At 37.3% G+C, this 110,699-nt stretch overlaps 2 protein-coding genes across 3 annotated transcripts; both read right to left on the bottom strand.

Annotated features, from left to right (window-relative positions):
* Window positions 1-7,331: 7,331 nt before the first annotated feature.
* On the bottom strand, window positions 7,332-69,626 carry LOC584171 (E3 ubiquitin-protein ligase MYCBP2). 2 transcript variants are annotated; one of them, XM_030981196.1, is made up of 61 exons: window positions 69,420-69,626; window positions 68,527-68,694; window positions 67,554-67,712; window positions 66,641-66,830; window positions 65,398-65,696; window positions 64,528-64,665; window positions 63,912-63,993; window positions 62,509-62,623; window positions 61,640-61,859; window positions 60,729-60,879; window positions 60,095-60,405; window positions 58,451-58,578; window positions 58,006-58,097; window positions 56,337-56,471; window positions 55,715-55,798; window positions 54,870-54,966; window positions 53,859-54,051; window positions 53,220-53,512; window positions 52,247-52,513; window positions 51,700-51,795; window positions 50,353-50,448; window positions 49,443-49,646; window positions 48,667-48,974; window positions 48,008-48,150; window positions 46,894-46,994; window positions 45,795-46,010; window positions 44,940-45,237; window positions 44,417-44,535; window positions 43,393-43,536; window positions 42,774-42,946; window positions 42,141-42,285; window positions 41,069-41,313; window positions 40,493-40,608; window positions 39,797-40,005; window positions 38,686-38,823; window positions 37,860-37,968; window positions 37,369-37,496; window positions 36,777-37,056; window positions 33,519-35,672; window positions 32,561-32,725; window positions 31,762-31,949; window positions 29,750-29,917; window positions 28,495-28,824; window positions 27,645-27,869; window positions 26,887-27,115; window positions 26,104-26,276; window positions 25,064-25,144; window positions 24,131-24,744; window positions 23,188-23,299; window positions 22,049-22,168; window positions 21,019-21,126; window positions 20,399-20,530; window positions 19,493-19,628; window positions 17,903-18,024; window positions 17,267-17,452; window positions 16,663-16,770; window positions 14,415-14,624; window positions 13,744-13,851; window positions 13,292-13,457; window positions 11,756-11,880; window positions 7,332-11,712 (listed from the first exon to the last, which is right to left on the bottom strand). In XM_030981196.1, exons 1-60 carry the CDS (start codon window positions 69,619-69,621, stop codon window positions 11,765-11,767), a joined length of 12,543 nt encoding a protein of 4,180 aa, XP_030837056.1. In that variant the 5' UTR covers window positions 69,622-69,626; the 3' UTR covers window positions 7,332-11,712; window positions 11,756-11,764. The 2 variants fall into 2 exon arrangements, with proteins under 2 accessions (XP_030837056.1, XP_030837055.1); XM_030981195.1 differs by having other exon boundaries at window positions 7,332-11,880.
* Window positions 69,627-70,101: 475 nt separating this feature from the next.
* LOC105447247 (E3 ubiquitin-protein ligase MYCBP2-like) lies at window positions 70,102-105,213 on the bottom strand. The gene is made up of 11 exons (XM_030981197.1): window positions 104,842-105,213; window positions 103,368-103,431; window positions 81,482-81,706; window positions 80,403-80,556; window positions 79,210-79,397; window positions 78,491-78,629; window positions 75,220-75,332; window positions 73,116-73,908; window positions 71,917-71,984; window positions 70,963-71,116; window positions 70,102-70,223 (listed from the first exon to the last, which is right to left on the bottom strand). Exons 1-11 carry the CDS (start codon window positions 105,000-105,002, stop codon window positions 70,117-70,119), a joined length of 2,166 nt encoding a protein of 721 aa, XP_030837057.1. The 5' UTR covers window positions 105,003-105,213; the 3' UTR covers window positions 70,102-70,116.
* Window positions 105,214-110,699: the final 5,486 nt, after the last annotated feature.

The following is a 110,699-nucleotide window of genomic DNA, read 5'->3' as shown; positions in this document are numbered from 1 at the left end:
AACCTTGCATTACACACCATTACTTACGTGCTATATGATCAACCTTTCTGATCCATTCCACATCTTTTCTTTCACAATGCAATCGCATTACCAGAACTCAAGTTTATCTTTAATTCTGTGATAAAACAAATGATACATGTATGTCACTATTCTGTGTACACTTGAAGATATTGTACATTACATGCTGGACACAAATACATGTTTGTCCTATGGGGGTATAGTGATCAGAAAATAGGGAAAATCATCTCAGCAAGAGACATTCTTCAGAAGGTGATCCAACAATGTATACACCTTGAAATCAAGAGATATACATGCATAAACAAAGTCTTAACATTTTCATTTCTAATGCCAAATGAAGACTTAGGCATGACATCAATCGATGTTTGAATTGTTGACAACTTTGAATTAAACATACCCAGGCTTGCTGTCTAGGGAAGCTGTGTATGACTACATAGGAAGGTATAAATGTATTTCATCTGCATGTGGTGATTATCTATCTGACTAGAAATGATTGGCTTGTTTCTACAGGTTTTCAAATACCACTAAGTTCTGGACTTTTCCAGGTACACGCTTCTATAGAAACACATCATAATCAGATTTAAATGCGAACACTAACGGATAGCATTTTCCGGGTATGCTCGCCCCCTCAGTTCTTTAGAAAGGTATTCAGACGTTAGCATTAGTGTTTGACACGATGCATTACCACGTGCAGTATCCACTTCCAGACAACTAGTGACCCGGCTAAAGTTCACTTACTGTGTTTCTGTAGAAACAGACTGGTATGCGTTTACTTTCCAGGTGTATACCGGGGTAGACAATACCATCATTTTCATGGTCTGTAGTAACACACTCATTGTTTTTAAATCATCCTTCATAAGAGTGATGTATCGACTCTGGCCGTATTGAAAGCACTCCAAAAAATGACAAGCCAAGTTATTATTTTTGTTGTTGGTATTATTAGATTCCTTTTTTGGGGTCATAGACTTAAAACCTAGCTTTGGTAGCAATAAAATCTGAGTAATACTTTTTCTGTTGTATCATAACATCGTGATGTAGGTTTTTTGCTTACAGGATCAGAAAGCTTAGGTGTGGACTACGATCAATGTCTTTTAAGTTTTGCTAGATATTCGTATTCGCAGTGTGGCGTACAAATTATATAACTTTCTCAATATGTTTGTGATAATTTTAAGAGAGCTATAATGAAGCGAAAAAGATAGTAAGGGCAGTGAGGTTGGTTGGAATATACTCTTTACTTATCAAGAGTATTGTTGAGATGAGGTAAGACAACTTAGAAACACAAAAGAGGTAATCTCTGTTTTTATTCAGCTGATAGGCAGATTAATTTTGCAAAAGCTTTATTATGTATTACATAGGGCAACAGCGTTGCAATTATTTTTGCATGATTTTATTGCTATGTCGCAACATATTGATAATCGCACTCACTCTTGTGAGTTATTAGGCATTCAGTTCACATATGTAATGATGAATATCGTAAAGTCAGCCTGATGCTTGCCTGATGTAGCATCATCAATGTATTCAAGCTATCTTCGGAAGTTGTTCCAGATAAAAGATGATTGCTGGTTTCAAGGTACATGTATTTGGGTTAAGAACTTTCGTATATTGAAAACATAACATGTTTAAGAAGCGGGCTATTGCAGATTGTGTTGGCTTTTCATGTGTATTTCCTATTTGTAATATTTGATTTGTTTTTGAAGAGTACAGTAAGCTGCTTGCCAAAGAAACTAAGCAATGGCGGTGCAAATACATTTTTTTAGTCAAAGATTCTAGATGTTTTATTTAATATCATTTGATATGTTATGCTAATCATTCCAGATTGTAAGGCTAATGTGTAATGTTTTTTACTTCCTGTTAAATACTCCCTTAAAAAAAATTTCTTCAAATTGACTTGAGCTCAAGTTTTGATGATAGTGACAAATACATGAAAATACAGTTAGAATTATTCATCAATAAAAGATATTTTCAATCATTTAATTGAGATGAATCAAAGAGAAAACTTGTTTCATCAAGTTCAAAATGATAATTAAGTACCCCCATTAGGTTGTCATAGTTTAATTGTTTCTCTTAACTCTATATATGATCCTGAAATGCTGTTAAGAGTTTTCTAAAGGTTAGAATGAATCAGTATTTCCTCCTCAAATTGGCAACTATATGCATTTGCCACTCTTTCATAGTTATTTATAAAAAAAAAATGTTTATGAAATGAACCAACGAAAAGACTAAATGTAACAAAATTTGCCAGTTTCTACAGAAAATTAGTGACTATAAATCTTACACCATGTTGCAAAATTAGAAACTGTCTTGATGATGTACAATTAAATTGTTTTTATTCTTGAATGACATTATGTACTGCAACAGAAATAGACTAAAATTATCCAGTGATGTACGATCTGGATTTTAAAAAAATTGAGAATATAATGTCACTACCAAACTGGTGACACTAAACTGCTATGGAGTGTGAAAATCGAGTACAAATCTCATTCAATTCTTAGATCATCAAGAATCGTTTGGAAGGTTATATTAGTTGATTTAAAGTTAGGTGAATAAAGTGGTGTTTAGCACTAGGCATAGCCTCGATCTCCAGGCACTAGCTAGCACTATACACCAGATTTCACCCAGATTCATTCATTGTATAAATGTATAGAGAGCACGATACGAGTATGGAAGTCTGGAAGATTTTGAAAGATAAGTGTGAGAATTGAAGCCTTGATATTGTTAATGGTTAACGATATTATGATAATTTTGAACAAAGTATTATTAACCTTCAAAGAAAGGGAAGCAATGCATGTCAGTTAAACTGTAAGAACAAATTTAATAATTGGTTGATTGAAATAATGAGTAGAAGTAATCAACTTGAAATGATTGTATATTCTACAAAATGTGTTAATGATGCGCTGAATGTTGTATTGGAATGTGTGTAGGTTAGATCAATGTAGAATAACTGCTGGCTGGCTGATGAAATCTTTGATGTTATAGATCCTATGCTCTCAAACACTAGATGTACTTTCTCGTTCTCTCTCTCTCTCTCTCTTTCTCTCTCTTCATGTCAGCGACTCTCCTCCAAAGATAGCAGTTATTAATGGGGCTGCAAATTTGATGACACCACTAATAGTTTGAATATAATGTTTGTAGGCATATTCCCTGACCTTGAGTGTAGAATGTACTTGTATATATGCTATTATATACCGCATATGAAGATTCTAGGCTTTTGATTGGTCAAAACTACAGGCATGAAATTCGCTAGTGACTACCCATATCAAAGGCAGACAAGGGAGCCATTAAATACCATTACATTTTTGTTACTCTGTTTGTACTAACCATTTTATCACCTTACCTTACTATTTTTGTACTGCTGCAAAGCTAACCCTCACTAATGTTATCAAACATTACACAGATATGACAATAAATGTTATGTTTCTATATGTTTCAATGATGAGTAATTGAAGACACTGGAGCAGCATAGGCATATTGACACTGTATTCCAAACATCATGATTTTTTCCTTATGTCCCAATGTTTCACTTGAAGTATCTTGGAAGCTTCACCATTTCTTTTGATTATGTGGTAAACAGGGTATCTGTTTGTTTATTTTTATGTCTGCTTGTTTCTTTGTTTGTTTCTGTATCTTTTATTATAATGACATTTTGTAACATTTTAAGACTCAGAGCAGAAATCCATGATGTGATCATGTTTAATTAGACAGCCCTTCAACATAATGTATGCTTACATGTTTGCAGTTGATAGTAGCCCTCTTGAATGGTTGTATGTATAGTTTGTTAAATAGAAACAACAAATGTAATCATCCACCTTGCGAATCAAACCAAATCTTTTTAAAGAATTCCTGCATAGAAATGCTGTAAGCATTAATATAGATGTTGTACATTGTTCTAAGTAAAGGCAATGGCGATTACTATGTTTGGTTACTTTTATGATTTGAAAGTACTTCATAGAGATAATTTTTCCTCACCATTATTTGTTTTATAATGTAAAAGATGATTAATGTACATCACAATGATAATTCTTACTATTTTACCATGGAAATAGAGTAGGACAATACTTCAATTATTTGTGTTCAAATTGTGAAACTGCAAAGCAGTGATGCCTGTATGTATAAAGCAAAGTATGCTTAGCATTAATGCTTAAAAATTATGTAAGTAAACCAAAAATGTTTCGCATATTAACAAACAATTAAAAGACACTTCTGCATGTAGAAAAGGTCAATTATGATTATTTTGATAATCATACTAATTGTGTACTTTTCATTGCTTTAAATTTTGTTTGATATCACTCACTATTTTGAAAAATAATTATGTGATGATATACATTTGTGCTTATGACCCACCATTATGCACTACAGTATTTGTTTTTTGTTTTAAATAGCCAGATTGTACAACTGCACATTGGACTACTAACTTGTAGAAATGTTATCATGAAAGTTCATTTGTATCGGTGATGCAAGATGTGCATTGAGTAAAACACTTCAAGTTTTAAATACTTTGTAGAAATATTTTTTTACACAAGGATATATAAACTAAGGTATCAATTTAAATTTCTTTATAAATGATATTCAGTATGTAGTTATATTCTCTCTTGGTAATGTATCCCTTGGATAGATGAAACTCTATGTCCTATCATGTTGTATGTGATTAGATTGATATGAATGTAGGTACCTGAGATCTAAAAACAAATGTAATGTTTAAAGTACTTGTGCAGAAAATTGTCCTAAAGGTAATTTAATTTTGTGTAATTGTGTTACATTATTTGTTCTCTATTATAACTATTCAATAAGACTGTCACAATGTACTTGTGTTTCTCACCAAAATGTATTAAGGATTAATTTAAAACATACACATGTTGAATTATTAATCTAAAAAAACCTGTTTGACCACCCACAAATGACTCAAGAAATATAAATATATTATACCTATATGTATCAAAGGTGTAATGTAACATGAACGTAACATGTTTATTTAATATTCTATTTCTAACAAGAATGAGTCAAGATTTTAACGCTGAATTTGGAGAAAATATGGGGTAATTGTCACAATCTCGATCATTTTCCATGTTTTAAGGTCTGTCTTGATAGCCTAAGCAAGGACAGTCTTTGTTATGATAATTAGTTATCCCTTATAGCCTGTTCTTTAGCACTAGTTCTTTTCTTACTGCATTGCTAGGCATGCACCCAGGTGTTAAATTCTTTTATGATCTGGGCTGGGCTGGTTCAGCTAGTCATATAGTTGTGGAATCAGTCTGCAGCTAGCTCTCACACTGAGAGGACCTTTGTTTCATGAGCTGGGGTAGCCACACCTGTTATCCCTTTAGGTGTCACCAAGTTTTACTAGCAGTAAGTTAATTTGTTTTCTTATTTTTAGACTGCCGTCTCCGGGCCGGTCTCGGATCCGCAAGGACCAGGCCAGTCCGGCGCGTGCACTTCTCCCGTACAAGCCCCCAAATGGGGGTGGTCAAACAGCCTGTTTAGATTAATTAGTCATCATGTGCATGTTGTAAATTTAATCATTAATTTATTTTGGTGAGAAAACACACGTACATCGTGGCATGGTTCTACCAAGCAACAAATGAAGCCACAATGCTGTGTGTTGAGGGACTATCTAGTATTATTGAAGGTTTACAAGATAGAGTGTTGTAGACTTCGTGGACATGTTCTTAGACTAAACCGGAAAGGTTTTATCATGGATCTTCTGGTCACAGGTGGAAAGGTTAATGAGTTCCAGTTCCAGTTAAGTCCCACTGGATTGTATTGACTCACCTGTGCTGTTTCATCAAACTTGTTATCAACAAGTTACAATAACTGTTGTAAGCTACTGAAATCATGGCATCTGATTGGCTGAGAGCTAATTTGTCTTATAATTTTAGCATTAGTTATTTATAACAAGTTTTTATGAAACAAGGTCCTGGTCTTTATATGAAGTGATATATTATTCTTATTCGTGGCCCAGACATGTGGAGTATTGTGTTCATACTTTGTCACTGCAAAGGAAAATGTTGTACATGTATATCCTTTTAATGATTGAAATAGTCACATAATTAATACAATTTAAATTTCAAGCTTCCTTGGAGGAGGAAAAGGGTCGCAGGAATATTGTATAGTTTTCGGTGGGCTTCAAGACTTTAGTGTAAACATCTTATTTCAAGTCATCAAGATATATGCTGGGAATCTTGTATATGAACCCAAACAAGTATCTAAACGGCATATGATTACAGTACTGTTAATAAATGATTAGTAAAGAAGATTACATGAATCTTTAAGGGTTTCCAAAAATGAAAAAGCTACATTTATTGGATCTTTGCTGCATTTAAATTTGAAAGCTAGCTTGTAACATTCCCCCTGTGTGGTTGAAACCATTGTGCGTGTGTTATCTAAGGTACTGGCTGCCTGTTCTTTGTGTACTCAATGTATTCTGCTTAATAAGCTGTGCTTTGTCAAGTTTAGAAATGTGAATATCTTGCTCTCAATCAAATATAATAAAAAGCTTTACTTTTGGCTGAAAAATATGAGTGTTCTGTTTCTGTATTGAAGTGAAGAAATCCATTTCATAGTCTGAACATTTATTATCAAAATCTATTAAAGGTACTACAGTGTATGTCCCTTTTGCAGGCCAAAAAAAATGAAAAGGTTAATTTCCAACGGCATTTGAAAGATATTACTAATTTAGAACTTCCCTAAAAAAATGGGGGACTTGAAAATGTCTTTTAGTGGGAAAATAACGACTATTAGTTGTCAGTTCGACTTAAGAGCTATAGAGCCAGTAAGTAATAGTCTGATTTTCAGGCCATTGTAAGTTTATGCTGCGCAAAGATTCAATCATTTTAATTTTGGCCATTACAAGAAGTTGGTTATTGATGTAGACAAATGCTCATGTACCCTTTACAGCTCATTTTATGTATGTTATTATCAAAGGAAAAAAAAAGCCAGTCAGTCACCCAATAGTGTCTGACAGTGAAGTCTAGCAAGTAGAGAGGTTTCCTTGCATAATTTGAATATTAGAACATTCACAGATAGAACATACATGACATATTCATAATTTCTGCAAAGTTCTACAGAATTTGATGTTGGCTGCAAAAGGGACATAGTACCTTTAATGTCAGCACTTTCCCTCTTAAGAGGGGTTACTGACTTTCGCGCCATGATGACACTCCTTGCACCCGCTAAGTGATATACCGTTAAAGGTATTGAATTAAGTACGGGCCTGAACACCTTTGAAATAGGATATATTTCAATGTAATTTTGAAACCAAGCAAATCATGACTACATTCTTGAATCCACAATAACAATGCAAACAAGAGAAGTAAAGATATGTTGTCATAGAAATTTGAGTTTATTCAATTATATCAATATGCAACATGTTTCAGTAGAATTATACCATTTTTCAGTCTGTTTTTCTCTCACTCTCTTAATACCTTTGAGCTAGATATGGAGACATTGAATGACATAAATTGTTAACATTCAATATATTCTTACCAATCACCAATTTACTGTACACATACAAATATCATCATTGTGATCATACTATTGCTGCTCACAAAAACATCACTAAAATACTATTATTAGGAAGATAAATGTAAAGACATCTTGGTTGTACATACACATGCAGCCAGCGTTAAGCCTCGTAGCAGTCATATGAACCATTCATCTTCATAATAATCATACAAATTCAATATAAACTCAACACTCCTGTGCTATTTTGTGCAGATTGTGCAAATATGACTTGCACATGTTGTTAAGGAAAACAATTACATGCATATTATCATTTCATTGGAATAATATTTGAAACAAAGCTCAATGCACATTTCTTTTTCTATCTCAATTTACCTCAGAACTCGTAGAATATGCCTGAGTTTTCTATAGTTAAATCTATTTCACTATGCACCATCGCTTCCAATTCATCACAAAACAACACACGCATAACAGGAACATCAATACCAATGGAAATACATTGTAATCATGTGTTACAAAAACTTACAAAGTTCAAAAGTTCAATTTTTGACATATATATGACTCTTGTCTCAGTGATAAATATACTATTAAATTTCATGTAGACTATGATTCACACAATATCAATTAGTTTGTTAGAATTAAGTCTTCAACTTACCCACCTGACTCCGGCTCTATACAAGAAGTTATCATCATCATCATTCAGTTGTATAATATTTCATTTAAGCAAACTAATGATCTATATCAACAGAAATTTACCTACAATGTAATTACTACAAGTGAAATCTACTTATAGTCTCTTTGAACATTTATTGAGAAGCATCATTTCATAAAAACATGCAGCTTCTTCATAGTTTAAACAAGAACTTTTACAGGATCATTCGAGGAATGAGATACACAATTCAAATCTAGTTATCTAATGCACACAATACATACAATTTTCTCCTAAGGGATACAGTGTATGTTCCACACACAAGGAAAAACAAAAACAAAAACAAATGGTGACATACTACTATTCTGAGAGCTTAGAAAGGCAATTAATTCAATACAGTCAACCCTGCCTATGAAGACCATCCAAGGAAAACAGAATAAATGGCCACTGAAGGCAAGTTGCCTCTTTAGACAGGTTCTACGACACACATTTCTTTCTTGAGGGAGACAAAATGCATGGCCTCTGTGGACAGGTGGCCTTTATACAGAGGTTTCCACTAAGACAGGTTTGACTGTACTTCTAAAAGCCCTATATGCTTTAGATACTGTTATACAAGGTGGATTGTAAGAGACTTAGAGAATATGAGAAACACCGTGTGATATCACGCGTCTCATCGACCATAGAACAACACTTCACAATGAAACTATTAAAACATGGGAGCTGAAAACAGGACTGCTTTAACCTTAGTTCACTAGAAAAATGTTCATGATAGTCAGTCATCTGGCTGGGCAAAACCCTGCATATGACACGAGACTAAATGCATAGAGATACAATGCAAACAGCATGTACCCATGAATACATTCATATCATGATTATCATGTCATGAATGAACAGGTTTAATACCCTGGTTGAATGCCCTTTCTGAATGCTTAACCTAAGAACGTCTCTACTACATCTATCTTAAGAACCAATGTTGTTTTATTTCTGATAAAGTTCTATATACTCTAAGATCACAATTCTACGAGAACTCTACAATGACCCTAGTTGTATGAACTATGATGTCATTTAATGACTTTCTAGACTCACAAAGACCTACATGTATTAATAGCATAGCTTGAATGCTTCACCATGCAAAGATATTCATCCCATTGTGGGGAATATATTCCATGGTACAAAATATGATATAAAAATAATATATAAATGCAGACTGTAATTATGAAAATGTATGAAATATTTGAGTCAAAACATACATACAACAAAATTGAATCCGTTCGACAAGGCAGCTTCACATATGCTAAACCTTATGTTACATGGACATATTGCAATCATACGCACAACACAAAAACAGTATCCTGTTGAAATAATGAAATCTCAAATGCAATTTAAATGAAAATTGATGCAGCTCGAAATAAAATATTCTTAATATTCCATTACATCACTGCAGTATACAAGGTCAGTATAGTGCAGCACTATACTAAAACACAACATATTTGGTACACTTGTTATAATAAAACACTATATTGAGCAAAATGGCATCTTGATATCTTGGAAATTATCAATTATTAGATAAGAATTGATTTGTTGATACATTAATGAAGTACTAACCATTTTCACAGCATAGATGTACCGGTATGTCTAAAGTGAAATTTATTACGATCAATCTTTACTAATCTTTTCAAAATTGCCAAAAGAACTGCAAAAGTGAATTGTAACATTGACAAGAAAATAGCCATTATTCATATTTGTACAAAAGTCTCAATATTGTGTTACTTCATAAAGTCAAACATATGCTTTGTGCTCCACTAAAAATGAGTTCTTTTTTTTTCTTTGGTACACTTAAATCTACATGTACCATTTAACTTTAACTTATAAATTATGTCATTAAATATTTCAAGAAATGCTTCCTCAAAGTCATTTTATAATTTGTTTTAATGCAAAAAAGAAAAGAAAAAAATGCCCCATCAATTTCGATCAGCAAGTGCGAAGTGAATCAAAACCAATTTCTTTGTAATGAATGTGCACTACTGGAGATTTCAAAACTGAATTACATATAAACAACTTGGATTGCACAAAGTACACTTGTTTACTTAAAAAACCAACTCAAATCTTCATGCCATCTTGTGAACAAAGCACATTTTATACATATTGCATTGAAGAATCAACATATCACAGTGAAATAGCATTTTACTTATCAAAATATTGGATATTGTCTAAATCCAACAGACATTTCAGAATTAGACAAAACTATTATATTTCACTACGGGGTCATGTGACTATAGTTTTACGGTCCTAAGGGTATTCCCCTTAAAACATCTTAGTTATACCTACACGAGAATACACCATCTCAGATTCTGTGCTTTCATTCTGACAATTATCAATAATAACAGATTCAAATATTAATATACATTGGAATGAACATTTAGCAAAGAGGAGGGGGTGGGGGGTATATACAGGCATAAACACATTACATAATCTCTTATGCAAATGAAACAATAATACAAACTAACATAATTTCATCCATTCTCAGAAGGATTCAAATTCTTACAGATTTTATGGAGCAATCAATTGACATTAGATATAAACACAACTGGTTACATAAAGCTTTTAACTTTCATTCCTCACATTCATGCATGTGTGTATGATTCAGAATCACATGGACAAGGAAATATATTTGATAGACATGAACATTAACATCTTTCCATACCTTTAAACAACTGTTTTTCTAACTTACTTTAAATATGGAATTTTTATTGAGGCTTTGGTGTAAAACATCATGGGCTTTCTATCTGCCCCTCCATCTACCAAAGACTACTTACAAATGAAGAAACTAAAAACATTACTCATTGTAGTCACACTGATTTAATTTCATTCAAAATCACACAAAAAGAATTACTGGAAAACCAGATTTATTAGAGACATGAAATTGTCAGGAATTTTAAACAATATTCATCTTCACAGCATGAAACTTTCGAAAATTGCAAACATCTAGCGCTGTGTCATTTGTGAATATGTTAATTTTGGCATGAAAACTTTCGAGAGTCTGAAGCACTCACAAAACTCACGAACATTAAATGCAATCAATTCAGGTTTTACAGTAGATGAATGCAAAGATAATGTCGGAGAATTACCTTGACAAATAAAAGTAGATTCTTCGTCAGAATTAATCCCTTTAAAGAGATATACTCCTGCCCTGAAAGCTGAGGCAGTATGCAGCAGTACATCAGAAACATACTGCCTCAACTTGAAGGAATTCTGAAAGAAAATGACAAGAACTCGCTCAAATTGACAGATGGGAACAACACAAGTGTGTCATGTATGTTCATGATATCCGGTCCTTGGCTCCATGAAGGGATAATACCTCGGTCACATCGCCAAACCGACTCCGAACCGACTCCAGACCGACTGATTCTGTGTCATGCCTGGTAATGTAATTGCTTGTTTGGTCTTTTGTTGATTTGGCATCGTTGGTGTGACAGCCATATGAAAGACGCTCAATCCAGCCCTTTTCCTCCTCCTCCTCCACAATGAGAACACAAGTTCATCCTACTACTCAGCATCCCTGTCTGTTCTCCTACAGACCATAGCACCATGTTAGGGACATCTTGGTGAAGTCCTGCACTCTGAGCAGACACGGTGACATCACTAGAACGTATGAGCATTCCTACACACACCACATCCTAATGCAAACTCTTCTCCTGTAGGTGGATGCTGTACATGAAGGGGGCATTCTTCTCCCTCTAGCTGCTTGGCTCGTGCACCTGCATGCAAAGAACACAACGTATGTCAAACACTCCTCTACCTCTGAATTAATGGGGATAGTTCTTAAAGCTCACACCTCAAGAGTTAAAGTGTTCCATATTTCTCTAGCAAACAATGTCAATTTTCTATAGCTGTATATACATGTAGCTGAAAGTCCATGTGTACTTCATATATTTCTCCTTGGTCTTTCAACAACAAAAGATCAGTTGACACACACTCACACACAAAAATCATTCAATGCAACATTTCTCTCTAGTTTATTGTGGGACCAAGATAGATATGTTCAGTTAGTTATATTGCCTAAGATGTAAATACTAAGGAGTTGGGGGGGGGGGGGGTAACAATGACATCAACAATTTTGTGGACAAGCTTGCTAACCAGATCCATGGGCTTTAAAAATTACAAACATATTGAAGAAGAAACAGATCTATCAAACAAAAGAAAAAGGAAAACAAAAAGTTCAGAAACCTGAGGAATTTGATGAGAAAGCATGACAACAAAATCTAAACTTTGCAGGCACATGTAGATGTAACTATTGATAAGGCTACTGGGGGAGAGGGATACTGTGGGATGGAGTAGATTGACTTACCAGCTGGACAGTGAGGAAGCTCAGCTTTAGGGGTGGGGGGGGGGAAGTACTGTGGGATGGAGTAGATTGACTTACCAGCTGGACAGTGAGGAAGCTCAGCTTTAGGGGGTGGGGGGGGGGGGGGTACCGTGGGATGGAGTAGATTGACTTACCAGCTGGACAGTGAGGAAGCTCAGCTTTAGGGGGTGGGGGGGGGGGGTACCGTGGGATGGAGTAGATTGACTTACCAGCTGGACAGTGAGGAAGCTCAGCTTTAGGGGTGGGGGGGGGGGAAGTACTGTGGGATGGAGTAGATTGACTTACCAGCTGGACAGTGAGGAAGCTCAGCTTTAGGGGTGGGGGGGGGGGGGAAGTACTGTGGGATGGAGTAGATTGACTTACCAGCTGGACAGTGAGGAAGCTCAGCTTTAGGGGGGGGGGGGGGGGGGGGTACCGTGGGATGGAGTAGATTGACTTACCAGCTGGACAGTGAGGAAGCTCAGCTTTAGGGGGTGGGGGGGGGGGGGTACCGTGGGATGGAGTAGATTGACTTACCAGCTGGACAGTGAGGAAGCTCAGCTTTAGGGGGTGGGGGGTACTGTGGGATGGAGTAGATTGACTTACCAGCTGGACAGTGAGGAAGCTCAGCTTTAGGGGTGGGGGGGGGGGGTACTGTGGGATGGAGTAGATTGACTTACCAGCTGGACAGTGAGGAAGCTCAGCTTTAGGGGGTGGGGGTACTGTGGGATGGAGTAGATTGACTTACCAGCTGGACAGTGAGGAAGCTCAGCTTTAGGGGTGGGGGGGGGGGGGGTACTGTGGGATGGAGTAGATTGACTTACCAGCTGGACAGTGAGGAAGCTCAGCTTTAGGGATGGTGGTGATACTCTGAAAGTCATCATGACAAGCCTGGCAGAAATGAGTCGATCCAAAGCAGAAGAAGACAGCCACCGAGCAGCAGTAACGACATTTGTACTCCAGGAAATCTGTACCATGCTTGGCACACATCTAAGAAAAGAACAAGTCAACAGACAGATGGTTTATTTCAAAGGAGTACTCACGAAGTGAGCTTAGCTAATAAAGAGTAGCTGATAAAAGTAATTAAAAACAATTTTGTCTTGTGTAAACCAACGAAGGGTTTCAAAATCTTATTTTGATAATATATAGTTACATGTATAGTGCACCTTGAGCATTTGATTAACCATGGATTTGGTGCCTTACAAACCTTATGATACATCATTATTATTACGATCAACATTCATGCTCAGATACATCAAGATAAATATTGACTAACCTGCGCTCTAGACACGTCAGAACATGCTCCACAGACTAACTCTGATGGATCATAGTCTTCCTGGATCCCTGCTTCCTGGTCACAGCGTGCCTCTCCTCCATAGTAAGCCTGACAAAAGAAAATACATTAATATAGAGAAATTTAAAGTAATGGAAATAAAAGATTTTTCTATAGACATAAGACTGCTGAAAAGGTGCTTTAAATATTTGATACTAATAGTAAAATTTCAATCATTTGATGGGTTCTTCGAAATCTTATCAAACTAAAACATGAATGTTTCACTTATTAAGGTCACCTAAGGAAGTGACCAGTGTAGACAGGTAGCCTCTCTAGACAGGTTCTTCAACACATTTCTTTCTTGAGGGAGATAACATACACAGGTGGCCTTAATATAGAGATGTTCACACTTACTTATGGCTTACACTAGTACCTAAATATGGATTTTCAAACATTTCACTATCACCAGAATGCATACAATATTTTGATGGAGTTCAGAAACTAACACATTCACACCTATTCTTTAAATATTTTTTCAAAGGGACAGCATTTGTTTAGATAGTAATAATAATAATAAGGAAATAGAGATAGGGTAGAATAGAAATGAACATTTATGCCTGATATACATGAAAATAATTCATTACAAACAACAATGATGATACACAATTCCTCACCTTCTTACACTTGAAGCAGACATAGTAAGCGTATCTATTCATAGCAAAGCCTGCAGGATCATTGTAGAACCTAGCTCCTGGAGTAGTGATAGCTTCACCCTTCAGTAACCCTTCATATTCTACTCTCATCAAAGCCTTCCGTCTCACATCCTCATGAAGAACCTCGATGGGTTTCAATACATCCTGCAGGGAGGTGTGCTTCATACTCATCTGAAAACAAAAAGCATAAAATGTTTGTTACAATCCATACAACAATCAACATATAAACAACTACTAGGAGAATAATAAGCCTGTTGTCAACATTTCTGTCAAAAGAAGAAATGAAGGTTTGTCGCCATGTTGTTCCTCTGTTGATGGATCAGTTTTTTTTTTCCCCAACAGGCCACGTAAGATTTACACACAAAAAAGGAGAAGAAACTTGAATGTTAGAGTGTGAAATATCTGACAAATCACACCTTTACCTAGAAAACAAACGACAGTATACCTTTTGAATTTCGCATTCTCCTAATACAATAAGAACTAGATGGAATTCGACTACGCGCAGTCGAAAATGATGCCTCCGTCATAGAGCAATTTTACAAACCAAAACAGAACACATTTTTCGAATTCAAGTTCAATTGTAATCCATTAACAGGTTCTCAGAATATCGTGATTACAAGCAATTTCTCATATACATATATGACCCTTTAGTTTTTTACCTCATGACCCTAAAATCTACTCAGTTCATTGCCTCTGCAAGATGTCCTGAGTTAAATACATGTAGTAATCCATCTGTCAGTTCTAATGAGAATGTGTTCACAAGCTATTTCTGCATACATAATGAGCCCATGACCTTTGACCTTATGAACCAAGAATCTACTCAGTTCATTGGCTCTGCAAGTAACATACATGACCTAATTTTGGCAGGAATCCATCAATTGAGAACGCGATCACGAGCTGTTTTTGCATACATAATGTGCGTTGTGGCCTTTGACCTTTGACCTCGTAACCCCAAAATCTAATCAGTTCATCTGCTCTGCAAGTAACATACATGCCCTAAGTTTAGCAGCAATCGATCAATCGGTTCTTGAGATAACGCAATCACGAGCTGTTTTTACATACATAATGTGCGTTGTGGCCTTTGACCTTTGACCTCGTGATCCCAAAATCTAATCAGTTCATCTGCTCTGCAAGTAACATACATGCCCTAAGTTTAGCAGCAATCCATCACTCGGTTCTTGAGATAACGCGATCACGAGCTGTTTTTGCATACATAATGAGCACTGTGACCTTTGACCTTTAACCTCATGACCCCAAAATCTAATCAGTTCTTTGACTCTGCAAGATACATACATGACCAAAGTTTGGCAGGAATCCATCAATCGGTTCTTCAGATAACGTGATCACGAGCTGTTTTTGCATACATAATGAGCCCTGTGACCTTTGACCTTTGACCTCGTAACCCCAAAATCTAATCAGTTCATCGGCTCTGCAAGATACATACATGACCAAAGTTTGGCAGGATTCCATCAATCGGTTCTTCAGATAACGCGATCACGAGAACGGGACGTACGTACGTACGTACGTACAGACGGACGGACGGACAACCCGAAAACATAATGCCTCCGGCTACTTCGTAACGGAGGCATAAAAAGTCATTATTCCAAAGGACAGAACTGTTTTTAAAAAACAGGTGTTTTTGCCACGACCCTCTTTCATGTCAGGAAGAGAGATACATGACTTTTGAGGCCGACCTTTTTTTATGTCACAACTAATATGATGAATTGAATGATGTGTTTGATCGGTGAAGAAAACAAGTTGTGTAGACAGAGATGTCTCAACACAGTGTAAACATCCAAAAAGAAATATTTCAACATGTCCATAAAGTGAGCCGACAACGGTCCTAGTGAGTGTATGGGTGGTAGATGACCTGATGGTAGTTGCCCTAGAAGATATTTGCCTTAATAGATGAATGACTATCCTATTGAATAAGGGATTGTCTTCCAACATCTCTTTTGTTCCTCACACTCTTGTGATATCTGTATGGTGCTTTGATTAATGTGAGAGTTGAATGCTTACCATATGCCTTATACGCCCTATCATACATGAGAAAAAGTTATACATGTAGCTTCTGAAATGATTCCCCTACTACTATAATTATAAACCAAATATCGATGCCTTTATTCCATTCTGCACTGAAGTCATCATTACTATGATTTCATTGGGTCAAGGAGTAAAATCTATGATTTGGACAATAAAATGAACTTACCTTGCAGATGGGGCAGAGAGAGAAACCAAAGGTGATACGAGGACCGACCCACGACCCTTCTAAGACGGCTTGACAGCAATGGTGATGGAACACATGACCACAGTTCAGCTACAAACACAAAAATGTCAAAGATAGCACAAATGTTAAAACAAATTCTTCTTTACTTGTTCAATTCTATCACTTGGGAAATGAATCATGATTTATGGGAAATTTACTAAACACACTAAATTTATTCTTATTTACACATTGTTTTAGAGAATGCAGCGGTCTACCTCTTCATCGTTGTAGAGGTGTCATGGTGAATCCAATGGTTTGCTGTTCGTGTCCCGCCGCGGCACTAATGTCCTTTGGCAAGACATTTATCCACATTTAGCACACAATCAATCAAAGTGAATTAAATGGGTACATGGTAGGATTGAATTCCTTGAAATGCTAGAGTGCCATAATGGCAGCCATGCTAAAGCCAGGGTAATGGTTGTGGAGCGCCAGGAGTGTCAAGTTGACAGACATGAGCACTATATAAAAACCCACTATTATTATTTATTATTTGAAAAAGCCTTCAGGACACACTAGCGGTATATAAACGCAGAATATATATTCTTACCTGTATAGCTGGAGCACATGCTAGGGCCTCAGTGAAGCATATCATACACATATCATCAGCATCCTGACGGAGAGTAGAAGATGGATTGCAACCATAGAGACAAGGTAAACAATCAGATTCGTCATGGATACCACCACACATGTGACCACATTGCTGTACCTTGGTACATGCGTTATCAGCATACCGCTGTAAAAAAAACAAATACATATAAATATTAATGTGGGCTTTGTATCTTCAAATAAAAGCTTACTACTCATATCATTAAGACATTGTTATGCAATTGAATGAGGCCAATAAAATAAAGACAAAGTAACATTAAGAAACTAATAAAAGACATTCATTCAGGTTGATTGATCGGATGTAAAATCAGCATAATTTACAGAATGTCTATTACATTGATGTTAGGGTAAGATAATCTTCTACCTGGACACGTATATCTACCAGAATAACTTTGAATAATATAAGGAAAACCAATTTACAGAAGTAACTTGTAAAATTTTATGAGATTGTAAAATATGTAGCATTCACAAACATGTAAGTTTTAATGAATAAAGGAAATTTTAAAATTGGATACACTTCCTCACATGGAATATCCTTGACAAGAACAGAACTGTCTTTAGAATGATGAAGTCTTACCTGACAATCAGGATCGTTACACACGCTTCCTGCAGGTCCAAGGATTCCTGTTGATGTCTTAGTACCACAAAAACGACAGGTTCCCATGGCAACTGATCCTCCACCACCTGTAGCTGTGTTACCTGTAAACAACAGAGAAATGAGAGATGACAAAGTGTGTTGAAAGAATAGAGGCCCAAACATTTCATCTGTTTGGAGGCGGAAAGGTGTTAACTGAGGGTAAAAGTATACAATGTATGAGTTAACGATAAAGTTGAGTTCTGGTCATGCGATTGCATTGTGAAAGAAACGTGTGGAGTCAATCAGAAAAGGTTGATCATCTAGCATATACAGTGTACGGTAAGTATTTGTGTGTATTGCAAGGTTCTGGAATCATCAAAATGATAATAAATTTGGCCAAGTCTTGGTAAAGTTACAAGCATTATACACAGAAAGATGTATATGGGACTACACGAACACGTGGCGTAAAAATCCGTCCCGATTTTTACGATGTTACATGCAATATTTAGAATATGAAGGCATTTGAAGAGCCATGCTTTTCAGGGAGCATGTCTTATCTGATGTTCGTCCACACTTGCTTAATACAATGATAACGCTCACAAAAAAAATTCACCTCTTCCCATAACTCAACCTTCTCTTTAACACCCTTCTGGCTCTAAAGAGACAATTTAATCAGTAGATGCAACACCCTATGTAGTAAGATACTCATATACCATGTTAACAGGTATACATTCCTTACCACAGATATGACACAGTTACAGAGATGCCAACTTTTGGAAAACAGAAATAGGGAGGATTTGTAACTGACACCAAATAATGTGCGCGTAACGCACATCTCGAGCGCATATCGCCCGACCCTTGCAGCCAGGGTCCAGGGCCCGCCTTAGGGCCCTGGAAGCTCTGGTGTTCTAGATGCTCTCTGGTGCAATCTGAGCCTTGTTTTGCAGCATTTTACATGTGTATTTAGTAAAAAAATTCCCACTTTTTTTTAAAAATAACTTATAAATTGTACAAAATGCATGATGAATTCCTTTCAGACTTCTGAATACACAGGTACTTGAAACTGTATTCGGTCTTATAATTCTGAGACCATTTCTTGGTCTTCTTTTGCTGATTTTCCGCCATTTGGATTCTGTGTCAATATCCACACATTGGTTACGGCGATCCATATGCTAAAACAATCTTTCGCTACTCTTAATTTGTCTTTTAACATAGTGGAATTACTACATGCTAAAGTTCTCATTCAATTCACAGATATATACTGATAAGTGCCAAAAAAAAAAAATCATAATTAAAAAAAAGAAAAAAGGATAAGGATGGTGATCGTAAGGTCGGGAGTTGGGGGTGAATTATCGGGAGCCTCCCGATGAAATCGGGAGGGTTGGCATCTCTGCAGTTATCTGCATAGGGTAAGACATCATAATTATCAATTTCTAAATGATTTTATATCTTTCGTTTTAAAGAGTAGGTGTGTAACACTAGTCATAGCAGCAGAATTCTACAAGGATTACAAATTATAATTCATACACACTCCTAAATTTCTCACAAGAAAATACCAAGTCGGGAGTCTTTAGAATATTTTTGTTTTACCTGGAGTGATTTCCTTGAACTCCACCATAGCTTTGAGTGTCTTGGAGTCAGCGAGGGTCATGACCCAGAAGAGTTTACTCCGCCCACATCCTTCATGGAGGTCAACACGGATAGACTCCTCCTCTTCTTTGAAAACCTGAGGTCAAGATGTACAAAGACAGTCAACAAGGACAGCAAAGGTATACTCATCAAACCTATTGAAAACATTAAACAGCAGTCTGTCTTTGAAACATTATTCACAATTGTAACATATCATATTAGGAAACAGACTATTGTTCAGACATAACTTTATCTCCTTTACGCAAAGGTCAATCATTGGAGCACTTGTTATGAAATCAGTCATACCTGACTCTTTGTAGAGCCAAAATCTTGGCTGGGATTCTATTAAAGCTTGTTCAGATATAGCACAGTAATCTGCCGCAAAAAGCTGCCGCGGTTTTCTTGTGTTTAAATAAATGGCAACCACGTGCAACAAAGGACTAAGCTCTGTGTTATAAGATCTAGAAATGTGAAGGGTATTACACTCATATCTGAACGAGCCTTTATGGAGGGTATTCAAGATAATGAAAGCAGTGTTCATACCTTTCTCTGATGGTTCCTATGTCTCTTGGGTAGATGTAGCACTCTATCACAGTCAGCACATAGGTTACCACAGTGTTCACATTGGATAATAGCAGATGTTTCTCTATCATTATGGTTATACATATAAGTAATACACTAAGATAACAAGAGTAGTGTTCATACCTTTCTCTGATGGTTCCTATGTCTCTTGGGTAGATGAAGCACTCTATCACAGTCAGCACATAGGTTACCACAGTGTTCACATTGGATGATAGCAGATGTTTCTCTATCATTATGGTTATACATATAAGTAATACACTAAGATAACAAGAGTAGTGTTCATACCTTTCTCTGATGGTTCCTATGTCTCTTGGGTAGATGTAGCACTCTATCACAGTCAGCACATAGGTTACCACAGTGCTCACATTGGATGATAGCAGATGTTTCTCCATCGTCATGGTTGTCACATGTTGGCTGCTGAAAGGGGACAGGAATAATTGATTGTCAATTTAATGTTTACATTCAACATATTGTATATAATGATGATTTAATTTGATTTGATAGTTCAAGCTTTTTACTTGGCATGATTTCTTTGACATTATTTTCATTCTTCAGAAAAGTCAACAATTAATGAAAGCTCATTGGAATATTTTAAAATATATAGTTCAAGTTCAATTTCAAGTTTTATTTCCACATCTGATTTAAAAAAAACATACAAGTACAATTTATATGCATATATACAATGATAAACGTTAAAATGAAACATCTTTCATTGAAATCATAATGGGGTGGGAAAAACAGAGGCCAATGGCGTTTCAAGGTTATTCCTAAAAATAATAAAATTTAAATAAAATGTTTCTTAAATATACTTAAAATAAGATAGAAATAAAAAGATTAAAATGACACAACAGAGACTCTATTTCAGAGTCCTACTCTTGAATGTTAGAATATGAATAAGATGATACCTTCTGTTTAGCTGCTGGTGAGTCTTTGCCTTGAGCCCATTGACTAGATGATAATCTCTCTACATGCTCATGCTCTAATACACAGAGAGATGCTAGAGATAGCCACAGCTGAAATGGAATGGAGAAAGTCAGGTTAGGAATCAGGTATTCATCAAAGATCAAAAGCAGGATGGAAAAAAACTGGGCCTTGGTCAGATAGAGAACCATATTTTTAATTTTAATCTAACACTAATCGAACATCTCTTGATGATTAAGAATTCGCATGGGATTATCTTTAAAAAAAAAATATATATATAATTTAGTAAGTATTTGGCATTAACTTTGCCTGAGAAAGAAAGCATATTGAATCACTATGACCCTTGGCTCTCTCCTCCCGGTATAACTGATTGGGGTTGTGCAGGTGGACCACAGCACTGGAGTAGTGCAGTATTAAGTTCTTAATGTGCAAAAGGGGTGACCCTCCCTCCTCTACACGGGGCATGCATTCAACGTCCCATCTGATGGACAGTGTTTTCCACAGTAACACAGGGAGAGGCACATTTAACACACAATGCAGGCTTCTGTCATCCGCCTGGGCTAGGTTTGAACCCACAATCTTTGGCTTGATAGGGTAAATGCTTTACCAACTGAGCCAACTTACCTTTCTGAGGTGCATGGACACAATACCTTTGGTATACATATGGGGCGTTGCAAGAAAGTTACAATCAACTGCAAATCCCCAAAATCAAGCGTAAGTCTTGCGATTGATCACAACTCAACTTTCTTGCAACGCTCCATTAGAAAGAGAGAGAGAGAGAGAGAGAGAGAGAGAGGGAGAATAAAAGCTAGATCTAGTTAACTTAATATAATTGTTAAAAACTTTATTCCTTACAAAATCCTAGGAAATTTAGGAGACTAGCTGGGCGTTTCAAGAAAGTTGAGTTGCAATCAATTGCAAATATCCGTTGCAAATTTTGCAACTTGCAATCAATCGCAACTTTCTTGCAAGGCCCCATAAGATTTGTGCTAATATTGAGATGGATCTACTCACCGTGTTAGTCTTGATACAGAGTGCTGGTGCTCTCTTAGGTTCATCAAGTTTAGTGAGTGACAGGACCCTCTCTGCTATGGCTCCCTTAGTCACCTTGGCCCACTCAGAGGAAATCTTACCCTGCAGAGATGAATCGTAGCAATAATAGAAAATAATGTTTTAATTCAATTCAATTCAAATTTTATTGTACAATTATTGGAACTTTGTTTTGTTTGCATATCAATACAAAATTACAGATTATAAAATCAATAAGAAACAAATGGATACAGAATAGTACATTTGACTTGAACATAGATCAACAAGCAGACTAAAATTCAATTCATAATTCAGATTAAATTAAATTCAAATTAAATTCAATTCATAATTCAGATCAAATCCACATCAAATTCATACAACATAAAGAAACATGCAAACGTTCAAATTAAAGATAAACTCCAGTACTGGTAAAAAAAAAAAAAAATTCTCATAGAATCAAACAAAACTTACACTGAATGTTCAAGATTACAAATAAATGACATGTGCCAAACAATTTTGGAAGATAATGTATACTGGCTGAGTAATGAGCATAGAAAGACAAGGAAATCAAGGTAGTACTAGCCCCGACACGATGTGTGTTGTCCCATATATAGCTTTCTATGTGAGTGCTTGTTACTTTACCAAGACTCGGTCAAATTTATTATGATTTTGATGACTCCAGAACCTTGCAGTGCTCACCAATACTTACATGCTACATGATCAACTGTTTCTGATCCTTTCCACACCTTTTCTTTCACAATGCAATCGCATTACCAGTACTAAAGTTTATCTTTAATGCAAGAGTTGAATCAGCGCCATTAAAAAACTACTGCTCCCATCATGTCCTCACAGCTAAACCATGGGACCATTCTAGAATTAATCTCTTCCATATGTTCTTAAAGCCTGTCTGCACTAGTACGGCCAGGAGGGATTAGACCTCCCTGCGTTGTCACCGGCAGGTGGTTATCTCATCAAATCAGCACTCAATTATCATAAGAAAAAGGGGACCATGGGGGATCAACGGGTACCCCTTAGGCACTGTTGGCTATATAGAGGGCTTAAGTAGCTACAAGTAGTGCAGTCCCGCTTTAAAGCTGTATGATATGAAATATTCTTCTACTTACAGCAGACATATCCTTGATGAGTAAGATGATCTGCTCTGCAATGTTGTGTGACATTGAACCACACAACCACCAATGTTTACTACGAGATCTCCTGGCTGGCGACTCCTCAGTACTGCAAAATATCAAATCACATTATACCCTTATTAATATCAAATCATATAATTATTTTTAGAAATATCAAATAATGACTCAAATCTGATGATACGAAGAAAATAAAATTGCTATACTCCTAGAAGAAGAACAAAATTAAAATAATTTTGGCAAGTTTGGCAATGAAGAAACACAGATGTATGAGAATTGTATTCATGAGTCATGCATTGTTATATATACTTGTATATTTGTTTGTACTCTTATACCCCAAGAGGAAGTCAAAGAGTCGATAAAATTCTACAATAATTTCTACAATAAATTTACAATAAGTCATTCGATCATATAATCAAATGTCCATCTATATGAATCAGTTCAATAAGCGGTTGACGATTAATTGGGGCATAGTCTTATTTCAGACAATGAAAGAATGATACAGCAGGAATAATGAGGGTTGGTCATATAATAAATAAAATAATATACCGTACTTATATAGCGCATATCACAATATGTCTCTATGCGCGGTAAGAAAGAGTAAGAAGGACATATTGATTTGTGCTTTGGGTACGAGTGTCATTATAGAATGTACATGCATGTATATATCACACAAGTTTGTGATGTTTAAAAATCATGTACTAATCACTAATACGTATATATAATTGCATTTGTAGTTAATCTGAAAACCCAGGATTTGATTAACAATTTAAAGCAGTTCTCTGAGAATGGGGAACTTTATAGTTTGAGCATGCAGGGCAAATATAAAGTGATGCCCTGTTTGCAATTTAAGAAGAGTGAGATATGCTCAACATACTTCCTCTCGTTAACATTGGAAAGTATTTTTGAAAAGAAATATTACCTCATCTGTTGTTGTAGTTTGGCCAAGGTATAGGAATGCGCCCCTCTTCCAACTCCAAACTCTGCAGTCCCTTTACCCATAGCAGCTTGCCATCCTCCCTTGACCTTGGTCTGAACCGTCAAAGCCTTAGCCACACACGCTAGGAAGACATCCAGGACTCCCAGATAGTCCTCAGCAGGGGTGTCTGGATTCCTGTCCGACAGGCCTTGGGTCAGGAGACTAAGATCATCCGGTGGAAGACTACTCACACCCATGATCTGCTTGAAGAGTTTGGGAGGAATCTCTAGCAGGAACCTACGCAGGACGGCCGTCACTTGTCTCTGGACCCGAGGTGTGCCGGTGTGAAGAAGTGAGACCAGGTCCAGGAGTAGTCCATCCTGCTGGGCTACGTAAGACCGGCCTACTCTGGATCCACTCAAGGCCAGGACCATAGATAGAAGCTCAAAGCAGTATGCATCAGGTGTTGATGTAACCTGGTCTATGGATGATGATGGAGCTGATGATGATGGGGTACTAGATGGAGTCAGCTTACTAGAAGCAGTCAAGCTAGCTTCCCAATCATCCTGCATCTTGATCGTCTCCTTACGGATTGCTTGAACGATGTGAGAACAAACCTGACAAGGGAAGAAAAAACAAACAAAGCTTGTCTTAGAGAGAGTACGAGGGATGAATAAAAAGCAAATAGTAGGTAGGTTCTGTGCTCTTTAAGTTTAAAGGAAATAGCTAGAACAAAATGTTACAATCCTCATTAAGATCCATCAGATCATTTTTAGTATGATCTAAAAGGAATGCTATCCTGTGAAGTAGAATACTGCTTCTTCACTTTGTTAACAGAAGAAAACTTATCCACTAACCAACAGGATTGAAATTAATCCATAAAGATTTTAGGATAATTCCAGTAGGCTTTTACTAAAATGAGTTCGGTTTCCATACCTGTTTCTGTAGGTTAGTGAGTTTGGGTCGACTGAAGAGGATTCCAACCATGTGCTCCTTCAAGTCACTGTCATTGGTGTCCTACAAGAAAGTTAACAAAAACAAAAAGGTAAACAACAACAAAAAGGTAAACAACAATAAACAAGGTAAGCTGTATCAAATCATCAAATACCTGGTAACCACATTTCACACACTTTTATGTTCAGGTCACATTCATTGATGTCCTACAAAAGGGTTAGCATCAAGAAATTGAATGACTTATAGTCCCTGATAAAGCTACTATTAAATTGTGATCTTGTGGAAATTTCCATTTTGCTTTATTTACTTACCTTCCCTTGTTAACCCACATGTGCTATTCTCTTATTCCTATTCATAAGGATGACCTATACCGTAAATTTCTGTGTATTGACGCACCCGTGTTAAAAAAACCCATGCTGGAAGGACTTTCATTTAACTGCGAGGTGCAGTTGAATGTGAAAGATCATTAATGTAAATTTAAAAAACAGTAGAGGACCTAGGATAGAACCTTGTGGTACGGCGTGTGTAATAGAAGAAAATTGGAGGAATTATTATTTTAAACTACATATTGAGATCTATCAGAAAGATTACTTTCAAATCAAGACGACAGACAAATTTGAGTGTTGTTCTAGTTTCCGATTACTGAGCTGGGAGCTTCTTTTTTTTTTTGTACCTGTGTAAAAGACGCACCCCCGACTTTGAATTTTTTTTCGGCGGCATAAAAGTGCGTCTTATACACGGAGATTTACGGTCAACTCTTTACATGCCACACAAATAATCTTCCCGTGCCACACTGGTTTTACCATGGATTAGATATACATGTACCAATGTCTTCAATATTACGTAACTGTGTAAGAAGGGTTGTTGGGAGCTAATCAAGGATGGAAATATACAATTTTTCAAAGCCATTTTTTTCAAAGCAATCTTTTCATCAATTTTTACCTATTTTTTGTGCAAAATGTCACGAGTGGTAGACGCGCAACTGTGCAGAGAGACAAAGAAAGCAAGCAAATTGTTATTACCTCATCTTCCGGTGTCTGCATATCTCCAGGTTTGATGATCTGGCTCTCTTTGCTGATTGGTTCTTCATCTGATAGTAGTCTACCAAAGACCTGTGAGGTCAGCAGACGGAATACCCTCAACGTCTCACTAACACAGTTCTGCTGCTGGAGATTCAAAGCTGATACCTGGGCACCTGTAACACAAAGATTGTGATGTCACGGGAGTTGGTGAAGATAGCTCTTTATTTACATATACTGTAAAAATTAATGTAAAACTTACGTTGTCACCACTGTCTACTGATATTACTGCTAGTGCTAGTGTTACTGGTACTGCTTCTAAAAATTTCTGATACTACTTCTACTAAGAGAGCTACTACTACTGTTTTTTCAGCAGATACTACTGCCTCTATTCCTAAAACTAATACACCTACTACTGCTACTGCTACCAAGTACAGTAACATCAGTAGAAATATCATGACTAACATAATCTACAACTACATGTAGCGCTACCTCTAAGTAAGGCCTTGTTCAGATATGATGTGGCAAAACCATAGCAAAGTTTTTATGATGACGTAAAGTGTAATATGCTTCACATTTCTGTATCTTAGAACACAAAGTACAGTGAATATGCGCAGTTGACATTTATCTAAAAAATAAAAATTAAAAAATTGCGGCGGTTTACTGCGTCATACCTGAAGAAGCCTTAACACTGTAAAAGGTCCACCTTTTGCAGAAAACGTCTGGTTTCATTCTTATGGTCATACTTCATGGTATCTAAAAAAATGTGTATAGAAACCATCTTACCAGCTGATAAGGTCTCCCCTCTGTTGCCTCCGAGTGCCTTCACCTGTCTAATCCTCAGATGGCTATCAGGTCCCTTCAGCTCAATCCGTACAACCTTTGACCCATCTAGACTACCAGTGAGGTCACAGGTCACCCATCCAGTATGCCTAGCATCAAGGTTAGACTGCTGAACCTTCTGGAGACCGTCTATGCTTGACCCTGATAGGAAGGTCATCGACGTTACCTTGTTCTGTAATGGAAGAAAGATAATAATATAAAGCAAACCTGATTTATAAAAAGGGTTCTGCGTTCGGATACTTTAACAAAATATAAGCTGATGTATTTGCAATTAAATTTTAAAAAGATCAGGCATTAATTAACACTTAATTCTATCAATATCTGCAATTAAGAATATCATTACAAATGTCTTTAGAAAGATTCATGAAATCTAGAAGGAAAAAAATGTTTAATTTCCTTTTGGAAGATAACCGACCCGTCCGGACACACGACATGCAGGTGAACCACATGAATCCTTTTATTATTTCTTTTTAATCTGAGAGCATTGACATTTTGCTTACAGACTGATGTTCAGGAAATTGTCTCACTGTGCAAATTGAAGAATGGAATCTTTTTGTTTATCTCAAACTCAGAAAAAATCTAAAACTCAGAAAAAATCTAAAAACAGCTTAAATAAGGTGTACCCCATCTTGCTGAAATCCCAACAGGACAAGACCGTTTCTAATCTCTACATATCACATCCTAGCTGTAGGACATCTTACCCCTAAGTCTCTTGAGTTGTCTACATGTACAGCAACCATCTTCAGATTCATTCCTTTGTTTCCTGAGATGGTGACAAACTTATTTCTATTCCTATCCTCATCACCAGACTCCCAGAAGGTCTCCGTAGAACCGTCAGTCAGACTAGGCAACATGGCTGCCCGGCTAGATACCTGTAGCTCTACGGAGTGAGTGATGTCTCGTAGTAGGTCAACCTTCACTGAACTCTGTAAAATGAAAATATAGCAACAATAATAATTTAATTTACCCAGGGAAGTCTCTTCACCACCGATGCTGTTCTTACTGAGCATTTGCCAGATATCTATTTTACACCTTGGTGGATAGTGGCAAATGTGGATTAATGCCTTGCCAAAGGACACAAGTGCCAGGATGGGATTTTAACCTTCAACCCTAGGATTGAGATTTGAGAGTCAAGTCAATTAACCACTATACCACAATGCATCCACATTTAGTATCAAGTGTACTAACAAGTAAGAATCTTAGATAGAACCAATCCTCTTATGGATGTAACTTCTAAATATACCATAAATGGTATTGATGTCTCACAATATTATAACCATCTTTAAGCGGGACTGCACTACTTGTTGCTACTTGCGCCCTCTATATAGCCAACAATGCCTAAGCGGTACCTGTTGATTCCCCATGGTCCCCTTTTTTTTAATGAGATAACCACCTGTCAGTGACCACGCAGGGAGGTCTAATCCATCCTGGCCAAACTAGTGCAGATAGGCTTTAAATATAGATTTTGTAATGCATGATGTAAAAAAGCCATTAGGTATTCAGAATTGCATACAACAATATTAATAATAGTGAGTAGGGATATGAACCTACCTGTGATGTAACGCTTGATTCCGTCATAGATACCAAGCTACCCGTCACACTCCCCTCTCCATCTCCTTCATTCTCATCAGACTTAGAGAGGATCTGATTGATGTTACTAAACACCTGAGAGCGATGGAGAAACACATGATCGGCCTGACGGAAGCGCAGACACCAGCACCGCATGGCCATCTGTTGAAGGGCGCCTCCTGTTGGTAGATGCATCATGACGGTAGCGATGGTTTGGAGGAGGTTGTGGAAGGTCGCTGGGAGAGGTTGAATGGCCTCGCCGGCGATGGTGATATCAGATAGAGGGTGCTCACACATTAGACCTTCTATCTCCTGAGTAGAAAAAAAAAATATGTATAAAATTAAAATTTTCACTGTACTGTCCAGCAGTCAGTAGCGACTTTAATTCCGGCAATTTTGACCAAGCAGAGGCCTAGTGTATAATATGCAATACTGTATAATGTTCCATTCAATATTAAAATGAATGGATGGATGGGTGGGTGGACGGACGGACGAGTGAGTGAGTGGATGGATGGATGGATGAATAAATAAATGAATAAATGAATAAGTGAATGAATGAATGAATGAATGGATGAATGGATGAATGAATGATTGAATGAATGGATGAATGAATGAATGAATGAGTGAATGAATGGATGAATGGATGAATGAATGAATGAATGAATGAATGAGTGACTGAATGGATGAATGAATGAATAATTGAATAAATGAATGAATGATTGAATGAATGGATGAATGAGTGAATGAATGGATGAATGAATGAATGAATAATTGAATAAATGAATGAATGAATGAGTGAATGAATGGATGGATGAATGAATAAATGTATGAGTGAATGAATGGATGAATGGATGAATGAATGAATGAATGAATGAATGGATGGATGGATGAATGAATAAATGAATGAGTGAATGAATGGATGAATGAATGAATGAATGAATGGATGAATAAATGAATGAATGGATGAATGAATGAATGAATAAATGAATGAATGAATGAATAAATGAATGAATGAATGAATGGATGAATGAATGAATGAAGGGATGGATGGATGAATGGATGAATGAATGGATGAATAAATGAATGAATGAATAAATGAATAAATGAATGAATGAATGAATAAATGGATGAATGGATGAATGAATGAATGAATGAGTGAATGAATGAGTGAATGAATGAATGAATGAGTGAATGAATGAACGAATGAATGAATGAGTGAATGAATGAAAGACCTTACCTGTTCAGGTTCCTTCTTCTCTTTCTCCTTTTCTTTATCCTTGCCACCATCACCTTCCTGTTCCGTCTCTTTCTCTCCTGGTGATGGTGTCAAGGATGAGACAAAGTGCCATAGAAGATCATGGAGACAGGTCAGCTGTGTCACATTCCTTAGAAGCCAGTTCAAAGCCTGTCAGAAAACATCATCACAATACTCTCATCATGAGATACCACAACAAATTCATCATTTTTTCCTGCATAATCATCAACCTTGACAAAATGCATGTCAAGCTCGTTTCGTAAAAATGTCAAGGTGACTGGCAGTTTCCAATGCTGCCACAGATGATGCATACATATAGGACTACAAAGAAAACTCATGATGGCGAGTTCAAACATATTTTTTTTTCATTTCATGATCATCATCAGGAACTGGAATAATTATGTACATGTACTGTTTATATACAGTGAGGAGGTTTGACATCACATGAACTCGAACTTCTCTTTCTTTTTCTCTTTGTCCTTGCCACTATCACTGACAGTCATGCGTATGTATTGCTAGCAAAACATTGAGTTCATGGAGCATAATTTATCTTAGAATTTCTAATCTCTGTCTTTCAATTTGAAATGATTAGACTAAACATGATTGAACAGACTATCAGTAGAAACTAGATGGAATTTTGACTGCGCGCAGTCGAAAATGATGCCTCCGCCATAGAGCAATTTAAACAAGTTTGGAGTTTAAATCTCCAGTGGTTCTTGAGATATCATGATAACAATCTCAATGTATGGAATTTCATAAGTTGACCTCTGTGACCCTTGACCTTTGACCTACGTGCTCCAAAATCTAATCAGATTGTCTTCCTATGGTGATACACACTATCATTAAGTTTGAAGTTTAAATCTCCAGTGGTTCTTGAGATATTATGATATGGTGATACATACTATCATTAAGTTTGAAGTGAAAATTCTCCAGTGGTTCTTGAGATATCGCGATAACGATCTCAATGTATGGAATTTCATAAGTTGACCTCTGTGACCCTTGACCTTTGACCTACGTGCTCCAAAATCTAATCAGATTGTCTTCCTATGGTGATACACACTATCATTAAGTTTGAAGTTTAAATCTCCAGTGGTTCTTGAGATATTATGATAACAATCTCAATGTATGGAATTTCATAAGTTGACCTCTGTGACCCTTGACCTTTGACCTACGTGCTCCAAAATCTAATCAGATCGTCTTCCTATGGTGATACATACTATCCTTAAGTTTGAAGTTTTTACATCTCCAGTGGTTCTTGAGATATCATGATAACAATCTCAATGTATGGAATTTCATAAGTTGACCTCTATGACCCTTGACCTTTGACCTACGTGCTCCAAAATGTAATCAGATTGTTTTCCTATAGTGATACACACTATCACTAAGTTTGAAGTTTAAATCTCCAGTGGTTCTTGAGATATCATGATAACAATCTCAATGTATGGAATTTCATAAGTTGACCTCTGTAACCCTTGACCTTTGACATACGTGCTCCAAAATCTAATCAGATCGTCTTCCTATGGTGATACATACTATCCTTAAGTTTGAAGTTTAAATCTCAAATGGTTCTTGAGATATCGCGCTAACAAACTCAATACAAGGAATTTCATAAGTTGACCTCTGTGACCTGTGACCTTTGACCTACGTACTCCAAAATCTAATCAGATCGTCTTCCTATGGTGATAAATACTATTCCCGAGTCTTAAGTTTAAATCTTAAATGGTTCTTGAGATATTGTGATAACGGTCAAATGGGACGGACGTACGGACGTACGGACGGACAACCCGAAAACATGATGCCTCCGGCACCACCTTCGGTGGCGGAGGCATAAAAATACAAAGAGGATTATCCTTAGTAATATATGGTGCTCCCTTAATTGGCAAATTGTGAAGTTCTCATCATACACATGAAATTTCATTCAATGTCATCAGAATCTGGCAGATTATGCATATGCATATGTGCTGCGCAGACAAGGTAACTCTAGGCATACTTACTTGCATAGCATAAACCCTGCATGCTCCCTTCCTGAGTGCTTGCTTCATAGCTAGCTGTAGTCCATCCAAGTCATGCCTCTGAGCTATGAATAACATGACAGGACGATGGAGGGTGGATAGACCTACAGAACGTCCCTCTATCAAACGAGCTAGTAAGGCAGACGGCCGGCGAAGAAGGGATGACCCATCTATAGAATAAACAATGTTTAATATCGTAGAGTAAATCATGAATGAAAACTAACTGTCTTGGTGTGTACTTCAACATAGAAGAGAGTAACCCCGCTTTATATGATATTAGGCTTAAGGAAATCTGAACTAAAAGAAACTGAGGGATAGAGCATTTGCATCAGCAGCTCCTTCTCTGTAGAATAAGTGTCCATTTTCACTTCAAACAGCCAAAACCTTTTAAGCAAAGACCCACCTAATGCCCTTTGGTCACAATCAAATTTCCCTTCTCAGATTTCAAATTTTTAGTTCATTGACTTCACATACAGTAAAACCTGCTTTAGTGACCACCTGTATTTAAATTAAAGACCACCTGTCTACAGAGACCACATTTTAGGTTTCTCTTGAAATTGGTTTCTCATTGAACATGTACTTAATGGTGGTCTTTATAGACATGTTTCACTGTATTTATATTGATTTATTTTAGAGCATTTAAATTGAATTTTTTTGTAGACTTTTTGCGCATCTCTAGAGATGGATTATGTACATTTCATAAATATGGTAATCATTCATTATTAATAAATCCATTACTGAAGACCATCAAGGATCTCTCATCGATGGCGGATGGACATACCTGAGCTACCACTGTTGTTTCTCCTGCGCACCTTAGTGCCTTTATCACTCTGAGCAGCAGCGTATCCAGACGCATTCATTGAGATAGATCTGAAGTGACTAAACCTGTGTGTAGGATCTAGTGAACCGGAGCTCACAAGCTTGGGATGAGAGTGTGTGTAGGCACCTGTATGGAGGAAAGGTCATATGAAGTACTTAGCATCTAAACAAAAACCATTTGAAAGATATTATGAATCAATATCATTGATTAAAGAGGAGCCTTCATTCTCAGATTACTGGGTCTTCTTTAAAGATAAAGACCAGTTATGGTCATGCGATTGCATTGTGAAAGAAACGTTGTGGAATCGATCAGAAAAGGTTGATCATCTAGCATATAAGTATTGGTGTGTACTGCAAGGTTCTGGAATCATCAAAATGATAAGAAATTTGGCCCAGTCTTGGCAAAGTTACAAGCACTGTGCACAGAAAGATGTACACGGGACTACGCGACACGTGCATGACACGAGCACTACACGATATCTATCAGGTCAAAATAGATATAATAATTTACCAAATATATCAATTAGTAGGTTTCTCGGCAAAATTTGTATCATCACGTATTAGTCAAAACATATTCTTTCACATGACTGGTAATAAGAGCTTCCATTTCATTTTTTTTAATGGGGGGTGTTTCCAAAACTGGTCTTTACCTTTAACAAAAATATATGATTTTATTGAAATCATATCCATGTATATTGCAAAGACCAAACATACATAGAGGACATGGAATTAATCTAAACGTTTAAAAAAAAAACATATCCTTGGTTTTACTGTAACAGCAGAGCACTTAAATAGCAAACTATCCTGTAGTGCATTGCTTTAATTCCCAAAGAAATGGGGTTTATAAAAAAAAAAGGATAACTCATACATGTACCGGTAGTTTAAAGACAAAATGTAAAGGTACATGTAATTGTACTCACTTGAATGACTATCTTGTCCTGAGAAGACACCACCAGATGAGAAACCTCCAGTAAATGGACCCGATGATGATGCAATACCTTCATCTACATCAGAGAACTCTTCCGATGACCCTTGGCCTGCCATGACAGTCAGGAACCTGAAGGTCGTGTCAGGAAACTGTGTCATGAGTGATTCTGACTCCGACACGGTGGGAAGATCAAACCGAGTTATCTTCCTCATTGGGCTAGAGCTTGGGAATATGGATCCGGTAGCGCTCGCCAAGTCCAATAGAAACATTGCATTGGCTTTCATGACCTGGTGAGCTTCTAAAGGTGGCAGGACGCGAGGGGCTTTCAGAGAAGGAACCCTCTTACGTACTTTCTTAGCTTTGTCTTTGTTCTTATCCTCGGCATCATGCATGTATTTCTCTCTACAACGTTCACACATGAGATACCAGTCCCTCCCCACTGTACCGCCCTCTCCGCAGTTCCCTACAAAACCATTCCTGTAGACTCCACTGCTGTTGTACCCATGTCCCCAAGCAGTCTTACCACATCCCGGGTGCATTTGTCTCATATGGTAGGTGACAGGGTGAGGAAAGACACCTAAGCACAAATCACAGATGGTATCAAAGTCACCCATCCTGGCTTGCACGCCGGCTGCTTCACCAAACAAGTTACCATGTCCACCACGAAAGTACTTGTCCCTGCGCTTCTTGCCCTTGTTCTCCCGCTTGGGAAGTTCTTCCTTCTTCTCAATCTTTGCTTTGGTCTTGGTGATGGGAGCAGGACTGGGAAGAAGGACCTGCTGGGAAGCAATGTTGACTGTCGTCGACGTCAGTTCATCCCAGAATGTTAGAAGATGCTTGAGAGTGACTGGCAATGTTAGTTTTGATTCCGCATCTTTGGCAGGCTTGTTGGCCGACTCTTTTTGAGGAGTCTTGTTGGTGTACTCAGCTCCAACTGTAGCTGATCGTTCCCTCATCTCAGCAAAGTCTAGATCCTTCTCCGTAGCACTAATGAGCTTCTTTGGTGATGGGTTGGGCTTCTTGGTGAGGGCATCCTGGGATGGCTTGGGAACTGTTTTTGGTGAGTGTTTGGGGGATGCAGGAGGAAGGAATGCTGAGGCAGCTTTAAGTGCAGCTGTTCCATCATTCTCAGGTGCGCTGGAAGGGATGGCATTGAAAGACTTGGCAAGAGGAGACGTGGGTACTGTTTGAGTAGCTGAAGCAGATTCAAGTCCTTTCTTGGCTTCTTCAAGAGTCTTATCGCTCAACCGACAATTTGACATTTCATTTTGATTGAGAGGATGCTCCTGAATGGAGAACTCTGATGAATTAAAGAAGATTCCATCAGACATGCTCTTGCTGAGATCCATGGAGTGTCTATTCTTCAGCTTGAGGTCTCTTTTGTTCTGAGTATTGGCAGGTTCCTGAGGACTTACGGTAGATTGCTTGGTCATCCCTGGGTTGAACTTGAGGAATGATGCACAAGCCATGGCATCATGAACAAGTCCCTCGTGCCATAAAAAGGCTGCAAACACACATCTAACACATTCTGCTACCGAGGTTGCAATGGCTGTTTGTGCCACCTCCTTGACAGCTTCCTGCTTCAGTATGCTCGCTTTGAATCTCGCTGGTGACCTGTCTTTGCTAGAAGGTGATAAAGTTCTGTCTCTCCTACCAAAAGGAGACCGTGACTTCCTCCCTGGCTTAGGAGACATGCTACTCTTTGGTGATTGCTGACTTGAGGTGGTACCGATAGTGAACCTAGATCTCTGAGGGCTTCCATGCGGTAAGGGACTAGATGGTTGATGATTGCTAGCAGCTGTCATCCTTGCTAGCTCTGATTCAGCTGATGTCATACTATCAACGCTCTTAGACCTGACTTTACTACCAACGACACTGACACGTTCACTGCTCTGTGAGGAGCCCTTTCTGGGTTCTTTTCTCACTTCTGACCGTGATTCTCTCTTGATCTCTAAGGCCTCCTTTGCAGGATCAAGATTCTCTTTCTCCTTGGAGTTCACTATGTTTCCTGCTTCATCAACATGATTAGCTACAGGTAGGGCACCAAAATGATCAAAGGGATCTTCATCGTCATCAAGCTGTCCATTCTCATGGGATATTGATCCATTAGCTGAGGGTTTATTACCAAACATGTATGGCACCAAGTCTGAAATGAAGACAGACATATAGGTTACATGATATCTATAGCATAACACCATTGGAGAAAGATTAGAGCTTTAATATAGGTTTTATACATAATATATAATATCAAGTACATTTCAATGATCTCTAAGACTTTGCAACAACAATGCTTACAACAAATGATAAAGTTATACACAACCTCATCTCTACATTACACTTTAGTGACACAATAAGTAGAAGAAACAATTTTCTTTCTATAACTTTTGTTTTCTTTTTGTCTCTCCCTGTATTACTGTAAACCTTCTAAATGGTAGTATACTTGCTTTTGAAGTCAAATGTGTACAAATGTTATGCTGGTGACATATTTATTATCGTTTTTATTATATATGATTAAAGTTTGAGTAAAGTCAAACTCCTGGCACATCAAATCATATTTTAATTGCAAATACTTTTTGAACGGCATGTTCTCATGTTAAAGTATTATTTTTTTTTTTAATTTATGTGGTTTTATTGTAAAAGTATTGTCAACCATTTTTATATCTTTTGTGTATGAAATCCAACCTATGGTTGCAACAAATGAAAGAACAACTAAATAACTACTAGTTAGACTTAAAATCTCCATGGGCCCCAGGGGGTTGCTTCACAAAGACTAAGATTGACTTTAAGTTGGACTTAACTATGGCAGGCCGTTCATGCCACTAATTGCTCTCACCATTGGTCTCTCAATTATGATCTTTAGATAATATTTGTCCCTCTAATAATGAACTATCAAAAAGGTAAGTTCTGTACATTTGTGACCATGATTTGTATGTACCTTGAAAAACCAATGCCAGGAATGGTTTAGAGGAACTAGTGGCATGAACGGCCTGCCATAGTTACGTCCAACTTAAAGTCCATCTTAGTCTTTGTGAAACACTCCCCAGGGCCCCGTCTTACAAAGAGTTATGATCAATCACAAGTTCTCCAATCAATCGCAAGTTTGCAGTCTCCTATCTATTATGTACATAGCTGCGATTGATATCAATTGCAAATAAGTTGAGATTGATATCAACTCTTTGTAAGACGGGGCCCAGATGTATATAAACATATATGTATGTTAGGAGGTTCTAAATTACTAATTGCTACTCACCTCCTGGAGGGGCAAAGCCTAATGATGGCGGTCCCTGAGCATTCTTGAAGTCAAAGCCTGTACCTCCCTTGCCACCTTGAGATACCGAGTAGAAAGACAAGTTCTCAGAAACCGCCTTTGCTTTCTCCTTGTCCGTGAGTGAGAGATCATTCTCATGCATGAGGTACATGACACCTTTACTGAAGGATAGAGCCCATGCTTCTCCCTTGGTATTCTCACAGTACCGAGTCATACTAGCCTTGTCTAGTTTCACCCAGATGGAACCATCACCAAGCCGCACCTGAAAAAAGTTGATGATGAAAATATATAAGACAATATATAAGGCACATATTAGACATATATAAGACATATATAAGGCACATATAAAACATATGTCAGACATAAATACATGTAATATAAAAATAATATATATAAGACATATATAAGATATATACAAGACAAATATAAGACATCTTACCATTTCCATAATCATTTTATTTCATTCATCATTTATAGATTCATCTTTTCGTTAATCATTTATTCATTCCTTTATTTATTTATTCCTTTATTTATTTATTCAATTATTTATTAAATCATTATTAATAAATCTTACCTCTTGGACCACATTGGCTTGGTTACCCATCACCATCATACCAATGGGCGTGGCCTTGAGACTAGCTCTACAGCGGATGTTATGACCTGATGGACCACAGTTAATCACCTGATACAGCCCGGGACCACCTGATACAAAAGAAATACAATCAGAGTTATCTTCTTCCTCTACTTTAAAATAGAAAATGTGTAAGATTCAGTTCCATTAAGATCACCAACTAACATTTTGATCATTCATATGCATTTCAAAACTTTTTTGATAGCAAGTATGAAGGAAATAAAAATGGAAAGAAGATCCTCTGATTAAGGAGTACACAAATACATGATACAACAAAAAATTCATTCTTTACAATAAAGAAAAGAATGCCCAGTCTTCATGAGGGCAGTGCTTTCATACAGGTACCGATACTTCACAATGCAAGATTATTATAAGCATTTCTGGACTTGTAGTCTACTCAATTTCTCACATCCTTCAGTTATGATAATAAATACCTGTTTTGGGTTTCACAAGAGCAGGGCTGTCTGGATCCAGACTCTTGAGGGCGCTTGCCGTCGGAGACTCCCTTCTCTCAGGGCGGTCATCATAAATAGACTTGGACTCCTGAAATTGAGAAACAGTAAAATATCATAACTTTTTAACAAGTTGCAAGAGCTGCTGTCATAGATAAGGTACAGCAAAATGTATTCTTTCATTAGTAATGTGCGTCTTTCTGAAAGTTTCTCACTTAGACAAAGTATAAGGAGTAACTGATTCATGGCACTTACTATCTGCACTCTGAGGTAAGAATATTAATTTTATATCAGGTTACATCTAAAGCAAATGATTTGTGAACAATAAGTGCTGGAACACAATAAGCCATTTCGTAAATACTATCTGCGCATGGGCAGATAAAGGTCATTTCTGATAAAATTGTAAAACCCACCATGATGAATACATGTACATGTAAGTGCTCATGTTATGTAATGAATATTCATGTGTTGCACCTGCGGTACATTGTATGATACAACATGGCAAACAAAAGCTTTTCATGAAGCACATACATGATCTTTGGCATTGATTAATCTAAAATACACAAAGTGGGACTCTCCATGAGTAAAAGATCTGTGGATATTTGGGGTCATTTTACCCATGTGCTAACTACGAAATGGTCTATTACTGTCAGAGCGCTACATAAGTTCCAATAAAAAATGAATAACTTATTGAGAACAAAGATATAAGCACAGATTTGAAATCACACGCCATCTCCTCCCCCCCCCCCCCTCCCCCACCATCAAACTCAGAAATGAATCTTGATAGAGAGAGTGAAGAAAGACAAACCTCGACAGGGAAGAGGAATGTCTTTCCGATGTGTTGATTATAGAGGAGACACCATCCCTCTCGGACACCATTGTCAGGGCAATACTTCTTGATGCTCTCATGGGTTAGCCGCACCCAAATACCATCCTCATTCTGGAGCTATAAGCCAAACAAATAAGAACAAATAATCATGACTTTATCATTTTCTTTGCTGTTACTAATCTGTTGGGTGTTTTACAAAGACTAAGATCGACTTACGTTGGACTAACTATGGCAGACTGTTCATGCCACTGTTTGCTCTCACCATTTACTGGCATTGGTCTCTCAAGGGATGTACACATCATGGTCACAAATCTACAGAATTTTAATTTTTGGATAATTCATTATTGAAGGAAAAAATATTATCTAAAGATCATAATGGTGAAAGCAAACAGTGGCATGAACGGCCTGCCATATTTAAGTCCAACTTAAAGTCGATCTTAGTCTTTGTGAAACACTCCCCAGATATACATGTACATATAGACATGAGGGAGGTATACCACAACACTTGATGGAGCACTAAAGATTTATATTCAGTACGGAGAATAGATCCAATACGCACTGTACATCATCAATATACTTGACAATTAAAATTGATACAAGAACTAAGCAGTGATGTTCAACACCCCAACCAACTGCAGAAGGTATTATGATCAATCTCTAATTAAAACCAATTGACACATCCATTACGAGCCAATTAGGACAATGACGTAGCTGTTGTTGATACATATCAACCAATCTTAACTTCAAGATTCTATTCAAGATAATTTATCGTCTGATTTTAAAAATACAGAAATTTGACCTTCACTGGCGAGTGACATACATATACAAGCAACATAAACAATATATACATTCAAGGATACAACGAAAATACAACAATAATGAGAATAACAATAATAGCAATAACAAAACTGACTTGTAAATTAAAAAACTGGCATGAAAAATTAAAAACCGACAATGCACAGAATGCATGAAATTACAGTTCCTTTATCAGATACTGGCGATGTAGAAGACATTTGAATTATTATCATTATTATTAATGGTACATTCAACCAATCATGACACTTCATTTTTCGGAGATTGACGGACGTACCTCTTCAGTAAAGATGATGACACCTCCTACATCAACGATTCCTATCTGTTCACTCTGTAGCGAGGGAGCACTTCTGATCCTGAGCCCACGGCAATACTTAGCGATGAGCTTCCTCATCTTGTTGACCGGTGGAGAGGTCTTCTTTGGCGTGGCATTGGGTGGAAGGACCCCATGAGGAGGGTCGTTCACCTCTACTTGAGGGACATCTTCTGTAATGATAAAAGGACAAATATTTTGCTCATTATGCCTGGCTGAGTGTTTTATGCAGCGACTTCACTAACGACTCATTGTAATATTACACTGTTAATTGGGCCTTGGCTTCAAATCTGTTCAATCCGTTGCTTTATGCCTATGTTACAAATAACTTGTATTTCTCAGAAATAGCACTTCACTTGACTTCTTCAAAATACATCTGAAAACTTACCTCTACAATTGTTCTTAATTTGTTCATAGACTAAGGGACAGCATTGTGATTGTTGATCTTGATGTTATTATTATTATGATGATGATGATGATGTGTGGTAGGACACTACTACTAATTCATGCAACATCACAGGAACTACACACACTGAAATTAAAGGCACTATGGTAATTGGCCAATTAAAATATTCTATAAAAAAAGAGAAAATCACAAAATTTGAACTGATTGGTAATAAATCTATAAATGAGAATGTATGGTTTGTGATTAAGACTGACCTAATGAATGACCATCGATGGTGACATGTATTGAGTAGAGTCCTATTGAGCTTGGAGTCCAATTAGCTGTGTAGGTTCCATCATTGTTATCTCTTACAAGCATGCTTTCATTGGGTCTGTGAAAGAAAAACAGTTACTTTGAATTCAAGCTTCTTGTATATCATTAACAATAACAACAGAAACATTTAAAAGGCATTTACAAATGACAAAAACTGGTTCAAGTAGTTAATGAAAATCCTGAAATATTTCACATGAACTAAGAAAAATATACAAAAAATCTTCCTTGAAATTACATACATTACAATGCATAAATAGAGGTATGCACAAACGAGCCAATAAATTTAAATAAATACTTTATTTGGCATTTTAAAGTGCTCTCAGACTGATAGTAATCAAACAATTATAACCCACATATCAAAATAATCCTCTTTACAATAGCAAACAAGGGGAAGGTCAATATCATATATACTCTCATATGAAAGAATAGTAAAAGAAATTGCTCATACATAACCGAATCAAATTTTATATGATCTTATTCTACGAATCTATCCCATAAAACTGAAATAATGTGCATACCTTGTGACTGGAAGAGAAGCAAACCTCAGCTCCTCAAAGGAGTAACTCTCATACTCCTTCATCATGGTGATAGAGTTATACACCGATACCTCCCTCCTCATCACAGGTTCAAAGGGCGTGTCAAAGGTCGGTGCTTTGTGACCTCCAAAGGTCAAGTCTTTGTCACTGGAGTTAGATGCCTTCTGGAACTTAGAGGACTGGTAGGGATGATCTCGCTTACCAACGGGGACGGCTTCTACTTCAATCTGGACAGAGAGAAAGAACAGATAAGTACATGACAAGCTGTTTCAGTTCTACTCGATGTTTTGATTAAAAATGAAGGGAAAAAAGCTACTACGATGATACTTTTAACATAAATATACAGCATTAACAGACTTCCAACGTCTCTCCTCATTAGCATGTATGCCTGTTAGCCAGTCAGTGATGAAAATTATACCTGCATCATACCACATTAATAGTTTTGTTCAGATATGACCCTGTAAATTGCCTTAAAAAGAGGAGGAAAATGTCATAATGATCTCTGCTCAGTACAGACACCACTGTACGAACGCTACATCTGATCTCATCTCTCTCTCTCCCCCCCCCCTCCTCCCTCTCTCCTCCTCCCTCTCTCCTCCTCCCTCTCTCCTCCTCCTCCCCTCCCCTCTCACTCTCTCTGTCTCTCTCTCTCTCTCTCATCACTAATCTTCAAAGCTTACCTTCAAACCAGGTACAAACACCAGTCCACCATACTGATCTCTGCTCAGTACAGTCACCACTGTAGGAACGCTACATCTGAACTCATCTCACTCCCTCCCTCCTCTCTCCCCCTCTGCCTCCCTCCTCCTCCCCTCCCCTCTCATTCCCTCTCTCTCACTCTCTCTTATCGTCATCCTTCAAAGCTTACCTTCAGACCAGGTACAAACACCAGTCCACCATACTGATCTCTGCTCAGTACAGTCACCACTGTAGTGTAGGAACGCTATATCTGATCTTATGCCTCCCTCCCCCTACCCCCTCCTCCCCTCCCCTCCCCTCCCCTCTCACTCTCTCTGTCTCACTCTCTCATTCATCACCATCCTTACAAGCTTACCTTCAAACCAGGTACAAACACCAGTCCAGCATACTGATCCCTGCTCAGTACAGTCACCACTGTAGGAACACTACATCTGATCTCATCTCTGGTGAATATCACATCACACTGACGAGGCTCTACATATGACTCAGGCTGTAACCATCTGTACACAAGAATCAAAATCAAATTCAAAATAGATAAATTCAGTAAATCGTCTCATGAATGTCACAGAAGTAAAGGATAATGAAAAGGAAAAATATGCCATTAAAAATCAGATGAACATGTAAATGCGTGTAATACTCAATTTGAGTTGTTCAATCAAAAAATATATAAGTTTATACAAAAGGGAATGAGCCATAACATATTTCAAAGAGATTCATATTAGTGTATAATGATATATTTAATGAATTTGCATTCAGAACATTACAAATGGACTAAAGGAAAAAGAAATTCATAACCATGAGTCTAATAGAAAGGAGGGATTACAATTTTAAAGACAACTGTCTCTGTTTCCCTTCAATACTACATCTCTCTTTACTCCAAGATATTGATAGGCATGCATTTCCAATTATGCATTTTCAATTCATGACCCTTTAAGTTTTCTTCAAAAATGAAATACACATAATGTGCTTAGGGAAAAGAATGTCATACCTTGCTAGTCTACCTCCACTAGTCCCTGGTGCACACATGACAAAGTCCCTGAGGAAAGCTCGTTCATTAGACTGAGTACTCAACGGTAGGTTACCCTCTAAAGCTTGGTGGATGGTAGGAGGCTGGGCCAGAGCAAACCCACGACAAAGCAGGCTTGCATGGCTACTGAAGATCTGGTGCGAGAGGAACGGTATCAAGCATGAATTAAATGAAGCCTAGGTGATTTTTCAGGGACAAAATAATGTACACTGTATGTAAAATTCTTCTCCTCTAATTACCAGTACACATCATTGGCAAGTGTACATGTAGCTGCACGAAACTTACAGGAGACATTAAAGAGCAAATTACACGTACACATATTTATAAACTTACATTTACAATTATAAATTTGCACTTACATTATGTAACTTACAATTCAAGTCACATTAAATATATGTATGTAACTTACGATTCAAGTCAAATTAAATATGTATGTAAAATACGATTCAAGTCAAATTAAATATGTATAAAATTAGTTCACAACTGAATCATAACCATAACTTCAATACTATCTAAGATATCAGATGTACAATAACTCATGATTTGCCCAAAGGATCAAAGAGATTTGAGATGACGTTACCTCCTCAGCTGCCTCCGTGATGAGTTCCACCTCCTCATTTCCCGTCTCCGTTGACGACGGAGGAAGACTGATGTCTTTCTTCATCATAGATGCAGCACACATACCACCCAGGTACGCTATCTCTTTCTCTAGGTTCACTAGACCCTATGGGTTCAAGAACAACATTGTCTTGTCAGAATACTGCCTGAATCTATTGTTTAAATCTCATATGCATAATCCTACAATGTAAATATCAATTTGCCAGATATCTTGGATATCATTATAATTCAAAATTGGTAAATGGAAAAATCCTGTCACTTCTTAACAGTAACAAAGCATTCAGAAATATGAAATGATGAAAGAATTGAATTAAATTATAACAAAAAGCAAGAAAGAAGTATGAAATACATAACCCCTTGCCGTGTAAGCAATTAGCTGTAACTTTCTTCATTTCTGTAACTCCTAAGAAATCTTTTCAAAATTTAGAGTATACATCTATTTATTATCTCTATACAAAACAGTTTTGATATTTCTTATCACTGTGATACATATCATCACTGTATATGATGATCAAAGTGGAGTATTGTTATATCAATGTGACACAATATATGTTCGATCTTCATTATCTTGGGAGCTCTCACAACATAAGAGTCTTAAAATCATCAATCTTTTATTATTTCTGATCATAATATAATTAGACTAATCAAAGACCAATCGTTGTAGGTTCTTGTGGAGAATATGACCATTGGGTGTTTACCCAATAACAGGTGTTATCACCCGGAGTGGACTTTACTCTTACAACCAATAGGTCTTATGTAATGCACTACACTCCCCATCAATCACTCCTAGAAGGAAATCTCATCATAAATGTCCCCACCCTCAAGATTTAAGGCAAGCTGGAGTAATTTCATGGTAGGTCTCAGTTTAGATGCCTGGGACACATTTATTGGTATTTCAACAAAATTAGGTGTCAACAAATTACGATCATGGCAACACACTACTGTCTGGTTTTAAATAAAGCTATTAGCATGAATGTATGTCTTACCTCATCACAAGTTGGTATCCATTCATAGCCAATGATGGTACATTTAAATCCAAACATGTTGGCTTTCTCATCCTTCACATAGTCTGATGCAGTACCCAACACAAACGATACCTCATTACCTGCAAACAGCAAAACAGGTTGTAGTGTATGTGAATAACCGGGTAAAAATACTTTTTAATAGCATTGCAGTGAAGATTTTTTGCAGAAAACATACTGAGTAAACTAAGACATAATGTATATAGTAAAAAAAAGAATAACATCTACTACATCAATAAACTGCAAAATATTTCTAAGGAGGAGGGGGGAGGCAGATAGCAAGAGACAAACAGAGAGAAAAGATAACAGAGGAATTTTCAAATTAAAAACAACATCAATCCATACTTGTATGATAATAAATGTGACATAGTACATAATATATATGATTCATCTACTGAGAGCAACAAATGGCGTTGATATCTGACAAGGAATCAACCATTATAGTTTCAAGAGGAAATCTCTTTTATAAAAGATATGAGCATCTCACCTGGAAGTACAACAGCTGAAGAAGGCCAGTTGATTTTACCATGACACTTCTTGATGACTGGCCATGACCTCGTGGACGACGGCCCCTTATCACCCTGAGTGACCGTCACCGTTGAGGGCGCTGTGGCTGAGGTGGAAGAGACCGGTGATGGTGATGTAGATGCACTGGTATGATGTGTGTTAGTAGGTTGATGATGGGTAGTTGGAATGTAGAGTTGAAGACTGTCCTCTGGTTGAGCTGTACCACATTGAGGATCAAACTGTAGTAACATCCATTGCACTGAATCAGGGAAACACACCTAGACATGGCAAAGAAAAGAAACCAGATGCATGAAAGAAACTTTACTCAGATGGTTTTATTCTATGTGGAATTACAGACAGATATTGAAATAAAGTCTAGCATGTCTACATTGCATGCACTAAATTTGCTAGGGTAAAACTTCCAAAACACATACATGTACAGTGTAGAGTTTGAGATACATAATATCCGTTTGAAACCAGAAGGGCGTTAACTCTGTGTTGAAGTATATGAGTTACACCCTTCTGGCTCCAAACAGATAATATGTGCTTTATAACCACTACGTTCATTTCTTGTCTAAACTTGCTGCTATCCTCAAATGAGAAGGCCTACACATTGATAAACTTAAGCATATTGTCAATATTTTTTTATTTCATATGAATGGTAAACAGACCACATCATCACAACGTGCCCCCTATTTAAACCACCAAACAGCATCCCTAGGCTGATGGAAGTGGATGAGACCACTAGGGAGTGGCTGCTTCACAGTACTAGAAATTTAAAAGTTTTTCTTCTTGATTTACACAAGAAAAATAATAAGAAGAAGTAGGTTGTTACCTTGTAGTTTGCCACAGTAGCAGGCTTGTATGGATGATCACACTCCACCACAGCGTAATGCATGGAGGTGGTGATGGTATGAATGTCAGCTGCTGATTGGCCATTGCAACTATCTGTACTTTGATTGACAGGTGGAGTGGGCGGAGCAAATTGCTGATTGATGGAAGCCACTGGAGGGAGGAGGTCCTTCAACAGATCCAAGACCTGGACAGCACTCTGAAAGCAAAAAAACAAACAGGATTACATTATCATATCATGAGCAACAGAGAAGGCAATGGATGTTCATAAAGTAACGCTCGAGGGTTCAGTGGCACAATCCGTAACTCCGTATTTTGCCAAAATGAGTATTTAATATCAAACTGTTCAGAAAAATGCCGGCTTTCCAGGAAACAGAAAGACTTAACTCCAACCCAATACCCCATTGAAGTCAATGGCTAGTCAAACATAGACTAACTCCTTAAGGCCCAAGTTCTCAGTGACACATAAACCACTTTTTCTCAAGATGGCCGACATGGAGTTACATCTTTATGTCACTGACCTCTCGTGTTGTACCTTTCTAATTTTTAGTTAACCACAAACAAGCACCTCTATATAAATCACATCTTATCCCAATCTGTTTGCATTTATCAGTGAATACAGGACACATATCAATTATGTCATCTCATCCTCTGACAGGAAAGCATATATCTGGGACTGTAGGTAAGCTGTCTCGTTCATTCCATTCTCAATGCTCATTCATGTACATACATTTATGTTAGCTGCATGAAAAATATTGAACCTGAAGAAGAACAAAATTATCAAACAAAGGGAAATTTTCTCTATAAAGAGTGTTGTAACTTTTCAAACATGGCAGGCAGAGGGAGGTCTGGCAGAAGCACAACCTTATGGTTAGCTGAAGTAACAGGACCAATGTCAGCTAGGACCAAACCAGGTCTTACTTTAGGATCAGCTGAAGTAACAGGACCAATGTACGCTAAAACTAGACTAGACCTTACTTTAGGATCGGCTATAGTAACAGGACCAATGTAAGCTAGGACTAGACCAGGCCTTACCTTAGGATCAGCTTACGTAACAGTACCAATACACGCTAGGACCTTACCTTAGGATCAGCTGAAGTAACAGGACCAATGTAAGCTAGGACTAGAGGTAGTAGCTGTGAGAAGAGATGAGATGATGTGAAGGTGGCAGGAATCTCTAGATCTGAAAGAAACCGTCAACAAGAAAATGATCAATCAAAATGAATGAATTGAACAAGAAAAGTGTTTTCTATTGTTTCCAAACTAGGAAACCTAAATAATTCTTTGACAAAATAACTCCCAAATCTCTAAAGAGTTATATACTGAATGTGTTCATATTTTTGTGGGAGCCATATATATGTAGGTAGCTTTTAAATTTCAGAGACTTCTAAGTTTGCATATCATACAGCTGTAAATGGTCTGGATGTATAGCCAGAGAAACTGAAATGAAAAAGTCATATAAAAAATACTGCAACCATAAGGCCAGAAATGGCAACTTTACATGACAAGACAATGACATCTCTGTCAGAAAATGCATTTCACATAAGAGACCGTATATGACCTTCACAAAGTGATACCACACCTGTGTATTTAATAATAACAATAATTCTAATATACATGTAAGATTTGAAAGGTGCCAAATCTGCTTGATATCAATTTCTCAAGGCCCACTAGTGCAAAAGATGAAAAAACATGAAAGTACTAGGGCGCGTTCATGCTTGATTTTGACGGCCAGAATCAGGCATCTGTTACGCGTTTAGTTTAAAACACGGTTGCGTCTTAGCTCACTTTTGTAGAATTACAGAAAAACGGCGATCACGATCGCCGATCGTAAACTCACGAAAAGATGCGTTTACAATTTGTAAACGCGTTTAAATGGGGTCAACGCACTGACCTCTAGTAGGTCTACGTAGCATGCACAGTGAAGGTTTGCGAATCCAGCTGGAAGACCAATTAAGGCCACACACGTAGAATTGCCTTGGGAGCCAGAGAAGTAAGCATGAACACTACATCGTGGAACTGCGATCACGATGAGCGTTTACGATGAGCGTTTCAGATCGCTCATTCTGCCTTCAAAATTTAAGCATGAACGCAGCCTTACACACAAAAGCACCTTTTGGGTAGGCTACCACATATAAATAGACAAAAAGGAAAGAGAACAACTAATCATAAGCCAAATCAAAGAGACATGTTTACCTTGACAACCTTCAGCTTTCTTGAGTAGATCACTAGCTGCCTTGACGATGGTTGTCATGATAGAGAGTACATTAATCCTTGCTTGTTGCTCAACAACCTGTGATTTAGGCTCTACTCTCTGGGTCTCATTCTCAGCTGCAGTACTATACAAACAAGAAACAAAATATGTATCATACTTTACTTTAGAAGAGGAGATAAATTATCTCTTTTTTTCCAAGCAGTTTATAACCTCATCACACACTCATATATGGCTTAAAACTTACTTGTGGAGAGGAGCTACATCATCATCATCTTTTTTAAAAAGTTTCAGTAAAATCAGATATTTTCTAGCAAGGAGCATCACACAATATAATTACAGTTTCTCATTTTGTGTTGACTGCGAAATGCTCTCAAACAACTATCTACAGTCATTTGACTTTTTGAAGATATAAACTTCTCAAGTACCGGTATAAAATTTGTGTTTGCTCTCATACATACTATGTTAAAACAAGACAAAATAAATAAACTTGCAAACTTTTCTGGATTCTTTTTTGTATTAATCTTATATCAATAGTGCATATTAAAATCTAAACCACACAAGACAGGTTATAGGTACCAATAGCAATTTTCCTACTTCATCATAAAAGGATTACTTCACATTATCTATATATTATTCTTACTTGAAGTATAGAATCTGAGGAATCTGTCCCCTGGTCTGACTGGTCCCATTACTGCTCAGTCTACATAGACTAAACGAGAACGTCACTCCATCAGGACACTTCACATGGGTCATACCACCGTCTCCATTCACCGTCCTGTTACCATGGTTACGTAGTCTGACAGCATACTTCACTCCTTCCTTGACCGGTACTGGACGGTCAAACTTGATCTCTGCAATGTCTTTGGCTAGGTCGAGATGACCGTATGATCCTTTGACCAGTTCTAGTGAGTTCCATCGCTGGCTGTTACCATCAGGTCCAACCTCACTCTGTAGAATGAAACAATTAAAAGCTAATCAAACCCATCTATTTCACAACGACTGCAAAATCCTTCTACCAAGCTTCACTTTTATTTTTGTATGCATTTTCTACTATAAGCTGACATTTCAACCATGTGACCTATGAGTTATTCATCTCACAACTATATATGCACCATAGAAGTGTTATATCAAACATATGCAAAGTACCACTAATCTTATTTTGACATTCAAGCTTATAAAACCACATCATATAAAATGGAGATAAACAATAAAGGATTTCAGCTTAATTTTCATACAGTTATGTGGCATTGAATAGTTTAAAACCAGGGACATCTTTTGATGTGACTAAACTAGGCTAAAGAGAAACCCAAATACGTTGGAGCCTTATACATTACAATCTACATGAACTATGAAATTGTCTGAGGTGAAAAATGGCACTTCTGTAATGAATGTTTGAACTCAGAATTGTGGACTCACCCCATCAAGCAATTCCAGTTCATAGTTGTAGTATCCTACACCACCATAGACACAGAATCCAGCTATCATTACACCAGGCTTGTCAACACTGAAGCATACAGCATCAGGGGTACCGTTACCGGTACTCCAACCTCGATTCTGACTCACTCGGGTGAAGCGTGATGGGGTCGTCAACAGAGGGCGTCCTGACGTCTGGTTGTCACTCTGTGCACAAGAAGTTAAATCAAGCAATATCAAATATTTTGTTTTATTCTCAAACTTAAATGTACTCTGTAAACTTATTTCAACTTATCAGTATTTCGTTACTTGTAAAATTCATTTGTTTTTTTTATATATTGTAATAGTACTGTATGGTTTATGTATGTCATTTTAATTTGAGGATATTTGAGTGGAAAAAAATAAATCAAATCAAATCAAATCAAGAGGAAATATGGTCATAGTTTGCAGACCTTAGTTCTAGTATCAATTACAGTTTGTCAGTTAATGAGAAAAATCATTTTCAATAATGCAGCTAAGAAGAATTTTTTTGTGGCATCTACTTTTTGATGAATTCAGAGCAATTTGACAAATATATTCACATTCCATGACTTTTAATAGAAAGATAACTGTTCTCTCTCTCTTAATTTTGTACTTCAAACTAGATGAAGATCACTAACATTTTGCGTGATTTGTGCTCTATACCTTTAACCACTTAAGTGCTAGTCATAGAAGAAGAACAAGAGCTGTTATTCATACAATTCACTTATACTTCTCTTTCATATATATTTGAAAGGCAGGTCTTTTAAAAAAACACTTTTCTAGAGCATCCCTTCTTTCTTTCTTTTACATAATCATACCAGAGCATGCCCTGTTGCATTCAAGCAAACATACTACGCTATATCATATCTCAAGTCTTGTGTGTATGACTTACCTCATTGATGCAAGCCATAGCTGAGAGCTCACTCACAATACAGGTGAGTAGTCTGCTGGCATTCTTCACTAGTGTGCTGGGTAAACACTGCTGCTTCTAAAGAGAGAAACATACAATACAATTACTTGCAGTCAACCTGGTGAAACTTGAAAACTAAACAATCGTCAGTGTGAGTCTCCAGGCCCATATATCAACAGGTTTCTACTTTTTTTCTTTACCTTTCTCTCTTCACCATTTATCTTTGATATTGACATGTGCATAACATTTCAAATCTTTAGTATTAATTTATACCAAATATTAACCTACTGCCTACTGGAATCTGGCCGTCCATGTATTAACACTATGGGATTGAGAGAACTCTGTAGTCAATGGGTTGATACCAAATATGTCAAATCAGGTTTCACATCTGCTTTAATATGTTTATTAGTGAAGTGTGGGAATCTACATACCAGAATGTTTCCTTTTTCTCCACACCCATTAACAAGTTCTCATACTTTGTAGATTATAAAAGCCATCCACTCACAGGGGACCAATCACCCAAATTTTTTACTCTGTATGGTAGGGGTTCTATGTTGGTAAAACATAAACTTCAAATAACACTTCTTTACACAGATATTACAAGTCTTGAGGAGTGTTTTACAAAGACTAAGATCGACCTTAAGTTAGACTAAAATATAGCAGGTCATTCATGCCACTGTTTGCTCTTATCATTTACTGGCATTGGTCTCTCAAGGGATGAACAAATCATGGTCACCCCTCTACAGAATTTAATTTTTTGATAATACATTATTGAAGGATAAAATATTATCTAAAGATCATAATGATGAGAGCAGACAATTGCATAAACAGCCTGCCATACTTAAGTACAACTAAATTTGATCTTAGTCTTCGTGAAACACTACCCAGAAATACTATCAATCAACATAAAAATGGCTTGTGAGTAGACAATAATAATAATAATAGCTCACATTTATAATGCGCCTAATACTACGTTTCTAGGCGCGGAACATATTATTACCCCGGTCATCGGATTCAGGCTTACCCGCATACAAGATATGCACATTCTCCACTCCCTGGGGAGCATTCCAGCCAGTCGCCATTTTACAAGCGCCACTTGCTAATCAAACCACATTAGCTTTCGCATCCTACCGGGTACCGGTAGTACAAGGGGTTTTAAGTGTTATTCTTTAATATTCTTTTAACTCATCTTCTGTTAGCCCATAGAATGCTACAGTATGTAAAGTTCTTTTGGGGATGATCTTATACATTCTAGCCATGCATAAATTATTTGTAGGGTTATTGGCACACTTCAACATTTAGAAATAGTCATAATTGAAGTTACTATACCTTATCTAATGCTTCTGTGACAGGTGTTGTGAGAAGTATGAGTAGTTTATCAAGGATCTCTTGGAAACTAGTGTTGAGAGCTATCACTCCTTCATCCTGTACAACAAATGAGAAAGAGAGAAAACATAAATCAGAGGAGAACATTAGTGCCCACACATTGAAATCTCTTGAAAGTTGCATCTGAAAAAGAAATAGAAAACATACCTCATGTTCTCCATTCAGCTGGAAACTTCATACTTCTCATTTACCCATCTAAACAAAATTTTAATTAACAAAGGGGTTCATTTTATATGACACACAATAGAGGAAGCTATATCTTTACTTGGTGTACTATAAAAGTAGAAATATTTGTGGTACATTAATTTTCCCGCTAAGATCGGTAAGCACAAATTTTAGAACTCGTGAAATATAAGCATAACTTCTTAAGCGTGTTTTGGACGGGCTGAATCGTGTGCAACGCGAATCTAAGAACCAGCGGAAATGTTTTTGGGGTCGCTCAGCGCGAAAAATTAATCAGGCAAAAATTACAGCCTTTACAGTAACTGACCTGTACCCTATCTTCCATGTGAACAACGAGCTCAGGAAACTGAGCCCTGGCTTCAGCTTGAGCAGCACTGGGTGAATCTTCCATGGAGAGCTGTTTAGCAAAGGGAACAGGATTGACCGGATTGACCGGTGCTCTGGTCTGATCTGGAGGGTGAGGGTCAGGATGCTCTCTCAGGATAGGCAAGACTTTGGTCAGTTTGACCGTTGAGTCACACAGGGCTTCTAACACTGCTGCTAGGAGGTGACCGTTGGCATCAGGGGCAAGACTCTGAAAGAAGAAGTGGGTATACTGATGAACATACATGTGTACATTGAAGGATATCAAATGTAGACATGGACGTTATGCAGTTGCTAAGAGGATCTACATGTAAGTGCAAGTAGAGATTGATCCTTTTACTATTTTCACATTTACTGTAAATCTCCCTGTATAAGATGCACTTTTTTTCCGCTGGAAAAATTTGAAATCGGGGTGCGTCCTATAGACAGGTACAGGATATTTAAGTCCTCAAAATGCTACTTTTTAGTGGTTTTTGAAAAATTCTTGTGTCTCAACATGAATTGCACAATGCGAATGAAGAATAGGATCTACTATTCGAAGTTAACCTACATTCCTAATTTGAAGGGAAGAGAGGTTTTTTTTTCTTTTCAGTCTCAATAAATTATGCCCCTTCACATAAAATTTGTCTGACATCTTTAGTTTAAAAACAACATTGTTACTATTATTTGTGACAAATTCACAAGCACTTCAACTGCGCCTAAATAAAAGCCCTTCTCTGCATTGCCTGGGTTTCCGAACGGGATTCATGTACCTTTCCGAACGCTGAAATACGATGCGATTTTATCTGGCTTGCTGCCTACGATGTCGGCAAAAAAGCAAAACCAAAAGCAATTTTTTAAAATTTGTTTGTCTTGGTCCTAAAAACAGTGGTGCGTCTTATACACAGAGATTCATGGTACTTGTTTTTCATACTCACATGTTGACTAGAGTTGAGAAGATCACAGAGGAAGACCCACTTGAGTTGTGGTGTAGGATAGAAAGCATGAAAACACTGCACAAAGGTATGGTGACACTCCTCGACTACACCCCTCATGATCCTCCCTAGGGGGTGGGGAATGGGTGAAGGGGTCGTTAACCTGGGAGCGTCTTCTATCGCCCTCTGTAGCTCCATCTCCGTCAGTTCACCAAGGATCTGCTTCAGGAGGTCACAGGTCATGGAGATGCATTCTGGGAGTTGTGATGACCCGCTGTTTGGACGTTTCCCAGTCCCTGTGGAGATGTAAAGAACATAAGAGATCACATCAGCTGCCGATGATGACAGGAGATCTATAACCCTTGCATATAACTGTGATTGACAAGCTTTAAGAGTAATGAATCAGAGGTTCCATAGTATGTAAATCACAATATCCATGTAAAGGTTCACGTTTTTAATTTCATATGATTAAGTTTAAATTCATATATGCTAGGTATGAAAGTGTACACACTGTGAAGGCCCCTTTTAAGAGTCTTAGATAACATAATCTAGTGTAAACTAGTCTGCACTACCTAGTGGTATCTATAGAGACACACTGTAGCAATGAGCTCATTCACACCAGCATATAATCCTGTTACATACCTGGGTTTGGGTATATTTCACACACATGACTTCTTAGTAATCTAAGACAGGCCGAAGCAATATAAACCAGTCTGTCTAGCTCATTGCATGCATTCAGCAGCTCCTTGTCTTTCTTCTTCATGACCCCTTCCGCATTCTTCTTGAATGTTGTCCAGCTCCACTGAAGCAGTTTCAACAGAGACTCAAACACCTCCTACAAACATGACAGAAGTCATCAAATAACAATTTTGTAATTCATGTAAGCTATAGTATTTTTTGTTGTTAGTGTACTAACTGTCTCCAATATAATGCAAGGTATTAAACTATATGAACCTATTTTATCATATTTATGTTATGGTTTTACAATTTTGTTTCAAGTATGTAAATTTTCATTGTTTGAATGTTTTTATTATTGTAAATCCTTGTAATTCAGCCATTGGCTGCTACAAAATAATAATAAAACCTTCTATTCAAATCAATTCAATGCAATACATTAATAACATTATTATAGTGTTTTGGTTTTGGACCCTAGACTTCCCACTCATGAGACCAGAAAGGTGTTTACTCATATACTCTCACACAGTATCAAAGCCCTTACGGCTCTCAGCACATGATACTAGGGTTTGTATATGTTTTTATTGATGCAACAATGATGGAAAACAAATTTTTCTTTTATGTATAATAATAATAATTATTCTTGCTTATATAGCGCCTAACACTTACTTTATCAGAAGTCTCTAAGCGCTCTACAATAATGCAGCATAATTGTGTATGGACAATAAAACTTTAATCTTGAACTAGTCCACAAGGGGCTATTACTGCTTTACCACGTCATGCTACTCTGCATGATCACAAATTTAACTGCTTATTGAAAAATGTGAAAACTAGGATACCCAACATTTGCATGAAAATTACTTTCATTTATTATTCCCCAGAAGTTTTATCAACAAGTTGAATGATAAGTCTGAGAAAAATTGTTCTTAAACCCACTGGAAAGGCACGTTGAATAAATGAAGGCTGATATATACTTACCGGTGATACTGAGTTACTGAACGATGATGAGAGAATGTGAACTGGTTCACCATGAGATGATTGACCTCTGAAGTTATTCGCATCAGGTTGAGGCATCCTGAAAACAAAAGATAGACATATTTAGTGTTGCTTTTATTTATCTAACTATTTTGTGTATGTTAGAGTGCATGTGTGAACAACAGATTTTTAAACACACTTTTATGAAAACATGTTCATGGAAATGGTAATTACCGGTATGTTAGCAAAGAGAGTTAGAGCATGAAAGATGATAAATACCATAAAGCAATGGTAAACTTCTCATCACTTTGAGTGGTTGTTTTGTCTGTCAGGTGTGCTGAATAATAATAATAATATTTAGTTTTTATATAGCGCTTATCACTTACATTATACAGAACCTTCTGGTCAAAACAGTATTAACAGATAATTACTGACAGCTGCTCATATCAGCAGTCTCTGCAAGGAAAGTCCCAAATAGGCCTATCAAATTGGCCTATTTTAATAAACATTAATGTCTTGGCAAATGGCACATGCCTGGATTTTGACCGAATCATTTGATTGAGAGTATGGTGCAACAATGTAATGCACGCAACTACCATCTTCCTTATGAAGAAAAAAATGTTTGTGATTGACATTTCAGATAATGCAAAAAAAAGCAGCAAGTCTACATATAGAGGTAAGTAAATGTGGTCCTATGAGCGTGGCTAAGGGGCAATTACACCTTTGTAATCAGTCAGAAAAAGAAGAGATACAGAGTGGTGAAATTAAGTAAAACATCAGAAAAATAATTCATGGCAGTTTTAAATATGAGATCATCAAATTTATTCCTATCTGAGGAAGGTTCTTACCTGTAGAGTATCTGAGGAATCTGTCCTGCATTGATGTCGGTTCCATTGTTAGATTTCTTTGAACTCATGAACTGGAATGAAATTCTGTATAAGAGAAAATGAACAACAAAATATTTTTGAAATCTCTAAATGGACACATATGGAAAGAAAATATAACGTCCCCTTTGTAAATACAAATCACAAGGAAAGAGTAAAAGTGAGGGGAAAACAGAAGGAGACAGAAATATTAGACTGATTACAATTAAGAAATTAAATATAGCAAGAAACAAAGAAAGCAAGAAATAATTTAAATGAAAGGAAAGAGCAATATCAGCAAAAATTATTAGGAGAACACCCAAAAAATAAAAAAAGAAGAATGATTAGACAAGCAGATAAATAATGGTTTAGAGCTTGATAAAGCCCAAGAAATTAAAAATTGCTATCTTTTGTTCAAAGAGAATATTATTTAATCACTTCCAGTCTTGTCTTTACATCGGTAAGATAGTGAGAGAGAGAGAGAAAGATAAACCAAAAGAGGGGAAGAGAGAGAGAGAGAGAGAGAGAGAGGCATATAGACAGAGAGACAGACGGACAGACAGAGATATAGAGAGAGAGAGAGAGAGAGAATGCAAGATAAACTCACTGATCTTCTGTTGTGACAGTGCCTTGACCACTAGATCCACAATCACTGCTAGGTCCATTCACTCTTGCCCATGCTACATACCAGTTACCTGCTGTTAAGGGTACTGGCTCCTCAAACAGAATGGGAAACTTCTCTCTGTGTGTAAGGAAAAAACAAAATGTACTGATATCACAAACATCCAATATGAAGAGGGAGGGGTACACCAATCTGCTATTACAGATAACCTTGCGCAAGTCGATCTCGTTGAGACTGAGTGAAATGTGTTGACTTACACAATCTTCAACTTGTACTACATATTCAAAACAAACCCTAGCCTTTAACACACTTTGTTGTGAAAATCCATGCAAACAAAGATCCTTTATCTGTCTGTGTGTGTTGTGTGTACATCGTGGGAAATAGCGCATATAGCAGTGATTATGCATAAGCAAGCGTCCAAGATATAAACAATGGAAATTTTGCAGCACGAGAACCAAGGAGAGAGATAGGGAGAGAGGAGGGAGCTAGGTGCAATATGTAGATAATATTGGAAGGGTGCTCAATTAAATATGATCCTATAATATATAGAACTACCAGCAGCGATGTCGCGAAACTCTGAAATTTCCATCATGATTGCTGCAATTTTTATATATTTTTTGTGAATAGAGGTTTGAAATCGAAGCTTGGATTGTGATTATTCTGGCCACGTATACTGCATTTTGATAATCATTTCAAAGTAAAGTTTTTATAAGAAAATCTGAGAAAATAATTGTGGCACTTCAGTTGCACGCGGACCCAAGACAACATCATGATCACTGCCTTACATGAAAAGACAGAAAAATAAAACAAGATGCTCGTACTGAAATTTTAGAGATTGGAGTAAATGTATGGATAGAACGAATTCAGCCAGTAAGATTTCGCTGCTGAATCAGAGAGACCCATTCTTGATCTAGGAAGCTTCCATGAGTGGTACACCATCACAAGAAGGGGGAATACCTATGATAAGGGAAATCCCCCTTCCAAATAATGATGTAATCACTATGGGTATCAATCTGAATTACATGGAGGAGAGTCTATAAAAGACTTGCAAAACAGATGACACAACTTCCCATCAATTAAACTTTGATAGCTTATTACTTTATTATGTATATAACACATTTAACAAAATATATGACACAGTATCTGTAAATGCCCATCTTGCAGGGGGCATGCCCAATTCTATAAAATGTCACACATTCATGTACAACACCACACACAGAGCTAACAGTTCCACTGTTGTCGGAACCGCGAGAGTCGAAGAAATGAAATGGAATCCAGCATAGCGTAGTTCACAGAGCTATACTAACTTTGGGTCCTCGCAAAACTTGAAAACGTGAAAAGAAGTATGAAATCAAAGCTTGGATGGTGATTATTATTATTCTGGCCATGTATACTAAATTTTGATAATCTTTTTTTTTCTTCTTCACAATGAAGTCTAAGGCACATATTTTTACAGCACAGTTTTGACAGTCATGACACCATTAAGAAATGTATCAGAGAATTTAATTAATGAATACTCTGTGAATAAATGCTGAATTGCACCTTATGTCTATTAAATCAAATTGTAACACAAGTCTAAAAACATACAACATTCAACTAAAGACATTGAAATAACTGCTGTGAATGATATGTCATGATGATGTCACAATCCTACCTTGCCCCACAGTCGAAGGTGATGTCATCACTCTCTGCCATCCACTCTCCATCTAACTCATACTCTCCTCCCTTCGGTCCAAGATCATACACCTGCAGATAAAGCAATTACAATCAGAGATGAATCATAACATAACCCTTTTTTACTTTAAGGCTGAAGAAATACTACTGACTTGAGGAGCTACATGTGTACCATAGAAATGTATTAACGTCACACAGGATGTTTTTCATGTCAATAAACTTAGAACCCAGGCACCATACACAGTCAGAATGCAAGTTTCTTGCAGAGGATGTCAGTTACAGTGAGTTTTTGAAGACTTAACAAAAGATTAGGTCCCAACAAAACATAGAATTGCAACTGCAGAGTATCATGTTTGTGTATTTCAAAAGAATGGCTTTGCCACTATGATGAAACTTAATTGGACTGACAGTGCAATATAACTCACCTTGATCTTAGCACTATACTCTCCTCTCCCTCCAAAGAGACCAAACCCTCCAAGCAAGATATCCGTATCAGGACAGAATCGTACTGCTTCAACAGAATGACCTGAGTAACCCCACCCACCTCCATAGCCTGAACACATAGGGAAAAAAAAGAGGAAAAGATTAAACACTATCAAGTCCATCAGTTAACAACTAAATTGTTCATACCCTTTAATAATGAGTATTGTCATCTTTTAAGTATATGAAAAATCTATTTGCCCAAATGTATGTTTCTTTAGAATGTGACATTTTAAAGCTTAAATCTAAAAGTATTCAGCACAGGCCCTTATTCAGCCAGCCAGCCTTTCATTCTTGAGTTACGAAAAACACAACAGACATCAAATTTACAAGGGTTACAAACAATTCTGTTGTTAACTGTACATTTAAAGGATATTACTTAAATCTACAAGAACGTTCAAGAAAAAAAGGACGCATTAGAACTTAGTCTATAAGAAGAATCAGTGTGATCTAATATTGTATTAACGTGCTACTTGTATACACATGTAGTACTAAGTGATTGTCATTGAAATGTTATGAAGATGATCAGAAATACAGTCAAAACCTAACCTTTTTTGAAAATAATTGAAAATATATAAATACTTATATCTCTGAAACTCAAAATTATTATGCCTCAGGTACAACTACAATGTATCTTCTGTTACAATAAGAATAAGAATAACAATAATTAGAATCAACCTGTACTAAAGACAGACAAAATAACAGACCACTTGATCACTGCCCTACATAGTAAGGCTGAAAATGAAACAAGATTCTCTTTTCACTTTCTCTGGCATATTACCTCATACTGAAATTTAAGATATTAGAGTAAATGTATGGATAGAACGAATTCAGTCAGTAAGATTTCGCTGCTGAATCAGAGAGACCCATTCTTGATCTAGGAAGCTTCCATGAGTGATACATTATCACAAGAAGGGGGAATACCCATGATAAGGGAAATCCCCCTTCCACATAATGATGCAATCACTATGGGTATCAATCTGAATTACATGGAGGGTAGTCTATGAAAGACTAGTAAAAAACAGATGACACAACTTCCAGTCAATTGTACTTTAAAACAAAAAATACAAATAAATGTGCAGCGAGCATCTTTCAATAGCCTTTAAAACTGCACAAAAACATATACCTACAATTTGTTGTATACTTGGGAGATGGGCGAGAATGGATGCACAGACTACTGATTAACATTTCAAGAAAATTGCAGTCAAAAGTTTTGATTTTTCTTAGCTTGCATCTATGTAAAGCATTACAACGAGGCGTTGTGGCATGTGCCTATAATACAGCTTATAATGGAAGTTACAAACTGATTCAGCTGAGGACGCAGGTTTGAAACTGAGTCACGTCTTTCGGATGGTGACGTTAAAAGTCGGTACCCAGACGTAAATAATCATATCTGATTGATACATGTCTGTAAAAAATCAATTACACACACGCATCGCAGTGAAAATAACAATGATAGCTTATTACTTCATTGTCTAAATAATTTGTTTAGATAATGAATACAGTTTCTGTTCACACCCATCTGGCAGGCACAGGCCCTATTCTTTCAAACGTCACACGTTCACGTACAACACCCATAACAGACTGACCTTCAAACCTGTTGACAATACTGAAGTCTTCTTTGGTATAGACCTTTGCAACACTCTGGACCTGAGTCTCTGACTCCAAGATGGTAAGCCCTGCTTCCCGGCTGGCAGTCAATGAGTCGAGGCAAGCCAGTACATTGAGTGCTATCTGGGAGCCATCGATGGGGATATGAGGGGTGCAAGGTAGGGCTAGCTGAGGGGTAAGAATGGAAGCAGCAGGGGGTAGTTCTTGGAGGGTGGTGGTGGTAGAAGGGAACGATGCACCTGTCTTGAGAATGTTGAAGCACTGGATCTGATGAAGCAGTGGATTGTAGCTGTAAGGGGAGCAAAATAATATATCTATTTATTAAGAAAAGAACATGGAAAAGATTAAATGCTTATGCGAAGAGCCCTAATCTTGATGGCAAGAATTCCTCAGACCTCTTGTCCTTTATGTCACACATAAACACATTACAAGGTCATAAATATTTTATCAATAAGATATGAAGACCAAATTTTATATATCATTCTTTTATTCTTGACCTTTTAACAGTAATTATTTGGCTTTCAGGGTAATACACTTGTATTTTTTTAAACATGTATTTTACTTTGGTACCATTTGTGTACATCCACAAGACAATGAGAATGTTAGTCTCACCTCCATAGAACTCTATAGAAAGGATCTAGACACACACTGCAGCCTTTGAAGCTCATCTGATCTGAGCCCATGAAGCTAGTACAGCTGCCATCTGTACGATTCAACATCAAACACTTCACTGAAGATACCGTCTCATCATTAGGAAGGATACCTGAAGGGAAAAACAATTTGAAGGAATTAATTCCTGCCAGGTATCCATTTGCCTTACCTTGGTCTAGTGTGCCAAATGCAGATTAATGTCTTGCCAAAGACATTAGTGCCATGGCTGTGTTGAACTGTAAACCATGTGATCCACAGTCCAGTGACGTATCCACTAGATCACTTCAGTGGATCAGTTGTTTAGCACAAGGCTAATATGCCACAAGGTCCTAATATAGAGCTGATATGAATCAAATCAGAATGTCTTTTTGTACTGTTTTATTTAATACAATACTAACACTTATCCTAAGGTAAGGGCATTAGTCTATCGCTAATTTGCATTTAAATTATCTACAGAACCATGCACTATGGAATTGCTACAAATGATATACTTCATAAGCCCAATTTTTGTGTAAATAGTTTCATAAATTATAGGCCCAAAGACACTTTGCTTTTAGGATTGACCCGCAGGCTACTCATACTTACTTCCATACACTCTACGCCTGCGCTGTTAGAGACGCAGATAATGGTCGAGCCAAATGCATGCATGCCTTGGCTGCACTGCATAACTGTGCACCCTTGTTGCACCCCTTACATGGTCTAAAATATAACGGTGGCAATATTTCTGCACGTTGTTAAAATTCGCAAATGGTGAGTGATGCGTGAAATTCATGAAAATGAAACCCCACCAAAAATAACAGTATGACAAAATAGGGTGTCATGATGTCGTTTTTCTTTTACTCTGCTGTAACAGAATGTTGATTATACCATACCTATCTCAGCTTGGTCAGCAAAGACGAGTGAATCAGTGAGCATCTTGGGACTGATAAGAGCCTCATCTATCTTGACAAACGTCCTATCCCCACATGCATCAATCCATGTAGCTCTCCTACTACATCTAGCACCTAGTGAAGGGATGGGGCCGGGGCTGCTGTGTGATACAGCACCGGCAGCATTGTTTTCCTCCTGGATTGGTCGGCACAGCTGCCCTTTCTGTATACCAGATAACACACATTATAGTTTATGGTGACAACCTCTTGTAAGCTTGATGTGCAATCAAATCAATGAAATGCAAATCATATATGTACATCATCTTGAAAATCCATGCAACAAATTAGGCTGAATATATCTTAAACTCACCACTTACAAATATGTACTCCTGGTAATTCAAGGTGTATAGATCATTTGACTTTTACTGAAATCACTGTTGAATGAGTTCTGCAGTTAGTGAAGGTAATGTCCTAACCCAATTCTAAAATAATACAAGGCATATTTTTCTCTGTTACAGGTGCTCTCTATACAAGGTGCACAAATTTATTCTAAAGTATCATCATGAATATATTTGAAATTTTTCAAGCAAAAGAATGTACTATGACACTGCACAGTAAACCAGTACAAAGCCAACATTTTGAAAATATATATCACAAAGATTAACTGCAAGACAATTTTCCATCACAGTACATTTTTATTCTTCATTTTTATTTTTAAAAGTTTCAGATACCAAACCGCATGATGCATAACCTGCCATTTTGAAATTTACACAGGACAGGTTTTACCTTCATCCCATGATATAGGATACAATACAGATTTGGGTGGTTTAAACCACCTACAGCACTTGCAGGGTTGACTATGTGTTACTAACCTGAAAGCTGCCACACGTATAGACCCTTCCTGTCTCTGATAGAAGCACAGTATGGTTGCTACCAGCAGCAACCTGGGTTACCTTCTCATCCAATGGAATCTTCACTGGACTTGATCTGATTAGAAACACAATCCATACAGTGTGTGTAAAATTGAAATGTTGAAATTCTATGATTTATAAATGTTGATATTTACCTTAATATTATATCAAGTTATCTAGGATAGAGAGCGGGAGAAGCTCCCTGTATTCTAAGAGCTTAAATTATAGATGGAATTTTTTGTAGACAATTTATTACATTCTTTTTAATCACCAACATAAATCTTGTTGTCAATAGTGAGGGAACATTTTTGAGGAGTCAACTTAAAATTCAAGGACATTCAAGCTCTATCATGTGACCTCATGTTCTTTGGATGTTTTCATAAGTAATGAGATGAAATTTTAAGATGACAGGGAGTAGAGATTGTGCACACATTGTGTGCGGTCAAGCACCGAATCCAATGACCGGGGTAACAGTATATTTGTAAAGCGCTTAGAGACATTTGTATTAAGCGCTATATAAAAATTAAATATTATTATTATTATTTATCAGGCCGTTCCTAATATTTGGTTATTATGAAAAACTACTGAAATTCAGATACGAAAAACAAAAATGGAAACGATTAAACTTTTGAAAGAAGGAGACACTATTTCAATAAACAGGGTGATTCTTCCATTAGCTCTAAAGCTACAGTCCCATATACGTCCCGGACCGTCCCGGACCATCCCGGACCCCATCCGGGGTGATCCGGGATTCGGTCCGTGTTGACACCGTGTTGGCACCGGGGTGGTCCTGGATGGTCCTGGATGGTCCTGGATGGTCCTGGGCGGTCCGGGAGTTGACCCCGGATGTTTTTGACGGTCAAAAACTGCCGGGGTGGTCCGGGACGGTCCGGGACAATAGTTTGATCCGGGGTGATCCGTGTAGCCACCGTGCTGGGTCCGGGGTCATCCGTAGTGGCGCCGGGGCGGTCCGTGTTGATCCGTGGCAGTCCGGGAGTGAGTTATTGACCGCCCAGGACCATCCAGGACCATCCAGGACCATCCAGGACCACCCCGGTGCCAACACGGTGTCAACACGGACCGAATCCCGGATCACCCCGGATGGGGTCCGGGATGGTCCGGGACGGTCCGGGACGTATATGGGACTGTAGCTTTTAAAGCATCACACTTTTTTTAACAAAACATCCCGGACCATCCCGGATCACCCCAGACCATGGTCCGGGATGGTCCGGAGTGGTCCGTGCTCGTCCGTGCTGGTCCGGCTTTATATGGGACTGGGGCTTAAAGAGATAAGAATCGATGTACTGATGAGTACACTCTGAACTATGTTGGTCAAGCATTCATTGAAAGATTGCATGTAGTACCTGTTTGCTGAATCTCTCTGCCCAAGCTGACCATGATTACCAAGACCAAAGGCATACACCTCACCATTCTCCAGAAGAACCACTGAAAGTAACAATAAGAAAATAACCATGTGTAAAACGATATGTTGAATCAATGTAAAATCTCCCCTTACACAAGACAAAAATATATGCACTGTATATATATATATATATATATTTTTTTTTTTTTTTAATACCTAGCCCCCTCCCCTCCCCCTCTCTCTCTCTCTCTTCCTCTGTCACCCTTTATTCTTTTCACTTTTCCTCGAATAAAATCAAATATTCTACTATTCTTGCAAAATAATATTTTTCTGCTAGATTTGTAATTAAGCTCAGTATGATAAGAAAGAAAACACACTGATGTTGGAGTTACTCTAAAAAAAAGAAATCAGAGACAAACTAGTTTATACAGAGATTTGCAGAAAAACAGAAAGAGATATGATAATTGTTTTCCTGAAGGACTTTCAAATATAGGGCTTGGATCTTTGGCATAAAATTTGCCTTAATTCTATTAGAGATAATAGCACACAGAGTATCAAATGTTTTAAGCTTTCATTCAGTCTGAGGTTGATTTAATCATTTCTCTTCTTTCACATACCTGAATGGTGTAGTCCACATGTGACTTGTTTGATTGGTGTTTGTCCTGTTCCTATGGTAACCAGGCCGGGTGGGTGGATGACATGTTTGCCGAAGTCTCGCTCAGGTTCACGATCATCTCCACTGTTATTACCTTCATCTGAAAACATACACAAAAGAAGTCCATTGTAGGGATTTACTTGCATTACATAAAAATCTTCAAGTAAAACTTCACATATTATCTTTCGCCTCTTGAAACACTCTGTATGTGTTGGTGGATTAACAGTTCATTCATTTATTCATTCATTATTTACAACTCTTACCACTCGATGTTTCCATCATACTACTTCATTAGATTCTGTTTCTTCTTTTTTTTATCATCAATATGCCCGCTTTGTAAATGCTATATCATTAACTGTCTTATTTTTTTCCTTCATATTAAGACATTTGCTGATATGGAAATAAAGCACAAGAACTTTGCAAGGAAACAGAATTATATTGTAATCTGGGACATTTCCCAGACTTGTATGTACTTTCAAATTCTTTGAGAAAAAAAAAAAATGTTACTAAACATTGAAATGTTAGAGAAGATAGTGAAATGTTAGAGAAGATAGTGAAGTGATCTAAGATCCTTAAATGGAGTAAGAGAGATGATCCACAAGATCCACAATTTACAAGCTCTGCTTTTCAGTGGACCTCTCCATTTCCTCAAAGTATAAATGCAGTTAAATTTAAAAATTCAATTTGTGTCTTCCTCAAATGTATAAATTACTATTAAGATTTGTTTATTACAAATGTAACTATGTTTTGTATACATTTTACATTGTATTCGTTATTATGTATTGTATTTTGTTGGAAATAAAAATGGAAAAAAAATGAAATGGAATCTAACCTTTTCCTTTGTCCTTGCCGAGCACCCAGTCCAGCTGTCTATGATGTACCTTCCTTCTGATGAACGCATCCCTGAGATGACCTAGCCAGTCATTGGGTGCGCCATTACCCATCATCACTACGTTATTACCTCCTCCTCCTCCTCCTCCTCCTCCTCTGCTTCGATTGTTACCCTGGTTATTCTCTCCTGCAGCATTCACACCGACCGCTGCGGCCACGACGCCGCCGCCATCACCTATACAAGCCCTACACATTCCACACTTACTACACCCTGCATCTCCTGATCCACATCCACAGATCCTACAGGGGAAAGAGATAGAAGAGGTATATTCTTTGTTTAACTTTGTGGGGGAGGCAAGATGGCCCAGTGTTAGAGCAGTGGTCTAATAACTGGAAAGACTGGAGTTTAAAACCAAATGGATTCGCTAGTGGCCTTCGGTAAGGCATTAATGCTCATTACCAAGTCCCTCAGAGAGGACTTCAAGCCATCAGTCCCCTGCTTGCTTACTTACAAGCCTACACATGTTTTCTTAGCAGTCACAATCATCAAACCATATCGGCACATTCAGCAGAGTTGGACTGTGGCACCACAGAGGATGTTATACAACCATTAAATTATTCTGTTGTGGTTTGAAATTCATCACTGACATACTGATTTTTCCATTTCTGAGAGAATTTTACCTCGTACTATTATTTGTCTTTTCCAGGTTTGCTTTCTATTCACTCACATGTTTTCTTAATTTGGCATCACTCTATTCTGAGCTTTCTATCAATTTATTTGTTCATGTGTAATTTTGGCAACCAATGGTTAGTGAGTGAGTTATCACAACTGGAAAAGACCTCATATCAATCTTCATTATCATTGTAATTGTACTAAAGACAATTTCTCTCTGTCAGATGATGGTGATTGAGAAATATTGTAATTTTAACACCAATACTTGTACAAGAGGGACATCTTTTAATAAGCACTCATATTTTAACATGGGAATACAGTATGGTTTCATCTATGCAGCATAACAAATGTGCTACACATGAGAGTATCCTCTATGTATCCATGAAATTTAACAAAATAGGCTTGCAAATTATGTTCATGAAAGCTGATATCCCTTCTAACCCTACACCGCTCCTTTTTTTTCACAAAGAAGATTTTCTTTTTACTTTTGTGTGGAAACATAACCAGTAATCTTATCTTTTTTTCTGTTGTTAGGTTGATGGGATGGACTGTTTGGTTGGTGGATACTTACAGACCAGGCCTCCTTCCAGGTCGTTGGCTCCTAATACAGCTATCCCCATACCCTGTACACTCCCCACACGAGGTACAGATCATACATTGATCAGTAACAAAGTCATGGTTACATGGCTCCTCCTCCTTGTCTACTTCCTCCTCTTCAACATCATCTTCCGTTGCTATGGGGATCCCTTCCGATATTGCATCTGCAATTTTAAAATCAATATAGTTATAAATCATCAGAATTAAAACATTCCCACCTCTTGGATGGTTTTCAAGTCTGTCACATTAAAAGCTGGTATTCTGCACTTATGTCTATCTTATTTGTTATTTACTTCTTATAGTGAGGTATATGTATATGATAATATCTCCCTTGCTTTGCATGATTGGTTACCAAATAATCTCTTTCTGTAGGCAACATTTTGCAGAAAACATGATCAACTCACAGTCTTTATTTATGTTAATCTTACTGTGATAAAGTTCAAAACAACAGATATTTGGGTAAAATTATATTATTACATAGAGCACTACCAGATCTATAAAAGTATGCTGTTTTCATAGTTTCCTCCCTCAATAAAGAGATGCTTCTCATGCAAAATGTTTGATAATAACACATTATAAAGCATCTCCTAAAATCATATTTACAAGTAAGGGTTTATTTTGTCTTCACATGGACTGGGAAAAGGTGTATTGGCTCAGCAGTAGAGCACAGGTCTTGTAACCGGGAGATCCTGTGTTCAAAACCAAGTCGATGTACTAGTGCCCTTTGGTAAGGCATTAATCCTCATTATCAAGTCTCTCAGAGAGGACTTTAAGTCGTCAGTCCCCCGGCTGCTTATTAACAAGCATTCACATACTTTCTTATCAGTCTGGTACAACAAGTACAACCCATCAAACAAAATGGCACAACTCTAGAATCTGCTACTGACCTTCCTTGGCAGGATGTCCAGCTATGACCCCTCGTCCACATTGACCTTTGTTACTGATCCCAAAGGTGTAGAGTTGTCCAGTAGTGGTCAATGCACATACATGTGCTTTACCTAACGCTACCTCCTTGATTGGGGTACCCTTCAACTCAGTCACAAGACCTAGGGAAAAGTGGTAAACAGTAAATGATGCTGGACTAAGTCACTGTAGAATCATGAGTTTCTTACGATCAATACTAGCATACCTGGCAACCTTTCATTGTAAAAATTGGGAATCTCTCAAGGGCAAAAGTAGGAATATAGCCTATTGTGTGTACTTTTTACACAAGAAGTCCTTTGGAACGAGAGAGGGATCTGGAGTCCATAACACTAGTTTGAAGGCCCCCAAAAAGGAATAATTCCTCAAAATAAGAACGGCTGGCAGCTACGTTACCAGTAACGGCAATACGGAAAAATTGACTGATAATTTTTTTTTGAAATGGAGCTCATCATTTAGTAATGCTAAATTGCCCCACAGGTTAGTGAGAAGCAACAAATAAATAAATAAATAAAAGAAGAAGCTTGATATAGATAGATTATAAAGAGCCAAACTGTGATATTAGCACAATAAATCAATAAATCAATTGTTCGGTTTAACATTGTCTAAAGAATGCTTGAAGGCTACAGAGATGCAGAGTCTTGCATTTTTTTACTTAATTTCTATACTCTTAAAATTGGGCAGTATGTGATATACTGAAGCAAAACACAAAAATACACCTTTGAAGGCATCGTTTAACAATGTTAAATCTGATATGCATGGCCCTACGTGCTATCAGTGTTTGTGATATGGTGTAATATTGAGCCCTAAAAAAAATTGCTCTTCAAAATGATCTAAGACAAAGTTACTGGATCCCTTTATGATCTCCTCCTCTCTACCTTACTAACAACCTCTCTGAGCTGACATAGGGTTTCAGCTTGGAGATGGAACCCTACTTACCAGTAGAAGCCTCTGCATTCTGGACATCTTTCCCAAAGAGATAGAGTTCCCCTTCTCTGGTAACCACTGCAGTACTACCGTTATTACACGCTGAATGAATGGCATGTTTGCCGTCTAGACGAAGCATCTTCACTGGTTTACTAGGCTTCATCTGGCGACGACCTTTCACTGATAGGAGACACCGATACAAAGCATTGGTTACAGGAGCTGAAACTTGTGATGATGTAAGGTCAATTACATTTATCATTCCACATGATTATTTGTAACGTTATTTATGATTGCAAAACTTGTCAAGCATAGGCCTATTGAAATATAGTGTAAATTGGAGAATCAAACATTTATGCATTTGACATTTATAAACATAAATTGCCTGTTAATGACTTCATAGATCATATATTTTCCTATCTTAATGTTTAATTCAATTCATCGTTTTATTTTTCAAAATCTTTAACAAATTTACATCATATACAATTACAAATACAAATACATGTTAGTGTGCACTCACCAGGTCCCCATTTCACAAAACTTGTCATCAGTGACAAATGACAGTTTTCGTTATATGCTAGTGAAATCCTTGCTTCTGATTGGTTATTAGCAGATTTGTCATTGATATTTGTCATTTGTCATTGAAAAAAGTCTTTGTGAAATGGGGACCAGGTGTTGATATATTTACCACTTATTTTAATGAATGATGATTATTCACAAAAATAATAGAAATAATACTTTAGGTTTGCAAAGTGCACTTATATGCATAGAATGGCACGTAAGGTGTACACAAAATATTACATGAATATAAGGAATTACAACCAAAAAAATGTACAGAGCTTGTTGTACAATTAATTGATAATAGATTTTTTTTTTTTAAACGTCTTTTGAAGAAGTCTTTGTCTTACCTTGATCCCCATCTTCACCTTTCCTCGCAGTACCAGCAAAGTACGTTGACCCATCCTCAGATAGCATGACTATATGATGACCATCATGACCAGTACTACACTGGACAATGCTTGGTGACCGTGAGATAGGCAGCTCCATCCACTTACTAGGACCAGGAGTACTACTGCTTTGTTTGATCCCTAAGTTTTGAGACTTCCCCATGAAATAGACCTGGAAGAATAGATATTAAGTCAATAATCTTTAAGCTTTGAGACTTCCAAATTCTTCTCAATTTGTTGATTGATGATTTATGCCCCTCCACCAGGCAATGTCTCCCGGCTCAGTAATACACAGTGTGTTGACTCACCACTCGGAAACTAGAACAATACTACCTACCTGTATGTCAGGATTTCTGTCATCCTTTGTTTTAAAAATGACATTGTTACTAATATTTGTGACAAGTTCACAAGCACAAATCGGTGCCTTCAACTGCACCTCGCAGTAAATTGAAGGTCCATCCCCGGGTGGGTTTTTGAACATGGACCTGGCTTGCTGCCCCAAAAATAGGGGTGCGTCTTATACACAGAGATTTACGGTATCATTATTTTTACCCATGAAATATACCTGAAGAAGAGAGATATATCAACACTATATTGAGACATGTTAATGATCTTTAAGTTCTGAGACTTCCTTCTTTATGACGGATATAAATGATGATTACACATCATAGAAGAGTACATCACTCACCTTCCCTGAGCTGGTCTTGAGAATTGAGAATTCCTTTCCTGTTCCCACCATCACTATCTCCTCATTGGTACCAGGATCTGAAAACAATTCATAACAACTTATTAATAAGTGAAACTTACTGGAAAAAATATTTCAATTTAGAGACAACCTTTCAAATAAATGTTCAGTCAAGAAAATATTCTTGTTGAAACTCTTTCAATTGCTATTACAGTAAACGATGCTTCTGCTTTTGTTCATTGATAAAAGCAGAAGGAAATGTATCTTTAAAATGAGGCAGGTGGCTATTTAGCTGAAAATTTTTACAGGTAATATGGCCCGAATTCACAAAGGAGGTTTAGATTTAACCCATGGTTTAAAAATTAGCGCAAAATAAGCGTACCTTGCCTTGCATGCGTCTAATATTGGACCTCTTGACTGTGTTGCGCTTATTTTAAACAATGGGTTTTGTAAATGAGGGTTTAAACCAGGGGTTAAATCTAAACCCCCTTTGTGAAATCGGGCCTATAAGTTTTACACCATGTATGTTGGATTTATAGCCAGCAAAACATGAAATAAGGCAGCAAAAAGATGAACAGGCTTGATATTTTTTTTGTTTTGAAAATCCAAACTACCAAACTGAACATTGTATAACCTACATGTATGTGAGAAGAACAAAATAACAACCCGAAAAACACTATTATTACTCTCACTTCAACATCGTAATCCTCAAATTTTCTTCCGCATTATAACCCATCATTCAGCACATTGATCACCTTCATCAGCATATACATCACTCATACCATACAATCACAACTATTATATTGCATTGTTTCTCACCTATTTCTTCAGAGTCTTTGGCATCTTTATCCCCTCCTGGCATGGCATCACCATACGCCATGAGACACTTCCTAGCTAGCTTGGCTTGAAGCTCACCACCTACACCTACAGAGAAGGCGCTCAAGGAACCAAGGGTGTGCACTACAAACGTGTCCTGCATACAGATATAGTAATATACAATGAAACTAATGCCACAGTACACCGGGAGGTAATAAATAGTAATACAGTCAAACCTGCTTTAGTGACCACCTGTCTTTAAACGCTACATTTTTTGTTTCCCTTGAAAATGGTTTCTTATTGAATCATGTACTAAAGAAACCTGTCTACAAAGACCAACTGTCTACAAAGGCCACTTTTTGTGTTTCCCTTGGGTGGTCGCTATAGACAGGTTTGACTGTATCTATGATTGAATGTATCACACATTATATATATCATAAAACAAATCAACCCACAGTTAACAGTAATGTGTAACATTATGTTGAATTGTGGATGTCACAGGAGCTGTATGTAACAACCATATTTTACAAGTCAGAACAACAAGAGTAGTATTTCCAAAACAAGTGTGATATATTTACCCTTGACTCAATGACTCTATTCAATATTAAAGGTATAAAACTTACTTATGAAATCTCAATCATCATATCCTTACATTTATGTATTAAATTGCACATACATCCATTGTCTAAGTTCTGCATGTTTTAAAAATTCTCACTTATAACATTTGCCCATCTAAAACAAAAAGATATTTGATAACAATATTGTACCGTCATCCAGGAACTTTTTTGCAAAAATATCAGATTTTCTGGTTGGCAAAATGCCCTTTAATTATAATAACAATTATTATCATCCTTCAATGCAATGTTTCAATAACCTACATATGTACATATTAATTGTATAACTACATGGGGAATTATGGCACCTTTTTTAAGTTTTAGTATGCAATGATATACTTACATCAGTCACTGAAGTGAGAATACCAAGATTAATACCATCACTGAAGAATAGACCAGAGCTGGAACAAGCTGAAAGAAAATAAATCACAACGATTACCGTATGTAACAAAGGTGAAAGTTAGCAAGAATGCATGTCAAAACTTCTCTTTGAAATCAATTACACATGTGTACATTAAGAAGCAGCAAAAGGAAACATTATGATTTAATTTGAACTAAAAAACATCCCCAAGCCAAACACAACAGTGCTTGTTTATTGGCATTCCATGGCATAGTGTCAGTATAAACAGAATTCATTTACAAATTCTGCACAAACTATGTTCTATATTTTGAGGATGTAGTAATTATCATCATAATTGAATTCATACATCAACTAAAATCATTGTATATCTCTGTGAGGACTCAGTCATTTGGTAATCATAGGATATTCTAACATGTCTGTATTATTCTGTGATTATTATGAATACTCTTTAAATCAAGAAGTTAGACTTATGACAGTTTCGTGAAAAGGGCCCTGTACTTCTACAGAAAAAGGAGAAAGGAAAGACATATCAATCACGATTTTTGACTTATTTCATTAGGGAAAATACAGAGAGTTAGAAGGGCATTAACTGATTTAAAGTCTTTGTAAAAGAATATGATTTAATGCCTTTCTGGCTCTCAACAGACGGGTGAAGATCAAAGGGCAAGTCCACCCTGATATCAAATTGGTTTTAAAAGAAGCACAAAAATGAGAGGAGCAAATAAGTGTAAGATTGAGCAAAATCCGTTGAAAAATAAAAAAGTAATGACATTTTAAAGCTGCGATAAATCAAACACAAATAGGCTACACTGTGACATATCTTGCAAGCTGCACTCCAATTTGCTCTGTACAAAAATGTTATTAACTTTCTTTTTCTTAGTTAATGAATACAGAATTGATTTTTTTTTTCTTACAAGGGTTGTATAAAAACTATTTACAATAATAATATCTATGATAAATGTATGATTGAAAAATTTCTGATGGGAAATATGAATTTTTGTTAATAGTACAGGGCGAATAGGAACTCACAAGATACGTCACAAAGTGATCGCAACTTCAAAATTTCTTTTGATAATCGTTTTTTGCTCAAACTTACACTGAACTGTTTCTTTAATTTTTCTGCTTTTATTATAACCAAATTAATATGAGGGTGGACTTCCCTTTAACATGTGTGTACTTACCGACTGATGGCATGGCAAGTTGTCCTTGTTCTTTAAGATCATTGGTACCCACTCTAACCAGTATGTTTCTTGCTGCTTCATTTCCTTCTTGGCACTTGAAGAGGAGTTGATTTCTACTGAATCCTAACCATCCCCTCTCACTGGGGTAGAAGTCTTCATTACAGGCGTATAGCTCACCCTGTAGGGTCAAAACAAAGTTAAAGGTTAAGATAGAAGACTTGAAGAGGAGTTGATTTCTACTGAATCCTAACCATCCCCTCTCACTGGGGTAGAAGTCTTCATTACAGGCGTATAGCTCACCCTGTAGGGTCAAAACAAAGTTAAAGGTTAAGATAGAAGACTTGAAGAGGAGTTGATTTCTACTGAATCCTAACCATCCCCTCTCACTGGGGTAGAAGTCTTCATTACAGGCGTATAGCTCACCCTGTAGGGTCAAAACAAAGTTAAAGGTTAAGATAGAAGACTTGAAGAGGAGTTGATTTCTACTGAATCCTAACCATCCCCTCTCACTGGGGTAGAAGTCTTCATTACAGGCATATAGCTCACCCTGTAGGGTCAAAACAAAGTTAAAGGTTAAGATAGAAGACTTGAAGAGGAGTTGATTTCTACTGAATCCTAACCATCCCCTCTCACTGGGGTAGAAGTCTTCATTACAGGCGTATAGCTCACCCTGTAGGGTCAAAACAAAGTTAAAGGTTAAGATAGAAGACTTGAAGAGGAGTTGATTTCTACTGAATCCTAACCATCCCCTCTCACTGGGGTAGAAGTCTTCATTACAGGCATATAGCTCACCCTGTAGGGTCAAAACAAAGTTAAAGGTTAAGATAGAAGACTTGAAGAGGAGTTGATTTCTACTGAATCCTAACCATCCCCTCTCACTGGGGTAGAAGTCTTCATTACAGGCGTATAGCTCACCCTGTAGGGTCAAAACAAAGTTAAAGGTTAAGATAGAAGACTTGAAGAGGAGTTGATTTCTACTGAATCCTAACCATCCCCTCTCACTGGGGTAGAAGTCTTCATTACAGGCGTATAGCTCACCCTGTAGGGTCAAAACAAAGTGTAAAGACGTTGATTCCTATAAAACCTTTCAACCCCTTTTATCGGGAATGGCAAAATCATTGCAAGCCAGTCATATAGCTCACCTTGTATGGCCTAAATAAAATTAAAAAGAAGTTAATTCCAATAAAACCTTACAATCCTGATTATTGATAAATAAGACTTCATTGCAGGCGTATAGCTCACCCTGTAGGGTCAAAATAAAGTTAATGGTTAACATCTAAGACTTGAAGAGTTATTGATTATTACACCCTTTCCATTATTTTTCATTGCAAGTATCTGGGTAGCACCCTCTTTGGAAAAAGATTGAACAATAACTAGCAATGAAAGTGATTAATATTCCAGCAATACCACTATTTTGAAAAGAAATGAAGGTCGGTAATGTGAATCAAGATTTTACTGGAATTTCAAAAAACCAATTACAGTAGTTTACTTCCTAATATAAGACAATAGCTAGGTATAAACAAACCTGAGATTCAGTTTCAAAGGCTACAACTTGGAACCCCCTCAACAACAAAAAAGTTATAATCATCAAGTCAGAGTTGCAATGGACATAAAATACACCTTTGAATATCCTTAAAAAATCTCTTTAGGGACATTAGTATCCAGAAGTACACACCTTCCAACCTTCCGTGATAAAAATTCGAATCTCCTGAAGCAACATTACAAATTCAGTGAATCTTTATGGTTCTCCTGATAAAGTATCAGAAAAGTTGAAGAATATAGGGTCCATAATATTAATTTGATGGTTAAAAACAGAAATAACACCTCCACAATAGGAATGAATAGCAACTATGTAGATAGAGCTGATTTATGCCTTTAAGGCAGACAAATTGGTAGAGCTTAAAGCCTATCTGCACTAGTTTGGCCAGGAGGGATTAGACCTCCCTGCATGGTCACTAACAGGTTGTTATCTCATCAAATCAGTTCTCAATTATCATAAGAAAAAGGGGCCCATGGGGACCAATGGTAAGCGATTAGGCATTGTTTGCTATATAAAAAGCTATAAGAAGTGCAGTGGGGCTTTAAGGGCCTGAGATGAGCTTACCCTTATTGTACCAGAGTAACCTGATCCAATCTTTCTGAGTCCCTTGTCTCCATGTATGTAGAGATAGCGTCCATCACTGGCGATTGCACTGTAACCAGTAGCATTAGATGCTTCTAAAAGAGAGACAAGACATCTTATGTTAGTGATCATTCAAATTATGAATGAAGAGGAGGAAGAGAGGTAAGGTTTCACTCTCAAATGTTTATCCTAATACATCATGCTTTTCACACTGTGACGTAACCAGCTTATAGTCCCCTTTTCCCCTCCATGTTTAGGTGGATAGATATTTGCCTCATTTACTGCAATGTAATTAATTGCACTACTAGAACAATGCAGCATATATCATTCAATGTTCTAACCTAATGGATATCTCAAGGAATGTCCAGGCCAGAAATTGTCTGTACATAATGAAACAAATTGGGACACTGTGAAATGTCCATACTAGTTAAAAATGATTCTGTTAAAACACAAGAGATATTACTTAGACTTGCCAAAGTAGATAAAGTTGCAGCCACTCTTCTTGAATATTCTCAAAATTACTCCACATCAGTCACATTGAATTTTAAAGTTAAGTTTTCAGGGTTACTCCATGTAATTCTTTCTAAGGAATAAGACTTAAGAGTTCTTTATTACTTGATGTTACGATCAATGAGTTCTGAACGCCTTCAGGACAACCAAAAAATTACTTTTTTTTTTACGAGGGCTCTTTTCAGATTTTCCCTTAAAAAAATAGCCCCCCTTAATTATTTTGCGGTGGCTATTTTGGAGCTCAGGGGGGCTTTTTTTTTTAAAGGTTGTATTTTTTTTAAACGCGGTTTTACCTAATTAAATTCCAAGCAAAGGCAAATATAGATCTAGATACAATTGTAGCGTACATATGTCATGTAGAGTATTGCAGACATTCAGATACCCATGATTTATTCACTTTGTGTTAAACGTGTGGCTTTATGATTTACATATACATGTAACTAAAACTTGTCAAAAGGAGTGTTTTGTTTAACTATTCGTTTTTCATATCCTAAGAAAATATTATCACTGACACGCGGGCTAGGAATTAATTTTTTTATGGGGGCTACTTTTCCCCATTGCCTAAAAAAAAACCAAGGGGCTACTTCCTTAAAGCCATATTGTAAGCTGTAACAATAAGTTGTGTTTTTCCTTAGCCATCATACTACTAGCAACCAAATTGGTAGGTAATATGTTATTTAGTCTTTTTTTCTGTCCCAAATTTAATTGTTATCATGGACAATGCAATCCCATTAAAAAAAAATGTAGACCAACTCCCTTTAAAATTGTGTTATTTAGACCATTTTATAACCATTAAATGTGAGTAAATATTTTTACTGTTGTCCCACATACCGATGTAGGGTCTATTTGTTGTGCCGAAACATGCAAAATCATGGCCTTATTTTTTTTTTATAGACTCTAATTCTAAAGGCCAAGCCAAAGCTAGTTTCATTTCGTAGACAGAAATTGATGTCATCATCACTCATGACAATTGGCCTGGCATCGATCGTATATAAATAATTTAATTTAATTAAACAGTTGTAAGAAAGATTCTGAGGAGTAGGAACATCCTTTATATATTTATTTACGGTTTTTTTATAACAAAATTCAATTTCTGTGTACGAAACTTGCTTTATACCGATTTTACAGGAAAAAATCCGGCATTGATTTTGCACGTTTCGTTATTACAAATATATCAGTATGTGGGACAACAGTAAAAATATACTCGCATTTAATGGTTTTAACTTATAAATAACACAATTTTAGACGGAATAACATTTTTTTTAATGGGATTGCATTGTCCATGATAAAAATTAGGGCCAGAAAAAAGACTAAATAAACATATTACGTACCAATTTGGTCGCTAGCAGTTGAGCTCTCGTCACTCGCAAATACTTATTTGCTTCATACAAGGAGCGTGCGGGCGCGCGCTGGAGCTGAGCTAGTACGTTTCTAGTATTGTGAACGTGTGCGAACTGCGTATGCATTCATGCTGTGCAGGAAACTACATCGGGGCCGGTGGCCTGTCCGGCCGCCGGGAGCTTAGGCGCAGGCAGGCGGATACCGCTATAGATCTAGCTACAGTAGGTACGACCGCCGATCCGCTGCAACTTACAAAACTTTTAAAATGTTGATGGAAGTTTCTAGTTTTGGAGTTGGTAGTTGGAACGGAGATTTCACTCAGACACATCAATAAATTGGTTTATTAATTCATAGGGAATATCAATTTATGGCGGGGGCGATTTTTCAAGATATATTGATTTTTTTTCGCCCTCGTCTTGATTTTTACCGTGGCGATTTCAGAGGTTTAGGGGGCGAATCGCCCGTCGCCACCGTGTATTTTTTTCGTTGCTTCAGGAGAATGATTAGAAAACTGGTCAATGGTCACATTGTGAAATATTGCAATATTCGGTGCACCTCATATTTCCTGGAATCAATTCACAGAATCACCTAGACTAAGGCCAGGGTTAGACCAGGTATCAATGAGTGATTGGTTAGGTACACCTAGATTCAAAGAGACTCACCTAGACTAAGGCCAGGGATAGACCAGGTATCAATGAGTGATTGGTTAGGTACACCTAGATTCAAAGAGACTCACCTAGACTAAGGCCAGGGATAGACCAGGTATCAATGAGTGATTGGTTAGGTACACCTAGATTCAAAGAGACTCACCTAGACTAAGGCCAGGGATAGACCAGGTATCAATGAGTGATTGGTTAGGTTCACCTAGATTCAAATAGACTCACCTAGACTAAGGCCAGGGATAGACCAGGTATCAATGAGTGATTGGTTAGGTTCACATAGATTCAAAGAGACTCACCTAGACTAAGGCCAGGGATAGACCAGGTATCAATGAGTGATTGGTTAGGTACACCTAGATTCAAAGAGACTCACCTAGACTAAGGCCAGGGATAGACCATGTATCAATGAGTGATTGGTTAGGTTCACCTAGATTCAAATAGACTCACCTAGACTAAGGCCAGGGATAGACCAGGTATCAATGAGTGATTGGTTAGGTACACCTAGATTCAAAGAGACTCACCTAGACTAAGGCCAGGGATAGACCAGGTATCAATGAGTGATTGGTTAGGTACACCTAAATTCAAAGAGACTCACCTAGACTAAGGCCAGGGATAGACCAGGTATCAATGAGTGATTGGTTAGGTACACCTAGATTCAAAGAGACTCACCTAGACTAAGGCCAGGGACAGACCAGGTATCAATGAGTGATTGGTTAGGTACACCTAGATTCAAAGAGACTCACCTAGACTAAGGCCAGGGATAGACCAGGTATCAATGAGTGATTGGTTAGGTACACCTAGATTCAACCAATCAGGAAAGTGCGTCTTGCCTACCAGCAGAGCATGTACACTACGCTGAAGAGCAACGATGATGGCAGGAACCTACAGAAGGAGAACAAAATTTAATTTAATATACCTTTACTATCTTACTAAATACTTTCAGATATCACCTTCACTTGCTACTGTAAAGGCAGTTTTGTTTTCTTTTATATCCTGCATTTCAAACAGGTTTGAGACTGAAACACAATATAATTACATGTACCTTATGCTCACCATCCTCAGGCCTTTGTTTACATTCCTTCCCATCTCTTCCCTTCCTCCCTCTTCTCTTCCTTCCTTGTCCCCTCCCACTCTCATCTCCTTCTTCTCCCTACCTTCCTCCCTTCCTTTCTTTTCCCTTCTTCCTATTCCCTTTCTACACTCTCCTCTCCTTCCTTCTCTCTCTCCCCTTTCTCTAATTTCTCTCTCCCTCTTTTACGTTTCTCTTCCCGTCTTCCCCTCATTCGCAGTGTTGATACTTTGTTCAATCTTTGCTCTCTTCCTCTTTCACCTTCACCTAAGTTCAACAAGCCCTCACCCCCCCCCCCCCCCAAAAAAAAAAAAAAAAAAAAAAAAACATAGACACCATCATTTTTAAAAAGGATCTCCTATATGTTTTCTTAAGGATGTGAGTATATGTTACCTGTAAAGCTTGTGTAGGTCTTTGGCCGACTATCATGAGTAATGCAGAGATACCGGTGAGTAGTTTACCAGTGTTACCCATAGCAACCATAAGACTCAGAAGACAAGCACTACTGAGTGTGGTGAGAGAATGAGTGTCATTCTCTAAAGGTGATGTAGCAAGATTCATCAGCAGTTCAAACAAAGAACCTGTAACCAAAAAGGAATAAGGAAGGCAGAAAATGAGCATAACAATAATGGATTTTCCTCCAAGGTTCTTGAGACAAACTCTAATGACCACTTAGACAGTGATGAGTGTTATTGTACCTTAACTCCTTAAAAGCTCTCTCGTTAGAAACAGAAGTGCTTGTATCCAGTATCTCATAGTACAGCCTACTGTTACTCTATGAAGGATTATACATGGAGCTGACATGTATAAAGATGGACACAAACAAACAGTGCTCCTTCTATGGACTTTATCACTACCCACAAAATCTATTTTAATGAATGTAGAAAATTAGAAATACAGTATTGACAACAACCAAGTTCATTCTTCTTTCAGTCAGGAGATGCTAGCTGCCCTGCTGTGGTCATCTTTCTCCATCTGATGTTGCTCTTGTTGCCTCTGACAGCTTTTTCCTTGTCCATATGTTGATATACCAAGTTTATATCAGGAATAATTTAATGCACACTTTCTAGATTTAGAAGATGAGTCTAATAAAGTTCTTACATCTAATATAATTTGTTTGCCCTCCCCACACTCCTTTTTCCTTTAATGTTAATCTTAATTGTCAATAATGATGCCTGTTCCAGTGTTTTAATGTATAAACAAATTACTTTGTGCTATGCTAACTAAATTGCTTGGTTGACTATGCTGTTTAACCGGGTGACCCTGGGTATTGGTGCCAATAGCCAATGCATTATTTTGTATACAAATGTCCTTACTTCATTATGTTTTAAATTCTTCCCTTTAAACTACGTCTTTCTCTACTGCTACTGTTTTTCATCTACATTACCTTTTTTTTTCCAGGAACCCATATTATACAACCCTGCTTTTTAATAGGTTCCTCACATTCTACTTTATCTATTATATGAATTGAGAATCACAGACATGTGCTCATTTATACTACAATTGTAATGTATAATTGTTTATTTTATATGTATGTTTATATTTTCTGTAAAATGTGGAACATTAAACTTGAAACTATAACTTACCCAGTATATCATCAGGTTCTTTACTGAGACCCTCTGGTGTCTGACCTTGGAGTATGTCTAGGAGAGCTTGTAGAGCTTTAGCACAGAAGTCTGGATGAGACGCACGTGTCTGCCGAATCAACTCAAAGACACTACGTAGACCCAGACCAACCACCTACATCATACAACAAAGATAATAATAATAATATTTAGCTTTTATATAGCGCTTAATACAATGTCTCTAAACGCTTTACAAATATACTATTACCCCGGTCATTGGATTCAGTGCTTTCCCACACACTGTATGCACAATCTCCACTCCCTGGGGAGCATTCCGGCCAGGCGTTACTTGACGCTCAAAAACTGTTTGACCAACAATGACGGTCGCATCCTACCGGGTACCCATATAACACCTGGGTGGAGAGTAGCAAGTGTAGGTTAATATCTTGCCAAAGGATATTAGTGTCGTGTCGGGATTCGAACCCTCAACCTTCGCATCTCCAGTCAAGCACCTTAAACCGCTCGACCACGACACTCCCATAAACACTTGATGGTCACTCAGTCTCCAGAATGCTTCAAAGACCCTTCTTGTTCAAGCAGAGGGCATACAAACAAAACTATATGACAGTTCTGCACAGGTAGACCATGTTTAATAGTGCATATCTAAATCATTATCAAGCTACAGGTACTGCTCATAAAAAAACATGGAATTAAAAGGAATTGTTAATTAAAAAGTGTTTTAAGGAGAGGATCTATACTTGCTGTCTCATGAAGACCTTTAGAATTCAATTAAAAATACCTGTAGGTAAGACTTTTTTCATCATTCCCAACATCTCAAAATGAAAAGCTAATAACTTTTGGAATTTCATTTTGAAATTATAAAATTCTCTTCAGTACACACTGTATTCATGAACATGAATACATGTACATGTAGCAACCAAGTTAAATGAACAATATAACGTCTACTTTTAATATAATAGTTTTAAAACTTTTTGTGGAAATAATAATTAGAAGGGCACGCACCTGTAATCACAGAAACTGGAGCAAATTTCAAAAGTCCTTTTGTTAAAATGATCTATTAGACTGCCTCATTGTTTTACCTTAGGGAGAGACACAAGCTTGTCATCTTCCTTCTCTTCCTCCTCCTCCCCTGTTCCATCTTCTGTCTTTCCATCGGTAGCACATGTCAAGATGATAGCTCTTTCTCTGATCTCTCTATCCAGGATACACTGACGTACAGCTGCATAGGTGCCGAACGATGAAGCATTATCTGGTAGCTCGATGCTGGGAGGCTGAAAGCTTATATTCTCAGATGATTTATCCTTCTGTTAAATAGGAAAGAAAAAAAAAGTTGGTAAATTATCACATCTACATCCTGGATTATGTACAACCTGTATGGTTAATAATAAACATAACATACATGCATTGTAGGATTTTTTTTTTTTTTTCAATTTCATTTTATTTCCACAGATTCATAAAAAACAGTGTAAATTACAATCAAATATAAAAGCATTACAACAAAAGATGAACCTGCAGAGGGGGTGATCAAAAACCACAGAGGTTTATCGGGGATCATCCCCTGCTTAAAATTACAATATAAAAATACAATAGTTTTTTTTAATTAAACAATAACACATACATGTACAAAAACATATATAGATATTACATACAAATCTATGCGTAGGGTGAGAAGTAGTGGGTTGGTGGTACCAAGAAATACAATATAAAGAGGAAATGAATGATATACAGGAAAGAAATATTGAGAACAATAGAAAGAAACACTGTACAAACTATATCTTAAGAGTTGGATACGAGATCAAATATTGTTTCAACTTTGACTTGAAAGAATAAAGTGATGAGCAGCTGACAATATCATTGGGAAGTAAATTCCATAGTGATGGTCCACTAAAATAAATGTTCCTTTGAAGAAAAGTTGTTTTAACAAAGGGCAAATGAAATTTATTTGAACTTCTTGTTTCATAAGAGTAAATTTCAGCATTAACAATGAACATCTCATTAAAAATACATGGTAGCTGATTTTTCTTGAAAAGAAACATAAATTGAGCAAGTTGCATATAATATAGAGATTTCACATTCAAAATATTCAGGCGTTTATACAAGGGTGCAGTATGTGCAAGATAAGTAGAGTTTGTTATTGCACGAACAGCCTTTTTTTGTAAAATCTGCAAACGGTTCGTTAAGGTAATTAAACATCCACCCCAAGCTAAGACAGCATATGAAAAATGTGGCAAGATTAGAGTATTGTATAAATTCATTAATATTTTTTGGGGGAGCAGTTTATTTACACTATAAATAACTCCCAGTACACTGGCAATTTTTGAAGATATGTAACTGACATGACTTTTCCAAGTAAGGTACTCATCTATGTAAACTCCTAAAAATTTAGTTGAATTAACTCTGGTGAGCAACACATTATCAAATTTTACATTCAATTCATTAAAATCACCTCCAACCTTTCTTCTCCTGAATACAATATAATTAGTTGTTTTCATATTAACAACAAGTTTATTAGCAGTGAACCATTTGCAAACTTTACTCAGTTCTTGGTTTAAAACCTCATTTAAATTTTGCACAGTTTTACCTGATAATAATATATTGGTGTCATCAGCACATAAAACAAAATTAAGCTTGTCAGACACAAAGTGAAGATCATTTATAAACAACAAAAACAATAAAGGACCAAGAACACTGCCTTGGGGTACTCCTGTTGAAAGGATCTGTGATTAAGAACAAACATTATTAAATTTAACAAACTGTTTCCTATTCAAAAGGTATTTTTTGAACCATTTGAGAGGAGTTCCCCATGTATCAGTACTGAACACCACATTACAATATTTGCTTTAATATCTTATAATACATGTACATGTACTTTTACAAAGCAAAAAAAAGAAAGAGGGAATTGCCGAACAAAAAAAACAAGACAACGAAATTCCAGCATCTCTTTCCCATATAACAATATACATCAAGGCTTTGATTTTCTACTAATCATTACCACTCACACTTTATATCACCTGGGAAGCTCTTACATGCTGAATATGAATTATGATCCATTACAAAAATTACAATATCCAGGGGTGATAGTGAGCACTAAAACTCAACCATACCCCCCTTTCAAAGAAAAGAAGAGGATTTGGGGGAGGGGGGTGGCATCTTACAACATCCCCCCCCCCCCCCCCTGTAGTGTAAGAAAATTTGGGGAAAATAGGGAAGAATAGAGAAAATAAGGATAGAAATCAGGAAAATCAGGATAAAATCGGGAAGAAGAAAAAAGAAAAAAAATCAGGTAAAAAAAAATTGGGAAACCGATTTAAATCAGGTTTTTATCAGACCTGAATATCATAATGTAAAGGTCTATATTTGCCTTTTATTTTCTGAGAAATCTTTTCTTTCTTTCTTATCGTATTATTTCTTACTTTTTAACATATATTCAATAATTTTATAAACTGTTGAGACCAGAGCCTAGACAAACTTCAGCAGTGTGAATACAGTTAGAGTTCACACATTGAGAACATTAAAGAGGGGATGTGACTAAAACTTAAACAAACTGTGGCAATGTAAACACAGTTTGCAGTGTTCACAAATTACATGTGCATGTAAGACTGGTAGAGAGGGTAAACTAGAGCCTAAACAAACTTTAAAAGTGTTCATACAAATTAAGACTGGTTAAGATGGTGCGACTAGAGCTTAAACAAACTGCAGCAGTGTGAACACAGTGGCCCAAATTCACAAAGGAGGTTTGTCGACAAACCTTGGTTTTCATACGTCATATGACACGTTTCAACGCGTTCAAAGGTTTGTCGACAAACCTCCTATGTGAATTTGGGCCAGTTAGTGTACACAAATTGAGACTATTAATTAGGGTATGGGTAGAACTTAAACAAACTTAAGCAGTGTGAACACAGCTACAGTTAGTGTACACAAATTGAGACTATTAAAGAGGGTGTGGGTAAAGCCTAAACAAAGCTTCCACGAAACTGTGGATGTGACCTCAGATTACAGGAAACATCCATCAACTTGACATCCCCCAGCTAGTCACTCACTCACAGCAAGCTCAGAGCTAGCTCAGCCAAGCCAAGCTAGCTGAGCTAGGAAGTCAACTACAACCACATTCATGAAACTACTTGATTGCTCCCCTGATAAACCATGTAACTCATGAATATTACAACATACACGTACACACGATTACGTATGAGGCAAAGTCACATGATCGTTCATCACTTGACCATAATTCTAGTCTGCTGTGAATCTTTCTCTATAGAAGACTGTATTGTACAGTATATATGTAGACAAGCGTACCTTCACTTGTATGAGTTGTATCACACAGTGCATACATGTATCTTACACATGTGCATTTATGTAAAAACAAAATTTTTCTAAAATCATAAGGTAATAAGAAGCTTGCATGCATTATAATTATGAAACAATTGTAAACACTTATAAGAGTATCATTTTGTTTTTGTGATGAAGTTTGAAAATATTTACATTATTCTTTTGAATAGAAATGAAATACATGTAGGTAATACATGAGAGGTGAATTTTTTTTTAAAGGGTTAGCAAATCTCTCACTATATTAATAAATAAACGTCAATAAATAATAAATAGTGTCATTCATCAATTCACTATCCAGGTCAGAGTGTCAATTAGCCTCATTATGAAGCTACATATACTACTAATGAAAATTCATGCAATACCTGAATTACATCCATTTGACAAAATAACATGAGATTACAAACTAAAGGTTAATTCCGGTAGATAGGTCTCAGTGAATGTACAGACTAACCATACAAATGTCACAATATAAAAAATCATGTAGGGCATTTGAACAAGAAATTGGTATATTATTGAAATTACAACCAGTCAGAGACTGTTATAATGACCGAAATTATTGTGCATTCATGATTCATTTCAACATGACATGCAGCAGGGTATAAACATTGTCCACAGTTAGGCTATAGGCATAATGTGTACATAATGTGTACAAAGAGCTACATGTACATGTACAGTATATAAGTGCTTAAAAAGATTTCTATAAAGATTATTTTGTTCACTTATGATCTAAGTAACAGGTGGCTTGTGAAATGGATAGTGATGGGATGAGATAAAAACTTGTGAAGTCATGCTGTGAAGTGATAGCCATTTGGCCTGAATATTCACTTGATATCCTGTCTGAAGAAGATCATTGCTTGCATATTAGCCGTACATCTAGAGTTTCTACACATTGCACACACATGGTCCTAACTCCGCAACGCACATTTAGTCATGTTTCCCATGAAGAAACCAAACTAAGAGCTTTTCTCCTTAGGAGCATTCACACTGCAAGCAAAAACCATAATTGGTTTATATCACATTCTGGGGGGTGTTTCACAAAACTTGTCATCAGTGACAAATGACAATTTGTGTTATAAGCTACTGAAATCCTTGCTTCTGATTGGTTATCAGCAGATTTGTCACTGATTTTTTTTATTTGTCATTGGAAAAAATCTTCGTGAAAGGGGTCCCTGGAGTTTTGTCAGAATTTGCTAGGAAACTACCCCCAAAAATGACAAAAGCATGAATATAAAAAACCCTACTCTGGATTGTGTTTCTTCTTTAAACGCCGACAGAAATTGACCATTTTTTTTGTTGGTGTGTAAATATGCTCGCTCTCAGAACACCAGTGAATTAATCCGGTTTTCGGTCACGTGACTCTCTTCGCTTCCGTGCTTACGCAAGGTGTGCAGCACCCAAAGGTGTAAAGTATGTGCACACAAAAATAAAACAACACACCCATAGTCATTTTTCAATTGTTTTTTCCGGTAGTGTAAATGTAGTTTTAACAAAAATGCTGGTTTTTCAAATTGGTTTTTCAAATTGGTTTTTCAAATTGGTTTTTCAAATTGGTTTTTCAAATTGGTTTTCTGCAATGTAGATTGGCATAATATATTTATTCATGTTTTTTTTATTATGAAAATAAAAATAAATGCTTTCCTCCTTGTTTATGCCATCAATTTGTTGGAGTTCTAACGCACCTCTAGGCCTCCCTGTCATTAAATATTTCCCACATATGTGATGTGTCACAATATACAGTCAACCCTGCTTTACATGGAGAATGTACCACACACAACATAGTTCAGTCCCTTATACTTACATACATGTATCTTTAGGTCTTTTTTAAATCAGGTCAGCTGGAGATCTACACACACATTAATAAAGCCAATGTGAATTACACCATTTTTGAGTAATCATGAAATGCATGCATTATTTCTAGTCTTATATTTCAAATGTGGACAATCTGAGTCAAGTTGAGTCACTGGTACTAATTACTGCATCGGTAGTATTCAATACACAGGCCCCGTCATTCAAACATGTACTGGTCAGGTCTATTATGGTAGTATTATCCAGTGGTAAAGTACCTACATGTATTCTTCCTAACCTGGCATACATGTACATGTAACCTAAGTAGATAATATAGCGTTATTGACTATAGTACAGTCAAACCTGTCTACAGCCACCGTCCAAGGGAATCACAAAAAGTGGTCTTTTATAGACAGGTGGTCTTTGCAGACAGGTTCCTTTATTACATGTTTCAATGAGAAACCATTTTCAAGGGAAACAAAAAATGTGGTCTTTGTAGACAGGTGGTCTTTAAAGGCAGGTGGTCACTAAAGCAGGTATGACTCTATAGCATAACAGTTTTATCAAACTTCACATACAGATGTACAGTCAAACTCCATTATCCAGTGTTAACTACAGTATACCAATGCACCTGTTTATCGAAATCTGTAATCTGTAAAGTTAAGTCTCAATTATCCAGTGGGAACTGCATAATTGCACCCCTATTCAAAGTTACAAAGCTGATAGGGCTTACATGTATGTGTACATTCTATGTGTACATGAAGCTGGCCTGGGTCACAATTATCCAACTTGTTAAAGATAAACTTTAGTACTGGTAATGCGATTGCATTGTGAAAGAAAAGGTGTGGAAAGGATCAGAAACAGTTGATCATGTAGCATGTAAGTATTGGTGTGCACTGCAAGGTTCTGGAGTCATCAAAATCATAATAAATTTGACCGAGTCTTGGTAAAGTAACAAGCACTTTACACAGAAAGCTATATATGGGACAACACACATGGTGTCGGGGCTAGTACTACCTTTATGTCCTTGTCTTTCTATGCTCATTACTCAGCCAACATACATTTTCTTCCAAAATTGTTTGACACATGTCATTTATTTGTAATCTTGAACATTCGGTGTAAGTTTCGTTTGATTCTGTGAGAATTAATTTTCTTTTTTTTTACCAGAACTGGAGTTTATCTTTAACTGTATGATTGCATCCCATACCGAGACTGAGAGATGACTAACCACACAAGTTATTCGGCCAGCAGAAATGCAATTTTGCCCCCAAGCCGCACGGCTCCTTATGTGCTTTCGTTTCAATTAGGACTGCATGAAATATGCATAGTATTGCCTCAAGGCTTGGCTGCAGCTGAATTCCTCTAACCCGGCCCCTACCAAGACTCTATTACTGCTCCCAGTCACTCTCTTCCATCTTCTTGCATTCATAGACCAACATCATGCATACTCTGGAATGACTACAACAAATCTTGGAGATATTCTATCATATTATTTTGTGCTGTCTGTAATTACAGCCTGGTCTGATCAAGAAGTTACCAGTAACTTCTTGGTCTGATACATTTCCCTACATGTAGCTGCTGGATTCAAATCCTATGACTAATGAGGGATTAATTTTTATCTTACTAGAAGTCAACACCACATTTCAATCAGATTTCAAAAGCTCAAAGAGTTGGTGATATTGCGATATTATGTGTTTAGTATTTTTCTTTCTTTCTCTCTCTCTCTCTTTTTTTTTTGGGGGGGGGGGGGGTTGTCATTCACACAATGTCATAACAAGGACATATGCCAATATAATTTGTAAGCCTTGATAATTGACACTGAGCAGTAACATTATGAATTAAAAATGTACTAACTTCTTTCTAATTCATTAAACAATTGATGAAATAAATCAGTATTACCAGTATCTGTATTCTTCAAATAGGATGAAGACAAATCAGCCATTTAATCAACATATAAGCCTTTGAAAAACACTCAAATCAAACAGGCTGTAGAAGTAGACAAATCTGTAAATTTTAACCCAATATCCAGTTACATGTTCATGTACAGTAGTTTATCATCAAGCCATGTTTCCCTACAACAATAGTGCAAGGGCAGCGACATAAACGTTTGACAGCATTTTTATCAAATGTTATGTTGACAAATTATTTAGATGCGCCGATGTGCGATGCGGTTGATATTTTGGCTTGGAGCAAAGTCAAACAGACTGTCTGTGAGACAGCAATCACGACAAGTGTCTAAAGCTAGGCATGTTCACATACAGGATAAGATAAACAAATTATAGCATTTTGACTCAATGAAGTGTCATGTGCAGGGCCCTCCAGTATAACAGTATTTCAACTACTGTTGGGGCTACCCTGTTGAAATAATGTTAAATTAATAAATAAAATAATATATACTTCATGTCATGTTGGATTAAGAGCATGGGTGAAAGCAAAGCAATTCGATGTCGAGACTCCTGATATGTCTCAAGATCTACATGTATAACCCCCCCCCCCCCCTAAAATAAAGAATGTTTTACAAACGCTGGCCATGTAACTTGTGAACAAAACACGAGTGTGAATAACATAATTCCATACATGTAGAGACTTCAGTCTCAAGATTTACTTCATTTCGCAGACGTTTTACAATCGGTGACCATGTAATATGTGAACACAGCACTAGTGGGAGGAACAGAGCGACTCCACATGGTCTCAATGAACCTAATGCAAGAGGAAATAGCCAATGAGAGTACCCATGATATTGCAACTTTCTACATCACTTTCTCTCTCTCTCAAGATATCTCTTTCTCTCTATCTCTCAAGATATCTCTCTTTCTCTCAAGATATCTCTTTGTGGATTTCACAACCATTCCACTAAACACTGTTCTGCTGGCTGCTCTACATACAAACAAACTCAATTCTTGAACCATTATCATTGTTACTCAGTATTATTAAATGTACATGCCCCCGCATATCAAATTGGCAACTTAAGTACGTTAGCAAGAATAAAATCAATTGATATTGTATGTATTTACATGTACATGTATAACATGCCCCCTGTCCACACACAACATTTTACGTGATTAGCTATACCGTTTCGCGATAGTGATACCGTTTCGCGATAGTTTTACGATGAAAATGGTAGGTGTGGACGCTCACTAACGATACGTCGTATAACGAAACTAGTCTAACGAAACGCAGGTTTGGGCATCGTTTTGAACTGAAACTCGATAAAGAATCACGCCTAATCACGGACATTTTGTGTGTGGACGGAACTAGTCTAACTGGGCGGGGCTTAACGTGACCTCGAGCGAAAGGAGATATGAGCTCTCATTTCTGCTTCCGTTTCATGATCGCTGCGCAGCCAGCTGATTATACATAAATATACTGCATGCATTGTTCCAGTGGCACAGTCAATGCAAATACTAGTACTAGTGGTGCTGCACATGTGTTTCTGTTTCGGTTTCGACACCTATACGACGTTTCGTTATAGAGTTTCAGGATAACTTTTTTTTGTGCCTGTGGACACCCTGGAATTTATACGATGATTCTTTAGTGACGACGTTTCTTGTGTGTGGACATCCTGGAATTTATACGATGATTCTTTATACGACGTATCGTTATAGAGTTTCGGGATAAATTGTTTTGTGTGTGGACACGCTGATGTACCGGTAATCCTACATACAAGCTCATGAAAGAAGTAGCTATGGGGGGCTCATACACTGTACATGTACATGTCAGGGGATCAGCACCTGTCCCCCAAACAAATTGACCAAAAGGAAAAATAAATCAATATAAATAAATAATGGATAACCGTGTAACTCTTTAAAATCAATAACTTAAAGGGAAAGTCTACCATGAAATCAAGTTAATTTGAATAAAAGTAGAAAAATATTACAGAAACAGTCTGTAGATGAAATTTTATTTCATAGAAAGATTTGTGTCCATTTTATTTGAAGAAAAAAGGTATTTATAAAGTCCTTTAAGTTCTACAAAACAAAATAAATGGACAGCTCCTCACAAGAAAAATCAGCCATAAGGAAAACCAGTCACTGCAAATTACATTCTTATCCTTTATCTGATGTTCCTGACTGTTTCACAAGATGGAATTTCAACTTCACTCATTTCAATGATCCATGGATTTCCAAGCTTATAACATCTTATCAGTCTTTAAATCTTGTCTGAGACTCTGAAAGCTACAAACTCCTTCCAGACATACCATCCTCCTTCATCCCATTCTCCCTTCCCATCCATTCCCTTTGTAGTCATATTACATCCCATCCTGCTGGAGAGTATACATGTTTCTCATGCTTTATAATAATAAGATACAGGTGTGTGACTAAATTTTACACCTCAGACACACCCCCAAACTGACTCCAAATAGACTTGAAATTGTTTGGCCGCTGGGGTAATGTAAATTTCTGTTCGGTGTGTATTGTTTAGATCAGGCCTTCTCAACTAATTTATTAGAAGTGCCAAAACAAAAAGAATTTGTAGTTGAAGTGCCAACCTGTATGTTTGACTGGGCTGCGAGGGAGCGTAGCGACCGAACCGAAAATGGGTGGGGTCCTGGGTGAAGCCCCAACGGGGGTGCAGGGGCAGAGCCCCTGAAGCTGGTGGATTTTAGGGCTTCCTTAAGGCCCAAATGGGGCATCTTTTAACACCATTTTATTCCACAATATAATCAATCATAACTTTATATTGATGTGAAAAAATTAGTACAATTCCTGGGTACAATTGTTACACTGGAGGTAAATTTATATGTAGTTTTTTGTGTGCAATAAACACAGGTAATGTCAAAATTAAGTGAAAATCAAACAAACAAAAATAAGATGTTTCTGGAGATCGGCAATCTTAAAATTGGTAGCACATCGTAAGATTATTGGTGTTTAGAGCTCAGGTTTAGAGTCATATAAAATGGTAAAAAACGATAAATTCCCCTTAAGTTGAGCAGGCATTTTGGGTTCAAATTCTTGATTTTCCTGAGTTTTTAATTCTAAAATATATATTTTCTTTCTTTCTTTCTCTTTTTGTTTGCAACAGTCGCGCGCCACTTAGACTGCCTGCAATCCCCGCCAGTTGAGAAGGCCTGGTATAGATGATCTTATGTGGGTTTCCTAGGTGTGACTGAGGTATAAACAATCAATTGAGGAGGCGAGTTCGCTATTAAAGTAGATTAAGCGTCGGCCCGTCGAACCAAACATAGTGGGTTCGAATCCAACCCAGGCAGATGACTGGAGCCAGCGTTGCGTGTTAACGTGCCCCTCCGCTGTTTAATAGACACAGGCAATGTTACAGTGAAAAACACTCCGTCCCTCGGACAGGATGTTGAATGGAGGCCTTGTGTACAGGAGAGTTACCACCTTTACATGTTAAGAATCCACTGCACTATTCGTATAAGAGTAGGGGGAAACCCCGGTGGTCCACCTGCACACCCTTAATACCGGAAGGAGAGAACAAAGGGTTACAATGATTCAGTTTGTTTCTCGCCTCTCGGGCACAGGTGATGCCGAATACTTTAAAATGGTAATAATAATTAATAAGAATCATAATGGTTTGAAGAAATTGTGAATGCATGCCTCTATCATCATATCTGCCTAGTGCCTACCCTGATGTAAAGTTTGTCATTTTGTCTCTCTACCCTAATGTAAACACATCTCTCTATCCTCTTGTCTCCCAACGCTTTACAGTATGTGAACACATCCCTGATCCCTCTATCCTCTTGTATCCCTCCCCTACTGTGAATGCATCCCTCTGTCATCGTGTCTCTCACCCCTATGTGAACGTATCCCTCTGTCATCTTGACTATCTACCCTTATGCGAACGCATCCCTCTATCACCATGTCTCACCCCTATGTGAATGCATCCCTCTATCACCATGTCTCTACCTTAAAGTGAACGCATCCCTCTGTCACTGTGTCTCACCCCTATGTGAACGTATCCCTCTGTCATCTTGTCTATCTACCCTTATGTGAATGCATCCCTCTATCACTGTGTCTCACCCCTATGTGAACGCATCCCTCTATCACCATGTCTCTCTACCTGGTACTCTGATGTGAACGCAACCCCTATCACCGTGTCTCACCCCTATGTGAACGCAGCCCACTGTCATCTTGACTATCTATCCTTATGTGAACGCATCCCTCTGTCACTGTGTCTCACCCCTATGTGAACGTATCCCTCTGTCATCTTGTCTATCTACCCTAATGTGAACGCATCCCTCTATCACAGTGTCTCACCCCTATGTGAATGCATCCCTCTATCACCATGTCTCTACCCTAATGTGAACGCATCCCTCTGTCACTGTGTCTCACCCCTATGTGAACGTATCCCTCTGTCATCTTGTCTATCTACCCTTATGTGAATGCATCCCTCTGTCACCGTGTCTCACCCCTACATGTATGTGAACGTATCCCTCTGTCATCTTGTCTCCCTACTCCCATCAAACCTTTCCTCCTTTGTTTCCCTTGGTTTCCTCTGGTTAATGTAAAGGGCAGTAACAGGGGTTACAAGCGTTCATCTCTGACAGTTCTTCCTTGGCACACTCAGTGTACATACATGTACAGTACCTTGACTCTTGTGAATGCGTACAAGTACGAAATATTGGACAATTAACATGATGAGTGTTGGAAAAGATTCTCCCATCACATGATCAGCAGGCAATGCTTTTACATCGACTCTAGGGTCCACAGGTCATACATAAAATGTACATGTAGATTTATCTATTTGGCAAAGACTTTAAATGCACTATAACTGTATTCATTTAAATGAGATTCATTTTTTTCATGTAATTGATCATTGCTCTATTTAGCAGTTTTTACTGATTTTGCCAATTATCCTTTAATTTTTGTAAATACCATGGGTGTATCATATACAGCATTGCCTGACCCTAACAAGCAACTATGAAAAAATAGCCATCCAAAATAGAAGTATGGATTAACAAAAGGCTCATGAATGCATACAGACCCTGAACATTTCTATCTGGTCCCCATGTGAACAAATACTTGTGTGGAGTCCTGTACAGTCATACCTTTGTTTGAATTATACATGTGTATGAACAAGTACATTCAAATCATGTCTAAGCTTATATTTCTATTACCGGTAGTACTTATGTTAATGACATCCACCTGACAAGACAAAATATGGTCAATACTAGGACTCTCCAAACATCCTGACCTATTTACCACAATTCCAATCAACATGAAGGCCTGTGTTTTGATGACTTTCCTAATGACATTGCGGTAATAATGAGGAACTATATTCCCCAGTCACTTTACCATTAGTTAATTGGCATAGAATGGTTTTACCACAAAGATTTGCCATCTAGTGGCTGACTGCAGTGCACTATTACATGTATGTACCCTGCTTTCAGACTACCAAGTTTCGTTGTATAGCTATATACATGTAAGAATCATATCACTGTTCAATAAGGATTTCATTTCTGCCTTATCTGAACATCGTAATGAAACACGTTTTTTGAAATGCATGTTTGAGGATCGTTTCGAACGTGGAATCGACAAAGAATCAATATCCCGTTCTGAAAGTCTGATCATCATATTCTTTTTAAAAATTGTGTAACTGGGCGTGGCCTATCGCGAGTGCACACTGATGATTGGTCAGCTGTCATGTCAGCTGGCCAATCAAAACTTGTTTCTTTTGTCATTCAATCTGTACAAACATTTCACTATACGATTATTCTTTAAAGGTACTATGTCCCTTTTGCAGCCAACCTCAAATTCTGTAGAACTTTGCAGGAATTATGAATATGTCATGTATGTCCTATCTGTGAAATTTTAACGTTAGCAGTGTCCTCATTTTCAAATTATGCAAGGAAACCTGTTTACTTGCTAGACTTCACTGTCAGACACTATTGAGTGACTGACTGGCTTTTTTTCTTCTTTGGTAATAACATACATGAAAAGAGTTGTAAAGTGTACATGAGCATTTGTGTACATCAATAACCCACTTCTTGTGATGGCCAAGATTAAACTGATTGAATATTTGCGCAGCATAAAACGTATGACCATTCGGTACAATTGTCTGAAAATCAAGACTATTACTTTTGGGCTCTATAGCCCTAAAGTCGATTTGACAACTAATTGTCATTATTTTCCCACTTGAAGACATTTTCAAGCCCCACCTTTTTTAGGGAAGTTCTAAATTAGTATTATCTTTCAAATGCAGTTGGAATTTAACTTTTTCATTTTTTTGGCCTGCAAATGGGACATAGTACCTTTAATACAACATTTATTTCTATGTGTTTTGTATAAATTTCCTATAGTCTGAACCAGTTATCAGTGTAGAACGGAAGGATAGACACCTGTTGTGAGATGAACTTGATGGGTCGGTCAGGTCACTACCCTCAAAGGGTTCTGACAGGTGTTTCTCACTTCCAAGGACAGGTGAATCTTGCCATTAAACAGTAGCTTTGACAGATCCTCAGGGTCTTAAATTGTCTCTTCTGTAGACTAGCTTATACCATGGACCTAGGTCAATGTTCATACCAATATCCTGTATTAGCTTCTCTGCTGATGATCATTCTAAAGCTGATTTAGGCTTGGCTCAAATTTCAATGAATTTGAATGAAAGTTTTAATAGCCAATTTGTTTTATAACAAGTGTTCATGTACCGGTATGTAGAAATTATAAATGTTATTCATAATGTGTGTAAATTACATCCTCATTAAAGATAAACTTGAGTTCTGGTAATGCGATTGCATTGCGAAAGAAAAGGTGTGGAATGGATCAGAAACAGTTGATCATATAGCATGTAAGTAATGGTGTGTAATGCAAGGTTCTGGAGTCATCAAAATCATCATAAATTTGGCAGAGTCTTGGTAAAGTAACAATCACTTACACAGAAAGATGTACATGGTGCCGGGGCTAGTACTACCCTGATTTCCTTATCTTTCTATGCTCATTACTCAGCCAGTATACATTTTCTTCCAAAATTATTTGGCACATGACATTTATTTGTAATCTTGAACATTCAGTGTAAGTTTCGTTAGATTCTGTGAGAATTCATTTTCTTTTTTTACCAGAACTCAAGTTTATCTTTAATATTCCTAAAGGTAAAATATGTCTGTATTAAAAAATTTAAAAGAAACTCTGAAAACATGCTACATGTGTTGTACACTTGTCACCTACATGATTTACATGTAGTTGACCTCCTTTGAGAAAATCTATAACATAGAGCCTGTAAAGAAAGACGAACTGTCTGAGAGAATTGTAACATACAAACTGTATGCTCCACCAACTATTGCTCTCTCATCAATTTCCAAGATAAGTTGAATTCAACCTTGGACCCAAACACAAACATACGGTAGACCATGTTATCAATACAAGAGACAGCTTGATAGATATTCAAAGTCAAAGAAAGAAAAGCCTGCAGTTTTCATCTAAAGACATATCAAAACAAAAATACACAGCACATAATTTGAAATATGAACTTGAAACACTACTTGAAATAAGAAAAATAAAATGTATAGATAACAGTTGAATTTAAGAGTTTGATTCTTTCATTTACACTGTATGTTCATGGGTACACATACATGCATATGTTTGTACAATATGAGAGTGAGATGATAGCATGATGCCACTGACTCATCCCTCACAATAAGGCATACGGAATGAGCCAACTCATTTTTCAACAAACCCATATACTCTCTCTCTCTCTCTCTCTCTCTCTCTCTCTCTCTTTCTCTTTCTCTCTGTGTATGACAGGTTGATTACGGTACCTCTAGTCTTCTTTACAGACCCAAACTGATCAAACAGCATAATATGCTCTTCATATTGTATGGGTACAACTTGAAGATAGTGGAAAAAGATATTGAGCAATTTCAATGATTCATGATGTGCATGTACAAAGGTGGTGATTTTGTTTAATCACTTTGTCCATCAAATGTTCTTAAAAGCATGTCTACTTGTACAGGACACATGATATGTAGACTATCTATGACGTATAAATGCATGTACAATATAACGAGTTACCGGTATACTGTAACCTGCATTGTGATGACCGACATTGTACATGTACATGTACATGTACATGGAGTAGCAAAATAACATTTTAAGATATTTTTGTTGCTGTTTGTTTGCTTTTAGAAGAAATCTTTCAACAAAAGTTGCCAACAGCTGTCAACAGTGCGAGTTCTCGTCGCAGCCATTAGGTTTAGAACGTTATGCCATAGGTCCATGGTTATAAAGTCAAACCTGCTTTTTATACTGACCACATGTATAGAAAGACCACCTGTCTACAAAGACCACTTTTTTTTTGTTTCCCTTGAAAATAGTTTCTCATTGAAACATGTACTAAAGGAACCTTCTCATAAATTAATGAGCGGAGTATATTTTGTGCTTTCTGTGATGTAGGCTACAGCAATCTCCCCCACTCCTCTCTATCCCTTTCTTTCTGTCTTCTATGTAGTGGATGTAGACCATGATGACTCGATAGAATTAGGGCCTGTTCACACAAATTTTAAACAAAACTAGTACAAAGAATCATTGTATGAAAAACATTGTATAAAGAGACTAATTGTGAAGAGGTCACTTGAGATCTAGCAAGTTATCACCAGTGCGCACTCCCGATAAGCCTCGCCCAGTTATACAATTTTTGTAGGATATGAATGACATTCGGAATACAGCGGGACCCTGATTCTTTATTGCATTTTTTGTTCGAAGCATTGCTCAAATAAGCAATTGGCTATACAACGTTTCGTTATACGCTGTTTCTTGATACAATTTTCAGCCTATGAAAATGTCATTACTTGGGCGAAATTTTTAAAATTCTTGTTTAGCATCCCTGTCTGCTTACTTTTTAGAGGCCACCTACTTTTTTTCTTTTTTTTGGATTCAAAAACATGAAAAACATATGGTACCCAAAAAATGATCTTTTTCAGAAAAAAATTATAATAAAATATAAAAGCTGGAGGCCATCTTGAAGCAAAAAAAGGCCTCCTCCTTTCGTGTATCTAGGTAAACGATGGCTGCCAGTAGGTAGTCTGAGCGTAGGATGTGTTTAACCCTGACTGAGCACTGATCAGCTTGCTTGGTGTACTTGACCTTCAATACTCTGCCACATCTAATCATCTAGTCTTGACAAACAGACTCTTCATGTACTGTGACTTCACCCATCATAGCTAGTTTGCAGGCACAAACCCTGGTCAGTCATAAAAGAGAGTCTGCACTATAAGACTACCATAGGCCATGTATGACACAACCAGTAGGTAGCTGGGCTAGGCTTCTCTCAAGGCACAATGATTTTTGGATAAAGTGTCAAATGAGGGTCTGTACATCATAGCCTACATCAGCTGTATCATACTGCCCTAAATGTTCCAGTACATGTACTGAACATGAGTTCATGTGCGTTGATCTAGTCTAAAGCAATGATTATTCAGACCCCGCAGTGTGATTCAAGACATGTGCCAACAAAGTGTATATGGGTCTTTCTGTAGGTTGCATCATGACACACAAACCCACTGACATGGATTGGAGGTAGCTCACTTTATCACCGCACATACACGCACATGTAATGTACCGGACTCGAACTATGCTAGCCTATGATGATGATACACATGTATGTTATCATGCTAGGGATGTAGCTGGTACTAGCTTAATACACAGTGATTCATGTGCTCTGAGAAGTAGCATATGAAGCAGGGCAAAGAGTTCAGAATTTTATTCATTTTTAATAGTGACAGACCAAGTAATGGGGTTGAGTAACGGTACTACTTCATAGACTAAACATAAATCTTTGATCATATCAAATTAAATAGATTTAGTTTACGATGAGACATAAATGATAAAGGGTTATGTACAAAAAATATTATGATACTTCTTTCACGTTTTAAATTAATATTATCCCCATTATTGGAATTCATTTTAGAACACACTGACAATTCAATATTTTCACATATTTGGTATTATTTTGGGTTTATGTAGCAAAACATCATCAATGTCTCTAAGCGCTTTACAGATTACCCCGGTTATAGTATTCAGACTTGCCTACACATAATGTATGCACATTCTCCACTCCCTGGGGAGCATTCCAGCCAGGCACCATTTTACAGATGCTCACAATGCTGAGCATACTCTAATGTCCTCCACATCCTATCAGGTACCAATTTAACATGTCAGTGGAGATTGGCGAATATGGATTCAGGCCTTGCCAAAGGACATTAGTGCTAGGCTGGGATTTGATCCCTCAACCCTTGGACTGAGAGTCAAGTGAATGAACTTCTATACCCTGCCACTTCCATTTTACAACTACAGTGTATGTAAGAATGCCATTTTTAGGTCAAGCTTCTCTTGCATGTATTGTACATCTACATGTACTGTACCGTAAATCTCTGTGTATAAGGCGCACCCCTATTTTGGGGGCAAAAAAAAACAAAAAAAAGAATCGTTTTTGGTTTTGTTGTTGTTTTGGTGCCGAAAACCAACGCGGGGAAGGACCTTCATTTTACATCGAGGTGCAGTTGAAGTTGTGAACTTGTCACAAATAACAGTAACAACAGTTTAAGGATTCATGATACCAAGTGTCCCACACTAGCCTCCTCACATCACCTAGCAAAAGCACTGTGTTCTATGCCAAACATCAATAGTCATGCATGATATGAATAGCATCCTGACAACATTTCTGACAATGGAGTACCTAGGATAGAACCTTGTGGTACACCATTTGTTATAGAAAAAAAAATTGAGGAATTATTATTATAAACTACATATTGAGATCTATTAGAAAGATTACTTTCAAACCAAGATGACAGACAAATTTGAGTGTTGTTGTAGTTTCCGAGTGGTGAGTCAACACACTGATTACTGAGCTAGGAGACATTGCCAGGCATAGTGCCATAAATCGAAACTAAAGAAAAAAAAAAAAAAAAAAAAAATTCTGTACCTGTGTATAAGACGCACCCCCGACTTTCAAATTTTTTTTCGGCGGCAAAAAAGTGCGCCTTATACACGGAGATTTACGGTACATAGAAACAGCGACATTTGTACCACCACAGGCTTCATAAACTTGACTCATAGACAATGGACACGAGGCCTCTCCAGGATCCTTCTAAGAAACATTGGATACTACTCCATGTTCATAGCAACAAAACCCACGAGGTATCAGCCTATTACAGTGAAACCTGTCTATAATGACCACCCAAGGGAGACAAGAAAAGTGGTCTTTATAGGCAGGTTCATTTAGTACATGTATCTATGAGAAACCATTTTCAAGGGAAACAAAGAATTATGGTCTTTGTAGACAGGTGGTCTTTCTATACAGGTGGTCAGTCACTATAAAAAGTAGGTTTGACTGTATAACATTCTAAACCTAATGGAATAATGGAAATCAAATAACAGAGTTTAGCAATTAAATTGAGAGAGGAATATACATGGAGGTTGTCTGTCAGTCTGTTATGAAGTCAGCTGCCTTCACCAGTCTAAGCAGCAGGTGATCATTGTTACAGAGACAGTCTTCTAATCAGTCTGGATAGTAACTATCATTACATCATGATCTAAAGATTATACTGTTCATAAGAAGATCAAGGCATGGCAGGATAGTAAAATCATTCATGAATATTTGCCACCAGTATACATGTACACGTACATGTACCACTACATGTATCACTATTTGACACAAAAAGATGTGGATATGTAGGCCTACATGCACAGTACATGTAATGTAGCCTACAATCTATCTATCTATCTATCTATCAGGCAATAGTTCATCCAGACGTTGGACAAAGCCCTCCTCATAAATAACATTTCCATTCTCTTCTGTCTCTAGCTGTCCTAGTCCAAGCGGCCGTTCCCATGTATGATGTTATGCATCTATGCTTTGGTAATTTCATGTACATTAAATCAGAACAAAAACAAAATGTGGAAGGAAAAAAACCTATAACCTACATGTATACTATAGTACATGTACCGGTAATGTACATGTACATTAAATGCAGTGAGAAGTTGGAGGGTTTCTACATATTTGTTAAAGTTACTATTTGGGCATGGTCAGTTTCATTGCTCATCAGTTTGGCTTAGAATGCATTTTCTACCTCCAAAAAATCCCTATAACTTTAAATAAAATGTTGTTCACTTCTACAAGTATGCATGTAAACTTGATTATGTATTCCATCAACCACACATACTCATACTCGCATGCACATCGGACTTAACACTAACAGAGGCCTTGTGCACATGATATGAATCACACGATCCCCCACATATTAACTCTAATATTCCTTTCTATACCTCAAAAATTTTAAAATTCAAACAGAACCTCCTCAGCAAATTACCATGATTCTGAAACTAAATGAATATATTACTATAATCATGTCAAAGTAACATAACTTTTCTCATTCCCATTTTCATAAAAGTCATACATTAATTCAATTATTTACAGAATTACAGGAATATAATATGAAAAAGAGCTTAGTTAACACTTGGTGGTCCATGAAGCAGAAAAAATAAGTTATGCTAGATTTAACTTAATTTGCTTCCAGGATAAAGGTTAAAGAATCCAGTTTCCAGGAAGCTGTGAGTTGGTCTAGCGGTATTAATGTTCATGGTACGGTCAGCCCCATGTCTTCCCTTACAAACTGATTCAGACGGACCCCGGTTTGTAACCGAATCATGTCTTTTGGATGGTGACGTTAAAGGTCCGTCCCAGACGTAAATAATCATATCCGTCTGTAGAATCCCAAATACGCACATACACACACACACACATCAACCACATCACCAAAACCATATACTTCCTGGAAAGTTTCAATGACCTTCTTGCACTCCCCCAAGTAGTGGACACACACAGACCTGTATTATAGACTAAACACCATGACTGCGCTTCCTTTGCCTTTAAATTTTAAAGACCTTATTGCAGTTAAGCATGTGTAATCCACACAGATTTCACACCACTTATTTCCTTCCATGTTTAGATGAATTAACCCAGATTGTATGACACGTGTGGCAGCATGGTCTAGCTAGCTAGCATGCTGTGGTTTTCACTACCCTTATTCAGGAAATAAACCCTGGCATTTCCTTCTCCATCTGGGATTCTCAAGTCTCAACAAAAATTAATTTCTTCACAATTCTAGAGTTCATACCATACTCTATACTTTCAGTCTTTTCATAGACATAAAAAGGCACTTACATGTAGCATCAACAAAGTTGAACAAACATGGTCTGCATATTCTGTAACAACTCCACATGACAAAATAATCCCAGGTATGCATGCTTTTTTGTACATGTATTTGATTCCCGAAAACTTGTAAAATTTAAGCCCTTTTTTGTATGCACATATTTCATTATCATTATAATCCAAAATGGGGGCTCCCATGTAATGCCTCTACATTTAGATGACTTTTTGACATTTAGAGGCATAAAAATAGCATTAAACATGGACTAAAAACAACTTTGAATAAGAGAATAATCAAAGGTACAAGTGATTTTAGGTTCATGTACTGTATGTTAAAGTGTTCAAAATTGTCAAATTTTGGCAATTTTTAAAGGATTTTCATTATATCCAATACCAATATCAGGAGCCAATCCGAGAGTAGCTCTTACTTTCAGCATGAAAATCACTATATTGTATTCCTAATTCTGCCCTCTTGATTTACCCATTTTAATCTTTTTTTTAAATCTAATATCACCCCCACCCCAAAAAGGGGGGGGGGGGGTGATGTGCCCCAAACTAGTTAATATCACATTATCTCATGTTCAGAAGAAGGACAAAAATACTAATTTAGACCTATACATTACGGTATACTATCTCCTCAATCTTTAGAAATGATACAGTGAATGAGTGAACCACTAAACCAACATTTCACATTATCTTTAAATATTTAAAGTTTAAACGCATCACACTATATCTTTAAAAGAAGGTTGGTCAGCTGGTGAAACTGTTTCATTTCACTGCAATAAAATGTAATGATAAAATATGTCTTTACTTGAACAACACTCTTCATTATACCACTTGAGTTTGAACATTATACAAGACATTTGAACTGACACAATTCCTTATAAACTTGGTGCGGTGCTGAACTTTACCTGCAGTGCACCATTCTTGGCATTGGATTCTCCAGGGATGTAAATCTTGGTCACAAAGCTAAAAAATTGATTTTTTTTTTTTTTTTTTTTTTTTTTTTTTTTTTTTTTTTTTTTTTTTTTTTTTATAAAATTCTTTGTTGCAGAAAAAATATCTAAAGATCAAAATTTCTTGGGTATGTTTCCTGTAAATGTACATCTGGTCCAAAACTTTTTAGGGGCATAAATTGCCTACCATAGTTTAAGTCCAAATCTGAAGTAGAACTTAAATTAGGTGCATCTCTGTGAAACACCCCCTGTAGATTTGTGACCATGATTTGCACATCCTCTGAGACCAATGCCAGAGATGGTGAAAGCAACCAGTGGCATCAGCAGTCTGCCATAGTAGAAGTAATGAAGTTCAACTTAAGTCGATCTCAGTCTTTGTGAAACATCCCTAGGATATCATCTATTTCCTTAACTATTGAATCTGTTACTGGTTGTTTCAGGAGCATACACAATATTACATGAAAGGTTACAGACCATTCTAACCACTCTGAAAGTTGAGTATCAACAAATTCTTGCTGTAAAAAAAAAAGGGGCAGCTCAACGATTGTCACTCCTGGGACATTGTGCAGTCAAGATGCTACCTCTTGCCCCTCGATTTGCCTCCCTGACTTGAGAATGATTAAGAGAATGAGTACAGGAAGATAGACCTGGAAGCTTGACTGCTGTCTCAGCATTCTTCCAGTATTTGCGGTAAAGGTAAAGGTAAAGGTAAAGATAACACAAACCAAACAATACATCACTGATAACATTGGACTGTTAGAAATTACAAGGAACAATGTTCATTTCCACTCACCTTCTGATCAGATCCCTTCTTTTCATTCTTCTTCTTTTTCTTGTCATTTGTTGGGGATTTCCTCCTACAAAATAAACATAAAAATAAAATACAGTCTAGTGAACTGATATTGTATGTCTACAGCCTTATTACAGGCGCCCCATTTTACTTCTTTGCTTCGAGAACGGACATTATTTACAGTGTAACTGAACCAACATTTCCTTTCAAAAAATATACACTTGTGGTTCAAGTGATTCTATTCCGAATGAAATGTTAACATTGTAGTACTAGAAACAATACATTAGGGCAGACACAGATTCAGTTTACCATGAGGCCTAAAATAAAAACTTGTTGTATTGCCCTTTGGGTGCCAAAACATGGGTCGGTCGGTCGGAAATGTTTTACTTTTTTTTTGTCGCCATCTTTGGGGCGATATTTTTCAGATATGAATGTGTTTAATGCTTTAATACATGTGTTTCAACGTCCTCATTCCATTGATATATTTTTCACCTCATAATCATCCATGGTTTGCACGAGTGAGAATTTTTGAATAATTTGATTTTATGCATTTATATCCCATTTAAACAAACAAAATACATATTTTTTATTCATTAATTTAAAAAATCTAAAAAACATTTTTTTTTTTTTTTTTAAATGCCGACCATAGATTTTGAGATTTTGGGGTCGGTCAATACAACAAGTTTTTATTTTAGGCCTGACGGCAGTCAACCTCAGAGGGTTCCGTCTACATGTAGCCTTACAGAGTAGGTGATTAATGAAAAAAACAGAAACACTCCCCCATGTGCGCCTTTTTACATTAATCACTCTTGTTGTAAAGTGAGCATCAATTGGCAACGTGATATAAGTGCCCAGATTATCTTGCCGATGTTGGAGTTTGGGCAGCAAAATAACCAGAATTACAGTTTGTAGGATGATTCTTTGAATTTTGGTGAGTTTTCTGCAAGTTCCATTGAATGATTGAAGTCAGTGATTGTGTCTGTGTGTGTAATGAGTTGATTTGTGGGTGTTTAGATATCTTTGCAGTGAAATTTTGAATGTTAATTTGTATATGAATCATTGTGGTGTGCAACTCCAAATCACTTCTACAAAGCTGAATGGGAGAGGACGACGACCTCACATCTTAAGATGTCACACTCGCAGCCAATGCAATGACCACTGATAGCTGATGCTATGATGTCATGATGACAGCATTACCAATTTTGTGTTTGATTGAACTTCAAAAAGACAAAAGACAAAAATTCAGAACCCTTAAGAGTTTCATATTCTTTATCAGATTACACCCAAACTTTCACTCATCAACTTCTAGAAAAAGTCACACTTTTCTGCTTTGTAAGTTTGTTATCATTATTAATTATCAAAAGTTTAAAATCAACACGGCCCGGTTGACTTCCATTTGTTTTCAAATTACTCTCCACACAGACAACATGACATTGATACACTTTATACATTCATATTCATTTTTTAAAATACAAACCCTGCATTTTCATCCGCAACTGCATACAGCTCATGGAAGATTGCTTTCGCCGATTCCCGGCCGGTCAGGAAACCCTGTGATCGAAATCCCTTCTCCTTTCCTTGTACTACTCCTCCAACTGTGTGTGGATGTGATAATTTTCCCACGCCTAAAGTTGCCATGTCCAAGCTGATGTTTCGCGTTCGGTTGCAAATCCAACAGCTCTTCTACAACTATAAGCACCCAAAATGGGTGTCAAAATTCTCAGACGTCTATATATGGCCAAAATATGACACAGGAACAACGGGAAGAAGACTTTCTAATGGTGTTTTGTTCCTGTATTCATTCAACCTGCTGCCATGTAAGTCGCCATCTTGAATTGTTACATGCATTGTGGGTAGAGGGTGCGACGTCCGCTATGTGACGTTTCGGATTGAAATAGATTTCAGGGACTGTCCCAAGCTTTGTTTACAAACTGTGAAACTATTAATCCCAGCACTTAATAAGATTAATAATGAGCGTCCATACGAGATTCACTTATCTTTTCTATTGTTGTTCTTTCTCACAGAAACATTATTTCTGAGAGAAAAATGTATGCAGTACTTTTTTTTTTATAGGCTGCCCTTTTATTTTTGCCTCTCCCAATACAATGATGAATCCATGCAGTGCCTATTTCTGTTTTGAATAACGTCTTGGCCATGTCCCCACTGGAGTAGGGTGGGGCACAACCGATCGTTGCCCCGCCCCCTTTGTAACCCAAGTGGCATGTCTTTATACACCATGCCAATGTTGTGCCCTCCCCCTCCCGTAAGGTGAAGATATATTTTCTGCTTTTTCCATATTTTAGGAATAGGTAACGGTGCCCCCTCTTCAACAAAATTCCCCATTTCATATTGACTATAGACATACACAAAATTACAGACTCATAAATTAAATATATATTATGTAGGCAAGGTGATTTTTAAGGCTGCACAAACGGTTATGTACCTGAAAATACTCCAAATTTTGCCAAATTTTAATTTAGTCAAAATACGATATACTAGGTATACTGAATTCTGACAAAAAGGAGTGGATCAGGGGAGGAAGAAAGGACATTTTCTTGAGGCCCTGCAAGATTTTCCCACAAATGGATTTTTGAGAACTCCTGCCAACCTTGCATGATATTCCATTGAACAAAAGTTGTTATTCATTGTTTTCCCATTTATATTTATATGTTATTGCATACTTTTTCGAATCATTGTACATGTATTTTGCCGTTAATTGGTAAAAAGTAATATCCCTGCCTCTAATCAATTTTCTCAGGGCTGTGTGTCTAGTGTTTGTCACAGTCGCATCCTGTTGATATTTAACATTTGTAATTACATTGATGATAATCCCAAACAGGGTATTTGATTCTCCTTTTGTTATTTTATACTGATAAATTTGATGTGTAACGTACTTATTCTTTCCTTCTTTTGTATGCGGTTGTACATCGAAGATAATCCTTAATTGTGGATTCTAATTCAATAAAATTAATTTGATTTGATTTGAATTATTCAGTTTTGTTTATTGGAATGGGGATTAAGTTCAAAGTAAATCTGATGCATCGACGATGGTGAAATACTAGAAAATATTAGAGTCCCCTACCTCTACAAAAACAATTGATTTCGCCCAGTATCAGGGGCGTACGCAGGGGGGGTGTTTTGGGGTTCAAACCCCCCCCCTTTGGTATTTTAATGTATGTAACCCCCCCCCCCTAAAAAAACCTAAAACCCCCCCCCCTTTGGCTTTTTTTTTTTTTTTTTTTTATTAAAAAAAAAAAAAAAAAAAAAAAAAATTATACCCACGGCTAACCTAAATAAGGTGACCTTACCCCCCCCCCCCCATACGTAAAAAAATGTCAAATTTTGAAATTTTGAGACCAAAAAAAAAAAACGTGTCCGCTTACCCCCCCCCCCCCCCCCCCCCCCCCCCCCCCCCACTGAGCGACTTTTCTGCCGGCTGAGTCGTTGCGATTTTTTTTGGCCTCCAAAAAAAAAAAAAAAAAGTGTCCGCTTACCCCCCCCCCACTGAGCGACTTTTCGGCCGGCGCGATTTTCAAATTTTCGGGAGCAAAATATTTTAAAACCCCCCCCCCCCTTGAAAAAATCCTGCGTACGCCCCTGCCCAGTATATATATATATATATATATACATAAAGTTCCGAAGAGGTAAGTTGATAGACACATAGAGTGAGGCCGTCATCCCCCATTGCAAGACTGCCATAATAATAATATTAACCCCTCCCCTATATGCTATTGATACGCCAATATGAAGTTTGCAACATGACATGCATGGCTGCTTGAATCTAATTATGTTGGTAACTCTAGTGGAAGAAAAAATAATTCCTTGGATTTACATGTTGTGATTTAATTCTAAGTTTGCCTGTGGCATAACCACTGCACCATGGGGCTTGATACCTTCAACGGGGCTTTGACCGTTCCTCGTGACACTGATGTTTGTCAAAGGTTTATCGAGATGACTATAGCTGCAGGGGCTCTCGGAGGTGATGGTTCTTAAAAAGTGAGCAAATGTTAGGCATTGCATGTTACGTAAAAGAATGCCGTTACATCGCTCTAGCAATCAAAGTTAGAATGACTTATTTAGCTTTATTTCGCCTAGAGAAGTTGATCATTAAAAAGTGCTCTTGTCTCACGTACCCCTGCCCCATAATTATGTAGATGGATTATTTATTCCACTGTTTCATTATACAGTTGAAATTCTATCTTACGCCCGTTTGCTGTGAGTATGACGGGCGTATAGCGACCGAGCCAATATTTTCCATTCTGGAGTAGTGAGATCCTAAATAATAATAATAATAATGATAATAATAATATAGTGAAGTTATATATAGTGCTCATGTTTGACACGCCATTGACGTAGGAGGTGACTATGATGTTTCATCGTATCAATACTCACTCTTCTTTCTCTTTTGTTTTGTTTTTGCATTTTCTCTCCAGGTTTTGGGGGCCCCCTAAAAATACTCTTGGTATTTTGAAATGACCCCAGCCCTCAATGAGATCCTGTATTGCTATATAAGGCAGGAGGGTGTGGAGAAGAGTCATCTTTTTCAGATTATTTTTGTCTTTCATTACCTGTATAATAGTAGTACTCGCTTTTTAATATCTCTATTTCCTTCTTCTCCGCCTTTTCTCCTCTTTCCCCAATCGCTTTACGCCACTCGGGGGGGGGGGGGAGCATGCCTCCGCAGCTTCTACACCACAAACAGTGCCGTTTTGTGTGTCTGGACATGAAAATAGTTATCACTGATTTCAATGGGGCATCGAAATACAAGAGAATAATGCTGTTGATTGACGTGTGGGTATTATGAAGCGTATGGGAGGACGTGGTCTCATCTTACGTCATCTCCTGTCTCCCTTTATTTCTCTCAATATTTTGAGAAATTTGTTCATGTATTGTAGTTACGTCACTGTTTATAAACACTCCTCCGTTCCTCGGTGTACGAGGCAGTATAGAGCTGGGGGCGCCGGTGGATGAGGGGGGAGGGGGGGGGGGACCTATAGGAGCCTGCAGACCCTTCCCGAAAATGTTGAAACATCAAACATTTCATAGGGTATACCCGTCCATAAACTTCATATTTGTGTATCAGCCACCGTATATTAATTTGGGGTCAATTCGGGGGCGGGGGTGGGGGGGGGGGGGGATCGGGTTATAATCTATATTAGTTTGTTTGTATGGCAAAATTATTATATACCGTCAGTGAAAAAGTGTCAAACTTTTGGTCACTTGCTTCACTCGCTTGTACAATGTAGTCACATAGAAATATATTATTATATGCGCTTGTAAAATGTAAGAGCGAGAATGGCCCAACTTTTGTAATGACAGTCTAAGTTAGAAAGTTAGCAAATACTAGTATATATTACACTGCTTGGAAAGGATAATTCATGTGTGAGGAGAAAACAAAGAAAGGATTTGATGATAATTATGGATTGGCGAAAAATAAATTTTACTACAACTTTATACAGCTAATCAACAAAACGATGACCGTTACTGTTCTCACTACAACCTGCTTTGCGCGAAGAGGGCGTCCACAAATTGGCTGAAAGCGAAACTTTAATTCATGTTGCAGTTCTTTAGTCCCTATATTTGTCACTTGGCGGTACCTTAATCTTTTTTTTAATGTCATGAAATATTCTATTATCTTCATGGTTTGGAATTAAGCTGTGAAGAAACAAAATGTTTATTGTAGTACTCGATTTTATTTCACGGGCTGATTCAGTGAATTGAATGTTAACAAATACATTTATTTCGACATTAAATTTGCCTAAGTTCGGGAGTCGGAATCCCATCGGCCCTTCAGTTCAGGGCTTTCATCGAAAGGATGCGGTGCGGTGCGGCGCGGTGTGGTGTGCTCAACGCACCCATTCGATAAAAGAGGGGGGCCTTTTCTCGAAAGGGTGCGTTGAGAGCGGAGTACCGTTTTAACACACCTACCCTTTCGATGAAAGCGGGGGGGGGGGGGGGGGGGGGGGGGGGGGGGGGGGGGCTTTTCTCGAGAGGGTGCGTCGACTAGTCTTTCGCATCAGTCGTTTAAAATGAGGATCTCGGACAGAAGGTAATAGTTGCCAATTTAAGTAATTTTATATCGAAAATGTATTAAATAAAATGGAATGGTCTTGATTACAGAGTGGTCTCTTTGATGGGGGAGACAGAGAGAAGGAAAAAAGGGAAAGGGAAGATAAAAGGAAAGAAAGAAGAATAAGAAGAGAAGAGGGAAAGGTGGGGGCGCGAAGGACTCTTGCCCCCCCCCCCCCCGCCAAAAAATAAAAAAAGAGAGAGAGAGAGAGAGAAGGGAAAGGGAAAGGGAAAGAGGAAAGGAATATAAAAGGAAAAAAAGAAGAAGAAGAAGGAAAGAGGGAAACGGGGGAAGGGCGAAAGGCTCTTACCCCCCCCCCCCCCCTCCCGCCAAAAAAAATTTAAAAAAATAAGAGAGGGAGAGAGAAGGGAGAGGGAAAGAAAATATAAAAGGAAAGAAAGAAGAGGAAAAAGAATAAGAAAAGTGGGAAACGGGGGCGAAGGGCTCTTGCCTCCTCCCCCCCCCCCCGCCAAAAAATAAATAAGAGAGAGAGAGAGAAGGAAAGGGAAAGAGAAGATAAAAGGAAAGAAAGAAGAGGAAGAAGAAGAAAAGAGGGTAACGGGGGCAAAGGGCTCTTGCCTCCTTTCTTTCCTATTCTCCCTCTTTTTCGTTTTTCTCTTTCTTTCTTTTCTTTCTTCTCTTTTCTTTCCTTTCTTTTCTTTTTTTATTTTCTTTTTCTTTTTTTCTTTTCTTTCCCTTTTACTCTCTTTTTTCCCCTCCCCCTTTTCTCTTTTTTCCCGACAGCAGCGCAATTTTACCGACAATATCCTGACAGGTGGGGGGGGGTGTCGCACCCCCACACCCCTTTGGAGACGCCCCTGCCTTCGCCACTGTTGGCGACCACAAGGCTATCAATACAAATTAAGACATATTAATGAAGATTCTTTTTTAATGTTGCAGAGAGATAAGTATTTTCTCTATGAACTTGTTTAATGGACAATAAATAATATTAAAAACATGAATACTATAGCGGTATAATGATGAGAGAGATGATTTAAGTCATACTTTTTTTTCAATGTGATTGGAGTGGACTTGAGGGTGGGGGGGGGGGGGGGGGGGTCCCCTAAGATCTCGGCCGTTTCACAGCCGATCGCCGCGAAAATGCATAATTATGGTAATTTATGCAAACAAGGTCAGAGAATTCATATTTTTACCCATAAATCATATATAATTCATATTCGAGCGTTCTTTTTCACTTCATATATTCGTTAGAATAATAATACGACAACAAAGTTGGAAGAGCCAGTTTATCCCTATGTTATCTC

The sequence above is a fragment of the Strongylocentrotus purpuratus genome, unplaced genomic scaffold (genome assembly GCF_000002235.5).
Source record: "Strongylocentrotus purpuratus isolate Spur 01 unplaced genomic scaffold, Spur_5.0 spur5_scaffold_11, whole genome shotgun sequence".
Taxonomy (NCBI): Eukaryota; Metazoa; Echinodermata; class Echinoidea; order Camarodonta; family Strongylocentrotidae; genus Strongylocentrotus; species Strongylocentrotus purpuratus.
The sequence above is the reverse complement of the archived record's forward strand: the minus strand, read 5'-3'. Positions and strand labels throughout refer to the sequence as shown.

Coding starts and splice junctions, on each gene's coding strand:
- LOC584171 (XM_030981195.1), bottom strand. CDS start 69,621: ATGGGGAAGTCTCAAAACTTAGGGATCAAACAAAGCAGTAGTACTCCT. Junction 68,695..69,419: donor AGGTGAAGATGGGGATCAAG/GTAAGACAAAGA, acceptor GTCTCCTATCAG/TGAAAGGTCGTCGCCAGATG. Junction 42,947..43,392: donor TCACGGAGGCAGCTGAGGAG/GTAACGTCATCT, acceptor CTCTCGCACCAG/ATCTTCAGTAGCCATGCAAG.
- LOC105447247 (XM_030981197.1), bottom strand. CDS start 105,002: ATGGCAACTTTAGGCGTGGGAAAATTATCACATCCACACACAGTTGGA. Junction 81,707..103,367: donor AGAAGGGATCTGATCAGAAG/GTGAGTGGAAAT, acceptor CCTATTTAACAG/AAGGATAAATCATCTGAGAA. Junction 73,909..75,219: donor GTTACTCTGGTACAATAAGG/GTAAGCTCATCT, acceptor TTGACCCTACAG/GGTGAGCTATATGCCTGTAA.